At 39.0% G+C, this 144,179-nt stretch overlaps 2 protein-coding genes, 2 non-coding genes and 1 pseudogene across 11 annotated transcripts; 2 read left to right on the forward strand and 3 right to left on the reverse strand.

Annotated features, from left to right (window-relative positions):
- The first annotated feature begins 19,926 nt into the window (after positions 1–19,926).
- Positions 19,927–70,933, forward strand: GCFC2 (GC-rich sequence DNA-binding factor 2). Of its 8 annotated transcripts, XR_004733474.3 has the most exons (19): positions 19,927–20,260; positions 23,843–23,971; positions 27,460–27,684; positions 28,856–28,953; positions 34,949–35,064; positions 41,614–41,697; positions 43,517–43,703; positions 46,143–46,266; positions 47,512–47,593; positions 48,126–48,238; positions 48,997–49,196; positions 50,591–50,741; positions 54,122–54,243; positions 60,687–60,763; positions 62,185–62,251; positions 63,876–64,022; positions 67,744–67,868; positions 68,808–68,926; positions 69,045–70,933. XR_004733474.3 is itself a non-coding variant. In XM_035272144.3 (18 exons), the coding sequence occupies exons 1-18, from the start codon at positions 19,987–19,989 to the stop codon at positions 69,160–69,162; spliced, it is 2,439 nt and encodes an 812-aa protein (XP_035128035.1). In that variant the 5' UTR covers positions 19,927–19,986; the 3' UTR covers positions 69,163–70,933. The 8 variants fall into 8 exon arrangements, 4 of the variants coding, with proteins under 4 accessions (XP_035128035.1, XP_008978689.2, XP_054100753.1 ...); XR_004733475.3 differs by lacking the exon at positions 68,808–68,926 and having other exon boundaries at positions 49,083–49,196; XR_013526078.1 differs by lacking the exon at positions 41,614–41,697.
- Positions 70,934–76,382: 5,449 nt separating this feature from the next.
- MRPL19 (mitochondrial ribosomal protein L19) lies at positions 76,383–85,351 on the reverse strand. Its single transcript, XM_002757583.7, has 6 exons — positions 85,217–85,351; positions 84,931–85,048; positions 79,726–79,844; positions 79,352–79,486; positions 77,159–77,340; positions 76,383–77,024 (listed from the first exon to the last, which is right to left on the reverse strand). Exons 1-6 carry the CDS (start codon positions 85,317–85,319, stop codon positions 76,803–76,805), a joined length of 879 nt encoding a protein of 292 aa, XP_002757629.1. The 5' UTR covers positions 85,320–85,351; the 3' UTR covers positions 76,383–76,802.
- On the forward strand, positions 80,228–80,917 carry LOC144579154 (transcription elongation factor SPT4-A-like; annotated as a pseudogene).
- Positions 85,352–96,399: 11,048 nt separating the features above from the next.
- LOC118147631 (small nucleolar RNA U13) lies at positions 96,400–96,503 on the reverse strand. The gene has a single exon (XR_004734075.1). It is a non-coding gene; the product is annotated as a small nucleolar RNA U13 (small nucleolar RNA).
- Positions 96,504–104,038: 7,535 nt separating this feature from the next.
- LOC118147660 (small nucleolar RNA U3) lies at positions 104,039–104,255 on the reverse strand. The gene has a single exon (XR_004734096.1). It is a non-coding gene; the product is annotated as a small nucleolar RNA U3 (small nucleolar RNA).
- Positions 104,256–144,179: the final 39,924 nt, after the last annotated feature.

Genomic DNA, 144,179 nt, shown 5'->3' on the forward strand with positions numbered 1-144,179 from the left:
ATTGTTAAGTAAGTTTCCAAAAAAGCATAAACCTATTTGGGTCAGGTAAACATTGATACAGTTTACCAATTAAAATATAAAACTTCTGATATGGTTTGGCTGTGACCCCATTCAGATCTCAGCTTGAACTGTATCTCATAGAATTCCCATGTATGTGGAAGGGACCCAGGGGGAGGTAACTGAATCATGGGGGCCAGTCTTCCCCATGCTATTCTCATGATAGTGAATAAGGCTTATGAGATTTGATGTGTTTATAAGGCGTTTCTGCTTTTGCTTCCTCCTCACTTTTCTGTTGCCACTGTCATGGAAAAAAATGCATTTTATCTCCCAACATGATTATGAGGCCTCCCCAGCCATCTGGAACCATAAGTCCAAATAAGCATCTTTTTCTTCCCAGTCTCAAGTATGTATTTATCAGCAGCATGAAAACAGATTAATACAGTAATTGGTACCAGTAGAGTGGGTCATTGCTGAAAAGATACCCAAAAGTGTGAAAGTGACTTTGGAAATGGATAACAGAGGTTGGAACACTTTGGAGGGCTCAGAAGAAGATAGGAAAATGTGGGAAAGTTTGGAACTTTCTATAGATTTGTTGAATGGCTTTGCCCAAAATGCTCATAGCGATATGGACCATAACATCCAGGCTGAGGAGGTCTCAGATGGAGATAAGGAACTTGTTGGAAACTAGAACAAAGATGACTCTTGTTATGTTTTAGCAAAGAGACTGGCAGCATTTTGCCCTTCTCCTAGAGATTTGTGGAGCTTCAAAATTGAGAAAGATGATTTAGGGTATCCAGCAGAAGAAATCTGTAAGCAGCAAAGCATTCAAGAAATTATTTGGGTGCTGCTAAAGGCATTCAGTTTTATAAGGGAAGTGGAGCATAAAAGTTCGGAAAATTTGTAGCCTGACTATGCAATAAAAAAGAAAACCCATTTTCTGGGGAGAAATTCAAGCCAGCTGCAGAAATTTGCATGAGAAATGAGGACCCTAATGTTAATCCCCAAGACTGAAGAAAATATCTCCAGGCCATGTCACAGATTTTCACAGCAGCTCATCCCATCACAGGCCCCGAGGCCCAGGAGGAAAAAGTGGTTTCATGGGCCAGGTCCAGGGTCACCGTGTGGTGTGCATCCCAGATACTTGATGTCCTGTGTCCCAGCCGCTTCAGCTGTGTCTCAAAGGGCCCAATGTACAGCATGGGCCATGGCTTCAGAGGGTAGAAGCCCCAGGCTTTGGCATCGTCTACATGGTCGTGAGCATGCAGGGGCACGGAAGTCAAGAACTAAGATTTGGAAACCTCCACCTAGATTTCAGAAGATGTATAGAAATGCCTGGATGCTCAGGCAGAAATTTGCTGCAAGTTTGAGGGCCTCATGAAGAACCTCTGTTAGGGCAGTGCAGAAGGGAAATTTGGGGTTGGAGCCCCTACACAGAGTACCCCTACTGGGGGACTGCCTAGCGGAGCTGTGAGAAGAGGGCCACCATCCTCCGGAACCCAGAATGGTAGATCCACCAACAGCTTGCACTGTGTGCCTAGAAAAGCCACAAACACTCAACACCAGCTTGTGAAAGCAGCTGGGAGGGAGCCTGTACCCTGCAAAGCCACAGAGGCAGAGCTGCCCAAGACCATGGGAACCTACCTCTTGCATCAGTGTGACCTGAATGTGAAACATAGAGTCAAAGGAGATCATTTTGAACCTTTAAAATTTTCTGGGTGTGGTGGCTCACGGCTGTAATCCCAGCACTTTGGAAGGCTGAGGCAGGTGGATGGCCTGAGGTCAAGAGTTCAAGACCAACCTGGCCAACATGGTGAAACACCATCTCTACTAAAAATACCAAAATTACCTGGGCATGGAGGCACATGACTGTAATCCTACCTACTCAGAGGCTGAAGCAGGAGAATCGCTTGAACCTGGGAGGCAAAGGTTGCAATGAGCTGAGATCGCACCTTTGCACTCCAGCCTGGGTGACAAGAGCAAGACTTTGTCTCAAAAAAGAAAAAAAAAATATTTGACTGCCCTGCTTGATTCTGAACTTGCATGGGCCCTGCAATCCCTTTGTTTTCATCAATTTCTCCCATTTGGATGGTTTTATTTACCCAATACCTGCACCTGCATTTTATCTAGGAAGTAACTAACTTGCTTTTGATTTTACAGGCTCATAAGGGGAAGGGACTTGCCTTATCTCAGATGAGACTTTGGACTATGGACTTTTGGGTTCATGCTGAAATGATTTAAGACTTTGAGGGACTGTTGGGAAGGCATGATCAGTTTTGAAATGTGAGGCCATGAGATTTGGAGGAACCAGTGGTGGAATGATATGGTTTGGCTGTATCCCCATTCAAATCTCAACTTGAATTGTATCTCCCAGAATTCCCACACATTGTGGGAGGGACCTAGGAGAAGGTAACTGAATCATGGAGCCAGTCTTTCCCATGCTATTCTTGTGACAGTGAATAAGTCTCATGAGATCTGATGGGTTTATCAGGGGTTTCTGCTTTTGCTTCCTTCTCATTTTTCTTTTGCCACTGCCATGTAAGAACTGCCTTTCACCTCCTGGCATGATTCTAAGGCCTCCCCAGCCATATGGAAGTCCAATTAAACCTCTTTTTCTTCTCAGTCTCAGCTATGTATTTATCAGCAGCATGAAAACAAACAAATACAACTTCTATAAAATAGAAAACAGCAAATAAAATATGATTCTAATACTGAGAAAAGCTATTTGTCATAATAAAGCCAACAAATGAATAGATTTGAATACATAGGAATATGCAAAAATCAGCTTTTAAAAAGATAAAAAAATCCAACAGAAAAATGGACAAAGAATAGGAGAGTAAAGAATTACACACCAAAAATAGAAATGTAAATGACTATTAAACATATGAGTAAATGCCCAGCCTTACCAGTGATCAGACAAATGCAAATAAAAACAATCACAGCATAACATTCACAAACTCATCAGATTGGTAACATTTTAGAGTTTGATGATTCCAGGGATCAGTGAGAACAAGATCTCTCAAATGCTGCAGAGGGGTGTGTGAATTTGAACAACTACTTTGAAAGGCAATTTAGTGTTACTAATATAAAGTTGAAAAATGTGCAAGCCACCTCAGGCATCAATTACACTTCTAGATAAACAGACTTAATAAACTCTTCTTGTTTATTATACAGACCAATTTCGTTCTCTCAATTTGTCCTAGTTTTACCCTTGTGGAATAGGTCCAGAGGAGGCTCCAATTCCTTAACTCCAAAACACAGCATGGTATATCATGGTGGTTTTCTTATACCAACTATAAAAACAGCTTCCCCAAGATTATGCCATTTGCCCAACAGTAGTTGTTAAGGTTCGATGTGTTCAAAATAGCATTCTTCATTTCTAACACAGATACAAATTCCATTGTAGGAATAAAGTATTGTTAATAGAAATGATAAATATGAGTCCTATTGCATTTAGAATAAAATCCAAAATGCTTAACAGGACCTGTAAGATCACTGATGTTCTCCCTGGCCTGCCTCTTCAGCAGCGCATTGTTTCACTCTCTCCCAGCTCTCCACTCCAGCCACAAGGAGCATCACCTAACTTCTTGAACAAACCATGCCTCTCCCAATAAAGGGCTCTTGCTGTCATCTCTGCTTGAAAGCTCTTCCCTACCTCTTTGTCTTGCTAATTCATGATCTATTTACAGGTAGCATTTCTTGGCAAGTAATAAATACTTGATGAATATGTTTTGCCTGACGCAGACTGGCTAAATATGCAAATATTTGTCTTATTTGCCTATTTGTCTTTAGGAGTTGAGTCTAGTACAATGCCCTTCAAAATCAGGCCACATATGAGAAGCTACATTCAACCCTAAGGGGATTGGCAATGTGGGAGGGCAGATAGGGTGTTAATCAGGATGCCAGTGGGAATGGGTGCAGGATTACTAAAGTCTGGCACCTTTGAGAAAATATTAATCACTCCCAAAGAGCATTACATGAGTGGGAATGTGAAAAGGGATGTTCTGTAAGGCAAAAAGCATCTCATCCGGGCGTGGTGGCTCACGCCTGTAATCCCGGCACTTTGGGAGGCCGAGCCGGGTGAATCACGAGGTCAAGAGATCGAGACCATCCTGATCAACATGGTGAAACCCCGTCTCCACTAAAAAAAAAATACAAAAAAATTAGCTGGGCATGGTGGAGAGTGCCTGTAATCCCAGCTACTCGGGAGGCTGAGGCAGGAGAATTGCCTGAACCTAGGAGGCGGAGGTTGTGGTGAGCCGAGGTCGCGCCATTGCACTCCAGCCTGGGTAACAAGAGGGAAACTCCGTCTCAAAAAAAAAAAAAAAAAAAAAGCATCTCAAGGATTTTGTCAAAGAACACAGCAGTTCTTTTTGGTGTAGGGGTATTTTCTTTTTTCTGCTGCAAATATCAGAAATGCTGTTTTTCAAACTTGATTTATAGAGTGTAAAGCCAACAGAACCCTTTTGGATCATCTGTGTGTGTGTGTGTGATATAGCTGTTTAGGTGATGTCATGGCACAGTCAAAGTGCCTGAGCAAGGGAACCTACAAAGGACAGATAGTCTGCCACCTCTGAGACTAGCCTACCTAAGCATTTGGCCCTGACCAGTCTGGGAGCCCTGGGCCTCTGGTTCTCTTGGAGACTCTTGTATGTGTCTCCAAGCTTCAAAATTCTCAGGCTGGAGGGTTTTTTAGAATGTTGCTCTCTGCTTGGTCCTGCAGTACTTTAGATTCCAGGATAGAACATGCCTGGCCAGCAGTTTAGGTGGACAGCTAAAGGAGAATAAGACGTTCAAATAATACATTTCTAGAGCACTGTAAATGACCCATCTTGTGTGGCTGGCTGCTCCAAACTTAGGTAGCCTGCATGTTTTGCTGTGGCATGCCAGGCCCTCTCAAGGCATGCTTCAGGCAGCCTAGGTGTCAATAGCAGCTGACTCCTCCTAAGATAACTGATTTCAAATGCAGCCAGTTTCTTGGAGACTTGGCACATGTATCTTGAGTCAAAAAGCTTTATGGTGCCTGGGTCCATCATCATTGAAACAGAAAGGCAAGAATCTACCACCCAGAATTCCATGAAACATCCCTTCCTGTGACCAGGACCCAGGATGAAGTACAACATTTGGAAGTGTTGAGTCTTGCAGCAGAATATGTATCTATCCATAGATCCAGCACCCTAGGAAGAAATGGTCTACCCACTACAGTATATGCTCTGCCACCTGGTTTTGCAGTAATTAGGAGAATGGGTGGATCAAGGGGTCCAGAACTGTAGCCACAGGAAGTTGTGACCTGATACCAGATATGCCTCACTGTTTGCAATGAATATATCTATTCAGGAATCTGCAAGGTGTCAGAAACTCCAGCTATCACTTCACCCAGTGAGCCTTGAAGCTTCCCATAGAGACTGCCAGTCACCCAAGGCCTGTCAGGGTCTGTGGATGGCACTTTGACCATCCATGCCAGGCCAGGCCACCAAACATTGCTTGGCTCAGGATGGAAGTCCAGGTTGCTTTTCAGCAGCAGAAAAGAGCTAGAAGAGAAGTACTACTGACTTCACCTTTTCTACCAAACAAGGAATTGCACTATGCTCAGCTCCCATGTAAAACTGAATCCTGACATTTAGAGGTGCAGTGGGATTAAACGGATTTAGAAATGGAGCCACAACCTCAATGGGCAAAATGGGAAATACGTTCTTACAAAACTGGCAAAGCCAAAGTCAAAGTAGACAGTGCCCTCATGTGGAAGAAAAAACATTGTTGAGAAAACAAATTCTCACTTGGTTTTCTGGGTGACTGTAGCTGAGTATTTTTCAGAAATATGAAAGAGGAAAGTTAAGATTCTACCAATAAGAGCTAGGTGACACGTAACAAATGATTAACTTTATCATATGAAATTTAAACTCAAGAAATATTGTCTGGGGTTCAGCAAAACTAGACAACTTATTTTTAATACAAAGAAGTTTATTAGCCCGTTTTTTGCATTGCTATTAGGAAATACCCAAGACTGGGAAATTTATAAAGAAAAGAGGTTTGGCCAGGCATGATGGCTCATGCCTGTAATCCTAGCACTTTGGGAGGCTGAGGGGGGCGGATCACAAGGTCAGGAGATTGAGACCATCCTGGCTAACATGGTGAAACCCCGTCCTTACTAAAAATACAAAATTAGCTGGGCGTGGTGGCACACACCTGTAGTCCCAGCTACTCAGGAGGCTGAGGCAGGAGAATAGCTTGAACCTGGGAGGTGGATGTTGCAGTGAGCCGAGATCACACCACTGCACTCCAGCCTGGTGACAAAGCAAGATTCCGTCTAAAACAAAATGAGGTTTAACTGGCTCGGCTATACAAGCATGGCTCCAGCTTCTGCTTGGCTTCTGGTGTGGGCCTCAGAGAACTTATAATCACAGTGGAGGGGGAAGGGAGCAGGAGTATCATATGGCAAGAGACCAGGAGCAAGAAAGAAAAGGTGGAGGTCCCAGATCTTGTGAGAACTAATTGAGAAAGAACTCACTTATCATCAAGGGGATGAGCTAAGCCATTCATGAGGGATTCACCCTTACCCTCATGATACAGTCACCTTCCACCAGGCCCAACCCGCAACATTGGGAATCACATTTCAACTTGAGATTTGGAGAGGACAAATATCCAAACGGTATCAGGAAGTAAATATAACATAATGTTAATAGGAAATGTGTTTTGTCCATCTGCTCCTACTCCCAACCACCCACTAGATAAAGATGATTTTTTTTAAGATTGTTTGAAGGAGTACCTAATTAGTAATCTTCCCCTTGGTACCCACTTATTTCTACTGGGCCATAGGTCACAGCCATTCCCCAGGGGACAGCAACATATTTTCACAGGCTCACAGTGATTTTTTTCTTCTCTGGAAATGGTAAGAGCAATGGTATTTGAGTGCACTGGGCTCTGAGTCAGATCTTTGCTCAGTCTCCTGAACACAAAGTACCTGCCAAGTGGGTGAGAAAGCATTTCTGAAAGAGAGGCAAAGTTGGGAGGAAGAGAGAGGAGGATCTGAACTCTCATAGAACTGGACTCTTGCACTGGCCTCTAGCAGCTGTGTTGCCCAGGACATGCAGCACAGTCCTACTAGTTAGGTTAGAGTGATAGTATCTATACCACTACCATGGAAGTAGCAAGCCTTACAAACCAGGGCTTTTCTCCTGGAGAGCCAGCTATTAAATGCTTACCAGCACACTACTGCTTCTGTGATTTACTTTCCCTCCTTTAGGCACTCTCACTCTCCTGTTCCTGCTACCTGCACTCTTTACCAGCTACACTTTCCTTCTTTGTACCTGTCCTAATTGCCCTATCTAGGAGCCCTCTCTGGGCCTCACTTCCTTTCACATTGATTCCAGATTCCCTGTTCTGTCACACTGCTCTGCTACTTGCACTCTTAACAAACTAGCCCTATTTAAAAATTCCCTAACTATGAATCCACCAAATCTATGCATTTTTCTCCTACCTCATAGCATCGAAGCATTACTGAAGAATATCTCATAGTCCTGAGTGTTGGGACCATTTAAATCTGAGGTATGCAGCCTCATAGTTTTTCAGTGCTTCTTAGAAGTCTATTTACTGTGCACAGCCAGTTGAGCTCTTTTGAAACTTACCCACTTTCCCAAAGTTGGTTATTTTCTACCACCCTTTCCCACACATACTCTCTACATGTAACCTCACCTCCTACTTTAAGAGAAAGAATTAAAATAGAAGTAATAATGCAGGAATTCTCTCAATTTCTTGGTGGCCAGCCACCAAAAGTATTTTTATCCACCTCATAGTACCTAACTTTCTCTTATTTCAGTTATAGTATTATTCTTGCTCCTTTCTTTGTTTCTTCAGAGTCCTTTAATTTCTTCATCAGTAAAATATGAGTAATAACATTGACCTCATGGGATGTTTGTGAACACTATAATGAGTTATTACTTAGTCAATTGAATACATATTTGTAATGCTTAAAAAAATCTTTAAGGATATATAATTCACATACTGTACAATTTTCATATTTAAAGTATATAGTTAAACGATTGTTATATTCACAAAGTTGTACAACCATCACCACAATCTAAATTTAAAACATTTTTATCACCCCAAAAAGAAACCCTGTATGCATTAGTAGTCACTTCTCATTCTTCCCTCCCCAAAGCTCCTGGCAACCACAAATCAACTTTCTGTCTTTATAGACTTATCTATTCTGAATATTTCATATAAATGTCATTGGCTTCTTTCCCTTAACATGATGTTTTCAAGATTTAACTTGCAATGATTTTAGAACAGTCTTCACACATGGGAGGTCTATTGTGAGTCTGTAGTTACTATTTCTTGGGCTATTCCTCCTCAAGGACTAAATTCCAACCTTTTCCATGCTTCTGAGGTTCCACTATTTTCTCTCTGCAGTATTTTTTACTCCTCTTTTCTACTTTCATCTCTGTCTTTGCATATAAGCCCTCTGAAGCCTCTCCAATATCTAACTCTCTCCTATCTATCTCTCTAGATAACATTAATTTAAAAGCTATCTACTGTTTCTACCACATTTTCCTATTAACTCCTGATAACCTGTCTATCATCTAGCAGTAGAAGTGTAAGTTGAGTGTTCCTTATCAAAAATGCTTGGGACCAGAATTGTTTCAAATTTTAGATTTTTTCCAGATTTGGGAATACTTATACATACATAATGAGATATTTTGGAGATAAGATCCAAGTTTAAACATGAAATTTATTTATGTTTTATGTACATGTTATAGATCTAGGCTGACAGTACATTTACACAATATTTTAAATAATTTTGTGCATTAAACAAAGTTTTGACTACATTTTTACTGTGCCCCATCACACGAAGTCCTGTGTGGAAGTTTCCACTTGTGGAATCATGTTGCCACTTTAAAAGTTTCAGATTTTGGAACATTTTGGATTTCAGGTATTTAGACTAGGGATGCTTAACATGTAGTAGTAGGGTTTTTTTTCTTAGAATTACCACTGACTCTCAGAGGTGGACCCTCAAAACGGCCACATTTGTTGTATTAAGTTGAACCGTATGAAACGGTCAATATGCAACAATATTTTGCTTACAACAATGGCAATTTTATATCAATCTGTCATTTTCATCCAGTCAAAGACTACTAGGAATGCACCTCCACCTGTGGAACTTGGGTTTACTACTCATTGCAATGAGGGTGAATGCACACCATTGAGAACAGTGAGCTCTCCAGTAGGAAGGTTTTAGGACTTGGGTTTGTCTTAGATGACTGATGGAGGCATTAAGGATGCAGGAATTTGCTCCAAATTGGGTATCAGAAAACAGAAGCAATTCTTTTTCTAAATCCCCTCCTTAATCAAAAGAAGAAGATTATCTTCAATATCCAGATTTTCACCATTGCTGAGATTTTGCTGATCACCATTGCTGATTTTTCTGATCAAGAGCAGAAAGTCGTTAATATGGTTTGGATCTGTGTCCCCACTCTAATCTCATGTTGAATTATAATCCCCAATTTTGGAGAAATACATCTGGTCCCTTATCAAAAACGACTGGGACCAGAATTGTGGGAGCCTGGTGGGAGGTGACTGGATCATGGAATTGGATTTCCCCCTTGGTATTGTCCTTGCAATGATGAGTGAGTTCTCGTGAGATCTTGTCATTTAAAAGCGTGTAGCATCTCCCTCATGTCTCTCTTGCTCCTGCCATGGCCATCTGATCTGTTCTGTGTGCCCCCACTTCACCTGAGGGGTTTCAAGCTTCCTGAGGCTTCCCCAGCAGCCAATCAGATGCCACCATCATGCTTCCTATACAGCTTGCTGAACCATGAGGCAATTAAACCTCTTTTCTTTGTAAATTATCCAATCTCAGGTATGTCTTTATACAGTGCTAGAATTAACTAATACAGTTGTTCAGAGAACAGAGTTCCTATTAGATTAGGGTTAACTCTTCCTTCTATCATAGGATGAGTTGAATCATCTGACATGAGAATGGCTGTGCAATCATATTTATATCTCTGAATAGGATATATTGGCCAATTGCAAAAAAAGTAATAACCTGAAATGTATGATTAGTTATTCAACTTTACAATAAGTCTCAAAGATAGGAGCCTAGAATATAAAATAAAAGTAATGAAAATATATCCCAGAATTCATCTGGATCTGTTTTAGAGAAGTAGATTTTTATTTTAGCTTAGACATGGACTTTTCTACTTGTCCTCTAGTATATATAAGCACATCAATAAGTGATCTGTTATAGCATAAAGCTTTTCTTGGATTGTTAAGAATAATTCAAAGGCTATTTAACTATTCATGATAACATCAGTGAATGAATTTAAATTTAAATGGGTTTATCAGGCTTCTAAAGAAAAAGTTGTATAATTTTTAAGTTTTCCTGGATTCAAGGACAAGTTTTTGGTATCCTGTTACCATAGTGTTTTTGTTTGTTTGTTCGTTAACCGTGGGAGTTATAGCCCATATAGTATAAATAAAGAGGGAGTTAATTTTTCCTACATGGAATTTTTCCAAATAGCCTGTATCTGCAGCTATTTTAAATATTTTTTGCTTTTAGTTCTGGAGTACATGTGCAGGATGTGCACGTTTGTTACATAGGTAGACGTGTATCATAGTGGTTTGCTGCACCTATCAACACATCACCTAGATATTAAGCCCAGAATGCATTAGCTTTTTCCTAACACTCTCCCTTCCTCCACCCCACCCCCCAAAAGGCCCCAGTGTGTGTTGTTCCTCTCCCTGTGTCCATGTGCTCTCATTGTTCAGCTCCCATTTATGAGTGAGAATATGTGGTGTTTGGTTTTCTGTTTTTGCCTTAGTTTGCTAAAGATAATGGCTTCCAGCTTCATCCATATCGCTGCAAAGGCCATGATCTCATTCCTTTTATGGCTGCCTAGTATTCCATGGTGTATATGTATCATATTTTCTTTATCCAGTTTATCATTGATGGGCATTTAGGTTGATTCCGTGTTCTTGCTATCGTGAATAGTGCTGCAATGAACACAAACATGTATGTATCTTTGTAATAGAATGATTTATATTCCATTGGGGCCAGGCTCTGTCCCAGCTAGCAATCTTTTATTTCCTGACTTTGTTGGTGGCTGTGGAAGGATTTGCTTTATGATAAGTTCTTGGATAGTATGTTTTTGGTTTGTGCATTTTTTTGGATATGTGTTACATTTCACAGTGAGTGAAAGGTTTTTCATTCAATACCTCAAATGAGAAACCCTAGTAGACACACTGAAAAAAAGCTTGGATTTGTTAGAAAGCTGATTGGTTGCAATAGAAAGAAAACTAGAATTTTCCCTAAAACTCAAAGGCAAGTGATTTAAAATGAATAAAGACACTCATAATCACCCTCTAAACTGACCTTTTTTTGACACTGTTTCCTCTTAATGCCTATAAATTGCCACGTATACCTTAACTTGATCTCCATTTCATGAATAGCTTGTGGTTGGTTACCATAGTATGATTTATTTCATGTGACTCCTTTTACCTTGCCCTGCTTATAAGACCTAACTGAAAATCACCCATGGCATCTTACTTATTGTGCATAGTGCTGCAGTGAACCGTGGAGTACAATTATCTTTTAGAGGTCCTGATTTTAATTCTGTTGAATATATACCCAGAAATGAGACTGCTGGATCACATAGTAGTTCTACTTTTAATTTTTTGAGGAATCTCCATATTGTTTTCCATCGTAGCTGTACTGTTTTGTCCTTTGAAGGATGAATGGATAAAGGAAATGTGTTGTATAGAGAGAAGGGAATATTACTGATCCTTAAAGAAATCCTGCAATATGCAACAACATGAATTAACCCTGAGGACAATGCTAAGTGAAATAAACCATCAAGAAGGAAAAACACTGTGTGTTTTCACTTACATGAGAAATCTAAAATATTCAGACTCATAAAATGGGAGAGTAGAATTGTGGATTCTAGGGGCTGGGGAAAGAGGAAAATTACAAATCACTAATTAAACTGGTATAAAGTATCAATTGTACCAGATAAATAAGTTTTAGAGACCTGCTGTACAACAGTATAGTTGGCAATATTGTATCTTACACTTGAAAATGTGTTGAGGATAAACTTTATATTAAGTGTTCTTACCACAATAAAATACATTTTTTAAAAAATCGTCCAGCCCAGGCCCTAAAACTCTGTAAATACCCTGCCTTATTCTTTCATTTTCAGACACTTACAAGATTCTGTTAAGGTGATATTCTTTCTTACTCTAGTTAATCTTATAAATCTAGCTTTGCTTGATCAATTGGTTTTTCTGGTGGTCCTCGAGGTATCTGACACTTAATCAATAGATTAGTTCAGTCACATAAGAGTGACAGCTCAAAGACATCTACTCATTCTGAAGATTAGGATCTAATATTGAGAAAATTCTCAATACTTGAGATTACAAGACATCATAAAGTATTTCCAATAAATCAGATCCTAGGGCTAATGTGGTTCCTCATGCCTGACCTTTGGAACAGCACCCCGTGTGTTTCGTGACCTTCTGGTCCCAGCACAGGGTTTCTATCATAGAAAGAGCTTAAAAAATAGATACTGAAAAATGAAAGCACAATTAGTTTCATATTTGTCTGAATGTGTTTCCATAGTAATTTTTAATTTAAAAAATGACTTATATACATGACTTCCCAAAATTCTGTCCTCTAAGAAAGTTTTAAAGAGCCTGGCTTAAAATGAAAATATATTCATTGTTCAGCTCTATAATAAGCAAGGAGGCAATTTCCATGAGATTATTCAATACAATCCTTTTATAAGGAACACATTTCTCACTAGAGGGAGCTCAGAATCCACCATTTAATGGGAAGACAAGCTAAATAAAATGTCACTTCATTTTAGGGAGAAAAGAGTCTGTTTGGGTAAATATGACATTGATTTCCAGAAATTGGGAATTTTTTGTACGCCAGTTTTTCCCATTGTTAACCTCGGCAATTCTAAATGACATAAAAGGGGAATAATATAAACTACATAATGATCAGCCAATTAATTAATAAGCTAATATCATAAATAAATACATTATAGGGCAAATAAAAAGATATAGCATTATCTCTACCTGCTTGCCGTGGTTGGGGTGGGCGGTGAAAATCCTAGTATTAATGAGAAAGAGAAATTTTATCAGCAGTGGTAAATACGGGTATCTGGAAAAGCTGTTTGAAGAAATACAGTTTTGCTTTTTGACTGCCCTTTTCCTGTGCCCATATGTAACTCCGTAGAGCATCTTCTCCTTTAAAATTGCAGCATCTTGGGTACATTTAGGGAAAGGGACTATCTCACAGCCACTCCTAAGCCAGCATGCTCAGTAGCCTGCTTCTCTCCTATAATCCACTCCATGTACTCTGACACCCCCAGTTCAGAATTGTGGAACCACCAGCTCTTCCTCGTCCACCACCTGACCTCAGCTGCCAACTCCTTCAATCTCAACACCAATGTTAAAATTGTATTTGGAGGCTGGACACAGTGGCTCATGTCTGTAATCCCAGCACTTTGGGAGGCCAAGGCAGACAGATCACGAGGTCAAGAGATCAAGACCACCTTGGCCAATATGGTGAAACCCCATCTCTACCAAAAATACAAAAGTTCGCTGGGCATGGTGGTGCGCACCTGTAGTCCCAGCTACTAGGGAAGCTGAGGCAGGAGAGTTGCTTGAACCTGGGAGGCAGATGTTGCAGTGAGCCGAGATCACACCACTGCACTCCAGCCTGGCAACAGAGTGAGATTTCGCCTAAAAAAAAAAAAAAGATTTTATTTGGAGCAAAGTTTTAGTGAACCCTTGGAAGAAAACTGCACTATATCTTAAAAGCACTTCATCCCATTCCCCACTGTAACTGGGAACATCTCACTGACCCTAATTTCTCTCAGTTTCCAGATCTACAGCTATCTCCCACCCTCCACCTCAGATCCTGAGGTTTTTCTCTACCCTTTGAAATTCTTCACACCTATCTTTACCCTAGAGTTCCAGTATCTACCATGAGTGTATGTTCCAAATATTATATAGGACATATTTATACTAAAATGCTATTCCTTTTTTATCTGAATTTCAAATTTTATGTTTTTGTATTCTGTATTTTTTCTAAATCTGGAAACTATCCCTCTGAGTCATCTCTCTGCTTTCCCCAGGGACACAGGAGAAAACTCAGGTTTCCTCTCTCTTTATTAAATAAGTTCTTTACTTCATCCTCTCCCATCCAGGCAAAACCCAGAGAAAACCACTTTTCTCACTTCTTTCCCTTAGAACAAATATTTGATTTGTTTTCAATAGTAGAGTTGTTTCTTTCTATCTCTGTCATATATCATCTATCTTTCAACATGTTTGCATTTAACAAGTTAGAGTGATTTGTTTTCCAGTTTTATTCTCCTGTTTGGTTTTACATTAACTGCTTGATAGTGTGATTTGGAAAGTTGTCCCCCTCTGCTAAGGGAGAATAGAGTAGCATCCATTGGTAGGACTGGGGAATTCTGCATGGAAAGATGGCATCTGAAAAGCACTAGACCGAATGGAACCCACTTCTCCATCCCCAATGTTTAAAGTTAATTCTAACTACAAGGAGCACTTGATGGTAGGAAGCTATTATACCAGATATCACAAGTATCTCTATTTTCCAGAAATATCCTTTGCACATCATTTGCCAATTTTCTAAAGAAAAACATCCAGCAGTAGTTATCTAATTTTACCTGCATTTAAAAAGAGAAGCCTCTCTTTATAAGACAATAATAAATTGTGAATAATTGATAATACTACATCAGATAATTTCCCAAATTTATATCAAGAAGTATCAGTTTATTGAGAAAAGTCAAGAAAAAAGAATTCTGGGGCCAGATCAATCAGAGAGAGTTTGCCTTTTCTCTATTCTTTGATGAAGTCAGTGATATGATGGTAAATGTTTAATGACTGGATATCTGGGAGAAACACCGGACTTGTAAGGTCTTCCAATTTATGTGGCTTAAGTACTCCTATTATGGCTGATTTTAAGCTGCCAATATGATACCACCAAACATGGAGTTGGTTACAGGTGTGCAGTAGCTCAACATTATATAGTATTTCTACCACAGAGATACAGTAGACATAAACCTCAAGAGCATAGATAACAGAGTTAGTAGCAAAAGGAAGTGATGAGTTTTGAGGATTTATTACTGTTATTCATAATATCCCTTAAGGAGTAAATTATATAATTTAATGTTTAATAGTGACTATGTTAAACAACTGGCTCCTACAATTTCTGAACATTTTGCAAACAGCCATCCAGAATCCACAAGAGCCAACTCCAGCTTACCACTTAGAGTATTTCATAGCTCAGATATTCCTAGAGAAAGGCTCTAATCCGTCTACCATGGTTGTGGTGTCTCTTTTGACCCTGTTAGCCATGTCCCAGGAGGTGAACATGGCTATAGAAACCTAATAGAAGAGAAGTTTCTGGAGGAAAATTGGCTTATTGGTTGGGTATACCCCCTAAAACGTACTGCAATCCCTATTTTATCTATGACTGTATCCTCCAAGCAATTATTAAAATAGTATTCCTATGAGACTGCCCAAGAAATGTGTTTTGAGCAACTGGGGCATCCATAGTCAGTATAAAGAAGATAGAGTTGGTAATGGTCATCTGTGATGGTGGTTTCATACCTTTCTGCATATATACTGTTTTAGGGATTTAAAAAACATACTAACCCAGCATCTTTTTAGGTAGACATCTCTAAGTTTGGACATTTGCAAAGAATGCAATTTCTGGTGTACTGTACATGTTGGGACTTATTTGTAAAAAAAAAATTTTTTATTGCATTTTAGGTTTTCAGGTACATGTGCAGAACATGCAAGATAGTTGCATAGGTACACACATGGCAGTGTGTTTTGCTACCTTCCTCCCCTTTACCCACATTTGGCATTTCTCCCCAGGCTATCCCTCCCCAGCTCCCCCGCCCCCACTGTCCCTCCCCTATTCCCCCAATAGACCAAAAATTATATTACTCATTTAAATGTATCTAATGTAACTTAAACGTCAAACCTATTTAATACTTAGTTTCATTCATTTAATAAATGTACAAACCATTTGCATCATTGCTTTTTCCCCTTGAATTCGTATTTCTATTCCCTACAACATTTTACCTAATAAAATACAGCTGATACTTGAAAGTCTTTCATTCATCAATCTATAGAAATAGGCTTATATTTGAAAGTTCTTCATTGATTAATCTGTATTTTCCCATAAAAATGTATATGCATGTTTAGATTTAGTTATCTTTACAATTATTAATAATAAGAAAGTCAGCTCTGCTGGAAGTCAAGACCATACTGCAGCTCTGAGAAGTATTTTGAAGTGACTGCTACTTTCTTACTAATGACATCCAAACTCCACTTCCTTCCTCTGTTCCTACCACTCAAGAGAATTACTAAGGTACCCAATTGTTAAACTATCTAGCTTCTTGACATTATATGATACAAATATGGCCCTGCTTCTCTTAGCTCTCCTTAAAATCTAGCACAAGCTCAAATCTTAGAAGAAACTCCTCTCAACTCCCTCTTACCAATACACCATGGTTTCCTTGGTCTGTGCTCTCCTCTACTTGGACAAGCTAAATAAACCTAACTTTAACTTGGTATTCTCCTGGTAGCCTTTAACTGGTGGTTTCAACAATAGGTACACTTAATACCATATAAATACATCACAATTTTTTAAGCAAATATAATATTTGTTGAAAATGCATCTCTTGGCTGGGCACAGTGGCTCACGCCTGTAATCCCAGCAGTTTGGGAAGCTGAGGCAGGCAGATCACTTGAAGCGAGGAGTTAGAGAGCACTCTGTCCAACTAGGTGAAACCCTGTTTCTATTAAAAAGCAAACAAACAAAAAATTAGCCAGGCATGGTGGTGCACACCTGTAATCCCAGCTACTTGGGAGGCTAAGACAGAATTGCTTAAACCGGGAGGCAGAGGTTGCAGTGAGCAGACATCATGCCACTGTACTACAGCCTAGGCAACAGGGTAAGACTCTGTCAAAAAAAGAAAAGAAAAGAAAGGAAAGAAAAGAAAGAAAGAAAAGGAAGGGAGGGAGGGAGAGAAAGAAAGAAGAAAGGAAGGAAGGAAAGAAAAGAAAAGAGAGAGAGGGAGGGAGGGAGGGATGTCTCATAAAGACAAATACAGCTCCTCCCATATTAGTTCATGTAGCCATAGATAGCTATTACTTATTGCTAGGTTATTATTCATTGTCAATTATACTATTACATTTTAATTTTATATTATGTAAGCACTGAGAAAACTCTCCACATATGAAAAAGTATGTCTTTTCAAAATCATTCATTTTTTAGAATTCCTGAATTGTATGCAAAAATCACATTGATTCATGATCAAAAATTATTTTGAATGGTCAGCTGACCATTGGATTTGGTCTTCCAATTTTGTTGAAAGCAAAACATTGGAAACTGCCTGGTTTGCAGAAGGATTGTAATGAAAACATTCGTTATTTATTTGTCATCTAGACAACAAAATGTCAGATGTTGCAGAGATTTTTATGCATGGTATGTACTTTAGTATATTCAGGATGAACACAGAATTATACCTCCCCTTTGGAAGAAGAAAAGAACACTATATTTGTGAAGGGCAGCATGAATACAGTGGTTCTCAGCCAAACCAGTTTTAGCAAAGAATATATATGGAAGCTGTTAAATTAAATTTAACTTAAGCTGCCTCCTTACATATTCTAAGTTCAGCCTAAAGGTTTCTCCCTACCTAGTGAACTATAACCTAACTGGATGTGTAAAGAAACTACAACCTACTTACTCTTTGACATTATACAGTACAAATCTGGCCCTGCTTCTCTTAGCTCTCCTGAAAATCTAGCACAAGTCCAAATCTTAGAAGACACTCCTCTCAACTCCCTCTTACCAATACACCATGGTTGTGCCAAACACCAAACATTTACTTTTAGCGAATCAGAGCTGGCGAACTGTTCAAACCATGTTCAAATAAAGCAAACAGTAAGCTGTAACTAATCTGGCTGTTTCTGTACTTCACTTCTGTTAAAAGAGAAACTTCAGCTGAATTAAATTTAAAAGAGTTTAATTGAGCAATGAAAGATTCGTGAATCAGGCAGCCTCCAGAATCGTAGCAGATTCAGAGAGACGCCAGGGATGCCTAGTGGTCAGAACAAATACATAGACCAAGAAAAAAAAAAAAAAGGGAAGTGATGTACGGAAATCAGAAGTGAGGTGCAGAAACATCTGGAATGGTTACAGGTTGGCGTTTGCCTCATTCGAACTGTTTGAACACTCAACAGTGCATGAGTGATTGAAGTATGGCTGCTGGGATGGGCCAAGACTGAGCTAGGTACAGGTGCTTACTTTTAGGTTAGGTTTTCAATCTTGTCTACCTTTTGTGAAAGGAAAATCTTGGTGCCCCAAATGACAAATCTAAAGGAGAAAGTAAAGCTGGCAACTACTCAGGGCAAAACCTGCCTCTCATTCTATTCAAAGTAATTCCTCTGCTCACTGAGATAGATGCATATTCTGATTGTCTTCTTTGGAAAGTTTTATCAGAAACTCAAAATAATGTAACGATTTGTCTCTCACCTCCCTGTGAGCTGAAAAACCCATCCCTGCTTTGAGTTGTCCCCACCTTTCTGGACGGAACCAATGTACATCTTAAATATATTGATTGATGTCTCATGTCTCCCTAAAATGTATGGAGTCAAGCTGTGCCCCGACTACCTTGGCCACATGTTATCAGGACTGCCTGAGGCTGTGTCACTGGCACATGTCATTAACCCTGGCAAAATAAACTTTCTAAATTAATTGAGAACTGTCTCGAATTTGTGGGTTTCACACTGTTGAGTTAGGTAAACATTCCTCCACAAGGATTCAGATATAGAAGTACGGAGTCCTTCTCAGACCACATTTAGTTTCTGTTTTCTGTACATCACTTTCCTTTTTCCATCCATAAATCTTCCACCAGGGGGCTGGCTGCGATGGAGCTGCTCTGAACCTATTCTGGTTTGGGGGGCTGTGATTCGTGAACCATCCTTTGCTCAATTAAACTCTATTAAATTTAATTTGTTTAAGGTTTTTCTTTTAAAAAAGCTGAGAGTCTGGAAATTTAATCCCTTAAAATATCCCCTTCTGTGAAGAGCTTGGAACGTCTTGTACTCTAAAGCAGAGGCAGAAACGTAGCTGAGCATGGAACCAACTGCACCAAGAGGGATTAAAAGAACTAGATGAATTGCTCTAGTGTAGATAGTCAGAGGCATCCAAATAACAATAGGTTTTACCAAGGGGGTCAACCACTCAAAATTCATGGTAGAGGCTTCCTTTCTCTAGACAGCTTAATGAGTATAGTACAAATTCGCCTCAGACAATAGCCTTTTTTTGCTTTTCGATACTTTCTTTAAGGGTGAAAGCATTGAATCAGATTCTCTTGAAATCCTGCGGCCTGGTGGAAGTCACTGATTTTTGCTAGTCTGTATTCATTGTTTTCGTGCAGACTATACTGTTTTTCTCTCAGAGGCATCTCCTCCTACCCCGAGCCTCACACTACTGGGGTTTCATTTGTTTTAAACCTTGGTTGAAGGGGCTCTCTCTCTGGAAAGTAAAAAGACAACGGATTTAGCTTCAGTCCAGGACAGAAAGCATAACGCCTGATTCCTGGATAGAACGTGCACAAGGAGAGCACGTAAGGTCTGCTCTCCGTGGGACTCAGCCCGGAGAGGCCTTGGAAATCTCTAGGTGTCAGCCCACGGAACCCCACCTAGCACAGGGACCGCTTTGCCGCTCCAGACTCCACACTCAGGCCCCAGAACACAACTCAACCTACTAGATCCAGGGAGCCAAAGCACGCAGGCGCAAACCGAGAAGCGGGAAGTAGAAGGCTAGCGGCACGGGCGCGCGCACGCGGCGTCCAGGCGAGGCGGGAGCGCGCGCTGGGGGCGGGCGCTAAAGCTCTGCCATGGGGTTCGCGGGGTACTAGGGCGCTGGGCGCCGGGCCCTCAAGCATGGCTTACAGACCGAAAAGGAATTTTCGGCAGCGCGCGGCCGATTCCAGCGACAGCGATAGCGCTGAGGAGTCGCCTGCTGAGCCTGGGACGTCGACGGAATTTCCGGCCCCGGGCCCCGCGGAGGAAGAGCCACCCTCTGGAGGAGGCCGCGCGCAGGTGGCGGGACGGCCCCACCGGATTCGGGGACCTCGCGGCCGGGGCCGAGTCTGGGCGAGCTCTCGACGCGCCACGGAAGCGGCTCCCCGCGCGGACGAAGGCTCGGGCGTCCAAGGTGACGCGGGGAAGCGGGGAGGTGACGACGGCACGGGGCGGGAAGGGGCCGCGGGGTGTCTGGCTCCTTCTCTGGGGGTTCTATAACTTGCTGCCGTCCATCAGCCATGCAGTCATATCCTGAAGGTAGTGAGCGAGTAAACAGCTAGCCTTTGAGCACTTGCTGGCTGCCTGCGTCCAGCTTTTGGACTCCTTAGAGGAGAAAAACAATCCTGTACAGTTTGGAAGTTCTTCGTTTTCACCATAAGATGACTCCACTAGTTAACTCTGTTACCAAAGTTTGTGAAGAACCTAACTTGTCACAACGGAGTTCAATAATTTCTAATACTCTTTAAGTAGGCAGAAGTTACATGTACGTTTTAGACACTTGCCCAACTTATCTTTCTTGAAAACATTTAGTCAGAATAGTACAAGAATCTAGGTTTTGGAACATTCCCCTTTGCCTGTTTTCTTTTTTTCACCAATTATTTGCAAAAACTACTAAAAATAATATATACAACACGAAGGAGCATGATAGAGCTTCGTGACACTGTAGATTTTGCCGGTAATGGTGTTAAATACAGTGTTCATTTTGAAGTACCTTTGAGTTCTTAAATACAGGTTTAAGGCAGCCTAAAGTTGTTTACATAAAATGTGCTGCTCTGAGTTTGAATTGTAGCTTAATGAGGAATACAGTTTTTGGTTAGCCTTGGATCTGAAATCTTCCGACTATTTTTTATTCTCATTAAAGTGATTTTTAATTAATTTCTTCATTGAGAAGTAACAATTTTATATACTTAATGGTGCACAACATGATGTTCAAAATGTGTCTAAAGTGGCTAAATGGAGCTGATTAATATTTGCATTACCTCAGATACTTTTTTTGTGGTGAGAACGCTTAAAAATCTGCCCTTAGTAATTTTCAAGCATGCAGTGCATTGTTATTAACTTTAGTCACTGTGTTGTAGGATAGAATTCCTCTTGTCCGATTAAAGTGTTGTGCCGTTTGACCAGTTTCTCCCCAACCACCCTCAACCCCAGTCCCTGCTAACCACTAGGAGACTCTCTGCTTCTGTGATTTCTGATTTCCACCTTTGAGGAATACACATTTGAGATCGTGAGATGTTTGTCTCTCTGTGCCTTTTTTATTTCACGTAACATGATGTCCTCCAGGTTTATGGTCTTCGTGATTTCTTGGTTTTTCTTGTGACCTTCTGTTTGTCTAAAGTTTCCATGATTTTTGTCTCTGTTCTCTGGTTAAACTTTGTAGATGAAAATCGAAGTCATTTCTATGTTTTCTCTTGCCTTCTAGAATAGTGGTTCCCAAACTTTTGGTATTTGGACCTCTTTAGATCTTAGAAATGATTAAGGATTCCAAAGAGCTTTTGTTTCAGTAGGTTATATCTATCAATATTTACCATACTAAAAACAAAAATAAAATGGATTAATTCATTGAACAAATCTGTTGCATGTAAGAACAAGTAAGATTTTTGTGAAAAAATATTTCCCAAAAAGAATAGTAGCATTGTTTTCAATTTGCAGATGTCTTCAATGTCTGGCAAAATATTAATAGAAGATAGCTGAATTCTCGTAGCTGTTTCTGCTTTTAATCTGTCGTGCTATGTTGTTCTGGTTGAAGAATTTGAAGAAAATACAGCCTCTGACAGATAAATGGTTAAGACCAATACTTAATCGCCTTTTTAGATCGAGGGTGTTGTGCTTTAATATGACAAAGCTCAAAGAGTAATAAACTAACCGTCCTTAAAAGTTAGTTGCCCCATGTAATCTTAAACCATAGGATTAAATTTGGGGTGTGCTTACATAAAACTCTGTTCTGTTTTGTACTTTGGATCTTTTACTCCTGCACGGTTGGTAACATCTTGCATTATTTGGAAAGTTCATTACCTGAGTTTGCAGCTCTTGCAAATGTTGGAGCATTTTATTGTACAACACCAAAAAAAAAATCACTTAGTATTACCACTGATTAATCAGTCTTTAAGTATTGGAAAGCTGTTAGGTTCACAGTAGAGAAAATAGATTTTTCAAAATCTCAATTTTCACTTGAAATCTCTCATTCTGGAAGTGATAGTTACAACTTAGCTCATGTCTGAGGAAATGTAAGATAGCCGTCTGAATAACTAGTTTGTTTGTTAGTCATTCTTTCAAGAAAATGATGCTTCTCCTTAAAAACAATGTCTAGTTCAGCTTGCAACACAGTCACACAAATGCTTTTCCTTAAGGCAGTCGTTACATATCAAGATGCAGCCAAAGTGCCTTATGCAAACTTCCATTTTGTCACAAAGAATATTAAACACGTGTGTACTCAAGGGTCAAAATTTGATAAAATAAGAATTTTTTAATTACTTTTTGAAGAGCAACTGGCTTTTATTTGCCAGTGTGCAGTGATGAAAAATACCATAACTGCTACAACAAATTGATTCATGCTAAGGGGATAGCTGTTTTACCCACCACTGCCTTTGCTTCATTAGATAAATGTCAACATGGCAAAAACAATAAATAACATGTTAGTATTGTGATTAAAGTAGTTTTGATTTCCCAGACTCTCTGAAAGAGTCTCAAGGACCTCCGGGAATTGATAAACCATGCTTTGAGAACCACTGCTTTGGTGTTAATCCACTTTGGAAACAGGTATGGGTTGTCATAATGGCAGTTATCTAAGAAAGATGTGAGCTGCAGCTGCATTTTAAGTTTTGATTTTACTCTAGCCTTTTTTGAACTGTATGTAGGTCTTCTAACTAAGGTAGAAATTAAAATTAATGAGTACTATGTAATCTTATGTTTTAAGATTACTCATAAACGTGTAGATTTATTGTGGGTTAACAAATCCTTTCTTGGCAATAATGTCAAGAATTCCTTTATTTTACTCACTTAATTTTCACAACACCCCTATGGTTTTTATCTTGATGTTATCTTTAACAGATTACTTGAATTTAACAGGCTATGTGACCTTCCCAAATCATGCACTGAAAAGATAAACCCGTGGTTTAATTTTGACCAAAGTGCTTCTTACAATATTTCTTGCTACCAGCCACTGAACTATGGCATACTCTAAAGAGAGCCTAAACTCTGGAGTTGGATGGGATTAGGTTGAAAGCCCTGCTTCTCCACTCATTGTGTTGGTATTCTTCATCCTCACCATCCTTAGCTCATCAGAAATAGCGTTTACTTTATAGAACTACGAGTATTAAATAAGTCATGTAAAACAGATTTCAATGTGTCTAGCACATAGTATACATTAAATCTTGTTTTTCTTTTCTACTTATTCACTGTTATTACTTTTCTAAATATTACTTCAATTTTTGTCTCTTTTTTTTTTTTTCTCTAATGCCTGCTTCCCTCTTCTCATTACATCTTTTTGGAAATATATTATTAGATGCCTAGATAATACAGATAAGATCTTTGTACACTTAGTAGATCATTCAGTTGTTTAAGGAAGATGGGAAGTTGGAGGAAGATCAATATGTCTACTTTAATATGTGGAGTAGGTTTAAAACACCATATTATGCATATGCCATGTATTCAGATTTTCAATTACTGATTCCATTATTTTGACTCTTATTATGTTTTTGAAATGTCCTGTTAGAATCCAGAACAGTTGATGTGTCAACAGATGAAGAGGATGAAATACATCACTCCTCGGAACGTAAGGATGATCAGGGTTTGTCTTCTGACAGCTCTAGCTCTCTTGGAGAAAAAGAACTGTCATCAGCAGGTTAGTAATTTGTATGATTTTGGTTAAGAATTTTATTTTTAATACAGTGTTTTTGATATATTTATTGATAACAAAACAAACGCTAGTGACATGGGGCAAGTAGGTTATTAATAATGATTGTCAGAGTGCCCAAATTGACTGCTCATTTTTACTACATTTTAACATGCACAGGTCAGACAGCTTATAAGTATCAGAGGTAGGATATAAACCCAGTCTTTTCTAGAGCCTGTATTCTTCTTAACCAGTGTGCTATGCTGGGTGATTGACACTGACACCTGAAGGATGGTAAGAATTTGTCATGGAGGACGTTTCAGGTATAGGATGTAGCATATTTGAAACTCTAGAGAAGGTATATAATATGTGCAGGAAACTAAAACTAGCTCTGTTTGGTGGAAGCTATTTGGTTGGGAGTTTAAGGAAAAGAAAACAGGAGGGACAAATTGGAGTCATATTTATACAGGGCTTAGGCAACCACTGAATATTTTATGCAGATGACATGAAAGTTTTTGTGTCTTAGAAAGATCAGTCTAGTTCAGGAGTTGGCAAATCTGGCCCACCACCTGTTTTTATAAGCGAAGTTTTATTAAAACACAGTCCCCGTCTTTCAATTACTTATTGTTTGTGAGTGTTTTTGCACTGTAGCAGCAGAGTTGAGAAGTTGCAACAAAGAACTTATGGCCTGCAAAGTCAAAAATATTTATCTAGTCTCTTAGAGAGGTTTATAACTTGTTTTGTCCTTTTTCAGTGTAGTGAAGCCTAGGATGCTTTATGAGAAAATAAAGTAAAATACGTAGCTTTGTAAAGGAAACAAATTATATTGAAATAAAATTATTAAAATATGTTTTATAAGGCTTATAATACAGTAATAAGTGCTTCTTTATTAGTTATTAAATAACAACAACCAGTAGCTCTGTAACCTTATAATTTTTTTTCTTCTCTATGTCCACAAGCTACAGAAATACTAAGTGATTAAGCCAGTATTAAGAATTGAAATCTAGTAAACAGTTGAAGCCTTGTCTAGATTCTGGATATAGTGCTATTCAGTAGAATTTTCTGTGGTTTAGAAAAATTTTCTATCTTCACTGTCCATATGGTAGCCAGTAGTCACAAGTGGCTGTTGAGCTCTTCAGATGTGGAACTGAGAAATTGTGCAACTGAGAAATTGAATTTTTAGTTATATTTTAATAGTCACACTGGGCTAGTGACTACTGTACCAAACAATGCTACTATACAAGATGGATTAAACCTGGTGGATTAAACCAGGTGTGGTGGCTGACACCTGTAATCCCAGCACTTTGGGAGGCCGAGGCAGGTGGATCACCTGAGGTCAGGAGTTCAAGACCATCCTGTCCAACATGGTGAAACCCCATATCTACTAAAAATACAGAAATTAGCTGGGCATGATGGCACGCACCTGTAATTCAGGGGACTTGAACCTGGGAGGCAGAGGTTGCAGTAAGCTGAGATCACACTTTACTCCAGCCTAGGTGACAGAGCAAGACTCCATCTCAAACAAACAACCCAAAAAAGATTGTGTTGGTGTATTAAATAGCATAAGAAAGTGATTGAAAAGTGTTTTGGCAGCACTGCCCACCTAAGAAGAGAGGGCATCATTTGAAAATATATGAGACCATTTTAATGATTATAGTGGTTGAGTTGTTGCTCGCACATAGTGCCCTGGAAGCAAGGGATGATAAATGTCCTACAGGAGTCCAGAACAGTTCGGCATGGTGAATTGCCCCTCCCCCATGCTCCATTGAGAAACACTGATTAAAAATTGAAAACTTGTCCTGTGAGGAATACCAGAAAGTTCAAAGGACTTATTGGCTGAGAAGAAAAGATGGAGGAATGTGTTAATTTTAGGTGCTGGCATATGGAAGGAGAGCCTTTATTCTGTGTTCAGGTGATAGAACTATTAGAATAATTCAGTAATGGAATACCTGCCTTGAAATAGTCCCTCTAGCAGAGATTCCTTTTTACCAATAGATGGTAATTTACCTCTCAGCCCTAGATGATTGTATATCAGATAGGATGATGTATATGAAGAATTATTCATGAGTTATAAATCTGTAAAAACATGATATATTTATTATTGAACAATATGCTGACCTTATTGATTCATCCCAGGTCTGCCCACCATCTGCTGTGTGAGAACCATTGAACCAGGTATTGGATATGCAGGAACAGGACAGATGGAATACTCTTCTCTTCCTTGAACTTTTACTTCTTTATTTTTGCTTGAGAGGTTACCTTTACATAGCACTAATATCTTACTCGTCAGTCCCATTACTTGTGACTTACTAATTAAACCCCATCAAGTCATTTGCAGGTGGATCACTTCCAAAATAAGTATTTCTGTGTCCTTATTCATATACCTGAGTATTTGAACCTAAATGTCTTATCTTAACCCTGCCTACACATTAAAATCCTCGAGGGAGCTATAAAAACATACTTCTGATTAGCTCTGCCTCAGATCAACATCTGAATCTCTGGTATGGAGGACTGGGTATCAGTAGTTTGTCAAGCTTCTCAGATGACTCAGATGTGTAGCCAGAGTTGAGAATTTTTACCATAACCTGCTGTGATGATTTTGAATCTTAAATGCTTTGGAAGGAGGAAGAAATACCTGACCTCCATCATGTCCCTGACAGTAGTCTATAAATAAATACTAGTCTATAAAAAAGTAAATCACCTGATTTTATATTACTTGTTTTTGATAAATATTTATTGATTTCTTTATTGCTTCATGAGTCACTCAAGCACTTTTAATTTTCCCTAGGGCTGATGTCAAGCATATTGGTCTGTGATTTCTAAAATCTCTTTTTTTGTTTGTTTCAGACATTGGAGCTTTTGTGCATCTCCAAGTACATGGCATTTTCTGTTTATTTTTCAAAGAATTTGGGTCAATTTGTGGGAACGTTTAGAAAACTCACTTGAGCCTCAGTACCTTGACATCTCTTTAGTACTTTAAGTGCTTAAAATGGTGAAAATTTCTCTTGCTATTTCTTTAATGTAGTATTTTTCTTAAGAAACCGTTTTTTCCAGAATGAAGATAAATTTCATCTTAGATCATGCATGAAGAAACTTGTTTTAAATTGTAGGAGTTTATGCTAATGATGTTTATACTGTACAAAACAAAGGAAAAAATAAAGACTCTTAAGAGTTGTCATTTAAAATTTTTCACCTGGTAAATAAACCCGGTTATTTTCTTTTCACTTTGTAACGTCTCATGTTTATTGATGTGGGGCTCACTACAGAACTGCAGAGGCTGATTTGGCTTTACTTTGTTGCTGTTTGTAGTCTCTTTCTGATTTCTTACAAGTGTGGGTGCTTGGTAAGTCAGACTGGTCTGTCATTGATTCTTTTAACTTCTGCAGCTTTTGGAAATACTTTAGGAAAATGGTGCTTTTTTTCTTTTTCTTAAATGTGAGGAATATTTACTTATCTTGATCTTTGGTTTTTAGTGTCCTCCTCTTTGTTTTCTTCAGTCGAGATCCCAGATGCAGCTTTTATTCAGGCAGCTCGCAGAAAACGTGAATTGGCCAGAGTGCAAGATGACTATATTTCTTTGGATGTAGAACATGCCTCCACCATCTTTGGTATGAAGAGAGAGAGTGAAGACGACCCTGAGAGTGAGCCTGATGACCATGAGAAGAGAATACCATTTACCCTGAAACCTCAAACACTTAGACAAAGGATGGTTGAGGAATCAAGTATGTATTTGTCAATATATGAAGCTTAGGTTATTTTTCATTAGAATATAATATTATGAGAGAATCTCCATAAAAAATGTAATGTGCTTCACATTATAGAGTGTGGATACTGGTTTTTAATATCAATTTGATCCATGATATTATGACCTCTAAAGGATGTATCTGTATCAAAATGTTATTATCAAGGAATGTGTGTAATAATGGTTATTAATGCCTGACCCCCACTTGATCTTTTTTGACAGATTAAAAAAATGTGCAGTATCTTATTTTCAAAACATTAAAAACAATCATTGTCACATTTATAAATATTTTTTAACATGGAAGCATCTACAGAGATTTTTAGATGTCATGTATTAAAATCTCTGCTATAATAAAAAATTCTTCACATTTCTCATTTATAATATGAGGTTTTTGTAACCTTAAATAATATTTTTTCAGAAAAATACTTAGTTCCTTACAATTTATTTTTACGTATTTTGATTCTCAGGTAGTAATTGAGAGATCTTTGATAAGAAAAACCAAACATTTCATTCTTTCTCAGTTTTTTTGTTTGTTTGTTTGTTGTGACAGAGTTTCACTCTTGTTGCCCAGGCTGGAGTGCAATGACAATATCTCGGCTCACCACAACCTCCGCCTCCTGGGTTCAAGTAATTCTCCTGCCTCAGCCTGCCGAGTAGCTGGGAATTACAGGCATGCGCCACCACTCCTGGCTAACTTTGTATTTTTAGTAGAGACAGAGTTTCTCCATTTTGGTCAGGCTGGTCTCGAACTCCCAACTTCAGATGATCCACCTTCCTCGGCCTCCCAAAGTGCTGGGATTATGCCTGAGCCACTGTGCCTTGCTCTTTCTCAGTTTTTTACATTTCTAGGGCTGTAGTGTTTTGAGTGGGACAGTTTGGTGAGAAGAGGGCAGGTTCTGAAGTCAGATCCCAGGATCCAACTTCCAGCTTCAACATAGTCTTAGGACAGTTATTTAACCTCCCAATATCTGAGTTTCCTAATTTGTGAAATGAGGGCAGTAATAGTGCCTTCTTCCCAGAATTATTGTGAAGAATAAATAACACACGTAAAGTGATACTAAGCCTGTATACACTAAGCTAAAAAAAGTTGGCTGTTGCAATTAAAATGGAAAAATATTAAACATTTACATGTGAACTTTTTTTTCCCCTAGAAAACAGATACGAAGAAACAAGTCAAGAAAGTCAGGAGGATGAAAAGCAAGATATTTGGGTACAACAACAAATGAGGAAAGCAGTTAAAATCATAGAGGTAATCATTGTTTATACCATGTGTATTAGATTCCTATGGCTGGTATAACAAATTACCACAAAGTTGGTGATGCAAAAGTGTTGTTCGAGGGTGCCATACCCTGTTCATTGGGCACCAGATGTTGGGAACCAGCCCAACCCCATGCGTGGGTGCTCTTAATGATGGCAGTGATGAGGGATTGAGAAAGGGAAACAAAGACAGAGACACAAGAAGTTACAACATGGGTCTAGGGGACCAATGCAAGCATGGAAAACATGTTGGCCCTGAGCTCTGGGCTCCAAACACTTTTATTATGTGCACAATCTCATTGATCTTATGGGCATGGAAGGGGAGGGTAAAGGAGTAGGTAAGACAGCCAGGTGGAGAGCACTTCAGATCCTTGTAAGACATGCTAAACTAGTGCTCTAAGCATCCTAATAGCACTTGAGATCCTTCTAAGACATGCTAAACTTACTGAGTTTATCACCGATTGTTATCACAGTGCAGCTGCAACAGAAGTATAGTGGATGAGGAGCCACCTGGTCTGACCACTCCCAATGCAACAAGGGGCTTTTATCTTCCAAGAATTGACAACATAGAGCAATTAAAATCACTCCGTATTCTGAGAACCTAGGCAGAGCCTGAGGTATTCTGTGATCTCTGCCCTGCAAAGCTTTTCTCCTCCTTGCCAGCCCCCTTATGCAAAGACCCTCCCAGATCTTGTGAGTAGAGGTGGTCTCCATTTTCAGACATCTTTGCATAAGCCCTCTTTACAAGGCCCTGGGGCAGTCTCTATGTTGAGAAGGCATTTGTGGGACCAGAGCAGTATCTTGCCTGCTCTGCAGCCACCCCGAGGTGTTCCCCGTCGTTACTGTGCTTTCAGATGGTCTTTACCTTAGGCCTTCTGTTGCCGCTTGATTTCTAATTAACTGCACCAGTAATATAGTTTAGTTTGGTGTATAAACTTCAGTGTACTCTGAGCCAAGCAAGCTTATAATTATTTAGCTAGAATTAACATAGGTCTCCCCCTGGCCATCTTGACCCATACAAAAGAACAGACATTTATTCTTTCACAGCGTGGAGGCCAAAATCTGAAGTTAAGGTGTGGGCAGCACCTTGCTTCCTCCGAAGGCCCTGGGGTGTTGAGGGTAATTTTTCCTTGCTTTTTTCAACTTCTGGTCGCTCCACGTGTTTCGTGGCTTGTACTACATAACTCCTGTCTCTGCTTCTGTCTACACGTGGCTTTCTCCATGTCTCTACTGTGTATTTTCCTCATAAGAATACTTGTCATTAGATTTAGGGCCCACTCGTAATCCAGGGTCTTTCACTTAATTACAACCACCAGGACTCTTTTTCCAAATAAAGTAATATTTATACTTTCCAGGGATTAATTCATGGATGTATCTTTTGGGAAGCCTCCATTAAGCCCACTGCACTGTGCATATTATGTTATTTTTCCACTAGATTATAAATACCTTCCACTTGAGGGTACTTTTCTTTTTAAGCTTTAATTTTTTTAGTAATTGACAGTTTATATTATACAGGTACTTAAAAGTTTAGGCCTCAAACTTCACTTTTAAATACCTGTTCTGTATAATATAAATATAACCAATTTTCTCTTCAGAAACTTTTTTTCACTTCACAATATAACAGAGACATATCACCACAATGGCATATCTGCTTCTACTACATTTTAATGATTTCATAGCAATCTAGTGAATAGATGTATTATCATTTATATATTAAATCTCATTTGACATTTATGTGATTTCTCAGAGAATTTTTTATTGTAGTGAATCCTGTGGTAAATATTATGCCCAAATACATTATACCTATGTTATGATACATAACTGCGCTACATTTCATCATACACAAATACATTTTTGTGTTTTATTTAATTTTTAAAAAGATGTAAACAAATATCCAACAATGGGGAACTTGGTACAATACAGCAGGATGGGATACTATGAAGCCCTAAAAATGTTATTAGAAACCAAAACCCAAGAGGCTGAGGCTTGGGTCATTTGAGTCCAGGAGTTCAAGACCAGCCTGGGCAACATGGCGAAACCCTGCCTCTACAAAAAATAGAAAAACTAGCCAGGCATGGTGGTGGTGGCACATACCTGTAGTTTGAGCTGCTTACAGTGGCTGAGGTAGGAGGATCGCTTGAACCCACGAGGTCAAGGCTGCAGTGAGCTGAGATTGTGCCACTGTGCTTTGGCCTTGGTGACAGAGTGAGACTCTGTCTCATTTAAGAAAAAAACATCAACACTAAAGCACAGATTTGGCCAGGCATAGTGACTCACACCTGTTATTCCAGCACTTTGGAAGCCCAAGGTGGGAGAATCGCTTCAGCCCAGTAGTTTGAGACCAGCCTGAACAACACAGTGAGACCTGAGCTCTACAAAAAATAAATAAAACTAGGCAGGCGTGGTGGGGCATGCCTATAGTCTCAGCTACTTGGGAGGCTGAGCTGGGAGGATCACTTGAGCCCAAGAGTTCAAGGGTAGAGTGAGCTATGATCACACCACTCCACTCCAGCCTGGGCAACAGTGAGACCCTGTCACTAAAAATGAATGAATGAATGAATGAATGAATGAATGAATGAATGAATGAATGAATGAAAGTTTAAACAAATAGTGAGCTTTGAAAGAAACCTAACAAAAATGTACCGTACTGGGGGATAAAAGTTGTAGATTTGGGCTCTTGAGTCTGCTGGTGGAATGTAAGCTCTGTAAGTGTACATTAGAGTTTGCAATCAGTATACATTAGAGTTTTCCAAACTTTCTCATTCATGGAGCCCTTAATGCCTTGGTAATTTTATCATGGTGCTCATAAGTCAAAAGAAGTACCAAACAATTATATTCATTAAGTAGTTAAGTCCAAATAATTTTACATAATTTATGTCCTAAGAACTAACCATTTGGAAAAATAATACAAATAAATTGAAGACAAAAAATTTTTGTTATTATTTTGAGACAGTCTCTCTCTGTTGCCCAGATTGTAGGGCAGTGGTGTGATCTCGGCTCACTGCAACCTCCGCCCCTCTTGGTTCAAGCAGTAATTCTGCCTCAGCCTCCCTAGTAGCTGGGACTACAGGCGTGCACTACCACACCCGGCTAATTTTTGTATTTTTAAATAGAGACAGGGTTTCACTATTTTGGCCACATGAGTCTTGAACTCCTGGCCTCAAGTGTTCCACTTGCCTTGGCCTCTCAAAGTGCTGGGATTACTGGCATGAGCCACCACGCCTGGCTTACTTTATTTTTAAATAACCAAAGTTTCTTACTAATGAGATGTGTGTTCCTGTTAGGTATTGTGTGACTTTTCAAACCTTGGAATCAAGTGAGAGTGGCAGAGGTTGGACACTGCCACTCTCATTTCCATATTGATATTCACATAATACTTATTTTATATCATAGCATCCTTCCAAAATCCAGCTCCACAAATGACTTCATCAAAAGGAATGAAACACATTCTTTTTGTTTTTGTTTTTGCTTTTGAGATAGTTTCACTCTGTTGCCCAGGCTGGAGTACAGTGGCATGATCTCGGCCCACTGCAAACTCTGCTTCCTGGGTTCAAGCAATTCTTCTGCCTCAGCCTCCAGAGTAGCTGTGAGTACAGGCACACGCCACCACGCCCAACTGATTTTTTTTGTCTTTTAGTAGAGATGGGGTTTCACTATGTTGCGTCAGCTGGTCTTAAAACTCCTGATTTCAGGCAGTCTGCCAACCTCAGCCTCCCAAAGTGCTAGGATGACAGGCATGAGCCACCATGTCTGGCCATATGGAACACGTTTTAATGTAACTGAACTAAGAGCTACTAGTCCAGCAGCTGTTGAGTACTGCATTGTTTCCCTAAAATATTTAAAATGTTTCACTATACCCCTTTGAATTTGCTAGCATGCCTTTGCACAGTTTAGGAACCACATTATGCATACAGTTTTGAATTCTGATTTCCTTGCTTGACATAAAGTACCTTCTCTTCTCTTTACATAGTTATAATAACTAATTTTAATAGCTCTATAATGTTCACTGGAGTCACTGAATCATAATCTTATTAACCATTCTTTATTTTGGATATTTGCAATCTGATTTTTTTTTCTATTAACAGATAATAATCGGTGAAGATTTAGTTATTTTTCCTCCTCTCATTTCTTTTGTTCAAATGTGTGTTTTTGGACTATTCCTTTGTAAAAAGTGCCAAGAATTTTATTATTAATCAAGAGATGAACATTTTATGGCACTTAGTATATTTTTCTCTATTGCCTTCTAAAGAAAACAGCTAAATCTCTAATGTCTCCAATATCATGGGAATATTTTACCATAAACTTGCCCTCTTCAAGCGCAAGTATATAATTGATGAAAATGGAATCTCACACTTACTTGATTTGCGATTTTATTAATTATATGAGTACATTTACTGATTCCTTTATTGAAAATCCACTATTTGCCACTATATTAGTTTTCTGTGACTCCTGTAACAAACCACCACAGACTTAGTGGCTTAAAATAAGAGAAGTTTATTCTCTCTGAGATCTGGAGGTCAGAAGTCCAAAATCAAAATGTTAGTAGAGCAACCATGCTTCCAGAAACTCTAGAAGAGAATCCACTACTTGACTCTTCTAGTTTTTGGTGGCTGTTGGCATGCCTTTTCCTGCAGCCACATCGCTCTCTGTTCCATCTTCACATCGGTGTCTTCTGTTGTGTCCCAAAATTCCCTATCTCTTAGAATGGTACATGTAATTGTGTTCAGGCCCTATCAGGATAATCCAGGCTATGCACCAAGTCTCAAAGTCTTAATTACATCTTTTGCCATATATCGAACATGAACGTGTTTTTTGTGGGGTCATCATTAGCCTGCTGAAGCCACTTACAAAGATGTACAACCTTAGCAGGAAGGGAGACAGCTAAACAAAATAATTGTAGTTAAATCCTACTGGTTCTGTGAGAGAACTCTTTGCAGGGTCCTAAGGTAGCACAGAGGAGCAAGTGGGTAGTCAGTTTTATAGGAGGGAAGGTAAATGAGCAAGTTTGAGAAAGCCTTTACAGAAGTGGTAGTACTTGAATGGGTCATTGACTGTAAAGTATCAAGAATGTTTGGAGATTTGTAGATATGAATAGTGCTGGATGGGAGGCTTGGTGAGAACTGAAATGAGAAAAGATGATGCTTCATGGAAAATATAAAATGAGTAGCTAAGCCAGTGAAATTGGCTAAATATCTGCTCGATTTTTTTCATGTGTCTTTGTCTAAAACAGAGGTTCTTCCCGATCTTCTGAACATTCCAAGCATGGTGATGATGAGCTGTGATTAGACAGAGGACATTAATGTGAAATACACCACGTTATAAGTTAGGAGTGCATTTCTTTACAAGGAACAGAAAACCCAAGTAAGAATGTCTTAAAGAAAAGTAAAAACCTTGTAATCCCAGCTACTCAGGAGGCTGAGGCAGGAGAATTGCCTGAACCCAGGAGGTGGAGGTTGCGGTGAGCCGAGATCGCACCATTGCACTCCAGCCTGGGTAACAAGAGCGAAACTCCGTCTCAAAAAAAAAGAAAAGTAAAAACTTTACCTACAAACCGTCCCGTGGACTTCCATTTATTTTTCATTGACTAGAATGGAGTTGAAGTTAAATAGATACTTCTCTCATGGAAATAGGTGTTAGGTCAACCAGACAGGTCTGTCTACCCCACAAATTAATATTCACAAAGGATTGTTGTTTCTTCAAAGACTGGGTGACTTTCTGAGAGTATATGAGATGATAACAAAAATTAGCTACGAAACTAAGCTTTTTAAAAAATATGAGTTTTAGAATTTGTGAATTTTAACTTCTAAAATGTAAAACTGTGAATTTAAAAATATTTTATTGGGACCATGAAAAATTACAAAGGCATGGAATTCTTTAGCTGGACTGTGGAACATCCAGTCCCTTTTCATGCTATTAATGTTTATAAGGTAAATTGAATGTTTTTTTTAAAAAAATCTATGTTTCTTTTTTTTTTTTTTTTTTTTTAGGAAAGAGATGTAGATCTTTCGCATAGCTGTGGATCTTCAAAAGTGAAGAAATTTGATACTTCCATTTCATTTCCACCAGTAAATTTAGAAATTATAAAGAAGCAATTAAATACTAGGTGAGTAATACTCATTTTGAAATTTACATTTGTCCTAGATATCTAATAGTGAAGATATAGCACTATATTCTTTTAGATTATTAAGTTTTAATATTAGACAGACTTATAGGGGGAAAAGAAGGATCTCCTGTGTTATACTAACAATTGATTACATTTTTGTATACAGTTGTTCCCCCATATCTGTATGTTTGCCTTCTGTAGTTTCAGTTATCAGTGGTCAAACCATGGTCCAAAAATATTAAATGGAAAATTCCAGAAATAATTCATGTGTTTTAAATTGCTTGCTCTTCTAAATAGTGTAATGACATCTCGAGCTACCCTACTTTATTCTGCCCAGGATGAGAATCATCGTTTTGTCCAGCATCTTTTTGTTCTGTAAGCCAACTGCCTGTTAGTCATATAGTAACGTTCTTCATTACCAGATGGACTGTTGCATTATCACAGTGCTTCCATTCCGGTAACCTTTATTTTACTTAATAATGGCCCCAGAGTGCAAAAGTACTATATATAATATATAAATTAGGAGGAGGAACTCAAGATGGCGCTGTGACAACAACCCAGGATTTAATCTCTCGGTTAATCTGCGGAGAGGTGAGTCAAAGCTGCATTTTCAGACTGATCTTTGTTGCCCACAGAACGGGGAAATTCCCAAGTATAAAGGAGACGCGGGACACCAGGCAGAGGCTCTGCCTGGAGAAGCTGGCAGCCGGGGTGGCGGAGGCCGGCCCTACCCAGCGATACCCACAGGGCGCACTTGTCCGGGTGCCCTGTTGAAACGGCAACCTGAGACTTGAGGGGGCTGAACTCGAGACTGAAAGGGACTTGGGCAGTGGGCCAGCCCAGGGGATTGCAGGGACACAGCGTGTGGGATAGCGCAGTGGGACAGACAGAATGGCGATTCCAAACGCTCGCTGTGGAGACCGTCCCTGAGGCGCTCCGTGGGGGAGGGGCGTCCACCATTACCGAGGCAACCCACCCCGACTGAGACACACGCCCACTGCTGACGCAGCCTGCAGTTGCCGAGGCAACCTGCCCCTACTGAGATACACGCCCACTGCTGACGCAGCCTGCCATTGCCGAGGCAACCCACTACAACAGAGAGACTCCGCTGCAGGGCGTAGCCCGTATTGGAGAACGCAGCAGAAGAGCAAGAGCCTGCAGCAACAGGGTGAGCCTCACAACAGCACGGCGGAGCCTTGGCAGTCAAATAGTGATTAGACTGCCTCCTAGCTGGGCAGGACACCTCAACAGACATCCAAAAACAAAGCCCCAACCCCCCAAGACAGAGCATTTGAGAAAAAAAGGGGTTTTTTAATGAGATCTGTTGCAGCAGAATCAAACATAGCAGCCTAACAGCCCTGAATGAACAACAGAGCTCACAGCTCAGCAATTGAGCTCCTATAAAGTACAGACTGTCTCCTCAAGCAGCTCCCTGACCCCTCTATATCCAAAAGACTGACATTTGGCAGGCATCATCCTGGGACAAAGATAGCAGAAAAAGAAACTGGTAGCATCCCTCACTGTTCCGCAGCTGCTATAGGTGTACCCCAGACAAGCAGGGCCTGGAGTGGACCTCAGCAGTCGTACAGCGAAGGGGCTAGACTCGTAGAAGGAAAACCAAGTAACAGAAATACTTCATCACCAACAATCTGGGTGTCCACTAAGAGACCCAATCGAAAAGTCAGCAACTACGCAGATGACAAGTGGATAAATCCACAAAGATGGGAAGAAACCAGCGCAAAAAGGAGGAAAACACCCGAAACCAGAACACCTCGCCTCCTAGAAAGGACCAAAACTCTTCACCAGCAAGGAAACAAAGCTGGACGGAGAATGACTGTGATGAAATGACGGAATTAGACTTCAGAAGATGGATAATGAGAAACTTTTGTGAGCTAAAAGAACATGTATTAAATCCATGCAAAGAAACTAAGAACCTTGAAAAAAGATATGAAAAAAGATTTGAAGAAATGATGACAAGAATGAATAACTTAGGAATATGAATGAACTAAAGGAGCTGAAAAACACAATACGAGCACTTCACAAAGCATGCACAAGTTTCAATAGCCGAATTGACCAAGCAGAAGAAAGAATATCTGAAGTCGAAGATCAACTCAATGAAATAAAACGAGAAACCAAGATCAGAGAAAAAAGCGCAAAAAGGAATGAACAAAGTCTCCAAGAAATGTGGGACTATGTGAAAAGACCTAATCTACATTTGATAGATGTACCAGAAGGGGACGAAGAGAATGAATCCAAGCTGGAAAATACTCTTCAGGACATCATCCAGGAAAATTTCCCCCACCTAGCAAGACAGGTCAACACTCAAATGCAGGAAATACAGAGAACACCACAAAGATGTTCCACAAGAAGAGCAACCCCAAGGCACATAATCATCAGATTCACCAGGGTTGAAATGAAGGAGAAAATACTAAGGGCAGCCAGAGAGAAAGGTCGGGTCACCCACAAGGGAAAGCCCATCAGACTCACAGCAGATCTCTCAGCAGAAACTCTACAAGCCAGAAGAGAGTGGTGGCCAATATTCAACATCCTTAAAGAAAAGAACTTTCAACCCAGAATTTCATATTCAGCCAAACTTAACTTCATAAGTGAAGGAAAAATAAAATCCTTTGCAAACAAGCAAGTACTCAGAGATTTTGTCACCACCAGGCCTGCTTTACAAGAGCTCCTGAAAGAGGCACTACACATAGAAAGGAACAACCAGTACCAGCTATTGCAAAAACACACTAAATGCTAAAGAGCATCAACAGAATGAAGAATCTACATCAACTAACAGGCAAAACAGCCAGCTAGCATCAAAATGGCAGTATCAAATTCACACATAACAATATTAACCCTAAATGTAAATGGGCTAAATGCACCAATCAAAAGACACAGACTGGCAAATTGGATAAAAATCCAAAACCCATCAGTGTGCTGTATCCAGGAAACCCATCTCACATGCAAGGATACACAAAGGCTCAAAATAAAGGGATGGAGGAAGATTTACCAAGCAAATGGAGAGCAAAAAAAAGCAGGAGTTGCAATTCTCATCTCTGATAAAATAGACTTTAAAGCAACAAAGATCAAAAGAGACAAAGAAGGCCATTACATAATGGTAAAAGGATCGATACAACAAGAAGAGCTAATGATCCTAAACATATATGGACCCAATACAGGAGCACCCAGATACATAAGGCAAGTTCTTAAAGACTTACAAAGAGACTTAGACTCCCACACAATCATAGTGGGAGACTTTAACACTCCACTGTCAATATTAGACAGATCAACCAGACAGAAAATCAACAAGGATATCCAGGGCTTGAACTCAGACCTGGAGCAAGCAAACCTGATAGACATTTACAGAACTCTCCACCCCAAATCCACAGAATATACATTCTTCTCAGCACCACATCACACCTACTCTAAAATTGACCACATAATTGGAAGTAAAGCACTGCTCAGCAAATGCAAAACAACTGAAATCATAACAAACAGCCTCTCAGACCATAGTGCAATCAAGTTAGAACTCAGAATTCAGAAACCAACCCAGAACCGCACAGCTTCATGGAAACTGAACAACTGGCTCTTGAATGTTGACTGGGTAAACAATGAAATGAAGTCAGAAATAAAGAAGTTCTTCAAAACCAATGAGAACGAAGACACAACGTGCCAGAATCTCTGGGACACATTTAAAGCAGTCTCTAGAGGAAAGTATATAGCAATAAGTGCCCATATGAGGAGAATGGAGAGATCCAAAATTGACACCCTATTGTCAAAATTGAAAGAGCTAGAGGAGCAAGATCAAAAAAACTCAAAACCCAGCAGAAGACAAGAAATAACTAAGATCAGAGCTGAACTGAAGGAGATTGAGACACGAAAAACCCTTCAAAAAATCATTAAATCCAAGAGCTGGTTTTTTGAAAAGATCAACAAAATAGACAGACCACTAGCCAGATTGGTTAAAAAGAAAAGAGAGAACAACCAAATAGATGCAATAAAAAATGATGAAGGGGAAATCACCACAGACTCCACAGAAATTCAAACCATCATCAGAGAATATTACACACAACTCTATGCACATAAACTAGTAAACCTGGAAGAAATGGATAAATTCCTGGACTCCTGTGTCCTCCCAAGCCTCAACCAGGAGGAAGCTGAAACTATGAATAGACCAATTAACAAGGTCAGAAGTCGAGGCAGCAATTAAGAGCCTACCACACAAAAAAAAGCCCAGGTCCAGACGGGTTCACAGCCAAATTCTACCAGACACACAAAGAGGAGCTGGTACCATTCCTTCTAAAACTATTTTAAATAATCCAAAAAGAGGGAATCCTTCCCAAATCATTTTATGAGACCAACATCATCCTGATACCAAAACCCAGCAGAGACCCAACAAGAAAAGAAAACTTCCGGCCAATATCCATGATGAACATAGATGCAAAAATCTTCAATAAAATATTGGCAAGCCGATTGCAACAGCAAATCAAAAAACTTATTCATCACGATCAAGTAGGATTCATCCCGGGGATGCAAGGCTGGTTCAACATACGCAAGTCTATAAACGTAATTCGCCACATAAACAGAACCAAAAACAAAAACCACATGATTATCTCAATTGACGCAGAGAAGGCATTTGACAAAGTTCAACAGCCCTTTATGCTAAAAACCCTCAATAAACTCGGTATCGATGGAACGTATCTCAAAGTAATAAAAGCTATTTACGACAAACCAACAGCCAATATCATACTGAATGGGCAAAAACTGGAAGCATTCCCTTTGAAATCCGGCACTAGACAAGGATGCCCTCTCTCACCACTCCTATTCAATATAGTACTGGAAGTTCTAGCCAGAGCAATCAGGCAAGAAAAAGAAATAAAGGGTATTCAAATAGGAAAGGTGGAAGCCAAATTGTCTCTATTTGCAGACGACATGATAGTATACCTAGAAGATTCCATCGCCTCAGCCCAAAAACTCCTGAAACTGATAAGCAACTTCAGCAAAGTCTCAGGATATAAAATCAATGTGCAGAAATCACAAGCGTTCGTCTACACCAATAACAGACTTAAAGAAAGCCAAATCAAGAACGAACTGCCATTCACAATTGCTACAAAAAGAATAAAATACCTTGGAATACAACTCACAAGGAACGTAAGAGACCTCTTCAAGGAGAACTACAAGCCACTGCTCAATGAAATCAGAGAGGACACAAACAGATGGAGAAACATTCCATATTCATGGTTAGGAAGAATTAATATCGTGAAAATGGCTATACTGCCCAAAGTAATTTACAGAATCAGCACTATCCCCATCAAGCTACCATTGACTTTCTTCACAGAACTGGAAAAAACCACCATGAACTTCATATGGAACCAAAAGAGAGCCCGCATAGCCAAATCAATTCTAAGCAAAAAGAACACAGCGGGGGGCATCACACTACCGGATTTTAAACTATACTACAAGGCTACAGTAATCAAAACAGCATGGTACTGGTACCAAAACAGAGATATAGACCAATGGAACAAAACAGAGGCACCAGAGGCAGCACAACATATCTACAACTTTACAATCTTTGATAAACCTGACAAAAACAAGCAATGGGGAAAGGATTCCCTATTTAACAAATGGTGTTGGGAAAACTGGCTAGCCATGTGCAGAAAGCAGAAACTGGACCCCTTCCTGACACCTTACACTAAAATTAACTCCAGATGGATTAAAGACTTAAACATAAGACCTGGCACGATAAAAACCCTAGAAGGAAATCTAGGCAAAACTATCCAGGACATAGGAGTAGTCATGGACTTCATGAACAAAACACCAAAAGCATTGGCAGCAAAAGCCAAAATAGACAAATGGGACCTAATGAAACTCCACAGCTTCTGCACGGCAAAAGAAACAGTCACTAGAGTGAATCGGCAACCAACAGAATGGGAAAAAATTTTTGCAGTTTACCCATCTGACAAAGGGCTGATATCCAGAATTTCCAAAGAACTCAAACGGATTTACAGGAAAAAAACAAGCCCATTCAAAAGTGGGCAAAGGATATGAACAGACACTTTACGAGAGAAGACATATATGAGGCTAACAATCATATGAAAAAATGCTCATCGTCACTGGTCATCAGAGAGATGCAAATCAAAATCACATTAAGATACCATCTCACGCCGGTTAGAATGGCGATCATTAAAAAATCTGGAGACAACAGATGCTGGAGAGGATGTGGAGAAAAAGGAACACTTTTACACTGTTGGTGGGAGTGTAAATTAGTCCAACCATTGTGGAAGACAGTGTGGCGATTCCTCAAGGCCTTAGAAATAGAAATTCCATTTGACCCAGCAATCCCATTACTGGGTATATATCCAAAGGACTATAAATCATTCTACTATAAGGACACATGCACACGAATGTTTATTGCAGCACTGTTTACAATAGCAAAGACCTGGAATCAACCCAAATGCCCATTGATGATAGACTGGATTGGGAAAATGTGGCACATATACACCATGGAATATTATGCTGCAATCAGAAATGATGAGTTCGTGTCGTTTGTAGGGACATGGATGAATCTGGAGAACGTCATCCTCAGCAAACTGACACAAGAACAGAAAATGAAACACCGCATATTCTCACTCATAGGTGGGTGATGAAAAGTGAGAACACATGGACACAGAGAGGGGAGTACTAAACACTGGGGTCTATTGGGGGGAAAAGGGGAGGGCCAGTGGGAGGGGGAGGTGGGGAGGGATAGCCTGGGGAGAAACGCCAAATGTGGGTGAAGGGGTGAAAGCAAACAGAACACACTGCCATGTGTGTACCTATGCAACTGTCTTGCATGCTCTGCACGTGTACCCCAAAACCTAAAATGCAATAAAAAAAATAAGAAAAAAGAAAAAAAAAAAAAATATATATATATATAAATTAAACTTTATCATAGTTATGTATGTGTAGGGACAAAAGCAGCATATATAGGCTTCAGTATTATTTGCATTCACTGGGGGTCTTGGAACGTGTCCCCGTGATTAAGGTGATAGTATCCTGTCTTTTTTAGTCTTTATAACATACTTTACATGGTTAAAATCAGTAAATAAAAAATTCTTTTTTATTTAATATGGTTTTACTCATTTTTCTGTATTACTGAATAGCCTTTAATTTTTTAAAAAACTGTCATGTTTGTCCATATAGTTGTTTTATCATAATTAAGTATTTCTCTGTTGGACATTTTGATCTAGAACAGGAGTCAGCAAGTGTCTTTTTTTGTAAAAGGCTGCATAGTAAATATTTTAGGCTTTACGGACTAGATGATTACTGTTGTAACTGCTCAACTCTATGCTATAGCATGAAAACAGCCATAGACAATATGTAAACATATAAGGATGGCTGTCTTCCAATGGAACTTTATTTACAAAAACAAAGGATGGGCTAATAATTTTCCAAGCCCCAGAATACAAAGGTAACCTTGCATGAGAGATAGAAAAGAGGTAGCAGATCATTGATTTACAGTAGTATTTTATTTTATCAGGATACTTTGTTATATTTTTTATTAACTAGGTTTTTCATTTTTAAAAAACCATACACTCATGATTAAAAAATAAAATAACCAGTAGAAAGGATATACAGAACAAGGGAAATTAACCTCTCTAGAGGAAACCATTCCTACCAGTTTCTTTCTTTTCTTTTTTTAGACAGTCTTGCTCTGTTGCTCAGGCTGGATTGCAGTCTCATGATCTCAGCTCACTTCAACCTCCACCTCCCATGTTCAAGTGATTTCTTCTGCCTTAGCCTCCTGAGTAGCTGGGACTACAGGCCCCTGCCACCATGCCTGGCTATTTTTTTTTATATTTAGTAGTGACGGGGTTTCACCATGTTGGCCAGGCTGCTCAAACTCCTGACCTCAGGTGATCCACCCACCTCAGCCTCCCAAAGTGCGGGGATTATAGGCATGAGCCATCATGCCTAGCCACTACCAGTTACTCATGTTTTCTTCCAGAAGTGGTCTGTATGTATAGCTTTACAAGCACATATACGCTTATATATTCCCATTTATATACCAAAAAGGAAACACATTGTATACTTTTCTCTGTATCTAGCTTTTTCCACATAATAGTTACTTAAAAGTTCACTGCTATAGTCAATATTTTACTTAATTAAAGCATTTTATTAATAATGCCTACTATATGTTATTATCTTGATTAATTTCTTAACTCTCACTGTCCTTTATATAAAGCAAAGAAAGATTATGAAAGATAAATGCAAGAAAACTTGAAGAGAGAATATTGGGCCTAAGCAAGTTCTAAAGGGTTTCTTCTTTTATTGTGGTGCTCTTTGCTTGTCAAGTCTATGACAGATTTATATGATTTATATGGTTGTCAGTTTCCTTGGTGGTCTTTGAAAATATTTGCATTAGATTGCTACTTTTTAAAAATTTTGAAAAATAAATTTTATTTTTTTAATTTAGATTAACGTTACTACAGGAAACTCACCGCTCACACCTGAGAGAATATGAAAAATATGTACAGGATGTCAAAAGCTCAAAGAGTACTATCCAGAACCTAGAGAGTTCATCAAATCAAGCTCTAAATTGTAAATTCTATAAAAGCATGAAAATTTACGTGGAAAATTTAATTGACTGCCTTAATGAAAAGGTACATATCAATATTTATATTATTTCCTTTGTTGGAGAAAACCCTTTACCACACAATTAAGAAAAGTCTAGCCAGGCACGATGGCTCATGTCTGTAATCCCAGCACTTGGGAGGCTGAAGTGGGTGGATCAGGGGAGGTTGGGAGTTCAAGACCAGCCTGACCAACATGGAGAAACCCTGTCTCTACTAAAAATACAAAATTAGCCAGGCATGGTGACATGTGCCGGTAATCCCAGCTACTCGGGAGGCTGAGGCAGGAGAATTGCTTGAATCAAGAGGTGGAGGTTGTGGTAAACCAAGATTGCACCACTGTACTCCAGCCTGAGCAAGAAGAGTGAAACTCTGTCTCAAAAAAAAAAAAACTGAAGTCTAAATCTCACAATTGGATTCTTTTTCGCTAGTATTTTTCCTACACATTTTTAACATAAGATAATATTAAGCATTCTCTTAATGTTGGATATTCAAGTTTTTTGTATTTTATTATTATAAGTAACATTGTATGAAATTTTATATGTAAATTTTTGTTACAACTACATTCGTTTAAGGAAAATCCCTTAAAAATGAAGTCAAAGAAAATGAATTAATAAGTCTAAATATTTTCAAGACTTATGAAACATTGCAAAATTGTCCTTCAGAAAGATTGTTCCAGTTTTATTAGTTTACTAGATTAGGAAGAAATAAATTTTGTTTTCACATATCATATTTTTATCTCAAGCAAACTCTATGGTTTTCTTCTTGTGAATTATGTTTGTCATCTTTGTCCTGTTACCTTTTTGGTTCTTAGTGGAGATTTTTCCTTTTTGTTTTCTAGTTTTCTTAGAGTATGAACAACTCTTTGTAGCTTAAAATTTTTTAATGCTTTATCATACTTGATGTAAACTTTCCAGATTTGTCTTTTGAATATGTTTGTGATGGTTTTTCTTTTAACGTTCGGCTGTTTTGAAATTTTTGTTTTTAGTTTTTGTTTTATGCATACTAAGTTCTTACATCGGGGCCTTCAGTTGTCCATTTTTAAAAATAGATTAACCATTTCAATTAATTTTACTCTACTTTCCACATTATTTTTATTTGTTTTTTGGGGGGGTTGGCAGAGTCTTGCTCTGTTGCCCAGGCTGGAGTGTAGTAGCGTGATCTTGGCTCACTGCAACCTCTGCCTCCCGGGTTCAAGTGATTCTCGTGCCTCAGCCTCCCATGCTGGGACTACAGGCATGTAGCACTACACCCAGCTAATTTTTTGTATTTTTAGTAGAGACCCGGATTCACCATGTTGCCCAACTGGTCTCAAACTCCTGAGGTCACAAAATCCACCTGCCTCAACCCTTCAAAGTGCTAGGATTACAGGCCTGAGCCATTGGGCTCGCCCACATTATTTTTTATTTAAAATTGAAATGTTGCTAAATAATGGGATGCTTTGTACCAATTGTTGTTTTAAGTTGGCTACCTTCTACTATCACTTGGTACATACTTTTTGAAGTATTTATTACAATGTAATTTTCTTTCTTCATTAACCCTTGAAGAATTATACTGTTAAAATTTTGCCATCCTGTGCATGAATGTATTCATTGCAGCAGCTGTGGAATATCAGTGGAGTTGGAAAAATTGTTGCTCCCCAAAATATTGAGAGTTTCAGTTTCAACTAGTCTCAATTCTGTATCACATTATAGCTTTCTTACGTGTGTCTGGTTAGTTTTTCCTCCCTTCCTCAATTTTTCAAATTTCAACAGCTTCAAGTGCCCCCACCTACTTTCCACACCCTAGGCCTGTGAAAACATCCACACTGTTCATTTTCACCTATTCTTCTAGCTCAGAAAAAGAAAAATCTTCTATCTCAAACTCTTGTCCATGTTCCTGACTCCATCCATTTGGTTTCTTTTTTTTTTTTTTTTTTTTTCTTCGAGAGAGAGTATTGTTCTGTTGCCCAGACTGGAATGCAGTGGTGCGATCTCAGCTCACTGCAACCTCCCCATCCAGGATTCAAGTGATTCTCCTGCCTCAGCCTCCTGAGTAGCTGGGATTGAAGACAGGCACCATTGCACCTGGCTAATTTTTGTATTGTTAGTAGAGACGGGTTTCACCATGTTGGCCAGGCTGGTCTTGAACTCCTCACCTCAAGTGATCCACCCACCTCCCAAAGTGCTGGATAACAGGCATGAGCCACCGCACCTGGCCCCCAACTGTTTTCTCTGTCTCTGATATTTATAACAGTTCCAGTAGACTAAGTCAGTTTTCTGATTTTTAATATTAAAAGTATTAGCAGCTAGGTGTGCTGCATATAATGTTTTGTAATTGAGATGCGATAGTATTGGGAATGTTTCTTTGTATGAGAATTGAGCATATAAATATGCTTATATATCTTCTAAATGTTACCTTTATATATATATATGTATATATATTTTATTACTGATGACCTACAAAATGTTACTTATATATGTATTTCAGATTATCAACATCCAAGAAATAGAATCATCCATGCATGCACTCCTTTTAAAACAAGCTATGACCTTTATGAAACGCAGGCAAGATGAATTAAAACACGAATCAACGTATTTACAACAGTTATCACGTTAGTGTTTTTCATGTTCAATACAATTTTTTATTCATTAAGCAAAATTATGTGAATAATAAAAATATTTTTGTAAACATTTTTTGTGTGTATTTTCCCACAAACCCTTTATGCACCAACTTTCAAAAACTCAACATATTTAGAAATAGGACTTAATAATGTTTTAAATTAAGCCTAAGAGTAAAAAATAAACATTACTTCCTATTATTTACTATGTCAGGCAAATAATCATTTAATGAATGTTTTGAGATAAGTTCATGTAATTCTGTAAAGTCTATTAGAAATCTAACTTAATAGTTTCAAAGCCCTTTCAAAAGTTGGTTCTGGTGAGTTTCAATATAGATTTATGTTTAGGGTCTCATTATATAAAATATGAATGCCTCCTTTTTTTTCCCACATTGGTTTTGTACTTTCAGAAATATCTTCCTTTGATTAAGGTGCTATCAGGAGATAGTGAAAGACCATAATCAAGTAGGTAATAAATGCAAAGGCAGAGTGACTTTAAGTGAAATACACGACCTTAGTGGATTGTAAATAATGGTATCATATATTAAAATAAGAAGTAATGTGACTAGAATACAGTAGTCCCTCTAATCTGCAGTTTTGCTTTCCACAGTTCCAAAAATGGTGAGTCAGTAGTGGTCCAAAAATGATGAGTACAGTACAGTAAGATATTTTGAGAGATACCCCACATGCATATAACTTACATTACAGCATATTGTTTCCACTGTTCTACTTTATTGCTATTGTTAATCTTGTACTGTGCCTAATTAATAAGTTAAACTTTATCATAGGTATATATATAGAGGGAAAAACAAATAGGGTTCGGCACTATGTGTGGTTTTTGGCATCCACTGAGGTTCTTGGAATGTAGCCCTGCAGATTAGGGGGGACTACTGTATTGGTAAAGCCAATATTTCTTGCATTTGGCTATGGAAAAAAATGGTAAAAACTACTGGAAAAGAATTTGAGGAAACAAAACTTTGTGGAAGAACTTTGTCACTGTTCTCAAGTGCCAAACATTCACCAGCCAAAGTACATTTTTAGGCTAACGAACCTGTCAATACTGCAATAAAGAGTTAACATTGAAATTTTATGGCATAATAAATTGCAAAATTTAAGTTTATTTGTATATTTACATATGCATATATGTTTATACATCCATGATATTACCTTCATTTTCAAAGCATTTCACTGTTTTTATTTGAGAATTTGTAGTATGAAGTCACTTTTATTTATTAACAGACAAAGATGAGACATCCACAAATGGAAACTTCACAGTAGATGGAAAAACTCAATGGATTTTAGAAGAGATTGAATCTCGAAGGTAGCTATATAAAGTGAAGATTTAAAAAAAGCATCATTGAGCAAGTACTTTTCACTACTTAAATATAATTAACCACATGGTATCATTAACCATACCTGATGTATATTATTAATTTGTGAGAATAATAGAAAAACAAAATTCAGTAAAACCATCCTTGACTGCTTTAAAGACATACTGGTATATTTGAATCAGTTAAAAGGAATAGGTAAAATGACATTTATCAGGCTGGGGATTGCTCGTAACTAGAACCCGGTCCTAATTATATTGCTACCCCCTCTTCAGAATCTGGCTAGCTCATGGGAATGTCATATAAGAAAACAAAAACAAAAAAACGGAAAACCACCAACTCAAATGAAACTAAAAATGTCAAAAAAGTAAGAAAATTGTATGTTGATATGATAGTATATTTATAGCCATTTAAAATAAATGATAACATTATTTTCAGCAAGAGATAAAAAAAATTTTTTTGAAGCATTTATTTTCAGCAAGAGCTATTTACTTTTTGCTATTTTTGGTTTGTCGAAAAATATAGAACAAAAAGAAAACAAGCAAGGGTGCTTTCTGGGAATTATAACCATCAGGAAGGAACATCTAGTGACGATGAATTGTCTTCAGCAGAGATGGTAGACTTCCAAAAAAGCCAAGGTCAGTTACCAAGTTTCTAATATATCATGGTTTGAGTTTTGAGACAATGAGAAACGCTTTGCTGTGATCGCCCTTAATAAGTAAATAATCTATATGAAACAGTTGGGCAAATTGAGGAAAAATAAAACACATTTTTCCTCTGTAAGACTCTTTCCCTACCTCTGAAAAAATGGAGTAAAATGAAGGAGGAACATTGTGAGTATTCTTGCATCTTCGTAGTTTTTTCTGTTAGACTTTCTCCTATTACTAATGAACATCTTCATTTCTTTACCACACATACTTTGTATATTATCATTTTTATTTTAAAATATTATGAAAATATCTTCTCATCTTTTTAGCATGATGTGAAGATAAGATACATATAGTTGAAAGATTCTGGGCTCTGGAGTTAAATAAATTTGGATTCTAAGGGAGATTTTATTCTGTGTAATCTTAGACAAATTTCTTGTCTCCCCTACATTTGATGTTGTTTTGTGTGTAAATAGGTAGGCTATACCTATATGGTAGGAAAAATAGCTACGATGGTGAAATGAGATAAATATATTTCTGTTGGCATATGGCCGGGGTATATATGGTAGCTTTTATTAGTGTTGATATTATTACTTTGTTGCTAAAATGATTTTTTAATAAAAATTTATATGTTACTATTAAAGGACAAATTTTAGCTGAATTGATTGCAGTCCTTCACGGCCGTGTTTTTAAGGAAGCAAACACAGTTCACAACTTAAAATGCATAAAGGGACTTACTTTGCTTACAGGTGACATTTTACAGGATCAGAAGAAAGTTTTTGAAGATGTGCATGATGGTTTTTGTAACATCCAGAATATTTTGTTGAAATTTCAGCAATGGCGAGAAAAGTTTCCTGACTCCTATTATGAAGCTTTTATTAGTTTATGCATACCGAAGCTTTTAAATCCCCTAATACGAGTTCAGTTGATTGATTGGAATCCTCTTAAGGTATTTATACTTAACATGTGAAAAATTATCCTGATTATATTAGTTACTTAAATTCCCTTACTGTTATGTTAACTATTAAATACCTTACCCTTAGAGTTGCAGCTGAAATTTAGAGCTTTGGAACAGTAGTCAGAGAACATGTGCTTTAAGCTACATTCCTATCTTCTTGGCTCTCACTTGATTTTTAGGCTGAGGCAGCACTAAACATCAGTAAAGCAAACGTATTTTTTTTTTTTAGCTTCTTGTATATTAAATTTAAAATCTTCCCAAAAAGTATAAGGTACTGTTGGGTTTGGGGAACAGTATTTTTCCTTTATATCTATTTTGGGGAAAGTAGATATAAAAGCCTTGTTTCAAGAATTCTTAAGTTGGAGTTGACATACTGGAAAGGGTTGCTTAGGGTTGCATTGAGGAGGTGGAATACAAGAGTTCGAAAGGTTTATGGAATAAACAGGATGAGACAGAAAGGGAAAGGTGTTTCATAAAGGCATAAAGAGAGAAATATTAGTTCAGGAGCTAGAAATTGCACAGATATTTAGATCCTAAGTTAAGAAATATAAACTCAATTCACTGAATTTGACTGACTACAGTAAGAAATAAAAGAAATATGAACTCAGCAACTGCCTACTGTGTAACAGGACCTTTAAATCACATACAAATTACATATTTATGCTAACGAGAATTGAAGAGGCCAGAAATAAACTTTGCTTAAAGTGGATGGATTTTTTTTTTTTTTTTTTTGAGATGGAGTTTCGCTCTTGTTACCCAGGCTGGAGTGCAATGGCGCGATCTTGGCTCACCGCAACCTCCGCCTCCTGGGTTCAGGCAATTCTCCTGTCTCAGCCTCCTGAGTAGCTGGGATTACAGGCACGCGCCACCATGCCCAGCTAATTTTTTGTATTTTTAGTAGAGACGGGGTTTCACCATGTTGACCAGGTTGGTCTCGATCTCTTGACCTCGTGATCCACCCGCCTCGGCCTCCCAAAGTGCTGGGATTACAGGCTTGAGCCACCACGCCCGGCCGGAGTATTTTAAATAAAACAATTCCATGACTGTTTCAAGTGCCTAACAAATGTATATTTTGCTCCTAGCAGACTGCTTGCCATGTGGTAGGCTCTAAAGGCTCTGGCACACAACACACTAGGTAGTTGTTGAGTGTTTGTTGTGTGATTGAATGCATGAAATGCAGCTTCTTGTTATGTTGCTTAGACACCCTGTCTCAGTCATGCTGTCCTGCCATCCTGCCTAGCCTTGGTAGTCTAGTGTTACAATAGGGAATCAATCTCCTCTGATCTTTAGAAAAGCTCTGGTAATTATTGAAAAAATTAATAACTATTTTAAAATACACTAATTTTGAATGGTTTCTTTATAACTTCTATAATTTTCTTTGTAAGTTGGATTCCACAGGTTTAAAAGAGATGCCATGGTTCAAATCTGTAGAAGAATTTATGGATAGCAGTGTAGAAGACTCAACGAAGGAAAGTAGTTCAGATAAAAAAATCTTGTCTACTATAATGAACAAAACAATTGTTCCCCGACTTACAGGTACTGCATTGTAACCTTGATAAAATTAAATTATTTTTTAACAGAGTATGTATTGTTAACTTCTGTTATGTTCACAAATTTTTTTCAGAAGTTTTTAAACACAAGGAAATGTTATGTGTAGTAAAAATCAACAGATGTCAAATTTAAGCTGGTTAAAAATTTTTTGTTTGTACAGGTTGTCGGCCACGAAACTGCTAATACTTATACTGGTTCTAATCCTCTTCTGTCTTATCATCAGCAATTCCAACAGTTGATCATTCTTTCTTCCTAGAAACACTGTCTTTACTTGGCTTCTAATATACCACACTTTTAGTTTCCTGCCCACCTTGCTGGTCTTTGCTGTCTGCTTGTCACCTCTTTGACTTCCAAGTGCCACAGCATCTCAGGATTCAGGTCACTTACCTTCTTTTTTCTATTTACATTTACTCAGTTAGTATTTAAAGTCAATTTAGCGTTTGTGGCATTCCTGGCTGCTTCAGTCATTTTTTAGCACACTTCCATCCATACTACATGTGTCTTCTTTTTCCCTTCAGTTCTCTCATTACGTTTCTTTTCCTTTTCTTTAAAAAACATTACTTTGGCTGGGTGTGGTGTCTGACACCTGTAATCCCCGCAATTTGGGAGGCCAAGGCGGGTGGCTCAGATGAGGTCAGCTCTTTGAGACCAGCCTGGCCAACATTGTGAAACCCCTCTTTACTAAAAATACAAACAATTAGCTGGGTGTGGTGGCAGGCGCTGCCATCCTACTCTGCAGGCTGATGCAGAATAGCTTGAACGTGGGAGGCAGAGGTTGCAGTGAGCAAAGATCGTGCCATTTTACTCCAGCCTGGGTGACAAAGGTGAAACTCTTTCTCAAAAACAACAGCAACAACAACAAAAAGAAAACATTGCTTCATTCCACTCACATCTGCCACTAGCATCTATAAGCACTTAACATTAATGATTGTGCTTCCGACAAGCAAAGACAAGTGAAGTCTTTTGTTTTACCTGTGTACTTGATAAGGATCCATTTCACTATGTCATTGAGAAAGAAGTTTGACAGCAAAGACTCTACAACTCTGTTTTATTTTTTGTGTGTTCATTTTTGAGACAGTCTTCCTCTGTTTTCCAGTCTGGAGTACAGTGGCATGAACATTGCTCATTGCAGACTTGAATTCCTGGGGTCAAGTGATCCTCCCACGTCAGCCTTTCAATTAGCTGGGACTCCAGTCCCGTGCTAGCACAGCCAGCTAATTTTTAAAAGAATTTTTTTAGAGACAAGGTCTTGCTATGTTGCCCAGGCTAGTCTCAGACTCCTGGCCTCAAAATATCTTTCCCCTCAGCTTCCCAAAGCACTGGGATAATAGAGGTGAGTCATCATGCCCAGCCTAGAAGTCTGAACCAATCAGCCTTATACTTGCTTCTTAAGCAACTTGATTAAACTTTAAAAGATTTTGGCTGGGCGCAGTGGCTCATGCCTGTAGTCCCAGCGCTTTGCAAGTTGGAGATGGGAGGATCGCTTTAGCACAGGAGTTTGGGACCAGCCTGGGAAACATGGTGAAACACCATCTCTGTTTATAAATTTTTGAATTTAAAAACAAAAACTTTCAAGACTTTATTTCAGTGAACCTTACGGTGCAGTTGTGGGATGTATTAGAAAGTTACTATTTTTAACTAGCTCTACTAATGATAGAGTGCATGTGCCTCATTTAAGCACTCTGCTGAAAATAATCTAAATACTTCTGATGAAACGTCCCACAAATAAGTAGCTTTGTGAGAAATTAACACTGACTGAATCCCGATAGTGGTTGAATTCTACATATATTTCAAAGATGGCACTAACAGAATGTGCTACTGGATGGGTTGCGCAGCAAGAGAGAAAGAGAGAAATCAAGAATGGTTCCATGGGTCTTGGCCTGAGCAACTGGAAGGACAGAGGTGCCATTTCCTGAAATGAAAAATTCTGAGAGGAGTAAGCTTAATGTGAGGAGCTATGTTAGAAGCTCCATTTGGGACATGTTGAGTTTGATGTAACTGCAATCTAATTGGAAATGTCAGGTCAATTGTTGAATATATGAGTCTTAAAGGGGGAGGTCCAGTCAGAAAGTATAAGTTTGGAATTTATCCACATGATGTTTATTGATGGCATTTAAAGTCATAAAACTGACTTCAAATACTAAGTGAGGGAATGTAAATAGAAAAGAGAAGGTAAGTGACCTGAATCCTGAGGTACTGTAGCACTTGGAAGTCAGAGGTGACAAGCAGACAGCAAAGGCCAGAGAGGTGGGCAGGAAACTAAGAGTGTGGTATCCTGGAAGCCAAGTAAAGACAGTGTTTCTAGGAAGAAAGAATGATCAACTGTTGGAGTTGATGATAAGTCAGATGAGGATTAGAATCAGTCATTGGAGTTTGCTATGTGAATGTCATCTGTGATTTGCTAAAAGCATATTAGGTGAACTGGTAAGAGATAAGGCCTAATTAAAGGGAAATCAGGAACAAAGTGAGAAGAGAGAAATTGGAGATAGAAGTTTAGACAGTACTTTGGGGGATTTTGTTGTAAAAGGTAGGAGGGAAATGGAACAGTACTTGAGGAGGAAGTAGGGCTAAGAGGGGGATTATTTTTAATACAAGATAAATAGTTATTTGTAGGGTGTTGGAAAAAGTCTAGTCTGAATGATGTCAATACCAAAGTGGATGACAGAGTTCTGGGGACAAGATCTTTGACTAAGCCAAAAGGTTGGAATCTCATGCACAAAATAAACAGTTCGCCTGAAGTGATGGCAGGGCGGGTGCTTCATTTATAGGAATAGGAGACAAATTAGAGCATATGGGCACAGATGCAGGTAGGCGTGTAGGTGCTGTGGTAGGAGATCTGTAGAGCTGTTTTTCAGATTGCTTCTATTTTCTTAGCAAATTAGGAAGTAATTAGCTGAAAGAGAGAGCAAGAAAGTAGAAAAATAAAGTAGGAAATAATCATCTAGAAGAAAAAAGTCCATCAACTGAGAATGAGATCAAGGAGAAGGGAGAAGGTATAAAGTAATCATCTAGGTGAGAGAGAGAATGAATGGACCTGAAATGGAGAGAGGCTTGCTCAAGTTGTATAGTGATCACGTTAATGTGATTTTTTTTCCAGCCACTTTTTATCTGTTTGGTTGAAGGCGGAGACTCAGTGACAAGGTAAACCTAACTATAGAGAGTTGTAGTTTAGTCAGAGGAGTTTAACAAAGCCCAAGAAGAACCAGGAAATTGAGAGTGTATGCAAATATGTAATAGTAATAATTGGCCATGGATCTTACACTGAATAAGGAGAGAAGTAGTGTTTGTTAGGTTTTGATTATTTGTATATGAGAAGCAAAACAATCTGGCAAATAAATTGTGCACCACTGAAATATTTGTTTCAGACTTCGTAGAATTCCTTTGGGATCCTTTATCAACCTCACAGACGACAAGTTTAATAACACATTGCAAAGTGATTCTTGAAGAACATTCCACTTGTGAAAATGAAGTTAGTAAAAGCAAACAGGTAATAATTTCTAGAGCTGTGAACACCATGATGTATCTGTAAAGCATTATTATTTTTCTTACAGATCTTTGTTTATAAAAGATGCAGAAGTAATTATCAGAAAACTATTTTGGGAAAAGCATATTTACTTTTGATTTATAGAAACTAGACTTTTTCTCAGACCGTACTGAGATGAAAAAAAATTTTTTTAACTAGACTATTTTTCTTCTTTATAATAAGATGAAAGAATACACGCTGATACTTCTGAACACTGTGATGGGAGTGGTAATCATTTTAAAATATACACATACATGTAAAGACCCAGATTACTACTTCCATTCCTATTAGCTTACTTTTCTCTGTTCGGTGATCTGATTTGTGTTCTTATGGTAAAGGCAGCCATCTTTTAGGTTTATGAATATACATTGGTCCTACAGAGATGAACAGGTATAAATTCATAGTGCAAATTCATTTCTTCTAAAGGAAAACAACACTCATTATCTTTGTTCTTTTAGCAAAAATCTAGTGGCATTGTGGCCGTGCTTGAATAACGGTTTCAAAATTAGACTAACACTTATTATATTAACTAGTTATTTGTAATCTGCCAAATAATAATAATCTCTTTAATATTCAAAGTTTACTAGGACAGATCTTGATCTTAGAGTGACCTAGAATTCAGTTCACTGAACATAAGACGTATCGAGGAACTTTTTATAGAGATCTTGCTGAGAATCTGCTAATTCTTTCATTCTGGTATTTTGTTTGTTTGTTTGTTTGTTTATTGATGAAATTGTAGATTCATGCAGTTTTATGAGTAAACCTATTTTAGGATGAGCTTTAGAAAATTAAGAAGAGATTGACAGACTGGAGAATGCCCAGAGTAGAATGACAGAGGTGGTTAAAAGCAAGGAGGCATATCATATTCATATTATGAGCACCGTTAAGTGTTTAGCCCTTGGAACTGCGATTACAAAGGAGGAAAGCTGTCAGAAATGAAAGGGAGAAAAGGGATACTAGCCTAATTCTGCCTTCAAGAAGCATGTAATCTCAGAGAAAATAAGATGTACAGAAATTATAATTTAAAACAGGAAGTGAGAAGGAGAAGTAGGGAAGATAATAAACACTTATTTAATTCCAGTAATTCCAATTGTGTACTAGGCACTCTGTAAGGTCTTGTACCTGTCATCTTAATCCCAGCAGCCCTGTTTAAAAAAATGGGTGATCACCAGGCATGGTGGCTCATGCCTGTATATCTGAGTGCTTTGGGAGGCTGAGGCAAGAGGATCTCTTGAGGACAAGAGTTCAACACCAGCCTGGACATCATAGCAAGACCCATCTCTACGAAAAAATAAAAATAAAAATTAGCTGGACTCCCCATTGAGCCCAGGAGTTGAAGCTGCATTGAGCTATGATTGTGCCACCACAATGCAGCCTGGGCAATGGCAAAACCCTGTCTCAAAAAAAAAAAAAAATGGATGATAGACTCATTTTATAGATGAAGAAAATGAATCTTGAAATCTAGTTTTCACAGTGCTGCCATGAATGAGAACTAGGATTTGAACCTGAATAGTCTGCCTCTAAAGCCCAAGTTTGTCACACTGACCACATTGCCTCCCCATCAGCAGTATAGACAAAAGTACTATGTTTTCAGAGGACAGGAGAGAGAGAGGTTACCTTCAGCAGTGGGGATAAGGAAATAATTTGTCTTAGGAGTGTCATTTGAGCTGCGGCTTGAGGGAAAGGACAGGATTTCAACATGTGGCAACAGATAGAAAGGTGTTTTCTACTTAACTCCAATAGGATAAAAACTCAGGTAAAATAGAAACTGTTACAGGAATTACAGATACTTAATTTGAAAGAAGATATACAGAGAGATGGTTTTTGTATTCAAAAAAGGAATAGATTTATTCTGTGTTGTTACATAGCATAGAACCAAGATTAGTAGTTAAAAGCTATAAAGAAGCAGATATATAATTATGTATTTGCTTTTCATACAGGATTATTTAGTTATAAACTAAATGTAAATCATTGTGTTTTACCATTTATTAAATACTTTCACCTTGTCTCATTTGATCCACACAACCCTATAAGTTGTGTTTATTTTAATTGCATTTTATGGATGAAGCTGGGGCCTAGAAGGGCTAAGTCATTTGTAAAATGCTTGAGTACTACGTGGTAGACTTGGCTCTTTGTAATCACTGAAGCCTTTCAGCAGTATTATGGATTCACTCATGAAGTTTTTATAATGGATGTTTTCATCCTGAAACCCCTCTGCTATGAATGTAGAAAATGGGTTGTTTGCATGCCTAGGAGAATAGATTACATCAGAGTTTTCAGTCTCAGCTCTGAATTGGTATTTGGACCAGATAATTTTTTGTCGTGAGAATTTGTCCTGTGCACTATAGTATGCTTAGCGGCATCTCTGACTTGTACCCTTTAGGTGCCACTAGCAATCCCTGGTCTTCACAACCAAAAGTGTCTTTACACATTGTCAGCTATTCCCTAGAGATGGCAAAATGGCACCTGGTACGGAATCACTTACACTACATAATGCCCCAAATTGCTAAGACAGTTTACCAGGGGGATCACTGTATTTCTTCAGTGATAGAAGAGAATGAGACAGGTTCAAGAACGGAAATTGAGTCAGATGACATAGTTTCTGTTTTCAAAGTTAGAAGCAAATGCTGTAAGCTAATGCCTGGTGATAATAGTTTTGATTCTGACTGAAAATCTAAAGTAAATTATTATAGAAGTAGATTATGAATACTTAAAAAAGCAGTAATCACTATAATCTGTCATTGATAGGATTCCCAAATACAAACGATACTTAACATTGTTTATTGAAGCAAATGTAATGTATTATGATTATTCTTAGGGATTAAATGGGGAAATAAAAGCTTAAGTATACCTAAAACAATAATGACCAGTAGGGCAGTGGCTACCTATGGGGAGTCTCTTAGTATTAGATGTCTTCTCAGTTTCCTCCTGTTCAATATTTTTGTTGAACTGAATAAGGAGGGTAAAATACATACTACTGAAACGTGTCAGTGACAAAAAGTTAAGAATTCTGTAAGACCTGTGGATGGTAGAATTAGAATCCAAGATGTCAAAAGATTTTAGAAAATGGATTGACTCAAAAGAACGAATGAAAAAATAAATCCATGTCCTACCCTTGTGTTTAAAAATTCAATTATGTAAGTAAAAGATGGGAGAGACACAGTTTTGAAGCAACATAGGTAAGACAGATTATAATCAACATAAACCCCATGAGTCAGCAGTGTCACTTGAGTAACAGTAAAACAGATAAATGGGAATTTATCCTAGTATGTGTGTGCTATTTTGAGTAAGAATGGCATATTTCGTGATAATACCCACAGATTAGACCTTCCTTGGAATATTGCATTTAATTCTCAGGGTAAGCGTATTAAGTAGAGAGTGTCTTATGATGGTATGGGAAAGAGAAAATGTAAAAAAAAAAAACCTATGATATTAATCTTAAAATCTGGAGAATTGTCATATGGAAGTAGGGCTAGATCTATTCTTCATGATCCCAAGAAGTAAAGCAAGAAGACCAAGGAGTGGAATTGGAAGCTGTAGGAGAGAAAAATTTGTTAACTCATTTTTAACTGATCACTAATAGTCCAAAGTTATGGGCAGCCTCAGGAGATAATGATTCCGTATCAGCAAATGCTTTTAGACCTGGCTGATGGACCATTTAGTAGAAATGTGAAAATGAGTCTAAGCATCACTTGGATGTTCAGATAGATTGGTGGTTTTCAGATTCATTTTTTGTTTTTTATCAACAGAACCTATTTCAAATACATCTTACACAACCTGATACATAAACACACACACATAGAAGTAAAACTGCTCCTGCTTTTGTGAGCAGCTGCCCTTATTCTTCCCTGACCACCCCAACATCTGTCTAGACCATCCTGGGATTACCTCCATGGATATACAGAGCAGCATAAAAACCACTGGCATCACACATAAGTGCCCCTTTAAAGCTGTTTTAAAATATATGTGTATATGTACAAAGGGTTTCTGTGTGAGTCTGAACATGTGATTCAGAATGCTTGTTAAAATGGTGTAGAGTGCCTTATTTTCCACCAAACAAATGATGTTATTTAATACTTAGGAAAGTTAATGGCTCACTGTTTTTAAATATGTGAATTTATGTGGGGTTTTTGTTTTTCTGTCTTTTTTTTTTTTTTGAGACAGAGCCTTACTCTGTCACTCAGGCTGGAGTACAGTGGTGCAATCTCAGCTCACTGCTACCTCTGCCTCCTGGATTCAAGCAGTTCTTGTGCCTCAGTTTTCCAAGCAGCTGGGATTGCAGACACGTGCCACCATGCCTGGCTAATTTTTTGTATTTTTAGTAGCAACAGGGTTTCACCATGTTGGCCAGGCTGGTCTCAAACTCCTGACCTCAAGTGACCCACCCACCTCAGCCTCCCAAAGTGCTAGGATTACAGGTATGAGCCACCACACGCAGCCAGTGAATTTATGTTTTGTTTTAAACAGTCTATTTGGAAATATTAATACTTTGAAAGAAAACTTTCATGTATAAGAGTAGTATTTCCATATTCCCTTTACCCAGATTTATTTGTCCTTCATATTTTGCCCCATTGGCTTTATCATTAACCCTTCCATTTTAATATATACATATAATATTTTTTCTCCTGAATACTGAGAACAAGTTGCATATTTGTTGAGAGAAGGATATTCTGTTTTATAACCAGAGTAGTTAGCAATTTCAGTAAATTTATCAACATTCAGTCATCATTCATACTCCACTTTTGCCAGTTGATTCAATAATGTCCTTTATAGCATTTTCAATGGAACTATTTTAAGAAACAAAAGTTAGACAATATGGAAATATTTGCCAAGGCTGGCATTCAAAATCATTAAAATTAAATGAAAAAGATCGAAGCAGCTTTTTTTTCTAGCACAAACATCTAACTAAATAAGTTACATAAACTCAGATACTATTTTTTAGAGATATTGTCTAGAAAACGATCTTTTTTCTTTTGACAGAATTCAGAATGTTTAAGAAATGGAGTAAAATACAACTGAGTTTTTATTTTTAGCATTAATTAAATGTTGATATATGGGCACTTGAGGAATATGTTACAGATAATTAAGTGGAAAGAGAAAACTTCAGTTCATTATGCTTTTTATGAAAAACATATTTATTTGAATTCTACATTTATGGATAATTCAGGTAGTATACAATTTGTGAAAGCTGATTTTGTGCTGTATACGTTGTCATTGACTTAAAAAATAACTTTCACTCTAGTGTGTAGTATGCCATTTTCATTTTTCAAATATGAAGTTTTTTAAGAATGAGAATATCATTAAAGAAATACTGCTAATACATGAAAAAAAAGCCCTCATTATCTTTTCATCCTAGTATAAGGACTAATACCATTATAGGATTTTTTCATCCAGACTCCTTTTTCAAAGTTACAATCCTAATAGGCATGTAAGTTAGTACACTGCTTCTGCTTAATGTTATCTCAGTGCATATTTATTGTTGTCTGTTACTATAGTCAGCATAAACTTCAGCTAAAGTTTATGATAGATTCATTCGATGGATGTAACATGTCCTTAAAATTCCCTATGATTGAATATTTTGGTCATTTCCAATTTTTTATATACAAAATGGAGTTCCCTAAGTGGATTTTCCGTGTCACAAGACACAAGACAAACCAACAGTGGACCCACAACTAGAGTATATGAAAGGCTTGTATAAATCAAAAAATAAAATAAAATAATAAAAAGACAGAACCTAATACAAAAAGATAGCAATGTTGGTAAGCAGCTTAATTAGGTATTTTGCAAAAGGGCTTGCCAAGTGGCAAATGGGAATATGAAAAGATGCCCAACAGCACATTGCTCAACAGGAAAATGAGAATTAATACAGTGAAATATGAGTGCATACCTACTACAATTACAAACACTAAAAAACAAGAAAAACCAATTATAAGTATGTAGGGAAACAGGATTTATTTTATACTGTAGGCAGGAATGTCAATGGGATAGCACTATTCTAGAAACAGTTTGGTTTTTTTGTACATAGTTGAATGTATGGACATGGACTATACTCCAGCACTTCCATTTCTATGTATATACCTATTAAAAATGTATGACCATGCATACTAAAGGACATGTACAAGAATTTTTATGACGGCATTATTTATAATAGCCACCAAACCAGAAATCACCTGTGTTCCATCAGTATTCATGCAACAAAATACTATATAGCAGTGAAAATGATCCAACTATAGCCATATGCAGCAACATGGATAAATAAGGTTTTTTTGTACCCAATTGATAGTTATTATAACAGCTGATTCTGTGAGTGTGGACAAATTTCTACTCCTGTTAAAATTATTTTTTTTTTTGGTAAATACATTTCTACCTTTGACTATCACTGATGCTTTTCAAATTTTTAATTATAGGATTTACTTAAATCCATTGTTTTGAGAATGAAGAGGGCAGTGGAAGATGATATCTTTATCCCTCTGTATCCAAAGAGGTAAGAGCTGTTAATTTCTAGATTGTTTGAAATAGCTGATCATAGAATACAGATTTAAGAATGTAATGCAAAAGAACTTGTAGTGTTTTCAAAATGTGTACACATATTCTATGAGGATGCAAATTGAGATTTCAACAAGTATTTCTCAGTTACCTACTTTATGCTGTACTTTATGTTTGGCACTTAGATGTATTTTTGTTTGGTTGATTTTGGTTTTGGTTTTATATATATCCTAGGAACATAGCAGGTGACATAGAGTGGTAAAGAGCACAAGTTCAAGAGCACAAGTCCACTGTTAGTAGATATTTTTATGTTTTTTTCATCTATAAAATAAGGATAGAATAAGGCACTAAGCCTACCTCACAGGATATTAAGGAGATGAAGAGAGTGACAGCAGTGCCTGGCACAGAGGAAGCACAACGCTGAGGAACCAGAAACTGCACCTGTAAATTCTGCAGTCACTTTAAATTATGAAACAAGTAGTATTTGATGTATGATCTTACATTTCGTTAGAAGACATTAATTATAATGATGCATGAACTATAGCAGTCCAGTGAGTACTGACAGGATGGAGGAGCTTTATTGAAAAGGAAAAAAGGAACCTCAAAGCTTTCTGATTTATTTTGAGTCATGAGATGTCTACATGTAAAAATTCTGTCATGGTAAATTTTGCTTTGTAATGTTTTAGATAGGTAATGCATTCACATGGTTCAGATGTATGAATGTGTATATTATTTATTTATTTATAAATATGAATTATGTTATTAAAATAATATATTAAATAATAAAATATTATTTACATTAAAATGAAAAGTTTTACTCCCACCCTGACTCAGTTTTTGCCCTTCTCCCTCTACTCACATGTGTTTGCATTAATAATCACCTTGAGTAATTTTTATTTTTCAAGGCTTTCTTCATGCAAACAGAAGTACTTATATAGGCTATAATCTTACGTTACCCTCCTTTCTACAGCAAAGGAAGTATACTGTTAACAGTTGTAATCTGTTTTGTACCTTTTTTTCGCTTAGTAACTCTTTGAGATCTTTCTTTACATGTCATCTATCATGTACAGTTTCCTCATTTTTTTTTTAAGCTGCAAAGTTTGCCATCACTTAGATGTCCTGTGACTGGTGGTCATGGGAGTGGTGAACTATTATCATCACTGATGTTGTAAACAATGTTATAGACATATTCTGTTCTTGTGCACGTATATCTACAACTGGCATTCTCAGAAATGGGATCATTGGGCAGAGTATGCATACATTTGTAATTCCAGTGGATATCATCAGACAATCTCTGTTTATATTCCATTAAGGTTTAGTGTGATTGGTTTAAAAGAAAATCTGATCTTAAACTCTGATTCTGAAAGACTAATAGTCCTTTGCATTTTCTCCTTTCTCTTTCTTTTTTTTTCTAATTAGTGCTGTAGAAAACAAAACATCACCACATTCAAAGTTCCAAGAAAGACAGTTCTGGTCAGGCCTAAAGGTGAGCAAAAACTGCAAAAAATGAAAAGGCAAATTTTGTAAAAATCCTGTTTACTATAGAACAAAGAACAACAAACTTCTTCTGTAAGAATGAGATAGTATTTTAGGCTTTGTGGTTCACATGGTCTCTATCAAATTACTCAGCTCTGCCACTGTAGCAGAAAAAACAGTACATAAACGGATGAGCATGGCTGTGTTTGAATCAAACTTATGAACACTGAAATTTGAATGTCAAGTAATTTTCTCATGGTTAAAGACAGGTTTAAAATATCTTGCTTAAAGACTGGTTTAAAATGTCCTTGAAAAATGTTAAAACCATTCTTAGCTTAGGGATTCTACAAAAAAACAGGCGACAGGCTAGATTTAACCCACATGCTATAGTTGGCTAACCGCTGGCCTTAAAATTATTGCTAAGTCAGTGGCAGTAGGGATGGGAAGGAGAAGAGGGTTCAAACAATCTTTAGAAGGAAGCTTTGAAAGGACTTGATAATTGATCGAGGGAAGATACATCCGGGACAATTAGAGATACAGAGTTCTAAGAGGTGGTTGGATACATGCATCTGAATTTCAGGAGACAGATCTGAGCTGGAGATTTGGGAGTCCCCTACCTGTAGGCAATATTTGGAGCCATGGTCATGAATGACAAGCTCTAAGGAAACTGAATGAAGCAAGAGAAGTAGGCTAAGGACAGAACCTTGGGAAATAAAGAAGAGAACGTAGAGCCTTCAGGGAAACTGTAGAATCAGTTGTGAGCCTAAGGATGATCACAAGAAAATGGCCTCAAGGAAGCTAAATGAAAGATTTTCAAGAATAAAGAAAAGAGTGTTAAATGCCACCAAAGAGAATTAAGAGAAAGACTGAAAATGTTTCTTGGATTTGACAATTAGAAGGACATAGGTGACCTCAGCAAGAGTGTTTTAATAGTGTGAATTAATATTTGTCATGTGTTGAATAGGGGAAAAGGCTTTCTGGGAAGAGGGAACAACATCAACAATGAGATAAAATGTGAAAAAATATTACATTTTAGTAAAACTAATAAATATAGTACTGGAAAGAAACTAGGCAAGCACCATAAAATTCACAGAAAGATCTAAATTTAGTAGAGGGAAAGGGCAACCAATATTTATTTTATAAGACTTTGTTATGATTACTTAATCCGCATTATCTTCAGACTCACAGGTGATTATTAATTTTTATGTATCAGAGCAGTGAAACTCTCAGCATTGAATGCCTTCTCAAGGTCACATGTCGGTAATATTGTCCCCAGTTTTGACAGTAGTTCTTTATGAATCATGTGGTTCTATGGTCTTAAACTCGATGGCCCCTGGCTCTGAGAGAAAATGAATTGGGAAAGAGGATTATTTATCTGGGAAGGCTCTAGTGAAGTTACTTGAGACTGACTTGGGGATGGTTATCTTAGAAAATGAAAATAAGATGAGCAAATACATGGAGGAGTCTGGAAAGAATCAAGTATTTATTCAGAGATGGTCTATTCTAAACTGGACAGTTCCAACAGGGCTAATTGTAGTGAGAATTTGAGTTAGACCAACTCCTTAGGTTTGTTAGAGACTATTACAGTTTCTTTTTGGAGAAAAGGTACATATTTACGTGATGTTTTAATTTAGCTCTTCCGCAATATTCTTCTTTGGAATGGACTTCTTACAGATGACACCTTGCAAGAACTAGGACTAGGGAAGCTGCTAAATCGTTACCTTCTTATAGCTCTTCTCAATGCCACACCGGGGCCAGATGTGGTTAAAAAGTGCAACCAGGTAAGTTGTGTAGTAACTGATTCTAATTTTCATTTCTAAAAAAATTAGCTATTAAAATCTATTACTGAGCAAAATAATTAAATGTGTGGTACTCATATAAAAATAGACAAATGAATGTAACAAACTAGAAATCCAGAGCACCTCTTCCATATTTAAGAAATAGCATACTGGTTCGAAAAGGAAAAATCACTTCATAAATGATGCTAGATGGCTGGCTGTTTACAAAAAGGAATGTTAGATCCTCACCTCTCACTATACACCAATAAAAATTTCAGATAAAATTTTTTAAAATATAAAAATGAAACTGTAAAATATACTAAGTGGTAAATGACTGTGCTTGAGAGTGAGGGAGTTCCTTCTAAACTTAAAGACAAAAGGAGAAATTCTGAGAAAAAGTAATAGACTTGATAAAAAATATAAAACTTCAGTGGATCAAAAAACATAAAAACGGGAAATAAAACATAAAACTGGGGAATGTGTGCATTGGGCTCACTATACTATTCTTTCCCCTGATGTTTATGTTTGAAATTTTCTGTAATAGAAAGGTAAAAAGAAAAGTGAAGAATATAGGAAATAAAAAGTTATTAACATGTAACAAAGATTAATCTTCACATTAAATAAAAAAGCTCTTTACAAATTAGTAAATAATTCAAATGTTCTGATTAAAAATGGCCGAAACACATGCAACAGTCAAGTCACCTAAAAGGATATGTAAAATTAACCTTAAAATATGTGAAAAATAATTAATAGTACTAATAATCAAAGAAATGGAAATTATTTATAGTAAGGATATTTATTTTACAAGTTGTGTTGGCAACATTTTTTTGCTGTTGTTTTAATTCCAGTGTTATAAACACAAGAAAACAACAGTTCCATCATTGCAGGGCACCATTCACCTAGAGTATGCAGTGCAGTGGTTCTAGAAAAGTCTCCTGCACTGGTAGAAGGAAGGATACAGCTCTTTGGAGAATATTTTGGCATTATGGATACAATACTTTTAAGTTTATATTCTTTGGCTTTGCCAAACTAAGTTGAAAATTAAAGATTCACATATAGATTTTAAGTATAAAGAATATTGTTACAGCATTATTATAATAGAAGATAGTTGGAAACACCTAAATATCCCTAAAAACATGATGGTCTTCTCATAAGATAAAAAAGTGAAAGGAAAATAAATCTCAGGACCTGTCTTAGATGCTTTTGGGTTCACGAAAGTTATGTTTTTGAAGAATTTTTAAGAATATGGGGAAATACTTATTTTATAATATGATTTAAACACATACACACACACAAAACTGTTCCCAGGTAGAATAGGGTACAGCTGCTTGTTCTCACAGTCCAATAGCAAGATGCAGACAGATTGGGAAAGAAGGGAGCTTATTTCTGCAAACAGTTAAAGAGAAAAGGTTTTAGTAACTCACCAGACCAACTGAAAGTTACAAGTTTGTTTTTTTCAGCACTTGCATGCATTCTAAGCTCCATGCTACTTGTGAGTGCACCTACAATTGAGAGTGTTGCATTCAGTATATATCTAATCTTTAACTAGGGTCTGGGGTATGGAAAGCTTTGTCTAGAGTATTGGAAAGTTTTTAAATCTTAAGTGGGGCCTGGTACAAGGAGTATGTGTAAGAACACTTTTATTATTTGATCAGACTTTAAGGTCTGGGAAAACCCAGGTGGGGTCTTAATGGGTTTGTTTTTGCATTTCAGCCAGCCCTTGTACTCAGGCATCAATTTCTCCAGTTCTTTAATGTTTAACTTACACATTCATCAAAATTATAGAAAAGGGTTAGTGAAAATTGATTTATTCTAGTTGCTAATAGAAATCTAGCCTGCCATAAAACTATACATCAATTATTAGCCAACCATGATTGTTCTGGCTATAGTTTTTATATCATACAGTTTTAAGCATTACATATTAAAAATTTAAATAATCATCCATGTTATTTTGTTCAGGTTTAGTTTAGTCCCCTCTGACCATAGAGTCTATTACAAAGTGGAGCAGAAGAAATATATTTACACAGCATTCTCTCCACAGCATATGGTTAGAAAACCAGGCCAAGAAAATAGATTTTTAGTGCTGGGATCACTAATGGAAAAGTTACATGGTTTAATGAGAATTTTATTGAGACTTGTGATACAAAAATAAGAGGAAAACAAGTGCAAGTGGCATTGAATTCCAAGCCAGTAAAGGCTGGTTTTAAAACTTTTAAAAAGAGACAGTTTGTATAACAAAACCTGTAGGATCTTCTGCCTTAGGCAGTCAGTGTGTCTGATTTTTCCTGAATAGTTGAAACAGGTAATTAAGGAATAGAGTAAGTCTTTTTCCTCAACCGTATTTTAAATGCTGACCAACCTTAGAAAGAGCACATTCTAGAACTTTTATTTAGTATGTTATATAATATATAGGGTGCATGTTAATTTTTTCCCCAACTCTCTATTTTCTATAAATAATGATCTTGTTGTTACCAACTGTAGCATAATCTATGTGATTGTCTAGGAATTTCTTTGAATAGTGTGATATTGTGGCAGGCCATGTTTCCATTAGCAAACAGAACAGTCGGTTTCCACAAACCCATTACTATAATTTTTATGAATGCATAAGATAATATTAAAAAACTGGAGAAACTGGTACCTGAGTACAAGAACTGGAATGCAAAAACCAACCCATTAGACCCCACCTGGGTTTTCTAGAATAATAAAAGCATTCTTACACATAGACCTCGTTCTGTCTTAAGAAACTTTCCAAGACTAGAGAAAGCTTTCCCGACCTTAGTCCCTTTAAAGATTAGACAGAGACTGAATGAAACACTCCCACTTGTAGGTACAATCCCACATGTAGCGTGGAGCTTTAAATATATACAAGCACTAGAAAAAAGCTTATAACTTTGAGTTGGTCTGGTGAGTTACTCTGACCTCCCTGTAACTGGTTGCAGAAATAAACCCCCTTCTTTCCCCACTGTCTGCATCTTGTTTTGGGACCTCAAGAACAAGCAACCAGACCTTGTTCTCTCAGGGATCAATGAATTTTTCCTTTCTCTCCTTTTCCCTCCCTTTTTTTTCTCTGATTTCTGCTATGAGGAAGGTTTTTTTTTCCTTTTAAAATTTTTCTAACATTCTTTCAAAACTTTTCTCAAAATCTTAAATTACTGTTAGGATGACATTGATAAAATGTAATTTCTATTTCCAAAAGAAAAATTGAATGAAGCTACATTGATTCATTTTGCTGTTTTATACTTAAAGCAATGTTGTAAATTGATAGACGATAACCATAATTAATTTCTTTCATTCTCTATATCTTCCATTTGATTCCTTAACTCTTAATTTATACAGATCATGTGCTAGGCCACCCAATTTCTTTATAATAGTGAATGTATGTATTTTAGAGTTGTATTGACCAAATATTTTGTTTCTTAGACGTTTCTGGGTTTTAGTTGTAAATTATGTTTTGTACAGATTTCATGACTCACAAGAGTATAGAATTACTAGCACTACTAGGGAATGTTCATAGAGAGTAGTGTATTTTAAGTTCTTACCATTAAAGAATGAATTTTCAAAACATAGCCTTTGACACAAAGGGAAATTTTTACAAATTTTTATTTAACCATAAACTACAAAATGGGGAGAATGATATTCAGCTTGCAGTATCACTATGAGATTCTGTTAGCAAGAGTTATTAGATAACTGTCATTGTAAACCAGCCATGTGTTTTGATTAACAGGTGGCAGCATGTCTACCAGAAAACTGGTTTGAAAATTCTGCCATGAGGACATCTATTCCACAGCTAGAAAACTTCATTCACTTTTTATTGCAGTCTGCACATAAATTATCTAGAAGTGAATTCAGGTAATGCATATTTTATTTTCACCTCTATAAACATAGTTCAAGTATTCTGTATGCTCTCTGCAATTTTTAGAAAGATTTGCATTTTTACTATACTTTAAAAAATTTGTTGAGACTTTGTGATACTGTAGGGTTAGTAGATATTTTTATGGTGACCTTTGGGATGGCTTATGTATATTCATATTTTAAAACATAAATCTCTCCCATATTAAGCACATTCAAAAAACTATAGCACAGGGGAATATAGAATTAAAACTATAAATCAAAAACCTTTTATTAAGCAGTTTTTAAATGTGCTTTTAATTTTCCTGACCATTTTTAAAGACTCAGCAGTTACTAAGTACAGGTCTTCAGCTTAGTATTTATCCAGCAGTAGCTAGCTATCTGTTCTGAATGTTTCATTCACAGCACCAGATGTTCAGGGGCTTAAACACAGTGATATTCCTATTAACTACGTCTTCAAAAAAAATTATTAAGCCCAGATTTGGCTGGGCACAGTGGCTCACATCTGTAATGTCAGCACTATAGGAGGCTGAGGTAGGAGAATCACTTGAACCCAGGAGTTTGAGAACAGTCTGGGAAACATAGCAAGACCCTGTCTCTAGAACAAAAAATTTAAAAAATTAGCCAGGCATGGTGGCACATGCCTGATTCCCAGCTACCGAGGATGCAGAGGTGGGAAGATTGCTTAAGCTGGGAGGTTGAGGATGCAATGAGCTATGATTGTGTCACTGTACTCCAGTCTGGCCAACAGAGCAAGACCAAGTCCCTTCAAAAAAAAAAAAAAAAAAGGCCCAGATTTGTATTATTTGCTAATGTCATGATGTGTGAATACGCTCCCACCATTGCTCCCACCACAATGTTTCATAAAAGCTGATAGCAACACAGCACTACTAAAATTTCTGATGATAGACTTACTCTGTGGTCTTCTACTTTTTACAGTAATTCACATTGGAATTTGCGGGAATACATCCACTAATGGTCTACATTTGAACTTTATAATTAATTGGAGATGGAAGCATCTCTCTGTATTTTCTGCTACTTTTAGATATTGGCTTAAGGTAAAGCTTTTGTTTTAGATTAACAGCAGATGATTAGGTTATGAATTGACCACTGTTCCCTCTACATTGCATTTTTAAAGGGAGAAATTTGTTTTTGTGGTTTTTTTTTTTTTTTCAGGAATGAAGTTGAAGAAATAATTCTTATTTTGGTGAAAATAAAAGCTTTGAATCAAGCAAAATCCTTCATAGGAGAGCATCACCTAGACCACCTTAAATCACTAATTAAAGAAGATTGAATAAATTTTATAGGAAAATGCTAAAATTTTAATATAGTTACACTCAATTCCTTTGCTTGAGAAGAAGCTGGTGCCTCTTCTTTATTCCCTGTAATAGAAGGTAGGATTTGCAAAAAAATGAGACTCTACCTCTGCATTCTCCCCATCCTCAACCTTCTGGCATCATGAAAAGCTGCCATGATTCTGTGGTGTTCTAAGAAATTAAATGCACTGGAGCATTAAGAGGTCAATGTGTTTCCCTTTGATTTTATTGACTGGTCTTTCAATTTTCTTAAAAGGGGAACTGGAGAAACTTTGCCATAGCTTAGGTGAACCATAATAACATCTTTTAGTTCTCTTTAACTACCTTTATTTAAAAATAAATTAATATGAAAAGCTCAGTTGGAGTAAATTATTTGCAAAGTATAAATGAGTAAGGCATTTACTGATTATCAAATTGTCCTTTAGAAATCTGTACCAATTTAATGTACCAACACAAGTGTGAGTGCCAATGAATCCCTACCAGCAGTAGGTATTATCATTTTTTAAAATGCATTGAAAATTTAATAGGTAAAAATAATCTTATTTTAATAGTTTATTTTGTTTTGGCTGTTAGAGAGTGAACATACAGATTTTGGCCATTTGTAATTATTTTTGAAATATCCATCTTTTTCTTGTGGACTTTAAGACATTTATATTTCTAAAGATATTGATCTTTTGCCCATGCTATGTGGCAGTTTTCCTTATTTGCCATTTTTCTTTTAATTTTGTCTTTTATTTTTTGAGACAGGGTCTGCCACTGTCACCAAGGCTGGAGTATAGTGGCACTTTCTCATCTCACAGCAACCTCTGCCTCCTGGGTTTAAGCAATCCTCCCACCTCAGCCTTTCAAGCAGCTGGGACTACAGGCATGTACCACCGTGCCCAGCTGATTTTTGTATCTTTTTGTGGAGGTGTTTTGAAACATTGGGTCTCAAACTCCTGATCTAAAGCAATCTACCCACCTTAACCTCCCAAAGTGCTGGGATTACAGGCTGGAGCCACCATATTTGGCCTTTCTTTTAATTTTGTTGATGTTTTTTGTTGCATTAAGTCATTACTTGTTACCAGGTTACTACTTTGTTGTTGTTTTTTTTGTCATTGGTGGTAGGACTAAGAAGGCAGCAGTTATTTTAAATACTCAGAACATGTGATACCTTTTTTGATAAAAATATTTGTCTAATAAGACTGAGGCAGGATAATCAAAAGAAATTAAGAAAATTTTCTAAAATGTTAGTTTACTAGTAATTTTTCTAAGTCTACTTACTAACTAACTTAATGGAAACCGTAAATACATTTTGCAAATTGTTGCCCAAAAGATAATTGGAAAAAATTGATTATATTGTAGGATTTGAATATATAGCCGACTTTTATGTCACCCCCTACCTTCAAAACTGAGTATAATTTATTTTAGGAGTTGGGTGTGTTATGTCTATTATAGCAGTGAGTATTTGTGATTCACCGAAGAATTTTTTAATGTTTATATTAGCTACACAAATTATACAAGAATAGAATCTCATCTAGAAAATTCAAACCATTGTTGAAAAGCAGTTAACATTTCTGCACTACTGTTGTCCCCAGAGGTAACTGCTGTTTTCATTTTAATGTTATCCTTTACCTCTTCTCTATTTACAGAAATGTTACGTGTTTGTATGTGTACATAAAGTTTTGGATTTTTTTACATAAGTAGCCGATACTTTATTGCATATGAAATTTGTCATTTTTTTCTATTAAAATACACATTTGGAAATTACCCTCTGACTTCTGGGTTTTTAACTAAAGATATGTTGGATATTTCCTTTATATTTTTAAGTTCAGCAGAGAAACCTTCCTAGCTTTTTGTGGAAAATATTAAAACTGCTTTCAAAATTACAGATTGACTTAAACTGCTGTAGTCAATTAAATTTCATTATACCTGGAGTTTTAACCCCAAGGTTTTTATATGGCCTATACCTTAATTCAAAAATTTACCTAAATCTCAATGGAAAATTATTTTTTTTCTTACTACTACGAAATGGATGAAATAGAGAGGGGTAACACAACTAGCAAGAACAAAACATTGAGTTGGCAAATCATACCACATCTTAATTCTTTCCCTGGATTTTTTTCAGCTTTTCATTCACATAAAGAATGTAAAATTTGGCTGGGCACAGTGGCTCGTGCCTGTAATCCCAGCACTTTGGGAGACTGGGGCGGGCATATCACCTGAGGTCAGGAGTTCATGACCAGCCTGACCAACATGGAGAAACCTCTACTAAAAATACAAAATTAGCCAGGCGTGGTGGTGCACATCTGTAATCTCAGCTACTCAGGAGGCTGAGGCAGGAGAATTGCTTGAACCCGGGAAGCGGAAGTTGCGGTGAGCCGAGACAGTGACATCGCACTCCAGCCTGGACAACGAGCGAAACTCCATCTCAAAAAGAAAAGTGAAATTTTTGCAGAATCAGACAGATGACTTTAAAGAATTTTTTTCATGATGAAAAAACCATCTCAAAACAATCGATTTTTGCATTTCTTAGGTCCTTGACAAAATGATACTTAGATATACCTAAGAAATGCCGTGTGATACAAATCCTGAAAAAGACATCATGAGAAAATAACAGCAATATCTATCATGAATGTAGAAATAAAACTCCTTAAAATAGCAAATCAAATCCAGCAATGTATAAAAAAATGGTAATATATCATAACCAAATAGGGTTTGTTTGGAAAGTAAGGTTGGTTTAGCATTAGAAAGTCAGCCAGTGTAATCACTCATAAACAGAATAAAGGAGAAAATCCACATCTCGATGACTGTACCAACGAATCATCTCTTACTACAAAAAAGTGTTTGACAAAATTCAGCACCCCCGAGACTACAAAAACCTTTCAGCAAAGTAGGTATCTAAATTCCTCAATCTGATAAAGGGCATCTGTGAGAAAAATCTATACCTAACATATAGGTGAAATATTAAAGCAAGCATTTCTGCTCTCACCATTTTCTGTTCAGTATTGTTCCAGAAGACATAGTCATACAATCAGTCAAGAAAAAAGTAGGCATAAACATTGAAAAGAGTTAAGATAGTCCATTAGTTCACCAGATGCAGTGGCTCAACCTGTAATCCCAACACTTTGTAAGACTGAGCTGGGAGAATTGTTTGATGCCCGGAGTTCAAGATGAGCCTTGGCAACAAGCTTGTTGTAAACATGAAGAGAAATGAAATGTCTTACACAGCATCCAGCACATAGGAGCCTTCTAATGAGGCAGAATAGCCTATCCCTGAAAAAGTGAAAGATACATCATTTCTCTAATCCTTCTAACAGGATAAACTAAATTTTTGATCTTTCTTGAATTATATAAAAGGCTTAGGGAGTTATTTCTTTTAAGCTTATAACTTCCCATCACAACACTACAGGGTAGGTTAGAAAATATATACACTTGAACAACATGGTAGAGTAGGCACATTCAACATCAGAAACACTGAAAAACAAGCTGGGGCTGGGTGTGGTGGCTTACATCTGTACTTGCAGCACTTTGGGAAGCTAAGCTGAGAGGATCGCTTGAGGCCAGGAGTTCGAGATCAGCCTAGTCAGCATAGTGAGACCCCATCTTTAAAAAATAATTAAAAAAAAAAAAAAAAAAAAACAGGAACAGGCATAGCCAGTTTTGTCATAACTCTGGAAAACAGTAAAATGTTTTATAGCAATGAAGCAAATGCTGAATCAAGAACAAGCAACTTTAAAATGGTGAGAAAGCCTTCTGACATTTCTGTTTGCCTTTACCCCACAAGCTCCCTGGTGTTGCAGCAGTCTTGAAAACAGCAACTACATTCTGTGTTGGACCCTGATTCCCATTTCTAGAGGAAGCAGAGCAGAACTTACAAATTCTTGTTTAAGTCTCTTGTAGCCTGTTTGGGGCTACTTAAAGGATTGACAGAGCACTCATCGCTATTTTACCTAACTTAGAACTCAGGCCAGAAAAAGTAGCATCACTTGAAAAAAGTGCAAGGTGAACAAACAACCTGCAAACACCTGGGTTGAAAGACTATAGTCAAGATATCCAAAAACCTGTCTATGTTCTGGGAGAAAAGGCTACAAAGGAGTTTCTTTGGGAAATTAGAATATTCAACAGCACATACAGGGAGATTTAGAAAACTACCTGCATACATAGCAAGAAGGATGCTCAGACAAGACCTGCAAAGACCCTACAGTATTGGGGCTGATTGCTAGGCTCAGTACAAGCCTGGCTAAGTATTGAGGGAAGAGCCCAGCACAGAACCAATCTGTAAAAACTGGAAAGATTGGGAGAGATGTTTGTCAACTAGCTTTAACTCCTTTATTTTAGAAGTAAAACATGACATCTAGCAATTCCACTCAAGACATATACCCAAAAGAACTTAAATACATATACATACATACTTGTTATGTCAATATTTACTGCATTATTCACAATAGCCAAAAGGTAGAAATATCCCAACGTTCAACAGAAGATGGATGAAGAAATAGAATGTGTATACAATGGAATATTATTTAGTCATAAAAACAAATGAAATTGATACATGCCACAATACAGGTGAATCTTAGAAACATTATGCTATGTGAAGTAAGACAGACACAAAAGGACAAATATTGGATGGTTCTGCTAATAAGTAACTATAATAGGCAAATTAATAGAAGGTAGATTCAACCAAGCACAGTAGCTCATGCCTATAATCCTAGCACTTTGAGAGCCAAGGTGGAGGACTGCTTGAGGCCAGGAGCATAGGAAACATAGCAAGACCACATCTCTACAAAAAACCAGCCACATGTGCCTGTAGTCCTAGCTACTCAAGGAGGCTGAGGTGGGAGGATTCCTGGAGCCCAAAATTTTGAGGCTGCAGTGAGCTATGGTCACACCATTGCACTCCTACCTGGGTGATGGAATAAGGCCTTATCTCAAAAATGAAAGATTTGAGGTTACCTGGGGCTGGGAGAGATACAGGAGTGACGTTATTGCTTAACAGTTAACAGAATTTCGGTTTGGGGTGATGAGAAAATTTTGGAAACAGTAATAATAATTTCACAACACTGTGAAGGTAATTAATGCCTCTGAATTGTATGTCAAATGTTTACAATGGCAAATTATGTTATATATGTCCTACCACAATAAAAAAGCTTTAGACTATGCACATTTAATTTTATTTCTGGGGGAATATTTGTAAGAATTTTAAAGATATTCCTACAGAGTAAAAATCACGATGTTTTTGAGCACCTGTACTTACTTGAGCTGATCATACATATTTGCAGAGCTTTAGATCCTGAAATACACCCATCTACCATTCTACCAAGCTTGACACGTGTTTATCAAGGCAGTAAAAGAACAGGTTTTAATAGCTATCTTCTAACAAGATAAAGAGAAGAAAAGTAAAAGATACAGGCTCTTGTTAATCTTTTATTTTGAGAAGTTCTTTTTAGAGATTATCTCAACAAATAATCTAAAGAAGTGAAGGACAGGTTATCTATCACTTGTTGACAGTAGTTAGATGACTATATAATCATTAGTGAAAAAGATGAAGGAAGCAGCTGGAAGCTGCTGACAGACCCCTAGACAATCTCCCTGGACAGACCCCTCCAAGGAGATTGGAAGCCTCTATTCTAGAGAATCTGACCAAACCAAAACGTTCATGTGGAGGAGGGGACTCCCAAAAAAGCCCATTCAGATAACCCTAAAGTCAACCCCTTCCCACAGTCCAACGCTGTCCAAGTTTTTTAGTTCTTCATTCAACCATAAGACAGCCAAGGATTACCAGTATCCTGGAAAAGCCTGAAATATAGACAACAAAAATAAATACAGAAAGAAATTTGGAGTAAACAGATGTGCGAACTATTTTAAACGAAAAAAATACAAACACTATAATGAATCACCTTATCTATGAACAAACCCATAGATAAAGGCTTTTTCTTTATAAGAAAAGAAACTTTCACAAAGCAAGAAGGGTTCCTAAGATTTAAAAATAGCAAAGAGTTGGAAGATTGAGCTAAAGAGCTAAAAAACAAGAGACTGGGGTAGGAGAGGGAGGTAAGAAAACAGATAGCTGGTGCTGGATATCCAACATCCAAATAACAGTTGTGAGAACAAAGCAGCAGAGAATAAATCAACTGATGCTAAACATCTCCCAGATCCGACAGAAATGAGTTCCTACCTTGGAAAGATTCACCTAAAGTCCAATAAAATGGATAAATATAGACCCACACGAAGGCACAGCATCGTGAATTTTATATGAGAAACAGAAACCGAAATGGCTTTGGATTTCTCAATACAATAATGGAAATTAAGAAAATGGAGCAACAATATTTTTAAAGTTCTGAAAGAACATTACTTCCCACCTAAATGTATAAAATATCAATCAAACATGAAAGACATGCAATGTCTCAAAAACTTTACCTCCACCCAAACTTCCTCTAGAAGCTACCAAAGGAGGTGCTCCAACAAAACAAGTTAGTACTGAATAAAATGGAAAACATGGAATCTAGAAAGCAGCTGAGCACAGGAAAGAAGTTCGTCCTAAGATAGCTAGGAACCAGAGGGCAGATCTGAAGGTAACTCAATGGACAGTTTGGGAGTTGCCTGCAAGATTTAGGATACTACTGTACTTTTTAACCTGAGCGACAGTATGCCCAGGTGAATACGGACCAAATTATATGCTTTTCTTTAGCATGTTTGATTATATCACAGCTTTCCATTCTGTGCTGCATGGATCAGCAACAACACTCACATCATCCCAAAGGTACTGTTTTGACCTAATCCTAAAATAGAGTTTGATTCATCATGCTTTGAGAATAAAAAAATATACTTCCTTTAACCACATTTCTGTCACATTCAGTTACCCAGCCCATGCTATAATCCTGCCAAATACCCTGTCATGAGCCTTCTGTTTAGCAGAACTCACTCATAACCTTAGCTATGAACGTGCTCAAAATTGGCTTTTGTAAACTCTCAGGGGAAGCTGAAGCCAGACTGTGACCCAAAGACTGTAATGTTTTCCTTGAAGCCTTGATGCAACAATAGCAATACTGCCCCTTTATACTGGCTAACAGGTTTTTCAAAATTAAATGTATTGTTGAAGAATATATATGTTAGAAGTAAACTAAAAGAAACGCAAGGGAATGATTAACGAGTCAAGATATTTACATTTAAAAAGGAGAGGGATACAATTGCAAACACGCAGGAGTCTTCTTAGATCTTTTTAAATGTTTTATTTCTTAACCGTCTTAGATATTACTAAATGTTCTATTTCTTAACCTGACAGTGGGTACATGAATGTTTATTATTCTGTAATTCATACATTGTTGTGTTTATAAACTTTTCAAAATTTACAAAAAATCACATCATCTATTCCCCTTGCTCATTTTACATGCTCATTAAAGAACATTAGCTTTGCCTCCAATAAGCAAATGGACATGGGACCACTTGGCATGTGTAATTCTCTTTTTAGAGTAATAAACTGGTGTACAAGTTTTATTTTAGAAAAAAGTATTAATAAAACAATAAAGGCTTAGTTCACATAATTACTATGTTCCTATAAATGAAATTAAATTGGTCTCAAAATATAGCCTCTTAGAGCCAATATATCTTCTGCAACTAACCAAATTCATTCTCTGAATCAAGATCTTTGTGATGCTTCAATTTCTTCCCATATCGCAGCTTCAATTTTTGTAGTATCATATTCCCTCATCATATCAAATTCAAGCCACGGCTGACTCCACTTCTGAGCTTCTTTCATTTGCTTTTCAGTTAAACAAAGATCAAATCTGATTCCTTTAATATTAAAATTTGGGCGTTCCCAGCGTTTAGACCAGGGCTTAGGTTTCATTTTCACTTTCAGCTAAGGAAGATTTAAAAAAAAGAAAAAAATAATTAGGCTGATAGGCATAAGCCAAAATTCTTCTGAAGTTTTCATTAAGATGATTCTTTCTTATTTTAAACTTGAACTTCTAGTTTCAAATGTATAACACATACCATATTAACAGGAATTTCTTGGGTAGGCTCTTGTGGTACTGGCTTCATATTCACATCAAAAGTGCTATATTCAGGAAGGGCATCTCGTAAATATAGCAAGCTATCATCCAGCCGTTTCTCTAATTTAACCACTTGAATCTCCTGGATTCGAGGATTATAAAGTTCAAAGCAAATCTCGACACCTAAATAGACACGAAAACATATTCTTATCATCTAAGTCCACATTCCTATGCATCTCATACTACAGTAAAAGCATTTCATAAAGGAATTAGCACAAAGTTTTGCATGGAGAAAACATGCCATTAATTTGAAATTTTTAAGAAAAAGATTACTGAAAGAAATAGAAATAAGCTAAAATCCATTTAAATATAAAGTGAGAAAGTCTGAATTCGAACGATAGTCTAAAAAAGAAAAAATGGTTTTTATAAATATGTTGTCACATATCTTTTCAATTCTCATAGTAGTAACTTCAGAGAAGGTCTGAATTCTTCCCTATGTCATGTTTTTACCTCCCAATTACCTGAAGAAAAATCAGTCTTCCATGTTAAGAGTTTAAGATTTATGATGCAAAAGGGGTAAGTAAATTTTTAAGTTCCAACTTTGGTTAGACGCTCCTTTGATTAAGGATTAGTTGCTTGTTTTGCCTATTGCCCTTCCACCTTTCACCATGTGAGGGCACAGTGCTTGGCCCTTCCAGAGCACAAACAACAATGCACCATCTCAGAAGCAGGGAAGGAGGCCTTATGAAATACCAAACCTGCCTGCACCTTGATCTTAGATTTCCCAACTTCCGGAACTGTGAGAAATAAATTTCTGTTCTTTCTAAACTACCCAGTCTGTAGCATTTTGTCACAACAGCACAGAGTAAGACACCAGAAATGTAAACCAGAGAGACTGCACAAATGCAGGCAGACAATGGTGACATGGATGACGGTGACAGCAATGGAGAGGGACGAACAGACAAAATCGCAATATAGTTTTTGGAGACTGTGCCAAGAAAACCTGATTGACCACATATGTGAAAATAAGTGGATAGGCAGTGGTACCATTTATGGAAATAGAAAAGACTGTGAGTGGAACACCCTGCAAGGGAAAATAAAGGGTTCTGTTTTCAAATTATGCTGATAAGACATCTCAATAGAGTATTGATCAAGTAGTTACATATGCAAATCAGGAACTTGAAAAGGGTCAGTCCTGGAGTTATAAATTTGGAAGTTATCATTATACAGATGGTATACAAAGCCACTGGACAAGAAGGAAACACTAATGCAGGAAGCAGTGATGGGGAAGGTTGAAGTGGGTTATAATAATAGTCAGACATATTATAGAGAATGGCAGGAGGGAGCTAATCCTTTTTGAGTATTCTGTGTCTAGTATATCAAGTATAGTATCTCACAGCTGATTGACTAGAACCATGCAGAGTGGAAACTATAACATCTTAATGCTTAAAGAAAATCAAATGACTCACTCCTATGCTCATTTACTTCTATTATAAGGCCTTTCCAAGTATTTGACCTGATTTAAGGCACAAATTTTTGTGATCAGTCAAGTCCTGCTGAATGCCTACATGCACAGCCCACTAGGTCATTACAGAATAAGCAAGACAGCAACTGCTCTCAGGATCTTTGAAAATAAGAATACTTTGTTGTTGGAAATCATGAAGCATACAACTTTATAAACTTAACTGTACCTGCCATTTTAATTCATAATCTTGCTAGTTTTACTACTTGTTCCTCTGCCTATTAGGAACAGTATACAAACACAATTTTGCCTTTTTAAAATTCCTCCCAAATCATATGAAACAGTGATGATTTTGTTTTGTGTCATAACATAAAGTAAAATGTGGGTATTCATTTTAGGAGCAAGTAATTCATGAGGACATTAATGTCTGTCTTAAAGTACTCATGGGTTATTTACTCCTAAAAGGAATATCCCCACACTGCTTTATAGTCATTTATTTCCCCACTTTGATGTTGCCATGGTTTGCGAATTCTACTTCTAATGACTGTTGTTCCAACCATATTTAATCATTAACCTCAAATCTCAATCCATTTTAAAGCCACAGGCTCCACATCTCCCCTTACAGTCCCCTTTTACTTTCAAGTCTCAGATTTCTTATCCCAGGATGCAGAAACAAAAAGAAATCCTGAGATAACATTTTCTAGACACTGAAAATCATGAAATAAAACTTACCTTGTCCTTCAATAATATTCCTAAGGATAAAAGTAGCTCCAAGTCCTTTTCCTGATCGCTGGATGCAAATCCCCAGAAACTGGCTGATTTTTCCATTGGCATATGGGTCGGATGTAGTAACACGAAGAATACTTCCTACAAGTTCAAAAGAGAAGTAAACTTCTTTTCAGCACACCCAGCTGAGAAGTAAACTTTATATAAGATGCAGAAACAAACAAACAGCATTTCTAGATAACTTCTTAACTGCCTAAATCTTTTAATGTAGGAATAAATACCTCATATCGCATAACCCAGGTATGTAAAAAACAATCTTCTTTATGCAAAGAAACTAACCATCCAATCACTAATAATAAAAGCATACAGCTCTTACTGACCAACATAGAACTCTGGAATGTGGAGTACTTTTCTCCTTTCTAACATATCTTTTCTTTCTATTTGAAATTTCAGAGGATGTGTTCTTCCCCTTCGAGGAATGAATTCAGGACTCAAGAACCTGTGAAAAAAACAATAAATAAATTAATTAAAAGTAAACTTAAAAGGCTGCTAGAAGAAAAATTGTTGCTTTTCAAAGAAATTAAAGAATATGATATTGACATGTTTTATTCTTCATGGTCTAAATAAAAGTCAATCTTATTTCTAAAATTTTTAAAGCTCATGAAAATAGCTAACAATTCCTGAGTACTGACCTGGTATTTTGTTAAAAGCTTTATAAAATGTCTATTGCATAAATTAATCCTTCTAGCAACCATGTGGGTTTGGTGTTATCTCCTTTTTACAGAGCAAGAAACTGAAGCTTAAAAAAGGTGAATAACTAACCCATTACCATAATAGCTATAAATCTGCAAAGATTTAAATGTAGGCATGCCTCTCAATCTCCAGAGCTTATAACCATAATTACAAGCCTCACACTGAGCTATACATGCTATAGTAAATTATGTCAGAAAATATATAAACATATAAATCAGTATTATAAATGGACTTTTAAAATGATCTTCTTGATCACAGAAGATGGCCCTGGAGATGGTGCTGAAGAACTTGCAGCATCTATGGGCTTGTCTGCTGTGTTTGCTGGTCAAGTCTATAGACCAGTTTGAATATGATGGTTGTGACAACTGTGATCCCTATGTACAGATGAAGAATAATAACCGAGAGATGGTATATGACCACACTAGCTCTTCCTTTGATGGAATCATTGCAATGATGAGTCCAGAGGACAGCTAGGTCTCCAAGTGTCAGCTAGTCAGTAACTTTAAGCCAGGTGTATATGCAGTGTCATTCACTAGTTGCCTGCCCCAAGGAATCATGTGGAAGTGAAAAGTCGAGGAGTGATCTCCAAATCCAGAGACACAGCTTCAGCACATCATGTCCCTGAACCATTTTATCTTCTTTGGATGACAGGTGAGGGTGGGAGAGATTTGGCCTGGTGGATTAACAGATGGAATTGAGGAGAAAGTACAATGCTGATCTTCCTATCCATGGCCCAGGGCTGCGCCTTGCCCATGGCAAGGACTCTAGGTCAAATGCCAATAAATATGAACCTCTAGAAAGTTAAGGCCATGACACATCTTTGCCTCCCTCTCCCTTTCTCTTAGGCATGGTAAGAGCTTATTTATCCTGTAAGAATCTTCCCAGAGCAGCAGAGGCCCTTCTACTCCCTATTGACTGTCTCTGAACTTCTAGCATTGCAGCCTTTCTAGTTTGCAAGAAACTAGAAAGTTTCCTTACCTTCTGCCTATCATAAGGTGCCATCCAGAGGCCAGGTAACCCCATCAGCTTGGTAGTCCTGGTGTCTCATGGTTGTATCTTTCTGCCCTCTAGACCTGGCACAGCAGTATCGTTTGAAGAAATCCTGAGGCTTCATAGTGCTCTTTGCTCCTTGACCACGTTTAATAATTCCTGTTTTTTCCCCCTGCTCCCCCTATACCTTAGGCCAGTGCCACATCCTTGCATTTCACATTCTCCTAACTGGAGACCCTTGGGCATTAGGTGACTGCTGGGTCCTACTCTGCCTTCTTTGTGCCTCTGTATGAAATAAGCCCTTCCTTTTCTCCTCTGGCCTAGTAGGGAACCTTGGGTAATGTCTCATTTTTGGCCAAGGTGAGGTATTTGTTTTAGAATAAAAAATTCACCATAAATTATTATTTACTTAAATTTCTAGAAATTTCTAGAAAATAAAAAGAGAATGATTAGACCCTGCCTGTTTATCTCAGGATTGTTGTGATTGCAGAAATGAAGCTATATAAAAATTGTGTGAGTCTTATAAAGGTGAAATCCTTTTGCTCAAAAAAATAATAATAATAATCTTTTTTACTTCTATAACTAATTTTAAACTAATTATGAAATATTTAATCTACATTAAAAATATATATGACAGTACAATGAATATTCATGTCTCTACCACCCACCTCAAGAAATAAATTACCAATATTGTAGAAGCCCCTGTGTATTCCTTCCTACTCCCTATAACTACTATCCTAAATTTGGTCATTATCCCCATGAATTTTTCTTCAATTTTCTACTTTGAAAATTTTAAAACCTACCAAAAATAGTAATACAATGAACACCTGTAGATCCTTCATTTTACTTTTACCAACTGCTCAAATTTCACTGTATTTGCTTTATGCATATGTATCATTTTTTTCTGAACCATTTGAAAATGTCAGCCAGGTGTGGTGGCTTACATCTGTTATCCCAACACTTGGGAGGCTGAGGAGGGTGGACCTTTGAGCCCACGAGTTCCAGACCAGCCTGGGCAATATAGTGAGACCTCGTTCTAAAAAAAAAAAAAAAAAAATTTTTTAAATGCCAGGCATGGTGGTGGGTACTTGTAATCCCAGCTGCTTGGGACGCTGAATAGGGAGGGGTCCAGGAGTGGGAGGTTACAGAGCCAGGATCATGCCACTGCACTCCAGCCGGGGTGACAGAGCAAGGCTCTGTCTCAAAAAAATGGAAAAGCAAGGCATTTCATTCTTCAATAATTTAGAAGGCTTATTCTAAGAATAAGGACTGGCTCCTATATTATCATGATACCCTTATGACACCTATAAAAGTTAGCATTAATTTGAAAGCATAATCCAATACAAATGTTTCCAATCTTTTGGCTTCCCTGAGACATGCTGGAAGAATTATCTTGAGCCACACATAAAATAAACTAAGAATGGTTGGTGAGCCAAAAAAAAAAAGGCAAAAAAAATCTCATAATGGTTTAAGAAAGCTGACAAATTTGTGTTGGGCCACATTTAAAGCTGTCCGAGGCTGCACGATGGGCTGCAGGTAGACAAGCTTGATCTAATACAGAGTGCATACTAAAATACATGTCATCAACCTGGGAAGGTATTTTACATCTATTCGTTGCTCAATTCAAAATACAATCAAGCTTCACAGATCATATTTGGTTGTTAGTCTCTTAAACTAGGACTTTTCCCCATCTTTGTATTTTTATACCATTAAATGTTTTGAACAGTCAAGGCCTACTATCTTATTCCTGGATTCTGGATTGTTTCCACATGCCTAGACTAAGGTTAAATGATTTTAGAATATTACAGAGATGATGATGTGAACAACATATTCTGTCACATCAGGAGACACATAATATCAGCTGGTACCACTAGTCGTAAAGTTAGGTTTGACTGTACCGAAAAGTTTCAGAATGTCCCCCTTACATTTCTTTTTACTTTACATATGCATGTATGTCTAGGCAACATATATTGTTTAGTATAGTTTTTTGTTTTTTTCTGAGATGGAGTCTTGCTCTGTTGCCGAGGCTGGAGAGCAGTGGAGTGATCTCAGCTCACTGCAACCTCCACATCCCGGGTTCAAGCAATTCTTCTGCCTCAGCCTCCCGAGTAGCTGGGATTACAGGCACATGCCACTAACACTGGCTTTTTTTTGTTTTTTGTATTTTTAGTAGAGATGGGGGTTTCACCAAGCTGGTCTCAAACTCCTGACTTCATGATCTGCCCTCCTTGACCTCCCTAAGTACTGAGAGACAATGCACCTGGCCTATAGTTTTAAACTTCATAAAAATAACATCCTACTACATTAATGATTCTACAGGGTTTTTTTTACACATATTTGTAAAATCATCCATGTTTAAAAGTTAGCTCTAGTTCATTTTTCACTGCTGTACAATATTCTGTCATATGAATGGATCTGCCTATTCACCTACTGATGGATATGTAGGCTGCCTCTGAATTTTTGTTACAAAAAATACTGTTACACTCATTCTTGTACTTGTCTGCTTGTACATACATGTTAGAGTTTCTTTAGGCTGTGTGTCTTCTGAGAAGATATACACAACTTAAACTTACTAAATTCTGTCAAATTGTTCTCCAGAGCATATAATTCACATTCCTATTTAAGTGAATTCTATTAAATATCACCTTTTAAGAGAGATATTCCACGGGTGGATCAGGAGTTCAAGACTAGCCTGGCCATGATGATGAAACCCCCATCTCTACTAAAAATACAAAAATTAGCTGGGCGTGGTGGTGCATGCCTTTAATCCCAGCTACTTGGGACGCTGAGGCAGGAGAATGGCTTGAACCGGGAAGCAGTGGTTGCAGTGAGCCAAGATCATGCCCCTGCACTCCAGCCTGGGCAACAAGAGCAAAACTGTGTCTCAAAACAAAACAAAAGACAGAGAGAGATTCTAGTTTTACCTTCAAAAAAAAGTTTTTATTAGGAAATATTTTCTGAATTTCTAGGTTCTCTAACTCAGCAAGTTTACTTCTATTTAAATCCATGGAATATTTTAAATGTTAAACAACAACAACAAAAGCCAGGTGTGGTGCCTGTAGTTCCAGCTATTCAGGAGGCTGAGACGGGAGGATCACTAGAGCCCATGAGTTTGAGGCTGCTGTGAGCTAAATCACCATTGTATTCGAGCCTGGGTGACTGAGCAAGATTCAGAAATTAAAAAAAAAAAGAAAAGAAAAAAAATCCCAGAAGTAATCCAATCGACAACCTACAGCCCTTTCAAGAAGCCTATAATCATATCAGGTTTTTGCTCTGAACTCTGGCTTTTTAAAAAGATTGTTACACAGCTCTTTTTTCAGGTCTTAAGTCCTTCAAATTTACATGTATCTTCAAGATTACCACCACTCATTTAAGTTTTTATTCACACTGTTTTGATAAGTAAGTTTCAGACATAATTCAGAGGCAATTTTTACTATGCCATGTCTGCCAAAACTTCCAACCTAAACTATAACCAATGTTTTAAGTTGGCCGATCGATTCCTATCCAGGATTAAGGGTCTTTTGAAAGAAAAGAACGGCTCGTGAACGTAAACCAGTACAAATAGGATGTACCTCAGACAGAGGAAAGTGCTTAAAATACGGGGAATCCCTACTTGAAGTTCTGACTCAATAAAACTGCAAAGAAGTTCAATGCTGGCTTGGGGAGACTCGAGGAAGACAGAACAGAGAGATGCGCTTTACAAATGCAGGCTCAGGAATCCTACACACCCCCAGGTGCAGGGGGAGGTGCACTCCCCACCTTAGAGCCGGGACGTCCAACGTGAATCCGCTCACGCGCGCATCGACCCCAGTTGCCAGCCTGGCGCCAGGGCAGAGCCTCACCTGCGTTCCTGTTGCGCGAGGCGGTGCTTATCCTCAAAGACTGGTTTCGGCGGCGGCTGGAAGGCGCCGGGCTCGGAAGGCCCAGTGCTCTGTTGCCGGACATGCCCTGCGTGAAACCCTGGGAGAGAGGACGACGGAGGTCAGGACTCTCGTGCCCGCCCTGAGATCCTGCAGACCCCCGCAATCTCCCCCAATGCCAGGGTTGCCTCTGATATCCAGGCTCGCGTCCTCCATCCTGACCTTGGGCTCCTAACGCCCCAGAGCTCGCAAGTCCCGTCCCACTTACTGCAGGCGATAGAGGTCTGAGCGGGGAGCAGCGTCCTGGCGGCTTGGAAACTCCGGCCTAGGCCCATTGCAGCCCCTTGCCCCGCTGCAAAGCAGGACGCCATGTCAGCTAGCTCACGTCAAGACTACAACTCCCAGTAATCAGTGCGATGCGGTTGCAGCTACCTGCCACCGGATGGCGGCTGCTATGGGACAAAATGAATAAGTTTCTCCCCAACTCCTTTCCTGACGTCTTAGGAAAAGTGCAAATTTCTCTAGTTATCCATAATGCGCCAAGTTACACCTCTCCCACAGGGGTGTTCTCCCAGCCTAGAAACCTCTTTCCTCCCCACCTCTGAATCAACTATCTTCTCAGGCAAGCTTTCGCTATGCAAAAATCACTGTAGGCCCTCGTTCCCACTAGGTGCCTTGATGGGCAGCTCTGATCTCATTTGCAATTCTTTCTTGTGTAATCATTAGATTAGTATTTAAATCTGCCATTATAGTGTAATGAGGCAATGGAAGGGACAAAGTCTTTTTGCTCACCGTTTTATCCCAGCACTTAGCACCTACCTGGGCCTTAACTAAATCTTTGTTTTTCTTTTGTTTTTGTTTTTGTTTTTTTTTTTTTGAGACAGGGTCTTCCTCTGATGCCCAGGCTGGAGTACAGTGGCCTGATCATGGCTCCGCAGCCTCCAGCTCCTGAGTTCAGGCAATCCTCTCACCTCAGCCTTCTGAGTAGCTGAGACTACCGTCTCGCACCATCACTCCCAGCTAATTTTACTAATTCTTTGTTGAATGCACAGAAAGGAGAATTAAATAGTTTCTGACAGAACTGCTGGCCTGAAGTCCTTGAGACTACAGAACGCATTAAGCCTTTGAAGAACCCAAATGAATTTGGGCTGGGCAACTGTGGATATGGATAGGTGGGAGAAGTAAAGCTAAAAAAGGTAAATTGTAAGTCTTGTAAGAAATATGGAAAATGACTGAGCATGGTGGGGCATGCCTATAATCCCAGCATTTTGGGAGGCCAATGCAGGAGAATCCCTTGAGCACGTAAGTTGGAAACCAGCCTGGGCAACATAGTGAGACCTTGTATCTAAGAAACAAGCACAAAGCCAGGGGCAGTGACTACACCTGTAACCCCTGCATTTTTGGGAGGCCGAACTGGGCAGATCACCTGAGATCAGGAATGTGAGACCAGCTTGGCCAACATGGTGAAATCCCGTTTCTATTAAACATACAAAAATAAGCCAGATGTGATGGCAGGTGTCTGTAATCCCAACTTCTTGGGAGGCTGAGGCAGGAGAATCACTTGAACCTAGGAAGCCAAGGTTGCAGTGAGCCAAGATTGTACCATTGCACTCTAGCCTGGGCAACAAGAGTGAAACTCTGTCTCAAAAAAAAAAAAAAGGAAGAAAGAAAAGAAAAAGAAACAAACATACCAAAAAAGACATTTGGTATTTGTTATCTCAGCAATGGTGACAAAATAGAAGGATTTAACACTTAAGAGTAATGTGATTATTTGACTATATGTTAGTCATTCCAGTTGCATTAGTATCCCAAAGCTACCTAAAATTTAGCATATCCATACTGAGTTCCAGACTTCCTTTCTAGTATTGGCAATCTCAAGGAATGAGTTCAGCATCTACTCTCCTGCCTAAGCCAAAAATCTCAGTGTTATCCTTGATTCCTCCCTATGTTCCCGTGGATGAAGTTCCAAAAACTATTCCTGGCACCATCAGATATCTCAGGAATCCATATACTTTCTCATCCTCCTATCCATATTTCCAATCTAGGACACCATTTTTTCTCTTCAGGATCCCTGGAGATCCCTGCAACAGACTTCTCATTAGTCTTCCTGCCTCTAGTTACCTCCAGTCCTTCACACAGCAACCAAAAATGATGGCTCAGAATACATACCCTGTTCTTGTCTTTCCCCAGTTTAAAGCCTTACTGTTTATTTTGGACACAAATCAAATACTCAAAAAATCAACCAATCTCTGCAGCTTGGCCCCCAAACTCTGGCTTGCCATCCTGAAGAACATGAGCTGTTTCATCAACCTTGAGGAACAGGGTCATGTTTTGAGCACAGAATTCAAGGTGCTGTGAAGAAAGGGCCTTCTATTTTAACTCTAGCTTCTTTTTTTTTTTTTTTTTTTGAGACAGAGTTTCACTCTTGTTACCCAGTCTGGAGTGCAATGGCGCGATCTCGGCTCACCACAAAGCTCCACCTCCTGGGTTCAAGCAATTCTTCCACCTCAGCCTCCTGAGTAGCTAGCTGGGATTACAGGCACGCGCCATCATGCCCAGCTAATTTTTTGTATTTTTAGTAGAGACAGCGTTTCACCATGTTGACCAGGATGGTCTCAATCTCTTGACCTCGTGATCCACTCACCTCGGCCTCCCAAAGTGCTGGGATTACAGGCTTGAGCCACCGCGCCCGGCCAACTCTAGCTTCTTTGATTAGAATAAGAATTTATTCTATAAATGACATGAAATTGCACAACCAAAATTTCAGATGAGCAGTATTTTGGCTCTTCTGCCTACCCAAAAAAGTAGACTTCGAGCCCTTAAGAGTGAAAAGAAGGAGAGGCAAAGATAATCATAACTGGTAGTGGTGAAGATTTTTCTGTATTAACTACAGAAAACTTGGCCTTCACTCTTGCTAGGATTGGTCCTATGGGTAGTGGCAGAGAAGTAAGACAGACCTTTACAGGAAGATGGCAGGAAATTTACTAGACATTATCAAGACACACTTGCTGCCCTCCCTGACAAAACTAGAAGAATAAACCTAAAGAATCTTAGTTAATTTTTTCCCACATTCCTGCCCACCCAACATCCATCAGGCCATTTTGACCTTATCCTAATGTGGAGAATGAGCTGGAGTTTAAATTATTTCACCAAACAACTTCATGGAGCAAAATCAACGAGCACAGAGCTGCCTCAACCATTTTGTCAGCTGATTACAAGAATGGAACTTTGATTATTTACTTCTGTGTTTTACAGCCATGGAAAGGAGATCATGAACATCATTACATGATGTTCAGCCAAGGGAAGAAAGTGTTCCAGGCAAACTGGCTGATTTAGCTTATTGTGACATCAGGATCCTTGTCTGTTTTGCTCATTATTACACACTCTAGTAGAGTATCTGGCACCCAATAAATATTTCCAAGTAAAATTAGGTAGATCACTCTGATTGTACTTTAGAAAAATGGGTGGGAAGCAGGAAATTATTGGAATATTCCAAAAGAGAGATGGTGCTAACCTGGAAGCAAAAAAAATGATTCTTAAAGTGTGAGCCCTTGACTAGCAACATCAGCTTAACCAGAACATGTTAAAATACAAATTCTCAGGTCCCACCCCCAGACTTACTGAATTTAAAACTCTGGGCATGGAACCCAGCATTCTGTGCTTTAACAAATCCTCCAGGTGATTCTGATAGTTACTCCAATTTGGAAACAATAGAGGTAGAGGCAATGGTGATAGAAAGAAGTATTTTTTTTTTTCGTCTCTCAATCTATTTGTGAGGTAGAGTCAGTAAAATGATTTCTGAAGTATACTAGCTATTAATCTTAGCTAGTATAATTACTATATAAGGCAGAGAGGTTCCCATCTCTGCCTTCACTTCTTCGTGGGTAATAGGATGGAAATATACCTACCTCAATGGGTTGGTGTAAGGATCAAATTGAGATAATGCATAAATAAAGTTTGGGGATAAATGTATAGATCATAATGAATTTTTTCCAATCTCATTGAGATATGATTGAAAAATAAAATTTGTATATATTTATATACTTAAGGTATACAACATGATGATTTGATATACATATGAAATGTGAAATGATTACCACAGTTGAGTTAATTAACATCCTTCACCTAATTTTAAAAAAAAAAGCTTTTTGTAAAACTTACTTTAAAGATGCCAGCAAGAGGAAATTATAATTTGATTCATCTATTAACACATCCAAAAAAAGAATCTTCTATACCTAGAAAACCCTAAATATGCTACTGTAAGAATTCTAGTCCTGTTAAGCAACTTGAGTAAAGTTTCAGGATACACAATTAATATGCAGAAATCAATAGCATGTCTATACACCAACAATGATCAAGTTGAAAACCAAATCAAGAATGCAATTCCATTTACAATAGCCACCAAAAAAAAAAAAGCCTAGGAATACGTCTAACCAAAGAGATGAAATCCCTACAACAAGAGCCACAAAACACAGCTGAAATAAATTATAGATAACACAAACAAATGGAAAAACATTCCATGCTCCTGGATTGGAAGAATCAATGTCACCAAAATGTCCATACTGCCCAAAGCAATTTACGTATCCAATGATATATACGTTGGATATGTAAATTACAATTCCTATTAAATTACTGTCATTTTTCACAGAACTAGAAAAAAAATTCTAAAATCCATATGGAACCAAGGAAAAGTCCAAATAGCCAAAGCAATTCCAAGCAAAAAGAGCAAAGCAAGAGGAATAACATGACCTGAATTCAAACTATAGTGCAAGGCTACAGTATCCAAAATAGCATGGTACTGGTAAAAAAAAAAAAAAAAAGAAACAAACAAATAGACCAATGGAACACACTAGAGAATTGACAAATAAAGCTGCATATCTACAACCAACTGATCTTCAACAAAGTCTACAAAAATTAGCAATGGGAAAATGACATCTATTCAATAAATGATGCTGGAAAAACTGGCTAACCATATGCTGAAAAATGAAACAAGACCACTACCTCTCACTACATACAAAAATTAACTTCAAATGGGTTACAGACTTAAATGTATGACCTCAAACTATAAAAATCCTAAAAGAAAGCCTAGGATATATTCTTCTGGAAATTCACAGAGACATGGAAATTATGATTAAGTCTCAAAAGCAAATGCACCAAAACCAAAAATTGACAATTGAGACCTAAATAAAGAGCTTCTGCACAGTGAAATAAACTATCAACAGAGTCAACAGACATCTTACAGATTGGGAGAAAATATTTGTAAACTATGCATCTGACAAAGGTCTAATTCATATTCAGAATTCATAAGAAATTTACATAATTGAACAAGAAAAAATAACACCATTAAAAAGTGGGCAAGGAACATGAACAGACATTTCTCAAAAGAACACATACAAACAGCCAACAAATGTATGAAAAAATGTTCAACATTACTAACCAACAGACAAATCAAAACCAAATGAGATACCATTCTCACACCAGTCAGAATGCCCATTATTAAAAAGTCAAAAAATAACAAATGTTAGCAAGACAGTGAAGAAAAGGAACTACTTTTCTGTGTTGGTGGGAATACAAATGAGTTAAGCCCCTATGGAAAGTAGTTTAGAGATTTAAAATAACTAAAAATAGAATTGCCATTTTACCTGGAAATCCCATTGCTGGGTATATACCCTAAGGAAAATAAATTATTCTACCAAAAAGACTTATGCACTCATATGTTCTTTGCAGCATTCTTCACAATAGCCAATACATGAAATCAAACCAGGTGCCTACAAATGGTGGATTGGATAAAGAAATGTACATATATGCCATGGACTACTACAGAGCCATAAAAAGAATGAAATAATGTCCTTTTCAGGTACATAAATGCAGCCGGGGGCCATTATCCTCAATGAATTAACACAGAAATGGAAAACCAAATAATAAATGTTCTTACTTATAAGAGGGAGGTAAATGAGTACTCAGGGACATAAAGATGGAAACAATAGACACTGGGTATTCCAAGAGTGGGGAGGGTGTGAGATGGACAAGGGACAAAAAACTATCTGTCTATTGGGTACTGTGTTCACTCTTTGGGTGATGGGATTAATAGAAGGCCAAACCTCAGCATCACCCAGTATATCCATGTAACAAATCTACACATCTAGCCACTGATTTTTTTTTAATTTAAATTTTTAATTTTATTTTTTCGTTCGGGGAGAGACAGAGTCTTGCTCTGTTGCCAGGTTGGAGTCCAGTGGCAAGATCTCAGTTCACTGCAGCCTCCACCTCCTGGGTTCAAATGACTCTTATACCTCAGCCTCCCAAGTAGCTGGGATTACAGGTGTGCACCATTACACCTGGCTAATTACATTTTTAGTAGAGGCAAAGTTTCATCTTGTTCCCCAGCCCTAGTCTTAAACTGCTGAGTTCAAGTGATCCCTCTGCCTTGGCCTCCTAAAGTGTTGGGATTACAATTGTGAGCCACTGTACTTTGCTAGCTGCTGAATGAAGGAGGAGGAGGAGTAGAAAGAAAGAAGATGAAGGAAGAAGAAGAAATCTCATTCCAAAGAGTGGTTAGTCATAACGGTAGTCTAGAAAACCAGAGTTACAACATGAAAAGTTGGCCAGTGCCCAGCCAGGAAAGGAAAGAGCCTTCGCCAAGAAATTTGGGGAATTTCCAAGCCCACTGATGAGTCCATTCTGGAGCAGACATAGATGCAGGAAGTTGTAGACAGTAGTTGTCAAGTTATCTGATTCCACTGATGAAATTATCCTTAATACGAGCCTTAGCTTGTTGCCAATAAACACTTGGAACCTATATTAAACTCCCTTTGTTCTGTGTTCATCAAGCAACCCCTTCCATATTTGACATTAAATTTGCCTTTAGAGAAACTGCTGGTCACAAAGACATAAATGTTCTGGTATTTTGGTCAGCATGATTGTTTTTTGTTCACTTATAAGTTAATAAACTAGCGTTTAGTTTTGTCATATCAATTTCATAAATTTGGCTCATGTAAGTCTGCTCTAAATGATGTATCTATTTCATGCTGTAATGAAAATCAGGTTCTGGGCTTCCAAAATCCAAAGTCAGACCCAGGGTCACGACAGATTCTCCAAAATCAATATTATCTGTATCTGTAAGGCCTTGAAGTACATATTTTGCCTAAATGAAAGAACTTCATATTACCTCATAAGCTCACCCCCACCACACATACACTCCTTTATTTACTATCTTTTGCTATTTAATAAATTGCTCCTAAATTTAGCAGCTTAAATTACAAACATTTATTATTGTATGGTTCTATGGGTGGGAAATTTAGAAGTGGCTTAGCTGAGTGATTTTGACTCCAGGGGTTTCACAGTGCTGCAATCAAAAGGTTGTTGGCTGGGGCTAGGGTCAACTCAAGGCTCAACTAAGGGAAGATCTGCTTCCCAGCTCATTCCTGTGGCTAGAAGCAGCCCCCAGGTCCTTGCTGGCTCTAGGCTGGGGACATTGATTCCTTGCCACATGGACCTTTCCATAGGGCAGCTCATAACAGGAACCCTGCTTCTCTCAGAGTGAGCCAGCAGCAGAATAAGAGGGTGAACAAGGCAGAAATCACAGTCTCACAGTCTTTTTGTTACCTAATCTCAGAATCGACATGCCATCACTGTTACCGTATTCTATTTATTAGAAACAAGTCACGACATCCAGCTCACACTCAAGTGGAATGGACCCCAAGGCCATAAGTATAAGGAGGTGGGGAATATTGGAGACCATCTTACAAGCTGCCTGCCACAAAATCATTTTCACATTCAAATATAGAAAAGCGTAATATTTTTATTCTAAAAGCTAGCCAAGATTTCATTGCAATGACTATTAAACAGTGCCATAACAGTTCATATTTGCTAAGCTGTTCCATTGCTTCACAGAGGAGCAAACCTGGAAAAAAGGAACAAGAAAAAATATGTTGTTGACACAGGAAGAACAAAGTAGGAATAAAAATTAAAAACTTAAAGCTATTACACATGTGTATGAGAATTTATGATACGAGCAAACTGGCATTTAAAATCAGTGTGGAGGACGTGTGCAGTGGTTCACGACTGTAATCCCAGCACTTTGGGAGGCTGAGGCACAGAATTGCTTGAACCTGGGAGGCAGAGGTTGCAATGAGCTGAGACCACACCACTGCACTCTACCCTGGGTGACAGAGCAAGACTCTGTCTCAAACAGTAATAAAAATAAAATAAATGTGGAAAGGATGGACTACTCAAAAAATGATGTTCAGACAATTAGATACCTGGTGGAAAAAAACATGGATTGATCCACACTTCACAAGTTTGGAAAATCAGTATCTTACATTTCTATCTACTTGCTGTGCATAAAGAACTTCTGGAAGAATACTATATATATATAATTAAATGTATGTATATCCCACACATGAAAGAACTTAACTTCCATGGGATGGAAAAGGCTTAGAGAAAGAATAAACAAGGTTGGAGCTAGCACTTTTACTGTATGCATTTTTGTATTGTTTGACTATGAACCTTATAATTATCTATTCTAGGAATTGAATTTTGAAAAATGAAAACTTTTGAATGGAATAAAAAAATAACTATAAAACAAAAACATGCAAGACATTATACGAAAAAATAAATTGTATGTCTTCTTAAATAGGATAAAAATACTCCAAAGCCATAAAAAGAGAGATTAAGTTTCACATTATTACCACTGAAATCTTCTAGATGAAAAGCATACCATAAACTAATTTAAAATACTAGTGATTGCCGGGCGTGATGGGCCCCAGGAGGCCAAGGTGGGCAGATCATCTGAGATCAGGAGTTTGAGACCAGCCTCACCAAAATGATGAAACCCCATCTGGACCAAAAATACAGAAATTAGCCAGGCGTGGTGGCACACACCTGTAATCCCAGCTACTCAGGGAGCTGAAGCAGGAGAATCGCTTGAAGGCGGGAGGTGGAGGTATCAGTGAGCCAAGATCGCACCACTGCACTCCAGCCTAGACGACACAGAAAGACTCTGTCTTAAAAAATAAAATAAAATAAAATATAAATAAATAAACAAATAAATAAGACACGGCTGACTACCTTGGAAACATTTTTTTTTTCAAATTGTAGAAGAGATAAATGATGAATGTTCACAAATTACAGAATTGAGTGCAAAAAAATATTGAAAGATTGACGATGTCAAGTGGAGAAAACATAAATTATAACATTTTAACCCAGCTGCTCTACATCTTAGTCACACTAAATATAAACTCACTGGGAGCTCTGGAATGTTCTAATGGATGACAGTCTTGCCGGAAGTGTTCATTCAATGTTCAACGAAATCTTGGGGAAAGAAACCAATATTCATTATAATGGGAATGACTTACCAGAATCTGGCAATTCAGTAATACATAAAACTGTGACAGAATTAATAATTAACTGGATCTATATGTCATTTTTATGACAATTATGATGATATAAATTATGATAAAATCATGAATAACATATATTTTTAATTACACCTATAAATATAAACAACGAAGGGCAAAATCATCCATTTCTGGGAATGATTAAACTCCTAGGCAAGACATGCACTAGGGCTTAACCTACAAGTCTTTGTATTGAAATGCATTTAGAATGTTATTTTACAGTAGAAAGGCATTCCCTTTAGAGGTGCTGCCAAGGCCCACCCAACCGAGTCCTGCAGTTTCTGTCTGTGCAGAGGAAAGGACAGAGTAATAGCATCAATTCATTGTTGTTAACAGGGAGTTTTTAGACTTTAAGTATTTATTAATCACAAAGTTCTATTCCCAATGCCACTTTTATTTGTATATCTCCTACCAACTTATCTGGGGAAATATTAATATTTCTTGATAATAACTTGTAATTGGCTGTTGAGGTATACTATGTTCATCCGGAATTCTGAAACCCAAAATTTTTTAATAAAATTTTACTTAATAAATTCTATAAATTCTTTCTAATAAAATTTCTGTTGCTTGAGGAGTTTTCTAGAAGGGTCTATAACAACATTTTTTTCCAACATAGTAAGATTGCAACCAGCAAACCCTTAGTGACATGCGTATCTAAAAAAATGCCAACCTAGGAGGATTCATATCAAGTACGCCTACACTCTTAGAGATTGCTTCTGACATATGCTACTGTAAAAGTCGTTCCTGGACATGTAGGGGGATAGAAACCATGATGATGGGCCGCAGAGCTTGCACCTAAGTGTGGGGCTGGGGTGTGATGTTCTGTAGTGACAGCTGCCACTTCTTGAGCTCTCTCCTTTTTGTCAATCTATCTAATTAGATATGAGTAATTATCTTGACTGTTGTGCTTTTTGGTTCACAGGGGTGAATCTTCATATACAGGCTGAACATCCTTTTCCTACTGATGTAAAGTACAATCTTGGACATTTATTTATTTACATAACTATTTGAGTCTTGCCTGGACTTTTGTGTGTGTATGCATTTTTAGCTTTGTCTTTTCCTAGGCCAATAGCATATCTGTTTATTTCATTTCTGTTTGTATTATTTTATATGGTGGTAAAATACGCATAGTATAAAATATACCACTTTAATCAGTTTTAAGTGCACATGTCAGTGACAATTCAATTGTACAACCATCACTACCACCCATCTCTAGAACTTTTTGATCATCCCCATCCGAAGCTCTATAGTCATTAAATAATTCCCCATTACCCTCTCTTCCCAGCCCCTTGTAACTTTTTAATCGGAACTACCAAGAGAAGGTTGGAAGGAAATAACAATTTGTCTGAAAAGAATCTTTTCTAATTTTGTAATCATAGCAACTGGTTTGCTATTATAAAATTAACACATGTTTGAAGGAGCTGGGATTTGATTTACCGTACTTAAACGTAAATAAGTTAGCATCTTGTTTCATGAACGCTGGTAGAAGACATAGACTCCTGGGTTGGAGACAAAGCACTTTATTTCATGACCTAGTGTGAGCATCAGCATGTTTGCAAAGGTTCTCCTTGTTCCCAAGTCCCAGATGGGTGGCGCCACAGGCCCAGATGAATGGTGCACACATAGTAGGTTTACTTCACAGCTAAGGAGCACTGGGCTTTATGGAATATGCTGCTCTTATAGCAAGCAATAAACATACCTATTCTTGGTTTCAAGTGACACAACCTCATCCTTCATGGTTGGCCACAGCAAACCCACACCTGAGAAATGTCCTGGGTAAAGAGTGCTGAGGGCCTTGCATTCTTGGTGTACCCAGCAAGACATGTAGGAGCTCAAGAAACAAACGAACAACCATGGAGGATGTCTCCTCTAATATTTGCTATAGGAAGTGTGCATAATAATAGTAACAATAACATAACTCACTTTCTAATTGCGTTACCCAGAAACCACAAGTAGTTGATTCAGTCCTACAAACTAGATCCAGAGTTGAGAGGAGCTTATGGGCAGCTGCTGGAGTCACACCTGAAGTTCAGGTGATAATATTATTTTTTCATGTCAACTGAGTAAGGTGCCAATGTAGTAATAAGGTTAGAGGGAGGAATGTCTCACACGAGAGTGTGAAAACCCAATCATTATGTTTGTGAATCATAAAAGGATTCGGGTAATATTTCTGAAGAAAATATTCCTGTTAGGACAGCTGAAGTTCCTCACATATCTTTGAGCTCACTACTTGGGGTTGAGATGAGTCTTTCAGGTTGAAGTCACTAAAGAACGCATTGTCCTTTTCCCTAACTTTCAAGGACTGTCCTTCAGATGTGTCAGAGATAGCATTGTTTGTGAATATAGTGAGGGCTTCCTTGCATAGCCAGTCTAAGATTGTCTGCTTCTAAGCCTTTGCCTCTTCCCAAGCATGTAGTCAAATCTGAGCCGGTTACAACAAAACAGGTTAGAATAAGGCTTTATCGCTACAGCAGGCTATCTATCCACCTTTTTTTTTTTTTTTTTGGATGGCATCTTGCTCTGTCCCCCAGGCTGGAGTACAGTAGAGCAATCCCGGTTCACTACAATCTCTGTCTCCTGGGCTCAAGTGATTCTCCCCACTCAGCTTCCCCAGTAGCTGAGAGTACAGGCACCTGCCACCATGCCCAGCTAATTTTTGTATTTTTAGTAGAAATGGGCTTTTGCCATTTGGCAAGGCCGGTCTCAAACTGCTGCTCTCAAGTGATCCGCCTGCCTTGGCGTCCCTAAGTGTTGGGATTACAGGAATGAGCCACTGCGCCTGGCCTCTACCTTCAATTCTGAGCTCAGAAAACTCCCTGTTTCTCAAGCTTTGAGGCCTATTCACTTTGCTTTATCATGTATTCATTATTAATCCTTCCTTCATTCTATTTGGTAAATATAGTTGGAGTTACTACTAGGCTGGGAGCTCTGCTATACAATGAGGGTACTTGCTGCCTGCCCTCAGGACACCAAAGCTAAGGAAATCTCATGCAAGTTTTTTTTGGATGAACTCTGGAATGTTGAATGGAAACAAACCAAGTGTTTGCTATGCTGTTAGTCAACTATGGTATGTAATTTGTGTGTGTTTTTTAAAAAAATAGCCAAATAAAACCCGATATTACCATTCAAAATTAAATTTGCAGGAAAAATAATTGCTTTATTATGTAGGATGCTTAAACATGTTTATATGCCTTGAAATTATTAGCAAAGATGCACTTGTAATTTTAAAAATATAACAAAAAATGAATTAAATTGTACAAGAAAACATCAACAGATCTCTTGATAGTCTTTTTAAAAAGGATGAAAAGGTCCAGATTGAACAACTAACTAAAACTTAGCTAATGACTAAGGTTGTATTCTCTGTCTTTCCCTGGCCCAAAGGAGAAAGAGAACAGTCACTTAGGTGACAGCCCAGGCTAGCCGTGTGCATGCTCTCAGCATTAAAGCTCATTACATTGGTACGAGTGAGCTGCAGGTCCAGAAACACCTCTCCAGTAACACACTTTAGAAATAATCCCCCACAGGGTAGTCATGTCACTTGTGTTAATTGTAAAACACACCACTCACTTTTTGCTGGTGATAAAATGATTACTTCATTGACGTTTTTGGAAAAACTGCAGCAACATACTGTCTTAGCAAATGCTTTGAAACAACAAGATTTTTAATTTTTAAAGAAAAGTGTTTTGGACACTATTGATTAGTATTTATTTAAGAAAGTTTTATAGGCATGGTGGCTCCTACCTGTAATCCCAGTAGTTTGGGAGGTCAAGGCAGGAGGATTGCTTGAGCCCCAGAATTCGAGACCAGCCTGGGAAACATAGAAATACCTCCATCTCTACAAAATCATTTTTTTAAAAATTAGCTGTGTGTGGTGGCATGTGACTGTGGTCTCAACTACTCAGGAAGCTGAGGCAGGAGCATTGCCTGAGCCTGGGAGCTTGAGGCTGCAGTGAGCCATGATTGTGTCACTGCACTCAAGCCTGGGTAACAGCGAGAGACCATGTCTCAAAAAAAATAAAACGCCTATTAGAAGCCACTAGAGGCCGGGCGCGGTGGCTCACGCCTATAGTCCCAGCACTTTGGGAGGCCGAGGCGGGTGGACCACGAGGTCAAGAGATCGAGACCATCCTGGTCAACATGGTGAAACCCCGTCTCTACTAAAAATACAAAAAATTAGCTGGGCACAGTGGCGCGTGCCTGTAATCCCAGCTACTCAGGAGGCTGAGGCAGGAGAATTGCCTGAACCCAGGAGGCGGAGGTTGCGGTGAGCCGAGATCGCGCCATTGCACTCCAGTCTGGGTAACAAGAGCGAAACTCCGTCTCAAAAAAAAAGAAGCCACTAGATTTTAGCCAATAATATTAATATTCCTTAGACCAGCTTATCAGAAATGTGAAATGCTTGCAATTGTAGGGGCAGAATTTTGTTGTGAATAAACCTTTGACGTGGCAGAAATCTAAACAGTATTTGATTAATGCTACGACCTACCCTTTCCTCTACTGGGGAGACAAACCTGAGGGCCCTAGTCTGATGGGCCTTGGCACCCAGCCAACCAAGGGAGTGTGTTCGAGTCCCGGCCATGCTCCAGAGAACTCTGTTACCTATTATTAATAGTTCCAAATTTATAAAAAGAACATTGCCGGGCGCGGTGCCTCACGCCTGTAATCCCAGCACTTTGGGAGGCCGAGGCGGGTGGACCACGAGGTCAAGACATTGAGACCATCCTGGTCAAAATGGTGAAACCCCGTCTCTACTAAAAATACAAAAAATTAGCTGGGCATGGTGGTGCGTGCCTGTAATCCCAGCTACTCAGGAGGCTGAGGCAGGAGAATTGCCTGAACCCAGGAGGCGGAGGTTGCAGTGAGCCGAGATCGCGCCATTGCACTCCAGCCTGGGTAACAAAAAGCGAAACTCCATCTAAAAAAAAAAAAGAACATTAGTTTAATAACTGTTCAAGTTCACTTTGCTCAGCCAAATGAGTGATGAGAGTTTGATTCAAACCAGGCCTATCAAATCCCTAAATCTGTGCTTTTCAGGGCAGGGAAGAGAGAAAGTTTGCTAAGGTAGAAATCAGAGGGCGGAACACCAATCCTTAACCCTTCTGTCCCCAGCCAGCGCAGCTCTGACTGAGATCACATTTGAAGAAATCCTTTTGCTGTTAAGAAGAAAAGAAAAAAAAGAAAAGAAGGGGGAAAAAAGGAAAGAAAAGGAAGGAAAAATTCTAGCTTTGCACTACTCTGAGATATTTTGAGGCTGAATTAAATAAAACCAGATGTTAATCTTTTATCAAAATTCTCAGCCTATTAACAGTGGTTCTCAAATCTTGTGTACTTAAGAATTCACCTGAGTGCTTGTATAATCTGGAGAGCCTTAGGCTCCACCCTTAGTGATTGGATTGAATAGATCTGGTCTGGGGCGAAGCACAGGAATTTGCAGTTTTACCAGGTGTCCCAGGAGAATTGGATGCAGGTGGTGAGAGAACCTCATGTTGAAAAACTGAACAAAGATGTTTTGAAAAAAAAAAAATGAGCAGTGAGCTCCAGAAGTGCTCACCCATTTGGCATATGTGCTACTCCCTGTTGAAAGCCTTCTGTGAATGACTCAGCAAGGCCTGTCTTAAATTGTGGGTCTCTTTCCTGGTTTGACAATGGAGAGAGAGTAGTTATCGTCATAGAAAGGAGAAAGTGAGTTTTAGGACGCCATCCTTCACTTGTAAGGGAGGCTACTGAAGAGGGAAAAGCTCAAAAGTGATCTGAAGTCAGCAGAAGAACACATGAGCAGAAACAAAAGAAACGAACAGAGACATTTTCCTCCCTGAACAATAGTGGGTAGAACTTCTTAGGAATTCAGAGGCAGGGGCACGTTGCTACCCTATAAATCGTGGCCTGACAGCCAGTCACAGGCCACATTTCTTCAGCAGAGAGAAATGTTCAGAGAACAGTTCCTGCTTGTATTCAACATCATGACCCTGGCAAGGCTTCACAACAAGCATACGAGCTCCTGGAAGCATCAGTGATGAGGTTGGTGGCAGCCCAGATTTTGTTGCAGAAGCAGCTAGATGCAGCAGCCTGTAGGTAGAGGGAGGGTGAAGGTGAATTTGCCGAGGATTCATATAACACTGAACACATCATATTCCATATCAAGTTCATGTCCTTGACGACACAAATGAGATCTGGTAGTTGTGGCCATCCATGCACATGTGATAGAACTTGATGATTAGTTGGTTTCACTGTCTTTCCTACTCCCTGCTGTTTTCCCCAGGAGAGACATGGGTTATGAAGGCTCCAGCATTACTGAATTTGTACTCAGCTTGCCAAGGTTTGGTTCAGCTCCACGTCAGGGAGGGCCCACATGGAGAGTCAAGGTCAGCCTGGACTCTCTGCATGCTGGATCCTCAAGGTCCCAGGCAAGCTGCACTGGAGAACCATGGCTGGTTTAGGAACCAGGGTTCTGTGTGTGTTGCTGGAGCATTTCCCTCAGATGCTACTAATCCATGTGAACATGTAGGCCATGAACATGGACATCTAATGTAGGCCATGAACATGAACATCTCAGCCTGCCTGTTCCCTGTCTCTTGTGTATGAGTTTTCTCCATACCCATTTCTTACATGTCCAGAGACTCTTGGTTTGCTGGGCATCCTCACACAATCTCCCCACAGTGACCTCAAATTCACAATGTTCTAAACTAAATTAACATTTCCTACCTATGCAGACCTGCTTCTGTCTTTCTATCTTGGATGAGACAGCCACTCAGCTGTGCATACCACATCCTTGGGAATCTTCATTGACTACTCCCTCTTGTTTACCCTGATCATCCAGCTGAGACCAAGTCCTGTGGAGTCTACCCCATAAATAATCATTATACCCATTCTCTCCCCTGAAGCCTTTGGCATTCTCAAAGAATGTGTTCTTGGCATTTTCAGAAGGACAATTATGCATTTGTCCAAAATGTTTCTAACATTGTATTTTTTTTTTTAGACAGTCTCCCTCTGTGAAGGCTGGAGTGCAATGCGCACTAGCATGATCTGTCACCCAGCCTGGAGTGCAGTGGCATGATCTCAGCTTGCTGCAACCTCTGCCTCCCTAGGTTCAAGCAATTCTCATGCCCTAGCCTCCCATATAGCTGGGACTACAGGCGCATGCCATCATGCCGAGCTTATTTTTGTATTTTTAGTAGTGACAGGGTTTCTCCAGGTTGGTCAGGCTGGTTTTGAACTCCTGACCTCAAGCAGTCCACCAACTTTGGCCTCTACTGGGGTTACAGACATGAGCCACTGCGCACTGGCCTTGTATGTTTTGCATTTGTGGCCTGAATGCTGAAAATGTCAGTAGTGCCACCATAGTGCTAGAACTTAATTCCTTTCCAGCAACACTTGTGGAAGGAGTGGTGCTCTGAATTAAGCTCCCCTCAGGGATGTGAAGGGACAAATTAGAGCCACAGGAGCCACTGGATGATCTGAGCAAAATCTGAAGGTTGAAGCCTGTACTTTAGGTGGGGCTTCTATGCCCTCCTAGTGTAGGAATACAGCTCCCACAGGGAGCTTCGATGCAGCACACATTGTATCTTTACCCCATGCCCTGTCATCCTTCAGTTGTGTCTTCTGTCACTTTTATTTTCTTCTAATTCTACGCAGTACCTGAAGGAAACTGATTTCCCTTGTTATATCCTCCAAATATCATGTAAATGCTAATTTCTCCCAAAGTTGTATCTCTACTTCAAGATTTCTCAGGATGAGGCACAGTGGCTCATGCCTATAATTCCAGCACTTTGGGAGGCCAAGACAGGAAGATCATTTGATGCCAGGAGTTTGAGACCAGCCTGGAAAATACAGTGAGATCCTGCCTCTACAAAAGTAGGAGAGAAAAAAAATAGTTGTAGTGGTGCATGCCTTTAGTCCTTGCTTATCAGGAGCCTGAGGTGGGAGAATCACTTGAGCCCAAGAGATTGAGGCTGCAGTGAGCTATGATTGCACCACTGCACTTCAGCCTGGGTAACAGGGTGAGAACATATCTCTAAAAATATGAAACTTTGAGCTGGGCATGGTTGCTCATGCCTATAATCCCAGCACTTTGGGAGGCTGAGGCAGGTAGATCACTTGAGGTCAGGAGTTCAAGACCAGCCTGGCCAACATGGTGAAACCCTGTCTCTACTAAAAATACAAAAATTAGCCAAGTGTGGTGGTACAGGCCTGTAATCCCAGCTACTTGGGAGGCTGAGACGTGAGAATCGCTTGAACCCAGGGGGTAGAGGTTGCAGTGAGCCAAGAGCACACCACTGTATTCCAGCCTGGGTGATGGAGTGAGGCTCTGTCTCAAAAAGAATTTTTTAAAAATAAAAATAAAAATTTTAAAAGTGAAAAATTAGGTATTTCTTCTCATCTTAAGATCCTTATGTATATTGAAATTTAGTATGTGAAAAAAAGTTCCTGTTCAAATCAGTTCAGAAAACTAAACTAATCAATAAATAGTGTTTATACACTCAGGAAAAGGTTGATAGATCTTTGAACCATTTACAGAAACATATACCTGATCGTTAAATAAAATTAATATGACAAATGTGGGTGAAGGGGAGAAAGGAAGCAAAACACACTGCCATGTGTGTACCTATGCAACTGTCTTGCATGTTCTGCACATGTACCCCAAAACCTAAAATGCAATAAAAAATTTTTAAAAAATAAAATTAAATTAATATAAATATAAAGTCATATAAAAATGTAAAAGGTATGTAAAGTCTTCTTAAAACATAAATTTTAAAAAAAGATGAAAGAAGAGGTTGATAAATCTGATGATATCAGTATTGATAACTTCTGAATATCGAATCATAAGCAAAATTAATGACTAGATTGGTCCAACCCAGAATTAATATCCAGAATATACAAAGACATGCATGCAAAAAAGAAAAACATGTACAATTCAATACTGAACTATATACATATATTAATAGGCATTTTCAATAGAAAATAATATAAATGACCATGAAATATAATAATTTAATCTAGTTAGTAATAAGGGAAATTAAATTATAGCAGTAGTTAGATATTATTTCTTCTGTCTAGATTGAAAGAAAGAAAGAGTGAGATTGAGAGAAGGAGGCAGAGAGAAAGAAGAAAGAGGAGACTAGTTATTTACTCCACACACTGTTGACAGGGGGTGTAAAATCTCAGGGCTGAATTGAAAGAAAATTTGGTAGTGGCTTAGAACTTAAAGTATACTCTTTGACCCAGTAATTTCACATCTTATTTACTTCCAAGGAAAACTCATGCATGTGCAGAAAACACACAACGATGTTCATTGCAAGCACTGCTTGTTATAGCAAAGAATTGAAAGAACTGAGAGAAAACCAATGGTTACATATACTGTGGCACATCACTGGCTAAATAAATATGCTATAATTTATTCATATCTTAAGATACTATACAGTAGATAAAAACTAATTAGATACATATATACTGATGTGAATGTTTAGTGAGAAGACATGTAAAATTAAAATTTTAAAATATTTCATATTTCATATATTGTTACTAAAAATAAGCAAAGAACTAACTGCTTTACTTGAAAAAGGAAGTTTTTAAAGGGTGAGCAAGTCAAGAAGGAAATACACCTTTAGATAACTGAAGTAAAGGAAGGTACTAAATGTTACCCCTTTTCTTTATGGAAAAGTGAAAGGAACAATCCCTGAGAGTGAAAAACAAAATCACATCAGAAAGGAATCCCGAAACTTGTGTTCTCTGCCCAAGGAGCAAAAGAACAGTCATCTACAGAAAGCAGTGGCTACCACCAGGTGGCAGCACCTGCCAGCTACATGCTCAGGAGAGCTACTGCCGCTATCATTGAGTTTTCTCCCCACTCTGTTCAAAAATATTTCTCTAGTAACCTACTATAGAAGTGATCCCTGAAAGTATAAAGGTCTGTCCCGTGCTTTAGTTGGTGCTAGGAATGTCTCCATTCTCCTAGCGCATTTCTCCCACCTCCATCCCTACAATCATTGTATATATATAAATATACATAGAACTACATATTTAATAAACATAATATGTTATGCATATATAATATATAATTACATATACAATATATAAGTTTATACATATATGAATATCCATATAGTATATGTTTATACATATATGCATATACATATATACACACATATGTATATATGTAAATATATATAGTATTATATGTTATATACATATATACATTATATATGTACATTACACTCATATATACATATATAATATATAATTACATATATATGTATTTGTGAATGTAATTATATATTATATGTGTATGTATAATTTATTTTCTACAAACATATTACATGTACCTACATATATATAATTAATTTCACAAATTTAACAAATACCTTGGGCTTTTAAGTATTATTTCTTGGCTGGGCATGGTGGCTCACACCTGCAATCCCAGCACTTTGGAAGACTGAGATGGGAAGATTGCTTGAGGCCAGGTGTTTGAGGCCAGCCTGGGCAAAATAGCAAGAACCTGCCTCGACAAATGTTTCTTTAATTAAAAAAATCATTTTTTAAAAGTTTAAGTCACAAAGTTCCTAATTAGCATAAAAGCCTACAACTGACAATCAGAAGCCATCACCATCCAACTGACAGCACTCCCCTAATGCTTTCAGGGCGTTACTCCCTGCTCTGTAGCTCTCTGCACACAGGACCCAGGTCCCCGGTTGGTGGAGGACTCTTTTCTGTGGTGAGGAGATACTAGAAAGATGATGTTTTCTCCACAGAAACAAACCATGTATGTCTTGCCCCAGTGTAGATTTGAGGTTATTTCTAATTCTCCTTTGTGTCAGGAGTTCAATGTCACTGAAAAATTTTAATGCTCAAAATGACAAAAGTTATATCTTATGTTCCCCTTGTATATCTAAGTGGCCATAGTAAGTTGGAAGTTGATATAAGAGTCTGGGGTACAACAGACTTATCTGGATATACAAGTAAACACAACTATTAGAATATTTTGAAATACTAATTGATGTTTTCTTCCCTGGCATATTTCATTTAAAAAAATTCTGAACTTTCCCCCTTACCACCTCCACTCAATAAGATGAACCTGTTTAAATCAATTGCCTTAGGGGAGGAGCACAACAGCAAAAGCCAATCTGCTGACCTCTGACTAAAGCCCACACTCAGATGCCTCTGAGACCGAACATCACAGCAGAGGGAATGCCTTTGAGTCTAAAATCAGAGTTCCATTCAGTGGTATGGGGCTGGGAGGAAGTCTGGTGTTGGAGTCTGAAGGATTAGGAAGATCTTAGGAAGGAATGGCCATTTATACAAATCTAAATTACATATACCCCAGATAATTTAAAACATAAATTTTCTGCCCATGGTGCTACCTGGGCAGAGTTTTTGGGGCAGTGGAGAAAAGCAAAGGACGATAGGCCTCCAGAGGGTCTTAGGGGGCCTCAGACCTGTGAGCAGGCAGCGAGGGGAAATAGATATATATTTTTTGAGACAGGGTCTCTTTCGGTTGCCCAGGCTGGAGTCTAGTGACACAATCTTTGCTGGGACTACAGATGCATGCCATCACACCTGGCTAATGTTTTAATTTTGTGTAGAGATGGGGTTTCACTATGTTACCCAGGCTGGTCTTGAACTGCTGGGCTCAAGTGATTCACCCGCGTCTGCCTCTCAAAGTACTGGAATTGCCGACGTGAACCTCGCTGTTGGGCAAGGTAAAGTTGATTCTCAAGAAAGGCACAGAGGAAGTAGAGAGCTGATGCCTCACCTGAAAGGACTAAGGTAGCCTCTGTGGGGCTGGGATCAGGGTAAACCTGAAGATACTGGGATTCAGTCTTCCACTGATTCTATGGAAAAGAGGCAAGGGTGGGGCTCCACATAGAAATTAAGTTAAATCAAATTGAACATATACTCCTTTAACATAAATCTGAGGACTGAGAGTCCTTAACACAGAGGCAGGTCTCGCTACCCGAGCAGTGCTGCATGATAATGATAATGATAATGTATGGGGAACCTCCAAGAACATCTATGCTTTCTTCATCACCAGGTGACCAGATGGTTCTCTTGTTGCCTGAATGAAGTCTGGAAAAATTACAGACGTGGAAAATACAATCTGAAACTACAAGCAACAGGAGGCACTGGGCATTGGAGGTTGGCTGCAAGTAAAGAATAAACAGAACGCTTCTATTAAATGATCATATATTTACTCATCTTTTATGCTTTGGCATCTTTTAGAGAATCTCCCAGTGCTTTCACCCAAGCCTTCTTCTTAGCAACACATTTCGCTTAGCTGGTGTCTTATTCCTATCTCTGGCTTCAACTAGCACCTCTTTGCTGGTGGCTTCTTGATCTACTTCTTCCCAAACACCTAAGCCAAGGTTTGGGTACAGACCTGAAACTGCCCGCTGGCTTCATTCCAGGACACATCCTATGGGAACTCAGCTTTAATATGTCCAAATCATAACTCATTTGGTTTAATTTTTCTGGCCAAATAATAAGATAAAAACCACAAAAGCGTTAAAAAATAAAATGTTTATTAAATTGCCTGGCAAGGAGTACACATCAGTGAATGCATCACTGAGAACTTTGCAGAGGAGAAGAGTTAGGAGGGTTTGAGCACTAGGAAAGGGAGAGTTCAGGCTAGCATGCTGATTAAAGGTTGAATGAGTCCATGTGTCTCTTCCATTGTTCTCTGCTCAGCAAAGTTCTTTCAATAGGTCTGTTAGGTCTGTCTTTGTAGGGTCACTCAATTTCATCATTCTTTCTCAACCACTTTGGATGAAATATTTTATTTTATGTTGGCATGTCCTGGGGCAAGTATAAGTGGAAAATTTCTCTTTGACAATTTTACCTCTTTTTTGGCCATTAAAATCATTGTTTGTTTTGCATCTAAACACTGCTTGTTTTCCATCTGTAGAATAGATCCTCAAAATGAGATTTCTAGTCCAATAGGTATGTGGATTTGTGATTTTATTAGAAATTGTCCAGGTAACGTCTGGGCACAGTGGCTTCCACCTGTAATCCCAGCGCTTTGGGATTACAAAGGAGGGTGGATTACCCAAGGAGGGTGGATTACCTGAGGTCAGGAGTTGGAGATCATCCTGGCCAACATGGCAAAACCCTGTCTCTACTAAAAATACAGAACAAAACAAACAAACAAAAACTAGCTAGGGGTGGTGGCACACACCTGTAGTCCTAGCTACTTGGGAGGCTGAAGCAGGAAAATTACTTGAACCCAGGAGCCGGAGGCTGCAGTGAGCCAAAATCGCACCACTGCTCTCCAGCCTGGGCAGCAGAGTGAGACTCCATCTCAAAAAAAAAAAAAAGATTTGTCCAAGTATCTTTCAAAAGTGTTGTAGAGAGTCACTCACCATCAATAATCATATGCATTTTTATTTCCTTCCTCTTTGTCAGTTTTGCATGCTAGTTCTTTTAATTTTTTGTTACAAATATGCAACTAGAAGAAATAAGACCTGGTGTTCAATAGATAAATAGGGTGATCATATATAGTTAACATTAATCTATTGTACATTTCAAAATATCTGAAAGAGGACAATTTGAATGTTCCTAACATGAAAACAAGATGAATGTTTGAGGTGATAGATATACCAATTATGCTGCTAATTATATGAACATATCAAATTATCACATGCACCCTGAAAACATGTACATCTGTTATGTGTCAATTTAAAGCAATACAAATAGAAATCTTTTTTATTTAAATTATTTAAGTATTTGCCAATCTTGGATTTGAAAACTATTTGATTTGTGTATTAATTTACATTTCCCTACTAGTAAGATTGAGTTTCCTATTGTAGGTTTGTTAGCTATCTGCATTTCTTCATTTTACCAATTTTCTGTTCAAATCCTTTGCCCGTTTCTCTATTAGTGTGTTTTAAAATAAATTTGTAGGCATTCTCTATCTGTTAGATATACTAACCTATGTATCACATGTATTAAAATTATTTCGTTTGTCCTATCATTTATGTTTTCTTTCTGGTAACTTTTTATCATAAACATGAAAAAATAATAGTCAATATGCCAATCGAATCATTTATGACTTCTGGATTTTATGTCTTCTTAAGGAGTCCTCATTCCCAAGATTTTACACCTATTCTACCAATATCTGAATAAAATACCCTCATCATATGTGATTTTCTTTTCTTTTTTTTTTTTTTGTGTGTGTGTGGTGTTCATCTTCTCTATTTTGGTAGGGCACCCAAAGAGATGATCTGGTTTCTTCCTGCAACCTGGTAGCCCTTCGGATTCTTGGAGATGCTGCTGTTGACTGGAGCTTCCTATCTGATTACAGCTGTACATGTGGTGATGTCAGAAGCCAGTGCGGACTCAGTCTTTGGTGAGTGGAGATATGAATGGGAAAACAGAAGGGGGCACGGATATGTGGACGTGGCTAGATACTGCATGGAATTCAACTTCCCACAGTGGAAGTGAGGTGGAATAAAGTGAGTGCTAAGGATCTGCTTTGGGAAGGCCTCAGGTATCCACTGCATGTGGGGTCTCTGATAAGCCTAGTGGAGTGTAGGGAAAGATCAGAGGATTTCTCCTCTGAATCTGAGAGAATGATTCCTTTCCTTGCTAGTGCCCCTGGTGTGGGTGTTTAGATTTTTTTCTGCCTTACAAGTGCATTTGATAGAAAAGTTTGCATTTCTTTGTTTCCCTTCCCTCCCAGATACCAGCAACACTTCTGGCCACTATCCAAGGTGTTGGAGTTGCACCCTGCCCTCTGGCCCTGTCCACAATGCTGAGATACTCTTTAGACACTTATTTCTAGATAAAGACCTTGGTACATATTGGGCCATTCGGTAGCTTGCAGATTAGATCGTGGATGAGCAGGCCCAGGCTTTTTGCTTCACCCTAGCTGGCCATGTGTGAGATAGGGCACTACTGATGAGCAGCTCTTGTTTGGGGGTACAAAGGGGAGAAACACACAGGCTGCAGTGTTGGTCACCTCCTCCTGGCGTTTGTCCTAGATCTTTGCCTTTTCAACTTAAAAACTCCCACCACCACCTCATTTATCCAGATTCAAACCTTCCGCTATGCTGTGGAGCAATATAATTCTGCCAAAGAATGTTTGGCTCTGTCCTTTGTCTCATTCCTGAAATCCTGCACATGAATCTAGCATGAAATGTTTCTGCAACAGACCTCAGGAGAGCTGCTTTCATCACATCGCAGATGACCAGTGCCTCCCTCACTCTGTCTTCTCCTGTTCAATTCAAGTCTCCATTTTGGAAACACCTTTCTTGCTACACCTTGGAACCCTCTCCAGAACATGATGCTTTTCTATATTTCCTTCAGTTCCATTTGCATAGCAAAGTTTGGGCAAGGGTTGCTCATGTAAGTACCTCCTTAGAATCGACTAACCATGCCTACTTCCTGCCTAGTTCAGGGAAGGAGTCTATCACTGGGGAGGGAGAACTTTGGAAGGAGACTAAATAAATATAGGCAGATGCAGTGGAGAAAAACCAGGAGAGAGTAGTGGCATAGAAGCCAATGGAAAAAAGAATATCAGGAAGGAAGAAGTATTTTATCTTTGGAAAAAGAAATCTCCCTGGCAGAGAAGATGAGAACAATGGACATTTCAAGGAGCCTTCATGCTTTGTGTTCCTAAGTGGAGCAGTGCCTACCAAGGTGGAGCAGGGTGGGCAAGGGTACCAGTGGGAGTGGGTCCAGTGTGGAGGAGTATTTTATTTCTGAGATTGTTTGGAATTGCTTGTACATGGTGTTAATAGAAAGCAGATGAATATTCAGCTGAGTTTATTATTGCTTTTAAATTCTTTACACCCAGGCACTCCCTTATTACACCCAGGGCGGGACACTCCCATCCTCCATCAACCCCTTAGTACACCACTGAAATGGAGAAACTCATTATGAACAATTTATTTGGTCTAGAATGGATGAGTTTGGGACAAGCAGAGAGGCCCAGAACTACAAGGAAGGCGAACTCTACTGTTATCTGCTTAATAAAACAAGCTATTGATGTTAAAGGCATAACAGGAAAGAGAGGCGTTCCTGACCTAGAAAACAGAGAAGCAGATAATATTTAGAACACCTACACTTATGGTGACATACATCTTCTCTATTATTGCAAATTCTGGAGAAAAATCTTATAGATTGGCTTGGATTGTGGGTGAATGATAATCATGGAAATGGGATAAAGAACAGAAACAACCCATCACAGAAGACAGTGATATCATGAGCTCATGAAGAGCTAGGACTCAGAGCCAAAGAGATCATGAAGAACCTCAGGAGTCTTGGAGGGGCACTGGACTTCACATGGCATTGTGTAGGAGCAGAACCTTTGGAGTGTGAGTGTGAAGAGGCAGAAATCCATTTGTTCCTTCCTGGCTTCCTGTAGTAAGTGGGACAGGCGACTTGGCTCGGGTGCACTCAGGGAAAGGAAGTATAGAGCAGGCAGCCCTGGCCTGGCCTATCAAGGTCTTAAGCTCATGTATGGAAGTTCTTTGAGGCTGGTAGACCAAAGAGATTCACAGTGGAAGCCTACCAGCAATGCAGTGTGGGTTTGAATGGTGGGTCCCTTCTGATGAATTTCTTAAGAACCAAACATAGCAAACAGAACAGTAGAAAAAATCAGGATCTTGGTTTTAGACATTAATCACAGAATGCCTTCAACAAAAGTCAGTTGCATTAATTAAAATGACCCAATGGGAGTGAAAAGTGGTGGGAAAAAAATAGGATATAAGAACTCAAATTTACATATTTAGAGGTAGGTAGAGTTGGGCTCAAATAGGTCCTGGAGCAATTACTCAGTGGACCCATAACAAACAATCATTGAGCAACTACTCTGTGTAAAACATTATCTTAGGGACTAGAAATAAAAAACTGTGTAAGACCTTGTCCTTAACCAGTGGAGTTTCTGTTACAGAGCATGTCATTCTGGCATGGGGTGAATTGTGCCTTCCCCACTTTTTTTTTCTTCTCTACCAGGATTTCCTGATTATCTTTCAAGATTTAGTCCAAATTTACTTTCCTGATGAAACTATCCAACAATGCTAAGAAAAAAAAATTAGCTCTTTCCCTCTTTGCTTCTAAAGACTTCTTTTAAACTCATGTCATCTGGACTTTCTTGCAGTTTCTATTCTCGTCTTCCTTGGTAGACAGCATAGAAGAGAAGCATTTTGTGTTGTTTAGATTTGAATCTGTTAGATTCATGATGTTTATTAACATGTGCATTGACCCATAAGTTGGGTTTGAAATTGGTAGATGTTTAACTGGTATTTTAAAAAACTGGAGTAGAAGAGAACAGAAATCATCAAAGTGATTCACCCATTAAGAATGAGTAATGTTTCATGAAATTTGTTTCTATTATTTATGTGGGTGTCTTGAGTCACAATGTAAAATATTTTTACTAAGGTTCATTTTAAAAATCAATAAAACACTGGTGGCTCAGTAATTTGGGATAATAGACTATAGGAAGAAAGTTAGAGCTAGAGATTCTAAAGTTTTCAGATTATAAACAGATCTATACTATACATATAAAGCACTGAGTTACACAAGTTTATAACTTAAATGAACAAAATAACAAACATGTCTATAAATTAAGGCAGGAGTCAGCAAACTATTTCTGTAAAGATAGTAAATATTTTAGGTTTTATAGGCTATAAGTTTCCTGTCACGACTCTGCAACTCTACCATTATAGCAAAAAGCAGCCACAGATGATGTGTAAAGAAACGAGTGTGGCTGGGTTCCAATAAAATTTGAATTTTATATAATTTTCATGTGTCAGGAAATAGTCTTTTGATTTGTTTTAATCATTTATGAATGTAAATGACATTATTAGCTCATGATGTTTTAAAAGATAGTGTATTAATAGAAAATCTGAGTTCCAGTAAGGCCAATACATTGAAAGATGATTGCCATCAAAAACAGTTTGTTGACCAAGTGCAGTGGCTCATCCCAGTAATCCCAGCCCTTTGGGAGGCCAAGGCAGGTGAATCATTTGGAGTCAGGAGTTTGAGACCTGGCCAACATGGTGAAACCGCATCTCTACTAAAAATACAAAAATTAGCTAGATGTGGTGGTGCACACCTGTAGTCCCAGTTACTTGGAAGGCTGAGGAAAGAGAATCACTTGAATCTAGGAGACGGCGGTTGCAGTGAGCCAAGATCACCCTACTGCACTCTAGTCTGGGTGACAGAATGAGACTCCCTCTCAAAACAAACTAACAAAAAAGAAGAAAGAAAACATAGTTTGTTACCTGTTACTCACAGCTCCCAAGAAGAGGAGGCATGTCACATCTTAGAGGCCCACACAGGGCCTGTGTGTTGGAAGCACTGGTGTTGGTCAGGAGGCAAAGGGAGAGGGAAAGACTGCCAGAGCCTTATTATTGTGAATTTTGTGCAAAGAATGGGGTAAGCTAGAAACACAGGTTTAAGCTTGGCTGGTTTGAGTAATTCTGGGGATAAAAGCTATGGCTGGTTGTCTGATACCTGGTCCTGGGTGATTAGGGCAGGTGAATAAAGGCCTGGAGTGTGAAAGCTCAATAGATGAGGTGATTGAGTTTGTGGCTTCTGGATTTGGTTGATTTGTATTTGAAAATCACACTCATGGGTGGGTTTATCTTTAGGAATTCGCTAATCCTAGGAGAGGCAGTCTCCGGCATCACCAAGGCTCCAGATATCAAAGCCTCAGAATACAGAAAAGATGAGGTTAAGACACACGGGCTGTGTACAAATAGGCGATGGACTGGGTTTGGCTCATGGGCTGTAGATTGCTAACCATGGGCTAAGAGAACGATAACGGACTGGGTTTGGTTCAAGGGCTGTAGATTACTAACCATGGGCTAAGAGAAGAACGATAATGTCAAATACCAAACATGCAGTTGTAAAAAATAAAAAGTAAATTAGGAGTATCTCATGAAGCTTCTTATCTTTGCCAGTAAACACTGAAGAAATTGTTATTTATCATAAAGGTTGAGCATCTCTAATCTGAAAATTCTTTGAGCACTGACATGACACCACAAGTGGAAATTTTCACAGCTCATCTCATGTGGTGGGTCCCAGTCAAAACACAGTCAACAGTTTGTTTAATGCACAAAATTACTTAAAATATTGTATCACATTAATTTCAGGCTAGATGTATAAGATGTATAGGAAACTTAAGTGAATTTTGTGTTTAGACTTGGGTCTTATCCCCAAGATACTGCATTCTGTAAATGCAAATACTTCAAAATCTGAAAAAACTCAAATCTGAAACATTTCTTTTTCCAGAAATTTTAGATAAGAAATACTCAACCTGTAATAGGAAACAACCGGTATCCATTTAAATTTAATGAAGACATTTCCCCCATTTGGCAAATTATTCTGTTCATTCTGCTCCTGTAGCCTCCTAAAAATAAACATTTCCTAACCTGCTCTTTTCTCATCTTTACTGAGAAGGCCAATAGCCAGAACAGACATGGAATTCTCAGATTAGTGTCACTATGATTGTATCTTCCCAAACCCTCTTTCAAAATAATAGCACAATCTCTCTTTTTTGTGTGTGTTCTCATCATTTTACCCAAGGCTAAATCAACATTTTTGGAGCTTCTAATCTAATTATATCATTGTGAAGTCCTTGAGGGCAAGGATGATTTTTTTTTTTCTTATGTTGCTTCCTTGCTCAGATTCTCTCACTGTCTTCTCCCTGCAGTTGGGAGACAATCCCATATCTGTTCATGGCCCTACACCTTCCCAGATCTAGTGCCTTTTCCTGCATGTTGTTTCAGATGCATCTCTTGAAAAGTTCTCCCATTTTCAGTAGCCATGTTTTTGATCTTCTGATGGACAAATGTGTTGGGTCTTTTTATTGGCTATTCTTTCCATCTGCAATAACTTCCACCCTTTGCCCATCTCATTCCTAATTCTTAAGATATTACCTTTCTCATCAACTTGTTTCCCTGCAAGTCTTTCCCTCAACTGCCTGTGATCTTCCTTCACAGATTATTTTACAGTTTGTATCTGTACGATTATAAACGTCATCACATTCTGATGCTGGTCTCTTCTATTAGGCCTTAGACTCTTGAGGGCTGAGTGCCTGCTGCACATTAGCGACTCAATAAACATTCGTGGAATGAATGAATGAGCAAAAGCAAATGCAGGGCCCCTTGAGGAACAGTGAGGAGCCTGGAGCACAGGGTGAATAGTGATCACTGTGCTGTGTATATTGGTTCTCAGATAGTTCTATTAATTTTGCAAATCCTCATTCATATTTGATAGCATTTTCAAGGAGCAGCAGCCTAGCAGAAAATGCTTCATGCAAACTCTGTGAAAGAATTCTCAGCCTGCCCAGGAAGAGAGGGAATCAGACAAAACTTTAGGGCATTTTAAGGATGATCACAGGTGTACATGTGGGGCTAGGGCAAGACCTCTCAGTGATAATCCTCCCACCCAGAGAGCAGGGGAAGGTGAGTTTCATAATCCTTATTTAGTGAAGTTTGGCAAAACCCTTAATAAACACTGTTATGGTTTGAATGTGTTCCTCAAATGTTATGTGTTGGAAACTCAATCCTCAAATTTATGTTTTAATGGCATTTGGAGTTGAGGCCTTTGAGAAGTAGTTAGGATTAGATAAGGTCATCAGGGTGGGACCCCCATGATGAAACTGGTGGCTTTATAGAAAAGGGAAGAGAGCCTTGAGTGGATACGCTCTTACTCTTTCACTATGTGATGCCCTTCGCCATGTTTTGATGCAGTAAAAAGGCTGTTGCCAGATGTCAGTGCCATGCTCTTGGACTTCCCAGCCTCCAGACCTGTAAGAAATATATTTCTGTTCTTTATAAATTACCCAGTCTGTGTTATTCTGTTATAACAAAAAACAGTGGACTAAAACAGACACTTTAGACATTTTCCTCAACAGTATTCTTGCAATATTTACTTCACCATCTTCAAAACATCAACTGATGGCTTTACTGATCAGCGTAATTGCTCCATTATTATCCTACTGGATGTTGTGACTAAATGAGAACTTTTACATGAGTTGGTGGATCCAGGGTCCTCCCTGTTTTTCATTATGTTCATATATATATGTGTGTGTGTGTATATATATATATGCTTGTTTCGAAATGGAAACTTCATTTCTAAGAAATAAATGCACCGTCCACACCCAGATCTCCACTCCATCATATACTCTTCTTTGCATAATGCTGATTGGACAGCTGAAGTGTAGTGTGAGCGTATGGGCTCCAGAGCCATGGTGGTCGGGTTTATATGTCGTGATTTGTGACCCTGAGCACCTCATTTAACTTTCTGGACCTGTTTCCTCATTGGGAAAATGGGGTAACAGTAGCACCCATTTTCTATAAATGTTATGAAGACTTAATAAGCAAATGTAAGTACAATCTTTAGAATGGCATCTGAAACATACTAAGGCCAAAGTAAAGACCAGCTGTTATTACAATTTGTATGTGAAATTGATATCTAAAAAGATAAAACATAGCCTAACTTGACACAGAATGGTTAGATTTATAGTGTTGTGTAAATTTACGCACTTTGGAAAGCTTTCCATTCAAAATAATTAGAACAGTTTTGTTGCTCAAAACAGCACCCTTCACTATTTGAGAAAACCCAGTTCTCCGAGCCATGTGGGGGCTCAGGAAGGCCAAGGTTTGATTCTGCCTCCAGTGGGGATCTCTCAAAAGGGCCGGTGGCTTAAGGATAACTATGATTTACATATATATATATATATATATATATATATATATATATATATATATATATATATAATTTTTTTTTTTAAGATGGGCTCTCCCTTTGTCACCCAGGCTGGATAGCTCACTACAGCCTCAAGCTTCCTGGCTCAAGTGATCCTCCTACCTCAGCGTCTTGAGTAGCTGGGACTACTGGCACATGCCACCACAGCTGGAATTTATTTTTTATGGAGACAAGGTCTCACAATGTTGCCTAGTTTGGTCTTTAACCCTTGGGCTCAAGCCTCCCAAAATGCTGGGATAACAGACATGAGCCACTGCGCCCAGCTCATAATTGTATTTAACACAAGATAAAAACATGTACACACAAGTTCTCTTTACTGCTTGTACAAAGTCATTTTTAAAGTGAACTTTCTGTCGTATTAGAAAACAGCCCAGAGTAGGGACAGGAAGAAGAAGAAACCTGTGGTATGGACTCCGGGTTTGATGCTCACATCCGCTCTTTCTGTGAGGACCACTGTGTCTCTACAACGCTCTTCACTGCATACAACATTTGTTTAACCCTTACAGCTGCTCTTGGAATGGCCACATTTACACTCTTTTTAATGAGACCAGTGAGATTGATAGAGGGGTGATAATGTGTCCAAGGTCACATACCAAAGTGCTGGGTCATTTATTTATTCAATGTGCCAAGTAGACCTGTGTACAAGGAGCTGAATAACTCCTTCAAAAGGGCTCAAAGTGTGCTACAAGGAAACCATCACAATACCCTATGGTCATTGCTGGAGTGTAGGGGCTGTCTGTAGGCTGGGGAATGCATTTTACTTGGGCAGGGAAGGTCCCAGAAGTGGAGCATTTGTGCTAAGTCTCGAAATAGAAGAGGCACTTTGGCAAGTGATAAAAGTGAGGAATTTAGGACTCCTGACTCAAATTATAAGATATGTGAAGGTGACCCGTGACTCTCTAACCAAAATATATATTTAATCTTAAATTACTACTTTTTCACATATAATTTGCTTATTATTAAAAATTTTGAAAGGTACAGAAGAAAAACAAACATTTTGGTGTACATATTTTAGCCCTTTTTTTCTGCACAGAAAGTCACATGTGGCTGGGTGCATGGCTCACACCTGCAATCCCAGCACTTTAGGAGGCTGAGGCAAGAGGATCTCTGGAGCTCAGAAGTTCAAGACCAGCCTGGGCAACATGGCAAACTCCACTGTCTCAGCTTCTCAAGAGGCTGAGGTGGGAGGATCGTTTGAGCCCAGGAGATTGAGGCCGCAGTGAGCCCATGATGGTGTCACTGAGTTCTATTCTGGGTGACTAAAGGAGACCTTGTCTCAAATAAATAAAAAAAGTAAAAAGTCATGTGTATGTAACTTAAGAGGCTATAATGAATGTGCTCCTGTGTCAGTAACCATGCACGTTCGACACTGTTGTTAATATTTGCCCAGTGTTAAGCCATGTGGTTGTACCACACTTTATTTGGCTGAGGCCCTATTGGTGGACATTTAGGCCAGAGAATGAACAACTCTGAAGCTATGCCAAGCTGCATGGGAGAATGTGGCAGTAGAGGAAGCTGGGGACAAATCAGGCAATAATTATTTGTGACCCGCTTCTGCCTTTCTTGTAAGCTATTTGCTTTAGATTTAGCTGCAATTTTGAAAGTTAATCTGGGCATTTTGCAAGAAAAAAAGATAAGCAGAAGTACCTTCTGGAGCCTGGAAAGGTAGAAATTGGTTTTGTGCAGTGAAATCTCAGAGCTTGATGAAGTGGCCTCTAGGAGCAGGAGGAGATGGGAAAATGCTAGGGAAACTTCATCTCCCTAAGAGTGAGTTCATCATGCCATGCGGGTAGACTCTGAAATGCAATACAACTTTGAAAGAAACCATAGAATAGGTAAGGGATTAAGGATCTGTGTGGCCTTGCAGGTGCTGGGAAGGGCCTGCAAGGGGGAAGATAGGTAAAGACTCTGGGAGGATGATAGTGGGAGATGATTGGAAGATGGTGGTGGGTAATGTTTAGGGGATGGTGGTGGGATATGGTTGGGGGATGGTGGTGGGAGATGGTTGGGGGATGACGGTTGGGCGATGGTTGGGGAATGGTGGAGGGAGATGTTTGGGGGATGTTGGTGGGAGATGGTTGGGGGATGGTGGTGGGAGATGGTTGGGGGATGGTGGTGGGAGATGGTTGGGGAAGGGTGGAGGGAGATGTTTGGGGGATGTTGGTGGGAGATGGTTGGGGGATGGTGGTGGGAGATGGTTGGGGAATGGTGGTGGGAGATGGTTGGGGGATGGTGGAGGGAGATGGTAGGGGGATGGTGGTGGGGCAGGGAGATCAAAGAAAAACTGTGAGCCAGGAGAATCAGGATTCTCCAGGCCTGAGAGTCTCCATCAGCCATCTCCCAGCCCCAGAGTACATTACTGGGCTTTGGGAAGCCCTAGGACAGCAGTGTCCTCTGACATCTGGGCAGAGGCCTCATGCACAGGCCCTCACTACAGAGTCCTCGGTGAAGAAAGAAAGAGGTACCTGGTTGCAAATATGACCTCTGAATTCAAGGGCACCCAGTCTGCAGTGCCTCTCAGGCCCTGGACTACTTCCTGGCCCCAACTAGGGTAGGGGTTATAGGTTTTTCTCTCCACTGTGACAGACAAGCCTTTCAGGGTAGGAGGTCTATCTTTTCCTCCTCCCACTCTGTTCTCCAAAGCCTCAGCACAGACAAAATGCTGGATATAGATTTGTTGTACACACCACAACCTGAATGTTGAACAAACGCACGTGGGTCCTAATCAAAGCCCATCTTTAGTTGCGCTCTTTTACCATCCTTTAAACATTGTTTTTTGTCCTGGACTCTTAACTTTTCTTCTCACAATCAGGTAATAACAATATTCCCATCACTTAGTTGCAAATAGTCCATAAAAGGCTAGTTTGTTTAATAGTAAGAACTCAGAACCTGGCTGAGTCTGTAATTCCAGTACTTTGGGAGGTCAATGTGGGAGGATTGCTTGAGTCCAGGAGTTTGAGACCAGCCTGGCAAGATGATGAGACCCTGTTTCTGCAAAATAATAATACTAATAATTTAGTCAGGTACAGTGGCATGCACTTGTGGTCCTAGCTACTGGAGAGGCTGAAGTGGGAGGATCCCTTGAGCACAGTAGTTCAAAGCTTCAGTGAGCTATGATTACACCATTGGGTGACAGAACAGAACCCTGTCTCTTAATTGGGAACCTAAATTACCATTCAATCTTGTCCCCTCCTCCTGGCTGGAGAGAAGGCATGGGAAATCCTGTTTTCTGAGAGGACCCAATGGTCAGCTTATCTCATTCTCAGCTCATGTTCCCCCAACTTGCTAAAGAAAGTTGGCAATGAGACTGGAGGCAAGGTCATTGGGGAACAAAGGCAGGGTCTCTTGTAGTGGACCTGTGTCCTGTGGAGCCTGCTGGCAAGGCTGATATTTGAAGCTGTCTCTTTATCCAGTGGTGCATTCCTGGACTCTTCAGAGGCTCCCTGCGGTGTCTCTGACCACAGCTCTGTGATGTGGGCAGTGCATTCAGCCCTCTGGAGGTCTTCTTCCTCTACTCCTAAACCCCTGATTCGATGATGGCCCATACAGCACGGAATCTCACTGTTGGGGGCCCCTCAGCCCTCCAGGCTGTGTTCTCAGGCAGGTCTTACAACAGCACCATCTGGCTTTCCCACCTCTTCGTGGTCTAGGAAATGCACATCCTAGTTCTGAGGAATTCTGGGAGTGCAGCCCAGTTCTGGGGCAGCATTCTCTATCCTGTTGCACCGGCTGCCTCAGTTGTCTCAGTGTGAGTCAGACACACTTTTCTGTGCCCCCAGCCTGTGGAAACACAGTGCAAGGCTGCTTACTGCTCCCAAGGAGGCCTCCTTACTAAGCTTGAGTGAAAGAGGCATCCCCTCCACAGTCCTCCAAAGGGTAATGGGGATTTCGCAGTAGTGCACTCCAAGGAACCTTTCACTGCTCCCCTCCCCTCCATCCAATCTGGATGCTTATACAGATCCTTCCGCATTCTCAAGTAGGGGACAGTGTTCAAGGATGGTAGAAGCTGTTCTTGGAAATCTTCTTTGCAAATTGTACGTATTGTGAGCCACCTCACACTTGAACATACCTGTTCCTTGGTGGAGGCAGGGAAAGTCCCATCTCACAGATCTGTGGCAGTGAGGGTGAAAATTCCAACAGGTTCCCAATGGAAATTCAGAAATTCTCAACACACTCACTCCTTTCCTTGCTCACTCATTTACTCATATGACAATTGTTCTTTGAATCAGGAACCTGGCCACATCCCAGGGCCTGGACATCCCTCATGTTTAAGCAGTCTTGATTTCATTCTATTTGAATTGTCTTTAAATCATCAGTTTTTACGATGGGACTATTACTGCCTGAGGCTAAATTCAGCTGCTCCACACACTTGGAGTGAAAATGTGAGAAAACCTTTCTCGTTTTCCAAACTGCATGGCAAGTAGTGTCCTGTTACCCTGTTATCAGAAAACCAGCATCTCCTTGAGACCCACCTGCCCAGATGTGTGAACACCGGGATGCGCTGTCTGCCGCTGTCCGGCGCTGCCACACGGCGGCGCCGTTGGACGGTCCCTCGGCCTTCCACAAAGCGGCTTTTGTCCGTGTCCCCGCATTGCCGCAGAGGTTCTCTAGGGAGGATGACCCCATTCCCTCAGCGGTAACCTCAGCCAGGGGTGACCCCCACTTGAGCTCACGAGGTTGCAGCTCAGCTGAGTTCTGCCGCCAGTTTCCTTTCACAGCCGCCTTCCAGGTGCCAGCTCGTCCCAGGAGCCCCAGGGCAGCGCAGGCTCCCGTGAATCCCAGGGATCCTTTGTTTTCAACTCAAAACACAAAGGGTCCTGTTACCACCTCCCATTCCTGGACAACAGAGCTACTTGCCATCTATCTAGACGTCTGAGAAGAGTACCCTCAGTGAGCTCTTAGGGGACCCCAAGGTGCTCAACCTCCTCCCCGGCCCTCCTCCTCTCCCCCAGGTTAGCACCCCTCATGGAAGCCACGCTGGTTTTCCGTCCTGGTCTGCGAGGCAAAGATGCTGCCGCTATTCTCACCAGGCAAGGGGACTACAGATTTAATTTTTAAATCTTTTGCAAGCACCCCTCTTGTAAGTCACCTGCCTTAGAGAGAGTAACAATGTGTCTAACATGCTGTGAACTCTGAAACAGTCTGTGGTCCTGACCTTCAGAGTAGACCTCTGGGAGCACATTTGAAAGCCATGTAGGAGGCTGACCCTTCTGACTGTTAAGGAAGTGACTTTGGATTCCAAGGGCTTGTTCATGCATGACAATTAGTTTTTAAAGCTTCTAAGAGCAAAGGGTAGATTCCATGGAGATGCAGAGTGGGGAACCCAGTGTTTTTGCATCAAGGATGGAAGTCATAGAGAGTCCTGGCTGTTTCGCCAGGCACTAAGCCACATCCTGTCTTCGCTGAGTAGGAGCCAGCCACTGAAGGGAGCAGAGGGCTCTCAGGGTGAGACAATTCAGTTCACAATCATAACATGAGCTGCCATCCTTGGACATAAGCTATATGCAAAGCATTTGGGGAACACTTTGTATATGTTATTTCTAATCCTCATGACCACACCATTTAGAAAGCATTGGTATATCCATTTTACGCACGAGGAAAAGGTGGCTCAGAGAGGTTAAGTAACTAGTCCAATGTCACACAGCTAGTTATTAGCTGAGTTGGGATTCAAGATCTTGAGACTCTAAAACTTATTATTTTCTCATAATGATATGTTGCCTCTGAGAATGGCATCCATGTTGGAAGAGGAAGGCAAAGAGAAGGTAGTGTAGAATGGATCTCACCAGATAGTAGATTTCCTTGTGAGATTTCAAGTTTAGACAAATGGTAACTTAGAATACAAGTCAGTCATAAAAATGGTTTTGACATGCAGTCCCTGGGGAAAGAGAATTGGTGGATAGGAGCAAAGGGCACAGAATAAACCTGAACACATGTTTTCCTTGGCAGTGGGTGGTTTTCTTGTTCGTCTGGCTGTTCTCCTCACATTTCTGTGTCTTCATCCTTCCACCTTGATCCCCCTGTGGAAAGGCTGACAAGTCACCTCTTCTGGACAAGGCTTTCTTTCCCTGATGCCTCCCAGCAAACACACCCATAAGGGTAGGCACACATGGGGTTAGGCATTCTCTCCTGGGCATTACTGTTGTTCTTGCCCATGCACCAGTACAGCAGGTATTATTCTAGGTACAGTCATTGTTTGTGTAGACCTGGGGCTGCCACACCTGGAGGGGAATCTCTTTTACCCAAGACAAAAGCAGATGCCAGGAATCATCAGAGCTCCACTCATTCAAGAATAAAAAGATCTGAAGGGAATCTGCAGAACCCCAAAACCAAAGAGGGCTATGGTAACAAGTGAAGCAGGGACGATGAATAGAAACCTGGACAGGTTGATGAGAGTGATACTAACAAGTTAGGCCTAAAGGGGAAGCATCTAGTACATGGCCAGCACATAGATGGTCCTCAGGAAGTGGGTGATGAGTTGGGGATGAATGGATGGTACATGATGAATAGCCTTTATTAAGCTGAATCTCAGGATGTATTTGTTACAGGCAGTCACCGCAGTCTGGGTTGAAGTCGTAAGTCTCTCAAGAGCTCATCACGCTCCTGGAACTTCCCACTATATTTTTCAACTGATTTCCCCATGAGTTTGACCAAGGACATGGATCACTTGAGTTGGTAAACCACACCGACCATCCTGGCCACACTGCAAGCAGCAGCAGCTCCCCATCCAGGCTTCTGTTTGCAGAGCTGGAAATGCTCGAGGCCTGTCTGGTGGTTCAGCATGACTCAACCTCCTTGTTTGGGGGCCAGCCCCACTCCTGGCCATGAATCTGACTGAGCCTAACACCCCCTTGTTTTTCTAAGTGGGTGTTGGGAATTTCCTTGGTTAAGCCTCCAGGTCTTCCCTCCTCCTGGATTTAATGAGCTCATTTATTTTACTTTTTCACTTAGCAGGTTTAGGGCCAGTTAATGAGTGGCAGGGTTCTCTTTAAGAGCCAAATTGGGTCAGAGCTCTGGGCACTTTTCTTGCATTTCCAACTCTCAAGTCCCCAGTGGCTCTGGAAGTCTCTCCACAATGCTGGCAACTGCCCTTCCCACTGCAATCCCTGTATATGGAACTTTCTGGAACATAAGGACAGGGAGACCTCGAATATTTTTGTTGCTGTTGTTCTGTTGTTTGTTTTGATTTGGTTTGTTTTTTCCCTCCACACATTTTTCTGGGATGGTTGTTTCAAGATGAGCCTGTGCTTTCTAAAAAGAAGGGGCTGTGGAGGCATCAGGAAAAGAGATCCATTTTTTAAATGCAGGGCCTCCACTCTGAGTTCTGCCTGAAGTATTTGGTAGATTTTCAGGGTGGGGCAAGCTGGTTGTGAATTCCAAGGAGACTTGCCAGACGCTGTTTAAACCTCCTTTGTGTGAAGTTGACAGTGAAGAGCCACCAGGAGGGTGCACTAGTGGAAAGAAACTTGGAAGCCAACCTTCATCTTAGAGAGAATGAGAAAGAATACAGGGTCCATATGGTGAGAATGTGTGCCTGCAGCAACTCAATGACTGAATCAGTTCCTAGAAGCTCCTCTCAGTAATTCCTTCTCTGCTGCTATGTTGAATCATATGCTGGAGAAACCTTAGTCCAAAGAGTCTCCTGTACTTTGTCCATCCATCCATCCATCCATCCAGTCAATAAAGATTGAGCCTTTACTATGGGTCAGACACTGAGCTAGGCTTTACGGCATCAGGAGAAACAACTGATCACAGTCCTAATGAATGCCCACAGGTCAGAAGAGTAAGGATTCCTGTGTGGTGGGGATGACGGATCGTGGGGGCGGCACTATCGGGTAAGTCCTAGAAACCTCAGCATGTCATGCTTGGATAGCTTGCAGAGCAGTTGCTCACTGCTTGTTTCCTGCTGAAGTACCAAACCTTGGATACAATGTTCCCAACTGGGAAGGCAGAGCAAGTGGCTTGCTTCTGCATGGGGGACCAGGCTGGGAGTGGCAATGGGAGCCTGAGTTTCTCTGCTAAACCTTCATACCAGGCAAGAGCCTGGGGCCAGTGTTATTGCAACCAAAAACATATTTTGAAGCTAGTTGTGATCTGACTCCCTACTTGACCCCAGGAAAGAATAGAGAGCCCTCCAAGGGCTCAAGTGGGGGAAGGCAGCCTAACTTCATCTGCATTGGGTTGCTGTGTGTATTGGCTCCCTAGAGCTGCTGCAACAAAGTACCGCAGACTGTGTGGCTTAAACAACAGAAATTTATTTTCTCACAGCTCTGGAGGCTAAAAGAACAAGATCAAGGTAGCAGTAGGGTTGGTTCCTTCTTAGGGCTATGCAAGAAAAGCTGTTCCCTTCCTCTTCCTTAGCTTCTGGTGTTTATTTTATTTATTTATTTTTTTGCAATGTTTGGCATTCTTTGGCTTTTAGGAGCGTCACCCCAATCTATGCCTTCATCTTCATATGGTGTTCTCCCTGTGTGCGTGTCTCTATGTTCAAATTTCCCTTTTATATAAGAACACCAGTCATAGTGCTTAACCACCCCCACCATGATTTCAGTTTAACTAATTAGATCTGAAATAATTCTATTTCCAAATAAGATCATATTCTGGCGTAGCACTGGAGTTAAATTTCAATGTTTGAATTTTAGAGGTATACAGTGCAATCCATAGTACCATGATTCTGATCCTTTTTCTCTTGCCATCAGCAGTGCCTATGAGGAGGAGGTCAGGGCTGAGTCCATCTCAAGGAGGGTCAGGAGTGGTGTCCAAGGAAGAACCAAAGGGTGGCCTGCAAGCAGGGAAACATATACTGGAAAGAGAGTTTGAGCTAGAGAGTAGCCTGGCACATGGATCTCTCATAAGAAGCTGCCGAAATGTAGAAGAGCAGTTATCAGGGTACCCAGATTTGATCCACCACCCCATTGTGCTTGGAGCTAGCAGAAGTCTAAAGGAGAAGAAAGCCCCAAATAGGCAGCTGTTTAGCCTGGGACAGAGTTGGCAGGGGGCAGAAAGGCCCCTGGGATCTGGGTGAGAAGACGCTGGGACTTGAAGAAAAGGGGAGAATAGCTGTCAGGGTCCAGAGCTCCAGAGGACTTTTGCATCATTTAGTGGGCAGGAACGAGAATGTGAGACAGTGAGTGAGGGCACCCGGGGTGACTCTGCCTGCACAAATGACTGGGTGTTCATTCACAGCCATCCAGGATTAGCTAAGACTGTTAGCCACTTCCTCTTTGAAACACAAGATGCATTTAATTAAAAAGCATAATTGTGGTGGGATGCTGTGGTATAGCCTTGTAGACTTTGACAGATAATTTTTGAAAAAGAAAATAGGGCACATTTGCCTTACCAAATATTGACATTTAAGATAAAGCAATTTTCGTCAAAATACTGTGTTTTGGCACATGAACAAGTGGTCCGCTAGAGCAGGCTAGAATACAGGAATGGGTACCGTATGTTTGCAAAATTAGTATTTGATAAAGACAACATTTCAAGTCAGTGGGAAAGTTATGATTGATTCAAGAAATAGCATTGACTTAATTGGCTCTTCATCTGGGTAAAAAAAGTGAGATAAACCATTACTTCTTGTCATATTCAAAAATCCCAGATGGGTTTTTGTTAAAGATATAAATGTAAATAAGTAAACACAAAGTATTTGAAGAAAATCTATTGGAAAATTTTTATAACTTTGGCATAGAGAGGACAAATTTAATGGTAGCGAGAATTCTAAAATCCAACAAGGAGAAAACAAATAACACATTTTCCCACTTTTTTCCCCAAATTATAAGACGAAAACATTATAAGCAAAGTCAAGAGACAAATTATAGTCTCAGATAAACATTTACAGCACTTACGAAAGGACAGGATTCTTTAGTTACCCAAAGCTCATACAAATTGGTAACGAAATGGCCGAAAGCAACAGGAGAAAACATAAACAATTCACAAAAGAGGAAATAAAAATTTAATTGGGATAGAAGAGTCAGAGAAAGTAAAATTTAGTTCTTTATTCTGCATATTGGCAAAAATTAAAAAGACCAGAAACATCCTGTGAATGAGCACTTTTATATCTTGCCAGTGGGAATGTGAACTGCTCAAGCCTCTAGGGAAAAATACTCTAGCAATGTTTATTAAAGCTCAAAATGCAGACCCATTAAATCAGGAATCCTATTTTGGGCAGTCATTTCGATAGATTCATTGGTACCCAAGAATATATTGACCAGGGTGTTTACAGTAGCCCTGTTCACTGTGGCAAAATATTGGGCAATGCAATTATTTACTAATAATAAAATGGCACTTTCATGCTGTGGGCCATTATGCAGTTATCACAGAGAAAAATGAATGAGTTAGATCTATTCATATATTCACATAAGCCAGCTGCAGATGTGGGTGCTTGTGATCCCACTCACTTGGGTGGCTGAAGTGGGTGGATTGCTTGATTCCAGGAATTTAAGACCAGCCTAGGAAAAATAGCAAGATCCTATCAAAATATATATATTTTGATATATATACACACACACACACACACACATACACATATATATTCTCTCCATGTGAATCTTTATGTTATATATTACATACATATGTTTATGCAGAGAGACATGCTAGTCTTATGTTAAATGAAAAAAGCAAGTTATAAGAAAATGTGTCTTCTATGACTCAATCTTTACAAAAATGCCGAACAAGCAAAACTGAACACACATGTCTGTTCTGTGTTTGCATGTATTTATACCAATTTGGAGAAGCACAGTTTAACAGCATACGTTGCCTTGGGACATAGAAATAAGAAGTGATTTTAAACTTCCTGTTTTTCTATCTTTGGCTGTTTTGCCTATTACAAGGATTTTTTTTTTTTTAATTAAAAACTATTGGATACAGGCAATTTAAAAGGGGGAAAAAAGAACAAGGTACTTAAAACACTCCTATGACTCATTAGGCTCTTAGGATAAAGTCCACTCTCTTTAGCAGACTTACAAGGCCCTTGGGATCTGGTCTGTGCATAGAGCACCAGCCATTCCCCTGTTCTGTCATTTCCCTCTGTTCTCCAGCTGTACAGGACCAGGCGCATTCCTGATACCAGGCTGCCGTCTCATACACCTTGACCTCATCCCTCTTGGGAATCTCTGAGGTTGGGCAAGGTACTCCCTACCTATTTCTATAGCACCTTGTACCTGTCTCCCTGGTGGTATTGTTGGCTTCCTTGTGATCACCTGTTTACTTTAGTTTTATTCCATATTAGACTGTAAGTTCCAGGAGGGCAGGAGTAGTGTTCCCAAAGACATATCTAGCTAATTGTAGGAGCTAAATGTAACAAATATTTGTTGAATGAATAAATGAAAAAAGAAAGAAATGAATGTCAAACATTAGAGATACAAAAAAGAAACTCCACAGTCTATTCCCTTAAAATTGTGTAGTGGAGAAACAGGCATGTAAACAACCTAGTCAGAGTATAAGAAGATAATTATTATCATAGAACAGAGGGAATATGACCTACCCAAAATAGCCTGGGGAAAGTCTGGAATGTTTCATCACTGAGAAAGCACTTAATCAAAGACTTGAAGGATCAATAGACATTTACCAGGAAAATAAGAGTATAGAGTGATGTTTCTGGCATAAGGACCAGCTCCTACAAGAGCACAGAGGCATGAAAGAGCATGACATATTCTGAAAATCTCAAGAGATTTAGTCTTGCTTGAGCATAAAGTTCAAGGCTGAGGAAAGGAACACATGAAGAATAATAAATGGAGGCAGTCATACTGAAACCAGATCATTCATGTAGGGTCCTGATGATAATGCCCATGAGTTTAGAGTTTATATTAAAGGCAAACACAGGGAACTATTGAAAAAGACTTAAACAGGGGTGTGACATGAAGGGCTTTGGATCACACTGACAAAATAAAGATGGGTTAGGGTGAGGAGAGGAGATGATATCGGATAGAGAAAAATTGGCCAGGAGCACAAAAGAAAGGTTTCTAGGCTCTCCTGGTGAAGTTATCAGTCTGAATCAGGGCAGAGACAGAAGTGAGCACAAAGGAAAGACTAGTGAAGCACAAAGGAGGTCAGGTTGGTATGAGTGGGTGCTTGATGGGCTGTGGTGGGGAAGGGGAATACAAATGACCCTTACATTTCTGATTTGGCAACTTATCTCATTTATTACAAGAAACACTGGAAGAGAAGGTACTTTGAGAAAAATAAAAAACAATGAACTCAGCTTAGGCCACTCATGTCATAGGGCTGCCATAACAAAGTTATACAAACTGCGTGGCTTAAATAAAGAAATCTATTCTCTCACAGTTCTGGATGCTGGAAGTTCAAAATAAAGGTGTCAGCAGGGCCATGCTCCCTCTGAAACCTGTTGGAGAGAAGCCTTCCTTCCTGGTCTCCTGGTTTCTGGTGGCGGCCGACAGTTTTTGGTGTTTCTGGCTTGCAGCTGTGTCAACCCACTTTCTGCCTCTCTCATCACACGGCCTCCCTATGCATCTGTGCATAGTCTCTGTGCATCTTTGCAAAATGTTATATGGCATTTTCCTCTTCTTATAAGGATACCAGGCACATATTGGATTAGGACACACCCGTATGACTTCTTCATTACATCTGCAAAGACCCTATTTTCAACTAAGACCACATTTACAGGACAGGTTAGGCTTCAACATATCTTTTGGGAAGGAGGGACAATTCAACGCCTAATAACAGTTTAAAGTTCAAGTTTGAAGGGACATGGGACCTTTGGAGGAAGATGTCCAGGAGGCCTTGGATAGATGGGGGAGGTCTGGGCTGCCTACCTTTAGGATCTATAAGCAAGGAGACATAGCATGGGGTGCTCACAGCACATAGGTGAGTGACGGGAGAAGAGAAGCCTTGAGGAGGGTCGTGGTTAAGAATCCCACCCAGGGGTAACTGTGGAGGAAGGGCTGGAGCGTGTGCATCTGCAAAGAACCCAGTGTGCATGGCTGTCACTGAGCCAGCCTGCATCCTTCCTTTCCTGAGAGCTGACCTTTACCCACTAGAGCCCCAGACGCTGTATTTTGTTTCTTTCACATGTGAATTCCTCCCTTAATATTTGACACTGCTTTTCTTCCTTGTTCAGGAAGCACTGGAGACCTGCAGCCACCTCTCAGAGTCAGCAGGGCTATTACCAGGGGGCAGCCGCCTCCTTAAACTCAGCACTACAGTACAGCATTGATAAAGCAAACAAGGCGGGCTTGTTTGTATTTCTTTAGAAACGAGCTGGCAGTTTTGTAATAACACTGAGGAATTACACTTTAGTGCATCACTGAACTATTTCTACATGTCCATGCAAGTGTTGTCCACAAAGCACACATCTTCCCCCTCCTATCTCATAACCCCATCCCCAAGACAGTCTGTCAAGCCAGCTTTCAAGTATCAAAGAAAGCTACAGATTCTATCTAGAAGGTGAAATGGAAGGTCAGGGCAGACCAGAATGAGTCAGCCAAGAGCATCTATCCTGTGCCTCTGAAAGGGGTGCCTTTCAGATAGGGTAGAACAATGGAACATGCTCTCGGTGGGGGCAGGATGCTTGGCTGGCTAGCTTGCTACTGTAGCCTCATTCAGCATCTGGTGGACTCACGGTAGACACTCAACAAATCTGCCCAGGCTCTAGGTGGCCTAGGGTATGAGATGTTTGTTCACACTTGGATCAGAAAATGATTGACCAGTGCTGCCTGGCTAATGCGGGACTCCCACTCTGATGCTTGGAGAGCAGGAGTGAGATGCTAACTCTGTCATCTTTTCTTTTCTCCTCAGGGGGTGGAGGGGGCAGTGGTCAGTGGCCAGGCCTACTGCATGCAGTATGGCAGTTCTCAGCCTCCTACTGCATGCTCCTGCAAAATCCACTCTCTCTGCCTCTGGGAAGTGGAGAGTAAACAGTAGTCAGAGTGAATGCTGCATTATGACTTAATAAACCAATGGCTAATATTTATTAAGTGCCTGTTAGGGAGTAGGCTCTATGCATCTTATATGCATACCCCAGGTAAGCCTTGGAACAACTCTATAAGGTAGATTCTATTTTGACCACCATATTATTTATTATCTATATATTTATTTATTTTTTTGAGACAGTGTCTTGCTCTGTTGCCCAGGCTAGAGTGCACTATCATCTCAGCTCACTACAGCTTCCATCTCCCAGATTCAAGCGATTCTCCTGCCTCAGCCGCCCATGTAGCTGGAACTATGGTCATGCACCACCACACCCAGCTAATTTTTGTATTTTTAGTAGAGACGGGGTTTCCTCATGTTAGCCAGACTGGTTTCGAACTTGTGACCTCAGGTGATCTGCCTGCCTAGGCCTCCCAAAGCGCTGAGATTACAGGAGTGAACCACCCCCATGCCCAGCTGTTTTTATTTTTGGAGTTTTGCTCTGTTGCCCAGGTTGGAGTGAAGTGGGGCCATATTGGCTCTCTGCAACCTCCATCTCCCAGGTTCAAGCAATTCTCCTGCCTCGGTCTCTTAAGTGGCTGGGATTACAGGTGTTTTCCACCATGCCTAGCTAATTTTGTATTTTTAGTAGAGATGAGGTTTCACCATATTGGCCAGGATGGTCTCAAACTGACCTCAAGTGATCTGCCCACCTGAGCCTCCCAAAGTCCTGGGCCTTCTATCAACATTTTAAAAATGGAAAAAATAAAATTTAAAAAGGTACAGTCACTCTACACCAGGTTTCAGAGCTAGAAATGGATGCTAGGGGAGTTTGGACCCAGATTGTCTGGACCTAGAGCCCACTCATTGAACCCTTTCATTGCACTTGTGAACTGTGTTGATCTCTTGTTGAAATCTCTTCTCCACTGGTTGCATGTTTTGCTTATGAGCTATTGCCCATAAGACTGAGCAAGAATGATGTGGAAGGTTAGGAAACCCTCAGGGCAGGTGTTGTCAGCTTCCAGGAATTACAATACGACTTTGGCTTCATGGAGAAAAGCAGCAGCGAATTTGGAGGCAAATGCGGAAGAGCCTGGGTGCCTAGCGTCCTTGCTACCCGGGAGCTTTGTGTGTCTGGCTGGCTGAGATCAGCTGTCACCATGTACAAGCCCACAGAGGATGTAGACTCACAGACTGGGCTTGTCAGTCAGCAAATTACACATCAGAACTAGTGATTCACAGCCTTTGAAGATTGGTGGGGACCTCACAGATAATCCAATTTGACTCTGATTTCACAGGTGAGAAGCCTGAGGCCCACAGGTCAGAGCAGGGATTAGGGCGGATTAAAGATGACAGCGAATTGGCCCAGGTACACAGGGCTGCCCTACATGGTGGGTGTCCTGTAGGAGTCCAGGTTGGCTTGGAGGACCTGGGGTTTCTAATTGGGCGCCAGGATTGGGGGTGGTTGCTTCTGCGGAGTGCCGCAGCCTTGGAGAGGGGGCTGGTAGTTGGAGGGCAGTGAGTAGGCATTCTGGTGGGCTTTGCAGAAGGAGGGCGAGGGTCATGGAGGGCAGGGAGTTCCTGAAGCCGGCCTGTTTGGCTCGCACTGGAGCATTGCCGGGGAGAGGGGCCCCCGACGACTAGGCCATCTCCTTGGCCCATGGTCCTACTTCGTACACCGGTTCTGGAACCAGATCTTGATGTGGCGCTGGCTGAGGTACAATACAGCAGGCTGGCCATCTCCAGGCAAGGCCGGCTCAGGCAGCAGGGAAGTGAGACTCGCTGTCCGGCTCCACCCACTGCGCGGCCCTGGGACGCCCCGGACTCCGGTCTTCCTCACCGCCGCCTCCGCCCTCTGCTGGATAAAAAGGGCAGGGGTGGGAAGGGGAAAAGTGAAAGATAATTACTGGCGGGATGATGGGGAAAAGGTGACTGGAAAACAAAAAAGGTGACCGTAAATTCCTTGACATTTCTCTCATTGAGCGGTGGGAACTACAACCCTTCCGCGCCACTTCGCCCCACCCAACCCCCGATTCTGGACAGGCTTGGACTGCCTAAGCGGCCCTGGGCCAGTTTCTGGCCTCAGACCTTACTGGACCAGCAGTTTCCACTTCCTGCTCTGGGAACCTGGACTCTTGGAACCTAGATGCTATACAACGAGGAAGCTTCAGCAGCCCCAGAGACACACGTGGGAAGGACTTAGGTCCCTGGTCAGCAGCCTCTGCCAACAGTCAGCATTGTGGAGCCAACTAGGAAGGGGATTCTTCAGCTCCATTCAAGACTTCCTTGTTGGAAATAACACAGAACAAGAACAGCCGTCTGCGCAGAATTCTTCCCAAAATGCGGAATAATGAGCATCTAGATGTTTGTTGCTATGTGAAACTGCTGAGTTTTGGGATGTTTTTCTACGCAACAGTAGGTAAGCAGAGCAAGGCCCGATTTGTGGGCTTTCTGACTCACAGCCAGCGTTTCTTTCACTCTATTTTATTAGAACTCAGTGGTTCCCTTTGAGTCTCCTGGTCACTCAGTAGTCTCAGAGCTCTGTGACGTTGGACATGCTGGTAAATCACCTGCATGAGGACGGCTGGATGGCTCAGTGTCTTCAGCAGAAGTCACTAAGCCTAATGATCATGAGAATCCCTGGGGTGTGAAGAAAGAGGTGTCCTCTACTCAACCAATTCTCTGATTCACCTACAATTTAATTCAGTTTCGACACTAACTACCTGGAGTGAGTGTCACGCTCCACAGGGCTAAGGGCTCAGTCCCACAAGACTGCTCTCACTTCAGGTGCCCGCCACAGTATCCAGCCTCCAAAGTTACCAAATTGGCCACAAACTTGGGAGTTCTCATAACCTCTCCCCACTCAAGTTTTAATGATTTGTTAGAACAACTCACAGAACTCAGAAAAATGCGATAGTTACTATTGACGTTTATTATAAAGGATACAAATGAACAGCTAGATGAAGAGGCACATAGCACAAGGTTTGGAAGGGTCCCAAGTGCAAGAGCCTTTGGGGATGTGTTTGCCAATTTGGAAGCTCTCTGAACCCTAACGTTTAGGTTTTTGTTGTTGTTGTTGTTTTTTAATGGGGGTTCTGTTACAAAGGCATAATTGATTAAATTTTTGGCCATTTGTAACTGGAGTCAATTTCCAGCTCCTCTGCCTTCCCTAGAGGTTCAAGAGTGGAGCTGAAAGTTTCAACCCTCTACTCACATGGCTGGTTTCCCTGGAACCCATGAAACGCTATCTCGGCCTCACCATGAGTCACCTCATTAGTATAGACTCAGATATGTTTGAAAAGGGCTTGTTATGAATAACAAGAGACATCTCTCACACTTCTATCAGTCAGAAAATTCCAAGTGTATTAGAAGCTCAGTGCCAGAAATGGGGGACAAGGACTGAATATGCATTTTTATTATAATACAGAGAGTTAGGTATGTAGATTCTTGGGACCTATTCCAACTGTATACTGAATTAAAATTCTTAAGAATAGGACTCAGGCATCTCTATTTTTTTCTTTTCTTTTTTTTTCCTGCTGGTTTGATGGTCTTGGAAATTTCTATTTTCTAAAGCATCCCAGGTGATTCTGATTATCAACTAGCTTTGAAAACTAATGATCATGAATCATTTGTGAGGAATTTGGAAAAACGTCTCAGCATCACCTACATGCACAGATTATTCTAAACTAGACATTACTGGATTTTTCCATTTATGTTAAGATTCTTGGGCAGGATGAGTTTTTTCTACCTGTTGGTTAAGATGTCTCTGATGCCCTGGGGCCAGGCTATGATGAGTTTGCCAACTGTTTATAGCTCTTCCCTCTTCTGGGCACATGGTAAAATTGCACTTTCTTGTATCCTGTGGTAAGTAGGAGCATATAACTAGCTCTGGCCAATGATCAGAAGTGATGTGTGTCACTTCTGGGCAAGGACATTTTATTACAAGTGCTAGATCCTCCAGAATTCTCTTTCTTTCTATCTGCATGGTGGGAGTGACAATGTTCTGAATGGCAGTCGCTCTGCTAGTATGAGTTCTTGAGTGACTGTGATGTACAGGACCTCCTTGCTGATATATGATGGACATGTAGTATGAGCAATAAAGAGGCTTTTATTGTTTGAAGCCACTGAGATTTGGGGGATGTTTGTTATAGTAGTGTGGTCTAGTCTAACCTGATTGATCTAGGCAGAGATTGTAGGTTTATCCGTCTTGAGGCTCATTTTTCTGTGGCTTTGGGGTTAGAATTATGCTCCTTAACCAATTTGGATTTTTTTTTCTACTTCAAAGACTTATTAATGATAAAGTTCTCTCCTTATTATTGCTGAAATGAGCACTTTTACTTCAAGTAAACTTCTCAGGGGCCTGTCAGTATTCTCAGAACAACCAGTAACTGTTGAGAACATGATGCTATTAGTTGAATGGTGGTGGCTTTTGTTTGCTTATCACATGCAATCATAATTATGAATGCTGGGACATAAACTAACAAAGAAAATTCTAGTTAACAATGTTTAAAATATTTCACGGAATATTGTCTTTTTAAAGGGTTATCTTAAAGACATACTTCACAATTTTTTAGTAGAGATGGGGTTTCACCATGTTGACCAGGATGGCCTCGATTTGTTGACCTTGTGATCCACCCACCTCAGCCTCCCAAAGTGCTGGGATTATAGGTGTGAGCCACTGTGCCCGGCCTAAAAAAAATTATTATTGTTTATAAGACATGGGCTCCACCTGTCTCCCTGGCTGGAGTACAGTGGCATGATCATAGTTCACTGTAGCCTTGAACATCCTGGTCAACATGGTGAAACCCCATCTCTACTAAAAATACAAAAAATTAGCTGGGCATGGTGGCGCGTGACTGTAGTCCCAGCTACTCAGGAGGCTGAGGCAGGAGAATTGCCTGAACCCAGGAGGTGGAGGTTGCGGTGAGCTGAAATTGCACCATTGCACTCCAGCCTGGGTAACAAGAGTGAAACTCCGTCTCAAAAAAAAAAAAACAAAACACAAAAAAACTGTTTTTAGAGATAGTTTTTCTCTCCTATTTTAGTACAGAAGTCAAGACCCCTGGTAATCAAAGAGAGGAAGTGATGCATTACCTACCAAGCCAGCACATGGGGTTGCATCTATGCAGCTGCGACTTGTCATTGATTGCCATTCTTTTCCTTGGGGGAAGAACATAAATTTTCTTTATAGCTGCTTCCTTTCAACTTGTATGCAGGAATAGCCACCAATGCTTCTTGTGTTGGTATCCCAGGTGGTGAGATTTTTATATTCATTTTATAGGTAATTATCTCCCTATTAGAGCAATCATTTACTTTTATTTCTACATTTAAAAGTTTTTACTTTCTGTACAAATAATATATGTATACATTTTGTTTACAAATAATTCAAATACTACCAGTAATGCTGAAATCCCTATTTGCTGCCTATCATTTTCCTCTCCAGGGTGAATTTTATATGTATATTCCTTCAAATTTTAACATACATATTTATATGCACATGTGTAGTTGTGAAATTATAACATTTTTATGTTTTAATTTTTTACAAAAAATGGAATTTATTGTATGTACTTTTCTAAAATTGCTTTATTCAGTTAATAAGATATCTTGGAGAGTTTTCCATAGCTGTATAAATGGAGAAAACTCATTTTTTTCTGTTTCTTTTTTATATTATAAAATTATAAATTTTTAAAATAATTTTATGTACCATAAAATTTAATAATTACCCTATTAACAGACACTAAAGTTATTTCTAAGTAAGATTTTATTATTACAATAATGTGGCCACAAATATTTTTATATACATGGTTATGTACATATGTGAATGTTTGTCTAGATTGATACAGAGAAATGAAATGGCTTTGTCAAAGAATTTAAAACTTTAATTTTAGCAGATATTTCCCAATCTCCCTCAAAATTGTCCAAATTATTATGTAACAACTATTTCCCCTTATGTTTTCCATCATCTTATATTAAGAAACATGGTCAGGCGCGGTGGCTCACACTTGTAATCCCAGCACTTTGGGAGGCCGAGGCAGGAGGATCACTTGAGGTCAGGAGTTCAAGACAAGCCTGGCCAACATGGTGAAACCCTGTCTCTACTAAAAATACAAAAAATTAGCCAGGGCTTTCTGGCGGGTGCCTGTAATCCCAGCTACTTGGGAGGGAGGCTGGAGAATTGCTTGAACGTGGGAGGCAGAGGTTGCGGTGAGCTGAGAGATCGCGCCATTGCACTCCAGCCTGGACAACAAGAGCAAAGCTCTGTCTAGGGGTAAAGAAAAGAAAAGAAAAAAAGAAACATTTAACTCAAAGGTAAAAATATTTCATTTTCATTTCTTCAATTAGAGAGATTAATCTGTTTTTATTTTTTTATTTCTATCAATTATTTATTTAGAATATTTTTCCGTTTTGCTGTGACATTATTTGTCTCCTCCTCACTCTCCTCCTCTGTCTCCCTCTTCTTGACTTAAATAACAGACTTTTATTTCTCACTGTTCTGGAGGCTGGGATGTTTGAGATTAGAGTGCCAGCATGGCTGGGTTCTGATGAGTGCTGTCTTCTGACTTCCAGATGACTGTCCTCTCACTGTATTCTCACATGGTGGAGATAGCTGTTTCTTTTTGAATTATTGGAGTTCTTTTTATATCCTGCATATACTATTCCTTTCATATTCATTGCAAATATTTTCTCTGAATATGTCTCCTTTAACTTTGTCCTGTGGTGGTTTTTTCTGCTTGGCTTATTACTTTTATTTTACATTAGTCAGATTCATCTATTCATTGAGTTTGAGAGTGCCTCTTTTTAATGGTGTTAGCTTTCTTCAAATGTTTAATGATTTGTGGTTGTGAGTGATTCTTTGTGTTTGTTTTTTCCTGTTAATTGCTATTCATTCATTATGTACTCGCAAGTGTACATAGGATAGGGTGAGACGCAGGAGACAGAGGCATCCCGTGATACTGCGCTTATACTTTATGTATGTAGTGAGTCTAGGAAGGAGCCAATGACTGCCAGCTGTGTTACTTTGATGGACTCTTAGGCAAGAGAACTTCTCATTCTTGCAGGGTTGTTACTTGCCCAAGGCAATTAGACTGCTCTGTTGAAAGGCACACACTCATTGCTGATCTCTAAGGGCAAACAGCTCTGTTGCCTAATTGCCTTGGGCAACTGACAACCCTGCAAGTATGAGAAGGAAGGGTGGGAAGGTGGGATGGTGGAAGGAGAGGAGGATTCCATAAACCTGGTGGCTCTTTCTTTGGGATCTTAAATAATAAGGCTGTTAATGATTCCAGTGTACCCTCATCCTGTGAGTAACTGCTCCTTCTGGTAGGGTTATCTCACCTTTTGTATATGCATGTTGCTTGTGGTTTTCTTCTTCAGTCTAATTCTATCTATGTTCTATGTTTTAGTGATTTTTTTCCTGATTTTTGGTCCACTGAGGGTATATCTTATTTTCCAGAGTGAGTTATCTTTTCTAAGAATTTGGGGTGAAGAAAGAAGCTGCCACATGTGATCTGTCAGCCATCTTGAACCAGAAGCTCAGAAGTCATCCTACCTGATTTATATTACACTATTCAGTCAGAAACTTCTGAAATATTAAATACTTCTTTTGGACAAGAAAGAACAGAAGAAGGTTGGAGGGTTTGTCTCATTAGTGTAGATATTCTCATGTAGGCATAGTTCTGCTGGGCTGATATTTACTTACGCTAAAGGCATAGTTCTGCTGGACTGATTATTTACTTATAAAAGGAAGAAAACCAGACAAAGTAAAAAAATCTATCTTCAAATTTATCACTGACAGTATTGTCTACTGAAATTTCCCTAAGGGCCCCATCCTGGCTTGCTTATAAGCTGTGTTTATCTATTGTGTCTGAATATAATTTGCATATTCATGTCTGCGTCAATTTTCAAGTTGCAACACTTTCACAGCCTTCATTCACTAATGAGTCCTCTGGGAACAAAACTGTCCTTTTAACAAACCCGGTTGTGAAGTGGAAACAAACAGGTCATAAATCACACAGAGCAGGTTTGGCTTGTGGTTTGTGGCTCAGGGGCAATATTTTTTAAGTTGCTCATGCTCACGACAAACATGTGCCCTTGCAACTTATCCTTGACTAGACTTTGCTGCATGTGTGTAGGGTAAATCTTGCTCATGGGGAGCAGTCCTTAATTTCCTCTTTGTCTTTTTATTTTTTTATTTTTTTTGAGACCGAGTTTCGCTTTTGTTACCCAGGCTGGAGTGCAATGGCACGATCTCGGCTAACCGCAACCTCCGCCTCCTGGGTTCAGGCAATTCTCCTGCCTCAGCCTCCTGAGTAGCTGGGATTATAGGCAGGCGCCACCATGCCCAGCTAATTTTTTGTATCTTTAGTAGAAACGGGTTTCACCATGTTGACCAGGATAGTCTCGGTATCTAGACCTCATGATCCACCCACCTCGGCCTCCCAAAGTGCTGGGATTACAGGCTTGAGCCACCGAGGTGGTCCAAGGTCTCTATTTTGTGATCATACCTATGAGAATGGAAAAGGATCAAAAAGATGTACTCTATCTCAGTCAATGTGTTATTTGATCCTGGAGTAATAGCTATGAGCTCCCTTTCTCCCTGAGAATATATACAATACCTTGGAAAATCTTACTTTACATGCCACAGGTAAGCCACTGTAATGAAAAGAACTGGCTTCTACATTTACATCAACAAAGAATATGAGTGACCCCAACTTCTATTCAGGAATTTTCTCCTGTGAATCTTATTTGTTTTCTCATGTAGTTAGATAAGGTAAGAAAGACTGATTTTTTTTCAGGACTATACTTTCATCAGTGCTAGTTTAAGGAAAGCTTCAATAATCTGAAGCAGAAAATAGAAGTTTATTTTATTTAATGTAGTCACAGGAGGTTTACTTAACTTTATTCTCAGATCAGTGATTTTGGAAAATGAATATACCCTGAGAGACCTCATTTATCAGGCTCCCAATGACTCAAAGAATTTTATATCTTTAATTATGTGAAAAAACATCTGAACACATTAACCTTGAAATTATGAGGGAAAAGTAAAAAAGATCTCTAGTTTTTTTTTAGCACCAAGATAGAAAGACCACTAATTTATTAAAGGAAGTTAATGTAGTTAGATTCAAACTGGGCATATTTTTCTTTATCAAACTACGCTGAGTTCATTGGAAATACAGATTTGTGGAAATTATAGATATTTCATGGAAATTAAGTCACTATAAGAAGAGCATCCCAGATTAAAAAATATATATATACGTATATATGAATCATTCTTTAATTTTTTTGTAGCAGCTTTTGGAATGGAAATCTTAGGATATTCAGAACTGCTAAACATTAGCATGAGCAGTGCGGATGTTTGCATTATAAGTACTTTGTATGCACTTTACTATAAAGACACATGCACGTGTATGTTTATTGCAGCACTGTTCACAATAGCAAAGACTTAGAACCAACCCAAATGCCAATCAGTGATAGACTGGATAAAGAAATGTGGCACATATACACCATGGAATACTATGCAGCCATAAAAAGATGAGTTTATGTCCTTTGCGGGTACATGAATGAAGCTGGAAACCATCATTCTCAGCAAACTGACACAAGAACAGAAAACCAAACACAACATGTTCTCACTCATAGTGAGCACTGAACAAATAGAACATGGGGACACACAGAGGGGAACATCACACACCGGGGCCTGTTGGTGGGTGGGGGGATAGGAGAGGGATAGCATTAGGAGAAATACCTAATGTAGATGATGAGTTGATGGGTGCAGCAAACCACCATGGCACGTGTATACCTATGTAACAAACCTGCACATTTTGCATGTGTATTCCAGAACTTAAAGTATAATAATAATAATAAAAAGAAGTACTTTGTATGCATCAAGGAGAAGTCACATGCCTGAAGTTTTGGGACAAGGATATACATACTACACTAAATTGTGAATATAGTTTTGATCATGACTTAGCCTGTTGATACCAGTTCTATAATTAACAACACCAAAGGTGAACTAAGACTGGTACCAGGCCTACGAATGTTTTGTAGACACAACATTTATTAAAATGTGCTTTGATATGCTTTGGTATTGGAAGTAACAAATTTATATTTCTACCTGGCACACAGACCCTCAGTAAAACTTATGAACAGTACACACACGCATATGGTCCATCACTGGAAAAATGAAATGACCAACTGATTAGAGTGCCTTTGAAAGGTTTCTGACTCATGGCTGATCTCTGCAACCATATCAGGATTTCTAAATAACCCAGAGCTGTTATGGAAGATGGGCGCAGGTCCTGGTATTATCTAGTCATACCACCCTTTCCCTATTCAAATGAAATAATACTCTTCCATCTGTGCATGAGGTTCTGTTTTCATCAGCTTCTGTAAGGAACTCTTACGGAGAGGGAATGGCTGGCTCATTCAAGTAAAGGCTCTTCTGGATATGCTTGCAACCCTTGTATACTTTTTGTTCTGTTTTGCCGGTGACATTACAGCTCTCTGACTTGAATTTTCTCCGCTCTGTATTTGACCATGACATGAGGCATTTTTGGTAAAGAGACTTAAATCTTTATGCTGGATAGATGCCATCCGCCACTATATACTTTTCAGCTTGGAATATTGCCACATTTCTTTTAGAATATTTGTCTGCACTAAGATGTAATTTTGGTTTATTGCCCAAAGTCTGGAACAGATTCAAATCCTCCTCCCTCTGGTTTGTTTTCAATTTTTGTGTGTAGTACACTTATCTCTAGTTGAGATATCTTTGGCACGCTCCTCTAGCTTGCCTCTTAAGTCACTGTGACTGCTTAGAAGCACTGAGAGTTTCTTTCCAGGACTAATAGATTTATCTATAGGCTATGTTCTTGAAAAAATCCTTCTGAGTTATTTTACGTTGTGTAATATTATGACTTTCATCGTCAATCTTTTAATATCATTTAGTTAGTCAAAGTTTGGGGGAGAGAGGATAGATTTTAACATCTATTTACATGATGAAACTAGCTCAAATTCTTTTATGGACTTTTTTCTGATTATCAAAGTAATATATGCTTATTAGAGAAAACTAGAAAATAGAGAGAAAAAAAGAGAAAGAAAACAAAATCCAGAGAAAATACATATTATTTTTTAGTATCTTATTTTTCTAATCTTTTTTTTCCTATTTACTTAAGTAGTACAGCAACTTGGGCTACATTCAGATTTGTATTCTACTTTTAAATTTAATATTATATCATAAGCATGTTCTCATGTTAATACCAACTTCATAAACATCTGTGATGGCTTTGAGACATTTAATCATAGAGTTGTACCATGACATAACTACTCATATATTGTTGAACATTTTGCTTTCAGATTTTCACTAGTGTACATAATGATGTAACATGTTTATATATATGGCTTTTTTAAGTGTTTTAAAAAATAGTTTCCTAAGTTGGTGATTGTTGCCTAGAACTTGACTCAAAACTTCAGAAGTATCATCAATATAAAGTTCAAATATTTAACAGAAAAAAAAGGAAAAATCTGAGGAAATATATTACATACCCATAGCACATTTATCAAAACTAAGAAATTGACATTGGTACCATAAACTGACTATAGACTTTTTTTTCAGATTTTCCCAGTTTTTCCCTCATATCATTTTCTTCTGTTCTAGGATGCAATCCAGGATACCCTATTGCATTTAAGATTCCAATTTTAGAGCCTGGTGACAAATAATTTATTGAGAAAGGCTGCTGAGTTGAACATTTTCTGGGATTTTGCGTAGCTAACAATGTCTTTCTCATATCTTGTAAATGGCAGCCATTTTGTGGGTGGATTCTTGAGTCACAACTTTCCCTCTGTTTTTAATTTTTTTTTTTTGGGGGGGGATGGAACTTTGCTTTTGTTGCCCAGGCTGGGGTGCAATCTCTGTTCACTACAACCGCTGCCTCCTGAGTCCAACTGATTCTCTGGCCTCATACTCCCAAGTAGCTGGGATTACAGGCATGTGCCACCACCCCTAGCTAATTTGGTATTTTTAGTAGAGAAGGGGTTTTACCATGTTGGTCAGACTGGTCTCAAACTCCTGACCTCAAGTGATCCACATGTCTTGGCCTTCCAAAGTGCTGGGATCACAGGCATGAGCCACCACGTCAGGCCAGTGCCACATATTTTATGTATATATTATTTTATTGAATCTTCACAACAACAGATGATGTGGTAAATATTTTATTTATTTACTTACATATTTATGTATTTATTTATTGAGATGGAGTCTTGCACTGTCACCCTGGCTGGAGTGCAATGGCGTGATCTTGGCTCACTGCAACCTCCGCCTCCTGGGTTCAAGTGATTCTCCTGCCTCAGCCTCCCAAGTAGCAGGGATTACAGCAGTCTGCCACCATACCCAGCTAATTTTTTGTATTTTTAGTAGAGATGGGGTTTCACTATGTTGGCCAGGCTGGTCTGGAATGCCTGATCTCATGATCCACTGGCCTTGGCCTTCCAAAATGCTAGGATTACAGGTGTGAGCCACTGCACCTGGCTGTTTTTAAATATTTTAATATCATAATCATGTTCCTTAAACATTTCTTTTTATTCAGTCTAATCATTGTGAATCCCTTGGATTTTTTCTTTATGATTCAGTTCCTCATATGATCTGGCTCCTTCTGTCATATTTGAAGCTTTCACAAATCTGCTTGTGCCTGGTGGAACCTCACTGGTGGTTTGTTGTTAAGAACTGGACTCAACACTCACTCCGGAAGTCTCACTAATACAGAGTACATGAGATTTCCTGCCACCTATTCAATACTTGGCTTCCATCATCAACACTTGGATTTTTGATACAGCTCATGACTAATACCTTCTTGGCAGCTGTATTTCTCTATTGACTCACACTGATTAGTAAAGAAATCTCAGACTTTACAATGGTTTGTGGCTCTCCAAAGCTCAGTCTTACTCAACAAAATCTTATTCCTTGGTATTTAATTTCTCTCAAGGAGAGTAAATTAAATTAAAATGTTCTCTTTAGGGGAGGTGATAATGAAAGTTATACAGTTACTGTCTTCCAAAGAATACAGAGTGTCTTAATCTGACAATATAATTTTAATTCTACAGAGCCTTAAATGTGTATGTATCTTTATTATGAATTGATCTAAACGATTAATAAAAAATGAACATGTTAAACAAAGCAGCACCTTGCTTATAAACACATTGGCCACTCTTAAGACTGACAAAGTGGTAGTGGGTTTGTATTATTCAGAGACTGAAAGATTCCTCCTCATAAACAATGATATCATTTGAGTATAAAATTATGATATAATGAGAGATCTGCTAAGGCCTGCCTAATTTGAAAACTCACATACTCAACCACTTGAATAGTATCTTTCATTCATATTTCTATTCCACATTCACTAACATGTTCTAGACTCCATCTAACTGGCATATAATGACTGGGATTCACTTTTTTCCCATTTGAAAATTTGCTTATTTTATCAATCTCTACTTTTTCTTGGGAATTACTGACTACTTCTTTAATCATATTCTGCAGGTTCCTTCAGCAAACTGGCATGCTGTAGATTTGGGGCTGGAGAATTAACTTCACTTAATTGATATCAGCTTACCACTGCCAGCAAAATTCTGCTTAGAACTTAGTATAGAAAGAGTTTGGGAACCATCCAGATTAGGTAATTAAATCCCTTGGGAGGCTGACCGTTTACTGAAGAAATAAACCCTCCTTTCTAATCCTGACTTCCAAGGGAATTCAGCCAGGTGGACACATGCTCTAGTCTAGGAATTACTATGGCTACAAATTTCATGAATCAGTGGGCTATTTCCTGTACACATCCCTGGTCGGATTTTCTTAAATTTTGCCTATGGGTTGACCTGGCTATGCTTAGCACATGAATTAGGAAGATTCTAAAGGAAAGAAGACTCCTTTAAGGCAGCTGAAGAGGGCAGGCTGGCAGCATTCGACATTGCTCTTCCAGAGTGTGGCTCTTCTAACCAACTCAAGGCCATTAATTCCATCATGGCTGTTTTCTGAAACTCTGGGGCTTCTAGATGAGCCGAGGCCTTGGTGTTTGGTTCCATTCTCTTTGACACTCAATGCATCTCCGACATAAAAAAACCTTAAAACATTTTTATGGTTTGACATGTTCTGATAGAAAGGGAAATATCCCTTTGATTTCTTTCTTTTTAATTTCTATGGGTACATAGAAGGTGTATATATTTTGGGGTATGTGGGATGTTTTAATATAGGAATGCATGATAATCACATCAGGGTAAATG

Source organism: Callithrix jacchus, chromosome 14 (genome assembly GCF_049354715.1).
Source record: "Callithrix jacchus isolate 240 chromosome 14, calJac240_pri, whole genome shotgun sequence".
NCBI lineage: Eukaryota > Metazoa > Chordata > Mammalia > Primates > Cebidae > Callithrix > Callithrix jacchus.

Bases quoted from the DNA above. Each gene is read 5' to 3' on its own strand.
- GCFC2 (XM_035272144.3), top strand. From the start codon at position 19,987: ATGGCTTACAGACCGAAAAGGAATTTTCGGCAGCGCGCGGCCGATTCC. The intron at 41,698-43,516 runs GTGGGTGATGAA...TTTTTAATTTAG, and splicing joins CCGCATATTCTCACTCATAG to ATTAACGTTACTACAGGAAA. The intron at 54,244-60,686 runs GTAATAATTTCT...TTTTAATTATAG, and splicing joins AAGTTAGTAAAAGCAAACAG to GATTTACTTAAATCCATTGT.
- MRPL19 (XM_002757583.7), bottom strand. From the start codon at position 85,319: ATGGCGTCCTGCTTTGCAGCGGGGCAAGGGGCTGCAATGGGCCTAGGC. The intron at 79,845-84,930 runs GTGAGGCTCTGC...TTTTTTTCACAG, and splicing joins CTCGCGCAACAGGAACGCAG to GTTCTTGAGTCCTGAATTCA. The intron at 79,487-79,725 runs GTCAGTAAGAGC...TTGAACTTGTAG, and splicing joins CATTCCAGAGTTCTATGTTG to GAAGTATTCTTCGTGTTACT.